The sequence below is a fragment of the Neomonachus schauinslandi genome, chromosome 13 (genome assembly GCF_002201575.2).
Source record: "Neomonachus schauinslandi chromosome 13, ASM220157v2, whole genome shotgun sequence".
Taxonomy (NCBI): domain Eukaryota; kingdom Metazoa; phylum Chordata; class Mammalia; order Carnivora; family Phocidae; genus Neomonachus; species Neomonachus schauinslandi.
The window spans coordinates 83,727,370-83,870,352 of NC_058415.1; the positions used below are offsets into that span (position 1 = coordinate 83,727,370).

The 142,983-nt window shown below is 45.4% G+C and overlaps 3 protein-coding genes, 1 non-coding gene and 1 pseudogene across 8 annotated transcripts in view; 4 read left to right on the forward strand and 1 right to left on the reverse strand.

Moving 5' to 3' along the window:
- Positions 1 to 3,332: 3,332 nt before the first annotated feature.
- Positions 3,333 to 4,153, forward strand: LOC110581545 (hypoxanthine-guanine phosphoribosyltransferase-like). The gene is given in 2 exon segments (XM_044920593.1): positions 3,333 to 3,629; positions 3,631 to 4,153. Coding segments are annotated over 2 exon segments (672 nt in total). The 5' UTR covers positions 3,333 to 3,422; the 3' UTR covers positions 4,096 to 4,153.
- Positions 4,154 to 8,093: 3,940 nt separating this feature from the next.
- On the forward strand, positions 8,094 to 84,463 carry GAPVD1 (GTPase activating protein and VPS9 domains 1). The gene is made up of 26 exons (XM_044920431.1): positions 8,094 to 8,225; positions 35,379 to 35,596; positions 37,851 to 38,694; positions 41,787 to 41,873; positions 43,505 to 43,639; positions 43,785 to 43,974; positions 47,542 to 47,702; positions 50,593 to 50,659; positions 52,867 to 53,021; positions 59,165 to 59,258; positions 61,306 to 61,446; positions 62,516 to 62,650; positions 63,125 to 63,244; positions 67,472 to 67,549; positions 67,675 to 68,045; positions 69,026 to 69,113; positions 70,113 to 70,193; positions 73,562 to 73,684; positions 75,352 to 75,481; positions 76,491 to 76,600; positions 76,886 to 77,045; positions 77,893 to 78,080; positions 78,688 to 78,901; positions 80,826 to 80,898; positions 81,996 to 82,193; positions 83,729 to 84,463. Exons 2-26 carry the CDS (start codon positions 35,412 to 35,414, stop codon positions 83,867 to 83,869), a joined length of 4,269 nt encoding a protein of 1,422 aa, XP_044776366.1. The 5' UTR covers positions 8,094 to 8,225; positions 35,379 to 35,411; the 3' UTR covers positions 83,870 to 84,463.
- Positions 84,464 to 86,067: 1,604 nt separating this feature from the next.
- LOC110581657 lies at positions 86,068 to 95,776 on the forward strand (annotated as a pseudogene).
- A 32,491-nt stretch (positions 95,777 to 128,267) lies between these two features.
- On the forward strand, positions 128,268 to 128,380 carry LOC123326617. Its single transcript, XR_006541208.1, has one exon. It is a non-coding gene; the product is annotated as a U5 spliceosomal RNA (small nuclear RNA).
- An 11,399-nt stretch (positions 128,381 to 139,779) lies between these two features.
- MAPKAP1 (MAPK associated protein 1) overlaps positions 139,780 to 142,983 on the reverse strand; it is a 246,813-nt gene continuing 243,609 nt past the window's right edge. For all 5 annotated transcript variants that reach the window (XM_021691308.1, XM_021691306.1, XM_044920481.1 and 2 more), the window contains one exon: positions 139,780 to 140,481. In XM_021691308.1, the coding sequence (XP_021546983.1) occupies positions 140,356 to 140,481 (126 nt within the window). In that variant the 3' untranslated portion in view covers positions 139,780 to 140,355. The remainder of the gene's footprint in view (positions 140,482 to 142,983) is intronic.

Here is a 142,983-nt window from a genome sequence, read left to right on the forward strand (position 1 = left end):
TAGTAGGCTTATTTCCAGGATTAGATAAGATACTGTGTGGGAGATAAGAAAAGTGTGTGGTAAGTTGTAGGATAATATGAATGCTATAAATCATGTGAATATACTATGAGAAGAAATTTTAGAAGCTCTTCAAGAAAACCATCTCTTGAGAGTCAATTTTCAAGATTTCTTTCAATGGAAAGTAATGTTTGGTGATTATGTTGAATTTGACAGATTATTGGAAATATTTTTTTAAATGTTCTAATTACTGTCTTCTATTGGCTACGTAGATGTCTTTTTTATTAAGAGACTGGGCCCTTAGACCCCTGACCCTCCCTTTTCTTAGAGCATTTACTTCAAGAAAACTCTGATTGTAGGGGTACCTGGCTGGCTCAGTCAGTAGAGCATGCGGCTCTTGATCCTGGGGTTGTAAGTTTGAGTCCCACACTGGGTGTAGAGATTACTTTAAAAAAAATAAAATCTTAAAAAAAAAAAAGAAAAGAGAGACTAGGCCTTAACCTTTATTAAACAACTGAAGAGTAAAAAGTATCTCCCTGACACCTGAGCCAGGAACAATACTAGGTATAAATCATGTAGCCTTTTTTTGTGTGTGTGTGCTTTTGAAAGTGCAATGTGCTATGCAATTAGTTTTCTTTGTCTTGACTTTTTTAAAAAAGATTTTATTTATTAAAAAAATAAAAGATTTTATTTATTTGACAGAGAGAGTGAGCAAAAGTGGGGGAGCTGCAGAGATAGGAGGAGAAGCGGGCTCCCCACTGATCAGAGAGCCCAATGTGGGGCTCTCTCAGGACCCCGGGATCATGACCTGAGCTGAAGGCAGACGGCTTAATCTACTGAGCCACCCAGGCGCTCCTGTCTTGACTTTTTAAAAGTGAGTTTTATAATAGGGAACCTTCCCCACAGACAAATGAAAAGTTACAAGTAGAGCATCTTCTATTCTTTCCTCCCCCCCCCGCCTGCCCCGGTGGGAGGCATTTAGGAGGGCATGCTGTGTCAGATAGTATGATAGAAAAGCCCATGGGGTTTGGAAGCATAAAAACTAGAGTTCTAGTTCTGTCACTAAGCTAGCTATGATTTAGGGCAAGTCAATCTCTCTGAGGTTCTGTTTACTAGCCTGTAAAATACATATAATTTTGCCTCCTCACAAGGCTGTGATAAAGGTATTTTATGATTTTTAAACAATTTTTAATGTGTTTTTTTTAAAGATTTTTATTTATTTGAAAGAGAGCACAAGCAGGGGGAAAGGCAGAGGGAGAAGCAGACTCCCCACTGGACAGGGAGCCCAACGTGGGGTTTGATCCCAGGACCCCAGGATCGTGACCTGAGTGGAAGGCAGACACTTAACAGACTGAGCCACCCAGGCGCCCCTGTATTTGATTAATTGAAAAGCATTTTAGTTTTATACAGAAAACGTTTTAATTTTTCTTCTGTTCTAAATTTTCCATTGAAGTAAAATAAGCTACTAATTATAAAGAGCTACCTCTATAGAATTTGAGTGATAATATGTATCCTAAATCTCTAAATTTTTTTTTTAAAGATTTTATTTATTTACTTGAGAGAGAGAATGAGAGAGAGAGGGCACACATGAGAGGGGGGAGGGTCAGAGGGAGAAGCAGACTCCCTGCTGAGCAGGGAGCCCGATGTGGGACTTGATCCCAGGACTCCAGGATCATGACCTGAGCCAAAGGCAGTCGCTTAACCAACTGAGCCACCCAGGCGCCCTAAATCTCTAAATTTTTAAAATAGGAAATATAGGGGCGCCTGCCTGGCTTAATCAGAGGAGTGTGCAACTCTTGATCTCGGGGTCGTGAGTTTGAGCCCCACATTAGGTGTAGAGGTTACTTGAAATAAATGCCTAGGGCGCCTGGGTGGCTCAGTTGGTTGGGCGACTGCCTTCGGCTCAGGTCATGATCCTGGAGTCCCGGGATCGAGTCCCACATCGGGCTCCCTGCTCGGCAGGGAGTCTGCTTCTCCCTCTGACCCTCCCCCCTCATGCTCTCTCTCTCAAATAAATAAATAAAATCTTAAAAAAAAAAAAAAAGAAAGAAAGAAATGCCTAAAAATAAAATAGGAAATATATGTACATGGTATAAAATCCAAAGGGTACAATATACAATGAAAATAAATTGGCCTGCCACCCTACCCCCAGCCTTATTCCTCTACACTGGTAAAGATAACCACGGTCACCACTTTCTTGTGTAGCCTAGACAGGTTTTATTCATATTCATATGCAGTGTGTGTGTATCCCTGTTTTAAAACTAGTGATGGAGCATGCTACATGCATGGTTCTGCTTCCATCCAGTTAGCTATCTTTCTTGGAGATTGTCACAAATCCACTGCCTCTTTTTTTTTTAAAATGTCTATAGTAGCTACACTTAACTGAATATTTACTATGTGCTGGATGTTTTACATATCTTAAAATCTTTTTATTATAAATTGCAATGTGAATACAGAAAAGTACATAAAATGCAAGTGTACGGTTTAATGAATAATCATAAAATAAATCCCTAGGTGTTCAATATCCAAATCAAGAAAAAGAATGTTGTCAGCACCAGGAAGTCCTCACTTTTTCACCCCAGCTGACCCTATATCCCTCTTCCGTAAAAAAGTTAACTTTTCTTTATTGTTACAGTCTTTAGATTTTTACCATTTATCATATTAACTTCTGTCTTAATTACTATAGCTTGATATCCAGTAGAACATGTCCTTCCACCTTCAGGAGTGTCTTGCTATTCTTGGTACTTGTATTTCCATATAAATTTTAGAATTAGCTTGTCAAGTTGGCAGAACAAACCTATTATATATTGTTAAGTAAGAAAAGTAAGTTACTTAACAGTATGATAATACTATACCATTATTGGGGCGCCTGGGTGGCTCAGTTGGTTGGGCAACTGCCTTCGGCTCAGGTCATGATCCTGGAGTCCCGGGATCGAGTCCCGCATCGGGCTCCCTGCTCGGCGGGGGGTCTGCTTCTCCCTCTGACCCTCTTCCCTCTCGTGCTCTCTGTCTCTCATTCTCTCTCAAATAAATAAATAAAATCTTTAAAAAAAATACTATACCATTATTTTTAAATATGCTTTACAAAGTCTTAAATCTCAATTTCTGTATTCTAGAATTTTTAAAAAATTGCATGAATTTAGTATTTAATATCAAGAATGAACAATTTTCTGTTTTGAAATGATAAGTTATGTTACTTCAAGATGATGAAACATTATGTAGCTATTAAAATTGTTGATATCTATGTTTTTAAAAGAGTAAATTGTAAGTATGTTACTTTTTTGTCTACATTTTCTTGTTATTTAAAAAAAAAATCCCTGTTTATCTATCAGGAATTTACTGAGCTTGAAAAGCCTTTAAGAACTTAAAACTAAAAGTAATACAGAAGAGAACTGCCCTCCGTCCACGCACCAGCCAGCTCCGTTATGGCAACGCGAAGCCCCAGCATTGTGATTAGTGATGATGAACCAGGTTATGACCTAGATTTATTTTGTATACCTAATCATTATGCTCAGGATTTGGAAAAGGTGTTTATTCCTCATGGATTAATTATGGACAGGACGGAACGGCTTGCACGAGATGTGATGAAGGAGATGGGAAGCCATCACATCGTAGCCCTCTGTGTGCTCAAGGGGGGGCTATAAATTCTTTGCTGATCTGCTGGATTACATTAAAGCACTGAACAGAAATAGTGATAGATCTATTCCTATGACTGTAGACTTCATTAGACTGAAAAGCTGTAATGACCAGTCCACAAGGGACATAAAAGTAATTGGTGGAGATGATCTCTCAACTTTAACTGGAAAGAATGTCTTGATTGTTGAAGATATAATTGAAACAGGCAAAACAATGCAAACCTTGCTTTCCTTGGTCCAGCAGTATAATCCAAAGATGGTCAAGGTTGCAAGTTTGCTGGTGAAAAGGACTCCTCAAAGTATTGGATACAGACCAGATTTTGTTGGATTTGAAATTCCAGACAAGTTTGTTGTAGGATATGCCCTTGACTATAATGAATATTTCAGGGATTTGAATCATGTTTGTGTCATTAGTGAGACTGGAAAAGCAAAATACAAAGCCCAAGATGAGAGTTCAAGTTGAATTTGGAAACATCTAGAGTCCCATTGAAATCACTAGTAAAATGATCAAATGTTCTAGTTCTGTGGCCAGCTGCCTAGAGGGGCTTCTTGCCTGTATCTTCTAAGAATTTTATTTGTTTGGTATGTTTGTTAGAAATGTCATTCGCTGCATTCCTAAGGTCTTTATTTGCACTATGAGCCTATAGACTATCAGTTCCTTTGGGTGGATTGTTTGACTTGTGAATGAAAAATCTCTTAAACCACACCACTGTTGAATGAAAATATTGAAATTGTATTTGTAGGAAACATTTAAAGAGAAGATATATTAATTTTTAATTGGCATTTTAATTTTTACATATTCAGGAAAAAACAAATGATTGAATATTGTTAATTATGCCACTGTGTTTAGAAAAGTAAGAAGCAGTCAGTTTTTGTATCGATGACAGCGTTTAAGAGGTATTGTTTTGTTGGATAAACCATGTGTCCTTGAATTATTTTAGTGTTTCAGTATTAACTATTTTTCTGCTTGTTCAGATTATTTCTGGTGAATCTTCGTCAACAGTTTAAATACAAATCAATAAATTCCAAAATACTTAAAAAAAATAAAAGTAATACAAGAGAACAAAAAAGGTCAGTGAAATATGTTTAAGATACAACTACATTGGGGTGCCTGGGTGGCTCAGTCGGTTAAGGATCTGCCTTCAGCTCAGGTCATGATCTCAGGGTCCTGGGATTGAGCCCCACGTCGGGCTCTCCACTTAGCGGCGAGTCTGCTTCTCCCTGTGACCTCCCTTGCTTTCACTTTCTCAAGTGAATGAATAAAATCTTGGAAAAAGGTATAATTACATTAAAGTTATTTCATATGTTGTAGTCATAGGTTAAAACAAATACAGGTAAAAAAATAAAATAAGACAAATACAGGTAATGTACCAAAATTTGATTTTGCGTTAACATGACAGCTCCCATCAGTCTGGACATCCCTGATACTGATAGAAAGATAAGGGGAGGGTTTTTTTGTTTGTTTGTTTTTTGTTTTTTTTTTTTTATTTTTTTTTAAAGATTTTATTTATTTATTTGACAGAGAGAGACACAGCGAGAGAGGGAACACAAGCAGGGGGAGTGGGAGAGGGAGAAGCAGGCTCCCCGCAGAGCAGGGAGCCCGATGCGGGACTCGATCCCAGGACCCTGGGATCATGACCTGAGCTGAAGGCAGTCGCTTAACCAACTGAGCCACCCAGGCGCCCTGTTTGTTTGTTTTGCTTTGTTTTGTTTTAAGTAGGCTCCACGCCTAGTGTGAAGCCCGACACAAGGCTTGAACTCATGACCCTGAGATCAAGACCTAAGCTGAGATCAAGAGTCGAACACTTAACCAACTGAGCCACCAAGACACCCTAGAAGGATAAGGTTTTTTTTTTTTTTTTTTTTTAAAGATTTTATTTATTTATTTGACAGAGAGAGACACAGCGAGAGAGGGAACACAAGCAGGGGGAGTGGGAGAGGGAGAAGCAGGCTCCCCGCAGAGCAGGGAGCCCGATGCGGGACTCGATCCCAGGACCCTGGGATCATGACCTGAGCTGAAGGCAGTCGCTTAACCAACTGAGCCACCCAGGCGCCCAAGGATAAGGTTTATAGTAGATTTCACTGTGCAGAAGTGCAAGTTGCTTAATTTATGACTGTTCTATAGGCGTCTTTTTCCTCATTTTCAGTATTCTCAAGTTTTGGGCTTTTATCTGTTGCCCTCAACTGAGCCAATAATTAAAAATTCTTTGGCAAATGTTGCAAAACCATATTGACTGAATTGCTTGGGCCTTGGAAGAATCCCCAGGCAAGTGAGGGGCCCTAAATCATAAGCTCCATCAGCTTCATAGTAAATCCATCTCTGAGTACTGCTACTATTTCTGAGCCTGCCAGTGGGAGCCAGTGTAAGACAACCTAGGGCCCAGAACGTGGAGTAAGGTTATGACTGTAGTCTTGTCCTTTCCTTGCAACTGGGCTGTTCCAAAGGGCAAAAGCATTTTATAAAGAAATACTATCTGCCACCTGTGTAGAACAGCTTCCATCCATGTGTTTCTGAATTTTTTTGTTGTTTACAGATTGCCAGAGCTTTAAAAAATTTTTCCCTTAAAAATTTTTTTAAACTGGGTGGCCTGGGTGGCTCAGTCGTTAAGCGTCTGCCTTCGGCTCAGGTCATGATCCCACGGTCCTGGGATCGAGCCCCGCATCGGGCTCCCTGCTCAGCGGGAAGCGTGCTACTCCCTCTCCCACGCCCCCTGCTTGTGTTCCTGCTCTCGCTCTCTCTCTCTCTCTCAAATAAATAAATAAAATCTTTAAAAAATTTTTTTTTAAAACTCTGTTAAAAAATAACATCGTTCATTCACATGTATTTTTTGTTATTCAGAATGTAAAGTCAACCTAAATGTCAAAATCGATAGGGGATGCTAAATCAACTATGGTAGGTGATACTATGGATATACTATGCAAAGTTTCAAAACTGAGGTAGATTTTTATGTATTGATATGGAATGAAGCTCAGGATTTATTTTTAAACAAAAAGAACAATGGTATGTACAACATGATCCTATTTATGTCCCCCCAATCTAGATAGATACCTATCATTGACAAGAGTGGCTCCCTTTGGGTGGAATTGGATGGGAATTGAGGGGATTTTTTTGACTTATTTGTATTGTATACAATACAATTTTTTGGCCAATTTTTAAGGCCAAGAATGAATTTCTGTATTACTTGTTTGATTGAAAGTGAATTTTAGAAAAGAAATGTAGTGAATGTAATGGTTCAGTTAGCTTTTAGCATTGAAATTAAAAAATATATTTTTATTTATTTTTAAGGGTAATACATCAAGGAGAATGACTAAATGGAAAAAAGTGTGGGAGCTGATTCACATTTGAAATAGTTGGAAAACTGAATGTTACTTTTTTTTTTTTTTGGCCTGGAGACTCCCAGTGTTGGAGGATGTAATCGTTGTTTTCAATTTTTTGAAAGGCTGTCAAATGGAAAACATTTTATATTGCTCCAGGCATCAGAACTTATAGCACTGGAAGGAAGTAAAGGGAAGCCGATTTCACCGAAGGCAGAACTTTCTAACCTTTAGAGCTGTCCAACAGTGGAGCGGGCTATCTCACTTAAGATAGTGAGCTCCCTGAAATTCGAACTGTGGAAATATAAGTTGGAAGACGGGGGCACCTGGGTGGCTCAGACGGTTAAGCGTCTGCCTTCCGCTGGGGTCGTGATCTCCGGGTCCTGGGATGGAGCCCCATGTCGGGCTCCTGGCTCAGCGGGGAGTCGGCTTTTCCCTCTGCTCCTGCTCGCTCTCTCTCAAATGAATAAAATCTTTTAAAAAAAAAAAGTTGGAAGACCATCTGGCTGGAAGATACAAGAGAGAATTCCTGCCCGGGCCGGAGTTGGACTAACGACCTTTAAGGTGTCTTCCAATTCTGAAGTTTCTATGACTATTCAGCTCCGTTAACTTGACATTTGAATATACCTGAGTTATTTTTGTAAAATAAAATTTTATCAGATAAATCAGTCAACTTAAAAAACTGTATGGTCAAATTTACAGTAAGATAAAACGAGGACTGGGAAATCAGGTTTAAAACGGAAAATCCAGATACCCCTGAAGGCAACTTGCGAAACTTTTTAACAGAAAGGGAGGGGTGGTGTGTCTGTGCGTGCGCGTGTGTGTGAGTCGAGTGATGTGTCCTGGGCAAGTGACACTTGTTACCGAAGATGCTAATGCGCTAAATCTTTTACTTTACACGTACTTGCACAGGAGTGTTTTTCACACCCGGCAGCACCGTACGCGGAAGCGAGGTCGCGCGTCTGATGAGGAACAATTTTCCGGAAGGCGCTTCGCGGTACCGCAGACGCCCACGACCGCTCCAGCCGGTGGCCGACTGGGCTGGCTGAAGCGGAAGGACCGCTCTGGCCGCCCGCGCGAACCACCAGTCCCAGGGGCCCCCGCGGCGCCGCGCACGCGCGATGGCGTGGCGGCAGCGCCGCCGCAGGACGCAGGAAAGCCAGCTAGCGAGTAGTGGCGGCGGCGGCGGCGGTGGCAGTTCGCGACGAGGGTGACGGCTCCGAGGCCGAGTGGCGGTGCGGCGGAGACCTGGGTGCCTTCCTCCGTGTGATCCCGGTGGTGAGTGCGCGTCTCCGGTTAACTCGCGCGAAGTGCGCGGCTCGCTGCCTGGCGGCCGGGCTGGTCTGGCCTAGGGCCGCAGCCTGCGCCTAATGGCCGGGCCACCCAGTCCAGCTGACCCCCTGCGCCCTTCCCTCCCGTGTCGGTAGAAGTGGGGGTAGGGGGACACACGGTTAGGCCCAGGGGACAGATGTGGCGGCGCCCAGGGGCCAGGGCGGCCGGGGGCAGACGGGAGCGGGAGGAAGGGACCGGAGAACGGCGGGGCGGCTTCGGGTGGGGGCCCCAGGCGAGCGACCTGGCAGGTAGAGAACTGAGCATAGGAGGCGAGAAGGAGGTGGAATATCTTCTGACTGTCGCTGGTGAAGATGCCATGCTTCGGGGACTCTTGACAAGCTGGACTCATGGGTCTGGGGGCAGCCCACCTTGGAAAAACACACACACACAGTATACTTGGCATCTTTCCACTTGCTTTTGGATGTCTTGGAAGTGAGGGACTGTTGGTTGCTTCCATCTCCTTTCCTTCAACTTCGCCTTTTATTGACTGTCAAATTTAAATGGGTGCTGGCTAGGCAAATCAGAAATAAACAGTGTTCTGTGTATAAGTCTGGAAAAACAGGCATGGTGATATGTTCAGATGAGAGCTAGGCCAAAGGAGGAGGAATCATTGTTTTTATTTTAAAATTTGTGACAGAAGTCAGTTTGAGCACAGCTTTGAACTAGAAAGTATTTTAACCTGGGAATTCACCAGTTGGTGGACAGAATATAGGGGATTTTTGAACTAGAATGGGGATAAAATCACATCTATTTTTATTATCTGGTAACTAATTTATTCGTTCCTTCAATTATGAATGTAGGCAACAAACCACAGTGGAATTAGCAATGCCTGTGACTTTGTCACCAATAAAAATTACAAATATTTTTGTATCATGTTTACAGTTTTTGCATATATCTCAGAATATCACTTATGCTTATAATTTTTTTGAATTTATGGCATTATTAAACACACAGATCTTGTTATTTAATGTGATGATAAAGCTGCACATATATTACCAAATCACTATATTTAAATAACAGTTCCGTATAATTGGTTTCTTTCATAATTTCGTATGTTTAATTATGTATTTAAAAGCAATCTGAGGGGCGCCTGGTTGGCTCAGTTTGGTAGTGTGTGCGACTCTTGATCTCAGTGTCATGAGCTCCAGCCCCACGTTGGGTGTCAAGATTAGAATCAAGAAAATAAAAATAAAAATCTATCTGAGAGAGAGTCCATAGGCTTCACCAGACTACCAAAAAGATCCATGGTGCAAAAAGATTAAGAACTCCTGAGGTAGAAGTGTTTGGGGATCCATAAATCAGCCTGGAAGGATATTTGAATCTTTTTATTTATTTATTTTTTAAGAAAAGACAAGGCAGATAGGATTATAGTATAGATGAAAGGGAATTTTGTACACAGAGAAGTAAAAGACGATTTGGCTGGGTCAGAGTAATAATTTTGAAAGATAGACTGCAGATACCTCATTCAGGGGAATCAGCAAAATAATCTGAGATAAAAAGGGAAGTGAATATTTGGCCCTTAGATTTTTGTAGTAAGGCACCGCCTAGTTTTAAGTGGTTGAAGCCTTCTAAGCTCTTGTGTAAGCCTGTGAAAGGAAATTTTAGTGCGTGCTGGTTTTCTTTAAATCATGTAGGTAGTGTGGCTTTTAAAGAGGGGGATATTCTTTTTTTTTTTTTTTTAAAAATTTTTTTTTTTCATTTGGGAGGGAGAATGGGGGGGGGGGAAGGGGCAGAGGGAGAAGCAGACTTCCTGCTGAGCAGGGAGTCAGGCGGAAGTGGGGTTCCATGTGGGGCTCGATTCCAGGACCTTGGATCATGATCTGAGCCCAAGGCAGACGCTTAACCAACTGAGCCACCCAGGTGCCCCAAAATTCTAATATTTTTGTCCTTAAGTAAAACCACAGGATCTTTCTTCAGATATATTTTCCTATTGCTATTATTGTTTTCATATATGATAGAAAGTAAACGTGCAGGTGATAGAGTTGGGAGAATTAGTAAATCATTTTCTCAAAATTCCATTTTAAATTCTTACCGTTCGGTTTTATTTTGGCATCAGACTTCTCACTGACAGATCACAGTTAACTTTTTTTTTTTTTAAGATTTTATTTATTTATTTGACAGAGAGAGAGACAGTGAAAGAGGGAATACAAGCAGGGGGAGTGGGAGAGGGAGAAGCAGGCCTCCTGCTGAGCAGCACCCTGGGACCACGACCTGAGCTGAAGGCAGACGCTTAATGACTGAGCCACCCAGGCGCCCCACAGTTAACATTTTTTTAGAGTATATGGGACTTGAAATTTGCAACTGTTTGTAAAGCACTTGTCGTGATTTTTTTTTCCCTCTAGAAAAATAGCAATAGTGGAAAAACCACTACAGCAAACTTTTTTTTTCTGGGAAAAATATAGGGGGGTATGGAAAAGTGAAGAAGAGTATTTTGTGAAAAGATATTGGTGCTGAAATAGTTTATGTTGAATTGAACACACCATATGACAAAAATCACTGCCTTGGAGAGATATTGCCTGGTACTTTGTCCTTACGCTGTCTCCTTTGTCATTCTTTGTCCCTGCCCTTTATTTTTTTAATAGCATGTATCTATCTGATATCATATTATTTGTATATTAGTCTTGTAAATTTTTGTCTTCCCATTAGAATGTTAGCTCTGTGAGAATAGGGACTTTGTCTTTGCCACAATGCTAGAATAGTGGCTGGCACATAACAGGTACTCAGTAAATACTTGATGAATGAGTAAATGAGTTAATTTATAAGAGCTAGGTCATTTATTTCTAGGAATAAAATATCTATTTTTTAAAATCTTACAAATAGTATTATGTTTGCTGGGTTGAATTTGAACCTTTTCATCTTACGTTTTTTAAAAGACAGATTATTTCCCAAACATTATGCAGTGCTTTTGTGGGCATTTGGTTTCCTGTGGGGACTAATCATTCTTAGTACTTGCTGCCATGTGGGTTTGATTATCCTGAACGTTCTACAATGATGTGATAAAAGGAAGGGTTTGTAGATGAAGTTCTTATTTTGCTAAGGTTCTTTTACTTTGTGATCCTAGGTTGGTGTAAATGACACTGAATTTTTCACATCAGATTGATAAAAAAATTTTAATGTCTGACAATATCAAAGTTAGTGAAGATGTCTCTGAAAATGGTAATTTAGAAACTGCGGTGGGACAGTTTCTATGTAGGACAGATTCTAAACGATGTAGGAGTTTAAATTGGTACAGCTGCCTTGAGGGACAACATTTGCAGTTATTTAGTAAAGTTGAAAATGGGCATACCTTACCTCATAATTTTGCAACTTCTAGAGGGCAATAAGAATGGGTGGAGGTGGTGCAAAGGGGATGATACCGTAAGTTTTCTTTAAAGACTAAAAGCAACTATGATGATGTTAACAGTTAATTCTGGAAGGCAGAATACAAGTGCTAAGTCATCTTTGCACCTTTCCCTATTTTCTGTTGATTTTGTTGTTTTGAATCCATAACTTTTTTTTTTAAAGTAATTTCTACACCCACGTGGGGCTTGAACTCTCGACCCCGAGATCAGGAGTTGCATGCTCCTGTGACTGAGCCAGCAGGCACCCTCCCCCCCTCCATAAATTTTAAGTATTGTTTCCCAACTCTGAAAAATTGTAAGCCTACAGAAGAGTTGCAACAGTAGTATAATAATACCTTTGTACTTCTCATCTAGATTCCATAGTTGTTAACATTTTGCTGTGCTTACTTTATGCACTAGTAGACACATTTTTTGCTGAACCCTATGGGAGTTAGGTATAGATACCATCAGGACACTTTACTCTCTAAATACGGGTATGTATTTCCCAAGAACAAACACTTTCTTCTGCATATTTGCAATTTAGTTGTCACCCTCAAGAAATTTAACATGGATATAATATTATTCTTTAACGCAGAGTACCTATTCAAATTTCCCCAGTTGTCCTAATACTGTCCTTAGATATTTGGTTTTGTGTTTGACCCAAGATTAATTTAAGGAGCTTGCATTGCTTTTAGTTACTTGCTTGAATCTGGACTGGTTTTCCAGCCTTTTGGAGGGGGCGGGGCGGAGGGTGTCTGTCATGACCGTAAGTATCCAGACCAGTTGTTTTGTAGGATGCCCCTCAATTTGGATTTGTCTGAATGTTTCTGCATGATCAGATTCAGGTTAAACATTTTTGGTTGGAATGCTGTGTAGTGGATTTTAGGTCTCAGTGTATCCCATCAGAGGCACCAGATGTCAGTTTCATTATTGATATAAATTTGATCATTTGAATAAAGTAGTATCTACTAGATTTATATTGTAAAGGCACCCTTTTTCCTTTGTAATTAATAAGTAATCAGTGAAGTGATTTATTTTATTTAAGATTTATTTATTTATTTTAGAGAGAGAGAGCATGCACTTGTGTGAGCGGGAGGAAGGGCAGAGGGAGAGGAGAGGGAGAGAATCTCAAGCAGACTCCCGCTAAGCATGGAGCCCAACATGGGGCTTGATCCCGCAACCCCGAGATCAATACCTAAGCCAAAATCAAGAGTTCAACGCTCAACCAACCAAGCCACCCAGGTGCCCCATTCTTTTATTTTTTTTTAATGTAAAAAAGTCTTTTTTCCCCTTTTTAAAAGATTTATTTATTAGAGAGAGACAGAGACAGAACGTGAGCAGTGGGGAGGAGGTAGAGGGAGAAGGAGAAGCAGACCCCCCCCACTGAGCAGGGAGCCCGATGTGGGGCTCGATCCCAGGACCCTGGGATCATGACCTGAGCCGAAGGCAGATGCTCAACTGACTGAGCCACCCAGCCGTATCACATTATGTTTTTTTTTTTTTTAAGATTTTATTTATTTATTTGACAGAGAGAGACACAGTGAGAGAGGGAACATAAGCAGGGGAATTGGGAGAGGGAAAGGCAGGCTTCCCGTGGAGCAGGGAGCCCAGTGCGGGGCTCGATCCCAGGACCCTGGGATCACGACCTGAGCTGAAGGCGGACACTTAACGGCTGAGCCACCCAGGCGCCCCACATTATGTTTGTTTTAAACAGCACTGGTTTAAGGAGCTCCTGGATGGCGCAGTTGGTTAAGTGTCCGACTCTTTGTTTTGGCTCAGGTCATGATACCAGGATTAGGAGATCAGCTGAGTGATGGGCTCATGCTCAGCGTGGAGTCTGCTTGAGTTTCTCTCTCCCTCTCCCTCTGCTCCTCCCCCCCCCCGCCACATGCGTGCTCTCTCTCTCTCTCAAATAAATAAATCTTTAAAAAACACCAGCACTAGTTTAAGACAATAGACTTCTAAACCTGCACACAGAGTAATAATACATGCAATATGTGTTGGGGCTATACTCAGAATTTTATACTTATGTATTTATTCATTTCTCAGTTCACACTCTTCAACCTATCTTCCATATCAAAATATCAAACATATCAAATATTTTTATATCAAAATATCAAAGTTTCAGAGTCTAATGTGAAATTGTTTAGCAGAGCACTAATAAATATTTGTGTACCACCGTGCACAGGGCATTCAATCCATAAAGTAACTTGTTCTGGGGTACCTGGGTGGCTCAGTTGGTTATGTGTTGAACTCTTGGTTTCAGCTCAGGTTGTGACCTCACAGTGTTGGGCTCTGTGCTCAGTGCGGAGTCTGCTTCAGATTCTTTCTCCCTCTCCCTCTCCCTCCCCCTCTGCCTCTCCCCACTCCCTCTCTCCTTCTTCTTCCTCTTTTTTTTTTTTTAAGATTTTATTTATTTATTTGGCAGAGAGAGACACAGCGAAAGAGGGAACACAAGCAAGGGGAGTGGGAGAGGGAGAAGCAGGCTTCCCGGGGACCAGGGAGCCTAATGTGGGGCTCAATCCCGGGACCCTGGGGTCATGACCTGAGCTGAAGGCAGCCGCTTAACGACTGAGCCACCAGGCGCCCTCCCTCTCTCTTTCTAAAATAAATAAATAAAATTAAAAAAAAAATAAAGTAACTTGTTCTGCTACACTTCAGTAGCTGAAGGGACACACATTCTGTATCTGGCTAATAGGCATTCTGCTCCTGCAGTGTGCCTGGCACCATGCTAGATGCCTTACTTTCACTGACCTATAAAATCCTCACAACTACCCTATGTAGTAGGTCCTATTTAAAGAAGGAACGGAAGCACATAGAGGTTAAGTAACTTGCCAAAGTCCCACAGTCTGTGGAAGGTAGGATTCCAACCCAGCAGGCTCAAACCAAAACCACCACACATTCATGGGGCTCAATCTCACAACCCTGAGACACCATGACCTGTGCCAAAACCGAGAGTCTGAGGCTTAACCGACTGTGCCACCCACGTGCCCCTGAAGTGATTATTTTAAAACTTTATCAGACTCATGAGTTGTTTATAGAGGTACCAGTATAAAGGGTAAAGAAGATTTAGATTGGAGATACTACCACTGAATGGGAGAGTGGAAGATCAGGGAGTGCTGTATGAAGGAGATGACATTTGAACGGGATTGAACATCATAGATGTAATTGGCTATAGGGCTATTGGAGAAGGGCTCCAGGTGAAGGAATAAGCTGAGGAACGAAGAGGAATTTGTAAATTAGATAGAATATCCAAGTCTTTTTACTTTTTTTTTCTTTTCTTTTTCTGGCTAGTGTGTTAGGTCTGTGAAATGGAAAAATGGGAGGAAAGATTGTAAAGGTAGCTTGAGATGAAGAAATACTGAAAAATTGAAGCTACCCAGATGATAGTATGTGATCATTTGCCTGCAGGTGTATCACTCCCTTCCTAGTGCTCACTACAGTGAAATTGCTCACAGGGAACCTGAAGCCAGTATTCTGAAGAAGAGCCAGAGAGGCAGCATAGGGGAATGAAGAGTGTGGGCTGTGAAGTCAGACAAATCTAGTTTTGAATTCTCTGCTGCATGATAGCTGAGTGTTAGGCAGTAAGTTATTTGACTTTTCTAAACCTGATTCCTCATCTGTAAAGTGGGGGTGATAGGATTGACTAATAACAATAGCATATGAAAAGCATCAGGAACGTGGCTTTCGTTTAGTAATTGCTAGTTATCTTTTGGTACTCCAGCTCTCAATCTTCTTTAACTCTTTTCCACCTTGGTTCCACATCTCTGACTTTAAAACAAGCCTTAGTCTTCTGCTGCCTTCTTGGCCACTATCACAGTGCTGTCACTTCTCACTTCGTCCAGTTGGCTCCACTGTGAGTTTGTGAGCTGCTTTCCAGTGGTGGCACAGAGTGCTTCCCACCTTACAAGGTGATGCTGCCTCGTAATGGCATTTGGAAAAATTACCCCTAATTATTGTAGAAAACTGAAGAGGGTAAGTGGATATATTCCTAATAAAAAGACATTTCACTTTATTTGAAAAAAATTTTTTTTTAAATTTTTTTTTAGGATTTTATTGGACAGAGTTGGTTCCACATTACTCTAGGATTCTGCAAAGTAAAGTATGATTTATTTTTTAATTTAATTTTTTTTTTTGTAAAAGGCTGATATAAGTGGAATCTCTGTTACTTGCTGTGGAAAGACTAGTACTTGAAAAAAATTTCTCAAATGGTTAATTTTTTTTTCTCTTCAACTCCTGTTTTTTCACTACATATAATTCCTTCTCTGGAGTTAATCTTTTCATAGTCATGAAGGATTTCAATTATGTATTTTTTTACATCTGAACTACCCAAACTTGTGTTTGCATAGAATTATTTGTGGCTTTTGCTCCTTAAATAATCCTAATCAAGGTATTTTCATTTTTAAAGGAACTAAGATCAATGATTTCTAGATCATGTACACATTTTAGAAGAGGCTTTAGGCACCGAGCTTTTTGATTTCTTGTTTTTATTTTTTTTTGCTTTTGTTATTTTTTAAAAATTTTAAGTAGGCTTCACACCCAATGTGGGGCTCTACCTTACAGCCCTGAGATCCAGAGTTGCATGGTCTACAGACTGAGCCAGCCAGGCACCCTTCTTGTTTTTAAATTATAGGTAATTAAAATTTCTTTCTTTAGGGGCACCTGGGTGGCTCAGTGGGTTAAGTGTCTGCCTTCGGCTCAGGTCATGATCCCAGGGTCCTGGGATTGAGCCCTGCATCGGGCTCCCTGCTCAGTGGGGAGCCTGCTTCTCTCTCTCCCACTCCCCCCTGCTTGTGTTCCCTCTCTTGCTGTCTCTGTCTCTGTCAAATAAATAAATAAAATCTTTAAAAAAAAAAAATTCTTGAGCACCTGGGTGCTCAGTCATTAAGCCTCTGCCTTCGGCTCAGGTCATGATCCCAGGGTCCTGGGATCGAGCTCTGCATCAGGCTCCCTGCTCGGCGGGAAGCCTGCTTCTCCCTCTCCCACTCCCCCTGCTTATGTTCTCTCTCTCGCTGTCTCTCTCTGTGTCAAATAAATAAATAAAATCTTTTAAAAAAAAATTCTTTCTTTATACTTACCTATATATTTCTCATTTTTGGGAATATGTTTCAATATGTATTATGATTTTGTAAAAACATTTTCAGTAGGGCAGTTTTTCATGGTTTCTAAGCTGAAACCCAGGTTTTTTTTTTTTTTTAAGTTTGTATCTGTACACCCAGTGTGGGGCTCAAACTTATGACCTTGAGATCAGGAATTGCATGGTCTTCCAACTGAGCCAGCCAGGTGCTCCTGAAACCCAGTTTTGAACTCTGCAATGCAAAAGTCAGAAGTGGTGAATGTTTGTTGATACTTCAAGTTGTTGTATTTAATATATATAAATGAATGGTTAAGCAAATGTTTAAAAGAAAAGTATAGCTTAATGCTAACAGTGTAATTATATATATATGTGTGTGTATATATAAAGCCGAAATTATCTTTGTATACACTTTTTTTGTATGCTGTTTTTAAAATATAAGGCTTTAAGTCTACTGTTGTAACTGTAAAAGCAGGCAAGATGTCTGCTCATTAATCTTTCTGTCCGAAAAGATGCTTGCTTGGTCTTGCTCCCTTATAATGCCAGTACACCCACGCTAGACACTAGTGGGAAGCATGTCGTCAAACATGTTCAGTTCTTCCTTATTTTTTTACTTACTAATTTATGTTTCCAGTTTATTTTATGTGAATCTTTGAAAGGATTAAAATTGGAAAATTTAAAGGACAAAAGAATTAATCAAGGGATATTAGCCTATTTCTCTTTTTACAGAATCAGAGTCAAATTATCTTCCTAAGCGGTCTTAATTTTATCCAAATACATGTATTTTTAAAGTTTTTAGGACTTAGGCTAAACTCATCTTTTGTTTTTTAAGATTTTATTTATTTGGGAGAGAGAGAGAGAATGGGCATGAGCAGGGGGAGAGGCAGAGGGAGAGAGAAAGGGAGAAGCAGACTCCCCGCTGAGCAGAGAGCCCAGTGCAGGGCTTGATCCCAGGCCCCTGGGATCATGACTTGAGCTGAAGGCAGACACTTAGCCTACTGAGCCACCCAGGTGCCCCTAAACGCATCTATTTTTAACCCACTCTAAACTGTCTCCTTTCATTTTCTAATGCAAAACTCTGACCCCATCTATTGATTTTACTTCCATTATTTGTAAATCATGACTACCTGACAAAAATACATTAGGTCTAAAAGTCACAAGGCAGAATTGCAAAAAGTTTACAAATACAGATTTCTGTATTGAAAAGCTTAGGAAAGACTAGGTGAATTCTTTTTGCAGAATTATTTCATCTTTAGTACCTCCTTTAGAACCCAAGGAGTCTTTGAGTCCTCTAAAACCAAGTGTTTTTTAATATCTGACTATTCAAGGTTGTGATGGGCCAACTTGGATTCTGTGAAAAGTGACCTGTTAAGCCTCCTTATAAGTAAGTTTCTGTTCCATCATTAATGATAATGACAACTAGCATTTTTGAGTTCTTTCTTTTTTTGTAGGCATTATGTAAACTAGTTAAAATTAGGAATTTCGTAATTCTATGGAGGCATCTTAATGACTGATTCTTTTTGAAAAGCTATTTAAACTAATTAGATTTATTTGCTATTTATTTATTTATAAATAAAGGAGTTTCCTTCAATGATAATAATGCTTCTTGAAGTTTGATAATATTTATAATTTTATGAGATACCATTCTGGTAAATGTGATAAAATGAACATGACAGCCTGCTGTTTATATACCTTCCTTAATTTTTAGGGTGGACTCTTGGATCTTGAAACAGGCTTTACCAGTATTACAGCTCAGCAAAAATGCAGCTGAAGCTTGAAGTTCTCTTTCTGCTCTTTGGTGGTTTTATACACTCGCTGTATTTATGGAGGAAGCTATGTTTATCCAAGGGACCAAAGCTTCCTGAAAGCATGTGAGGTGGTGAAATCTTCCTCTCAGAAATTCTCAAAGGGTTCTAAGGATTTTAGGTTTTTAAAAAATCATTTGGTTTATCTTGAATTCCCGGTTTATATATGTCTTAGTGAGTTGTCATTAGAGATTGTTGAATAAGAGGAAATTAGATTTGGTGGTATTTAATTTCAGACTAATAAAATTAATGGAGATTTATCTAATTGTGAAAGTTCCTGATACCCATTTCTAGATTGGGTGCATATTTTTGTATAATTTATTGCTTCTGGGAAATCAAAGGACGTAATTTTAAAGCCGTTGTAGTTCTGCTTATTGGTGTGTAGCTTGTTATTGTTGAACTGTGTCCAGAAGTACTGTCCTTTTTGTTGCACTTGAAAACTTTCACAGTTTTAATATATAATTATTCACAGAATTTGTCTGGTCCTGAGTGTTTAAGTAATTGCACTAGCAAATCTTTCAGCAGGGGGGGGTCTTAGTGCCAAGTTTTTATTATGTTCTCATTTTTTTAAATTACTAAAGTAATGTTCTTTATTTAAAACAACAACAACTGGGTGCCTGGGTGGCTCAGTTGGTTAAGCGTCTGCCTTCAGCCCAGGTCATGATCTCAGGGTCCTGGGAATGAGCCCCGCATCAGGCTCCCTGCTCAGAGGGGAGTCTTTTTCTCCCTCTCTATCTGCCCCTCCCCCCTGCTCATGTGCGCGCGCGCTCTCTCTCTCTCAAATAAATAAATCTTCAAAACAAAACAAAACCAAAAAAACCCCCAAAAACTTAAGGGGCACCTGAGTGGCACAGTCAGTTAAGCGTCCAACTCAGTTTTGGCTCAGGTTGTGATCTTGAGGTTGTGGGATCAAGCCCTGCATTGGGTTCTGTGCTCAGCATGAAGTCGACTTGGGATTCTCTCTCCCTCTGCCCCTGCCCCCCACTTGCTCATGTGCGCGCTCTGTCTCTAAAATAAATAAATCTTAAAAACAAAAAAACAAAAAACTGGAGCACTGGGTGTTATACGCAAACAATGAATCATGGAACACTACATCAAAAACTAAGGATGTAATGTATGGTGATTAGCATAACATATAATAATTAAAAAAACAAAACAAAACCTAAAAACAATGCAGAAAAGGGGTGCCTGGCTCACTCAGTCAGAAGAGCATGTGACTCTTTTTTTTTTTTTTTTAAGATTTTATTTATTTGACAGAGAGACACAGCGAGAGAGGGAACACAAGCAGAGGGAGTGGGAGAGGGAGAAGCAGGCTTCCCGCTGAGCAGGGAGCCCGATGCGGGGCTCGATCCCAGGACCCTGGGGTCATGACCTGAGCCGAAGGCAGACGCTTAATGACTGAGCCACCTAGGCGCCCCGAGCATGTGACTCTTTATCACAGGGTTCTGAGTTTGAGCCCCATGTTGGGTATAGAGATTACTAAAAAAAATAAATATAAACTTTAAAAAAAAAGCAAAAAATGAAAGCTTTTCTTCCCCACATATACATGCACATACTATACATTTTGGGTTTTGTTTTTTTTCCCAGAAATTAGTTAACACTTGTGCTTGCATAGTGCTTTACATATATTAACTTGTTGTTGTTGTTGTTGTTGTTTTGAGGGGGGAGGGACAGAGGGAAAAGGTGAGAGAGAATTCTAAGCATGTTCCATGCCCAGCACGGAGCCTGACATAGGGCTCGATCTCACATCCCTGCGATCATGACCTAAGCCAAAATCAGGAGTTGGCCATTTAACCAACTGAGCCACCCAGGCACCCCTAGGTATATTAACTTGTTAAATCTTCACAACCCTGTGAACATACCTTATGAATTAGATTCTATTTTATATCCATTTGCAGATGAAAAAAGTGAGGCAAGGAGAAGTAATTACCAAAGATTGCACAGCTAGTGAGTGGCAGAGCTGAGATTTGAGTCCAGGTAGTCTTGCTCAAGTGATGTGTTTTAGCTGCCTCTGGGTCTTACCGTGTGTATTGTCCTGTGCTGTGCTTTTTTCATGTAATGGTAGATGATGGACAACTTTCTGTGTACCTCTGTCTCCTTAATCATTGTGTGTAGTATTCGATAGCAGAGGTGTGCCATAACTCACTTAGTGTCTTTCAAACTCAATCTTGTTTAATACTGCCAGTTACATTAGTAATGGTTTCAAGTAATATTTTAAAAAGTCAAGATTTTTGAACTGGAACAAGTGAGGATACATTAGTATTTATGAAGTAATGCCTATTTGCTGTCCAGGTTTTTTTTTTTCTTTTACTATCCAGGTTTTGATATTCTCTCAGTTTAGTTGTATAATAAAATCCAAGCTTAACCCACAGGCTATTGGGTATGCATGAATTTCATTATTTTTGTGGTCTGTCTTCTTTAGTTCTGGAAAATTAGTAGTGTATAGGGGGTAAAATCTACATCTATTTGGATTTTATTTACTTTGGTAGGGTCTAGAATTTTGGTGTCATAACAAAAAGTCTGGTGTAGTGTTAACTTGAGATGTAAATACTCTCTGGCTTTATATTACTTGTATCTTCCAAGTAGGGTGCCTTTTGGTTCCTTGTTCTTGTGCCAGGAAGAGTTGGTACTAAGTCTGTTTTTTTTCCTACGATGGTTTAGTATTGTTTCAGATATACCAACTGAAGATATTAAAGTATCATTGTTTCCTTTTTTTCCCCTTATTGATAGTTATATATTTAAAAAAAAATTTTTTTTTGAAGATTTTATTTATTTATTTGACAGAGAGAGACACAGCGAGAGAGGGAACACAAGCAGGGGGAGTGGGAGAGGGAGAAACAGGCTTCCCGCGGAGCAGGGAGCCCGATGTGGGGCTCGATCCCAGGACCCTGGGATCATGATCTGAGCTGAAGGCAGAGGCTTAATGACTGAGCCACCCAGGCGCCCCGATAGTTATTTCTTAATTGTGAGGAAATATCTTTTTTAGTACATTAATAATTATTTCAAATATGCTTATTAGAAAGATAGTAGATATTTTCAACTTAAATTTAGTTACTGTTCTTTAATTATTTTGGAACTGGTTAGAAGTCGCTTGGCTGATTCCTAATTAGGACATTGCTCGTCATCATTCAGTCCTTTATTAACTTTTTATAAATGCAGACATTAAATCAGTACCTGCTAAACACCAGTCTGTCTGCTAAGCAGTGGGGATACCAAGATGACTATCTCCCTACTTCAGGTAACTTGGAGTTTTGTTGAGAAAACAACATTTTGTTGCTAACAGTATAAAATACTGTGATAGAGATGAGCCCAAATGAGAAAGTATGAGAATGGCTAGGAAAGGTTCCTTGGTTTCAGCTGGACTCTGATGCCTAAGTGAGATTTAACTGGCCAATGACAAGAGTTGGCAAAGGATTCTAAATAGAGGGTATATAGAAATCTGATCTGTGAAAACCGTTCAGAATTATTATCACGTACAGTGTGAAAACATGGGGCCCTTAAGGGCAGACCTTACCCATCTTGTTCATCAGTGCCTAGCACATTGTAGATGTTTAACAAACATTTGTTGAATGAATGAGTGAAGGAAGTGTGTTAAGCTTACTGTGCTTGTCTGTCCATTTTTTGGAAATAAATGAGTTCATTATTTTTAATACCTGACGATTTTTAGGTCATATAATTTAACAAAACATTATAAAATGAGTAATAAACTATTACTGCACTGAAGGAGGTTAAGTCTTGTAGACATGTAGACTTTGTCATGTAGACAAATCCTTATAATTCAAGATGGTTATTTATATTTATAAAAAATATTTGCAAGGGATGTCTATCTCTTGTATGGATTGATTAGATTCCTGAAAAGTGGTGGGTAGTTAAAATAAATCCTCAAACTTAAAATATTTGATTGATAAAATATAGGAGCTAACATTGTGGCAGGTATGTCATTAAAAATTGGCAGTCATGTCCTTTTTTGCCATGTCAGGTTAATACGAATATTATGTAAGCACTAAGAAAAGAAAAAAATATATTATGTAAGCACTAGAAGTACCTATATAATGAACAAGAAAAAAAGTAACTGGCAGTTCTGTCAGGGTGTAGGCATCAGTATCTAAAAATGTTTCCCATGCTTAATCCTTGAGTAACATCATAATTTTTCCCAAATCTGCATCCTACTTGTACTATTATTTATTTGTCTTTTTTTGTGGACAAAATTTAAAAATATTTTTCAAGAAGCTTTATGTTGGGGCGCCTAGGTGGCTCAGTTGGTTAAGCGTCTGCCTTCGGCTCAGGTCATGATCCCCAGGTCCTGGGATCGAGCCCTGCGTTGGACTCCCTGCTCAGCGGGCAGTCTGCAGCTCCCCCTGCTTGTGCTTTCTCTCCTGCTCTCTCTCCAGCTCCCTGTCAAATAAATAAAAATCTTAAAAAAAAAGTTTTATGTTATTACATAATGAAAGGCTAGTAATACTTTATATCCTAAATAAAAAGCAACTTAAATATAATAAAAAACAAAACAATGTTATGAAACCTAGCTAGCTACTATTTGCAGGAGGTCCTGGGTTTGGGGCGCCTGGGTGGCTCAGTCAGTTAAGCATCCAGCTCTTGGTTTCAGTTCGGGTCCTGGTCTCCGCTCAGGTCATGGTCTCAGGGTCTTGAGATCAAGCCCCTCGTGGGATTCCGTGCTGAACGTGGAGCCTGCTTAAGATTCTCTCTCTCTCTCCCTCTGCCCCACCCCTGCTTGCACTCTGTCTCTGTCTCTTGAAATAAATAAAAATTAAAAATAAAAAAAAGGTGCTGGGTTTGAGGCCTGCTATCCTTTAATTAAAAGGAGAGATTACCAAAGTGGTAGAGAAGTGTTGAAGATAAATTGGCACCTTGCTTAGATTTTCTCCACGATGTAAATAGAAGGACTGAAAGAGACTTGAAAATGGGGTAACTTTTGGGGTATTTGGGTGGCTCAGTCAGTTAAGTATCCTACTCTTGATCTCAGCTCAGGTCTTGATCTCAGGGTCATGAGTTGAGGCTGCACGTTGGGCTCCACTCTGGGCATGGAGCCTACTTAAAAAAAAGAAAAAGAAAATGGAGTAACTTTCCTACTTCGTGGTTCATTGTTGTTTAGTGTCATTAAGGAGGAAGGGATGCACTCTGTTGGTGGGAGCAGTTCCCCCAGAGCTTCACAGAGGGAAGAGATTTGGGGACTGGGCCTTGAAGGATAAACCTGAGTTCATTTGAACATAAGGAGGCTGTGGGCCTTTTGGGGCCTATATAATAGTATCTGCTCATGTTGGAGACTTTAGGATATAGTATGGCAGCAACAGCTACTTTTGGGGAAGTGAGGAAATGGTGGGAGATGAGTTAGAAGATGTAAAAAGAGGGATTTAAGGAATTAATCTCTAGTAACTTTTTCTAAACTTTCATATATCATTTCTTTCATAGCATTTGAGGGAATATATTATTTATTTAGTCTTGAAATCCAACTAAACCTGACTTTGTCAGACAGTTTGAAACTTTCAAAGAAAGGGGGACTTGTCCAGATACTGACTTGCATATTAACAGTTGTCCGAAGATTGGGGTGATTAAAAGTGGCTTTGACTGTGAATTATGCACTCACAGATGGCATAGTAGTAAAAGCTCGGTGAGCCACATGTACCTGGATTCTACTCTCAGCTTTGCCAGTTACTAACTTGACCTTGGGCAGATTATTTAATTTCCTCAGTTTCCTCACCTGTAAAATGTCGATAAGAATACCTGCCTTTCAGGGGTGTTATGCAAATTAGAGGAGAATATCTATGTTAAAGCCCCTGATTGGTGCCTAGTTCATGACAAGCCTGAAATATGTGGTAGTTGTTGTTGTTGTTTTAAGATTTTATTGATTTATTTGTCAGAGAGAGAGAGTGCACAAGCAAGGGGAGCAGCAGGGAGAGGGAGAAGCAGGCTCCCTGCTGAGCAGTGGGACTCAATCCCAGGACCCTGGAATCATGACCTGAATCGAAGGCAAACATTTAACCAACTGAGCCACCCAGTCATCCCAGTTACTATTCTTTTTATTTCCTAAACACCGATATATTTTACTACCACCAGTCAATTAAAATTCTCTTCAAGTTCAGCCATTACTATTTTTTTTTTTAAAGATTTTATTCATTTATTTCAGAGAGAGAGAATGAGAGAGAGCACATGAGAGGGGGGAGGGGCAGAGGGAGAAGCAGACTCCCCGCTGAGCAGGGAGCCCGATGCGGGACTCCATCCCGGGACTCCAGGATCATGACCTGAGCCGAAGGTAGTCGCCCAACCAACTGAACCACCCAGGCGCCCCAGCCATTACTATTTATAATGCCTTTTAAGAAAGTTTGCTATTGGGTGCCTGGGTGGCTCAGTTGGTTAAGCGACTGCCTTCGGCTCAGGTCATGATCCTGGAGTCCCGGGATGGAGTCCCATATCAGGCTCCCTGCTCGGCAGGGAGTCTGCTTCTCCCTCTGACCCTCCTCCCTCTCATGCTCTCTGTCTCTCATTCTCTCTCTTGCAAATAAATAAAATCTTAAAAAAAAAAAAAAAGAAAGTTTGCTATTAAATGGATATTAATGTAAAAACACTTTTCTTAAACAATTCTGGCTAGGAAGTATGTTTGCCTTGCTTCACTTGACCAGGAATTAGTGCAAAATGTAATGTGCCTATGGAAATTTTGTTATGAAGTATCTGTATTTCATTTCTGATCACAGTAAGCCAAGAGAGAAAATGTTTTCAGTGTGATAACTGTGTTGGGGCACCTGGTTGGCTCCGTTGGAAGAGCATGCAACTCTTGATCTCAGAGTTGTAAGTTCAAGCCACACATTGGGTGTAGAGATTACTTAAAAATAAAATCTTAAAAAAAAAAATGAACACTAAAATGTGTTACCAGCTGTTAATGGATCCTGGAACATCATGTGGTAGCTGGTAATCCTTTTTCTAGATGGTGGTTGTTGAAGACTGTGATAAATTACGGTGTTCAAATGTTTTCTCAAGTTAGTATACTTTTTTTTACTGAAAAAAAAATTTGCTAAATTGAATCCGTGGACTTAGAAGTGTATTACTTGTGTAATTAAAAAAAAATACGCTTTATTTTTTTTAGAACAGTTTAAGATTTACAGAAAAATTGAGAGGATAATACAAGGAGTTCCTATATACCTGGCACCAAGTTGCCCCTATTCCTAACATCTTACATTAACATGGTATATTTGTTACAATTAGCGAACCACTGTTGACACATCATTATTAACTAAAGTTCAGTTTCCTTAGTTTTCACCTGATGTCCTTTTTCTGTTCCAGGATCCCATATTATATTTAATTGTCATTATCTCTGTAATTTTTTTTTTTTTTTAAGATTTTATTTATTTGACAGGGAGAGAGAGACAGCGAGAGAGGGAACACAAGCAGGGGGTGTGGGAGAGGGAGAAGCAGGCTTCCCGCTGAGCAGAGAGCCTGATGCGGGGCTCGATCCCAGGACCGTGGGATCATGCCCTGAGCCGAAGGCAGACGCTTAACGACTGAGCCCCCCAGGTGCCCCATCTCTGTAATTTTTAATTAGATCATCTTAAATTAGGCACATTAACATATTTGCAAACATGCTTTGTTCTCAAATTTCAAAGCCATACTTGCATGTGGCATTTATGTTACTAAAAATGCTCTTAGGCTGAAGATTGTGGCCTTTACTTTCAGTTTTAATAAGCCTTTTACAAGTGTAGGTTGCACAATCTTAGCAAGTAGTCTAACCTGTGAAGACTTTAATACTTCCCACTTACTTTCATGGAAAGGTTCATTTTGGTCAGTTCTCTTATGCAATGGACATGGAGCTGTGTCCCCTTGAAATGATAGACATCACCTTTTAATTAACAAGAAGAATGATGTCTTACATTGTGTAGTCATTTACACTTTCCAGTCATCTCATATGAACTGTACAGCTTAGCACATGAGAGGGACAGGGACACTCCAATTTTGGAGATGAGGAAACAGAAACTTAAGTGAAATGACTAAGTTTCCAGTAGGTCACACTGCCGGTAGGTGTAAAGCCCAGTCTTAAATGCCTCAGATCTTCTGACCCCAGTTTTGTTATCCTTTTTGCTATGTTGTTTGACATAGTCTCTAAAATGAGAAAGGAGCAGGTGGTCTTATATAATATGGGCTGTCTCATAAAGTTATTCCTGAATTTATTAGATTAACAAAGAGATGATTAGTTTGTTTACTTGAAGTCTAGCTGTTAAAGTATAGAACCATTAGATACCTATCATTAACTTGGGATCCCTTTAATTAGAATTTTCAACAGGGAAAACATGAAACATGATTCTCATTCCAAAAAACATTTGAAATAATTTTTTTCCTAGTATAGAGTCCTTCTCTTGAGTCATAGGAGTTCATTCAGGCATAGTTGCTAACATTTGTAATATGTGTATCCTCCTTGGAGCGTATTTCCTAGTTTGCACATTTCAGGCTATTCTTCCTCTCCATGCTCTGCATCAGAATAGGTATGCTAACTTATCAGGAATTGGCAGACTTTTTCTGTAAAGGGCCAGATAGTAACTATTTTAGGCTTTGTGGGCCATATGGACTCTGGAGGACTCTGGCAACTATTCAGCTCTGCCATTGTAGCAAGAAAACAGCCATAGATTATATGCAAACAAATGGACATGGCTCTGTTCCAATAAAACTTTATTTATAGAATCAGGCCCCTAGCTGAATTTGGCCACAGGCTGTAGTTTGCCAGGCCCTGCTCTATACCATTGTGGAAGGATACAGAAACCCGTTGTGCTTTACTGCTTCAACTAAAATCTTCCCACTGTTCTCACACTGATATGTTTTCATAACATGAATTGAAAAGCTTAAAATTTGATTTAACGTTCATGGTATATAATGAATTTTTTTTTTGTAGAAAATGTGGTAAGTGGAACTGAAGTTACAGATTTTCATAGTCTAATTTTTTACTATAAAAAGAAATGATCTCCCTTGGAAAATGCTTGCAAATTTCAGGATAAAATTCTGTTTGTTGTTAGATATGTTAATGCCTAATGTTAATTTACAATCTTTTATTTTACTTATGTTCTTTTCTTAGAGCAACTTGTAACAATGCAATTAGCAAATATATATGAGTGCTTCTTGAGTGTGCTCATGGTATTGGGGGCTAGGGATACATCCATCTAAAAGATGCTCTCAGCCTTTGAGGGGACCTGTCATTTTTGCTGGAAAGACAGGATACAGTCATCAAAGATGAAAAGATGTTGAGTATGTAGTTGCATATTTGGATCTGGCATTCAGGGGAAACGTAAAGTCTAGAGATACTAATTTGGGAGCTGCCAGCATTTTGATGGTTCTTAAGCCATGAGATGGAATGAGATTGCCTAGTACTGAGTGTAGATGGAAAAGGAAAGTTCTCAAGACTGAGCTTTAGGGTAGGGTACACCAGTGTTTTGAAATCAGGGAGATGAGGGACAATTACAAAGGAGACTGAGACTGAGTGGAGAAGACAGGGGAACACCATGAGAGTGTGGTGTCCCAAAGTCAAAGAAAGTGGTTCAAGGAGAGTGGTGTCAGATGCTTCTGTTAGGTCAAGAAGAGGAGGAATGATAATGTATCATTGGATTAATAATGTGCTTATTTATTTATATATATTTTAAAAGATTTATTTGAGAGAGAGAGAACAGGGAGGAGGAACAGATGGAGGGGGAGAGAGAGACTCAAGCAGAGCATACTCTACACTGAGCATGGAGCCTGATGTGGGGCTCGATTGCATGACCCCAAGATCCCAACCTGAGCCAAAACCAAGAGTCAGACACTTAACCGACTGTGCCACCCAGGCACCCTACATGTGCTTATTTATTATTGGTGACTTGAAGACTAGCAGTTTTGATGGTATGGTAGGACAAAACTTATTGGTGTGGGCTCTGGAGGGGATCAGAGGAGAGAAACAGGAGACAGTGATTATAGACATCTCTGTCAAAGAATTTTCTTCTAAAGGGAGGGAAAAAATGGGGGTGGAAGCTGAAGGAGAGACATGAAGTAGAGAGTTTTTTTTTTTTTAAGATGAAAAATAATAGCATGTTTATATATTGGTGAGAATGATCCAGTAGAGAAGGAAATGTGGATGGGAGGGGGATAGGGTGGTTGGGATTTCCACAGTAATGTTCTTAAGTAGATGTGAAGGGAGGAAATTAGCATACAAGTGAGGCTTGGCTTTAACCTAGAGAAAGGCAGTTCATTCAAAGTAAAGAAAAGTGGAGCGCGCGCACGTGTGTGTGTGTGTGTGTGTGTACATACATATATGTACTTGTAGTTACTTGTAGTTTACTTGCTCCTGGCTTCATAGTTGACTAAGCTTTGCGAGGACAGAGGCTGTCTGTTTTGTTCTTTCCTGTACTCTTAGTGCCTGGGTACAGTGAAGACATTCAGAAAATATTTGTTGATTTGAATTAAATTGGAGAAGATAGCTTTTAACAGCCTTTCCAATTCTAAGATTCTATTTTGATATTAAGATCATAGAGGAGGGACGCCTGGGTGGCTCAGTTGGTTAAGCGTCCAACTTTTGATTTTGGCTCAGGTCATGATCTCAGTGTTGTGAGATCGAGCCCTGTGTCGTGCAGTCTGCTTTTCCCTCTCCCTCTACCCCCCTGCCCCCCCGCTCATGCTCTCTCTCTCTCTCAAAATAAATAAATAAAATCTTAAAAAAAAAAGATCATAGAGGAAATAAAGAATTTAAGCTCAGCCAAGAGGTGAGAGTTGGAGACACCTGTATTTTAAATGATATTTGAGCGTAAACTCAGATGAAGTCGATGTCACTAGAAGCCAGGTGAAGTTCTGTAAAAACCAATAGATAAAAGGAACTTTAAGGAGTCAATTATTAACAGAACTGGAAATTAAGGTAGATGTGACTGACAAAATGTTTAGATTAGTTGGTTGAGAGGAAGGGCTGCTTTGGAACCAGAACTGAGTCAGTGTGAATTTTGATGTAGCTGCTTGCTAGGTATGTCAACACTTTTCTCAACTGTGAAAGGAAGTTAATGAGAGCACAGTCATCATAGGGTTATAAGGATTCAGTGAGGAAAAAAATAGCAGTGCCTGGCATGATAAAGTTCTAAACAAATGGTGGCTTGGTATGAGTATTGTTATTGTTAGTTTGATATTGATATTGTCATTGTTACTTTTCAGGAAACTAACATATTTGCAAATATTTGTACTTTCCTATTGTCTTCAGTATGGTAAAATCTCCCCACTCTAGTTATTTATGCCTACATTTTATTTAAGCAATTTCCCAATAGCTGTAACTATTGTGTTATAGTGGTGCCTTAGAAGAGCAGAACAACTTCATAGACAAACCCTTTTCTGCAACTGTTGTTTTTAAGTAGTGACCTGTTAGGTATTATTTGTGTGTGGGGGGGGTATTTTTTCCAAATGTATGAGCCAGTAGACTTGGGGCTACCTGAATTGAGTTCACTTAACATGTTTGAGCTCCTACCTGCCATCAGCTGTGTTAGGACACAAAGTTGAATTCTTTCCCTCAGTGTTTACAGTCTAAGGGGAGAGAGAGAGCTATAATATCATTATACTCTGGCATGTGCTACATGTTGTATAAAATAAGTATTCAGAACATGATTTTAATTTAGGTAAACTGTGGACAAAAATATAGGTCAGAGTTAATTTATATTTTTAATCTCTTGCATTTTACCCAGTGGTTTACTGACACTTTTTAGGGTGGGGGGGGCAGAGGGAGAGGGAGAGCAAGAATTTTAAGCAGGCTCCACACCCAGCATGGAGCCAGACACCGGGCTGAATCTCACAATCATGAGATCATGACCTGAGCTGAAATCAAGAGACGGATGCTTGGGGCACCTGGGTGGCTCAGTCAGTTGGGCATCTGCCTTCGGCTCAGGTCATGATCTCAGGGTCCTGGGATTGAGCCCCTCATTAGGCTCCCTGCTCAGTGGGGGGCCTGCTTCTCCCTCTCCCTCTGCCGCTCCCCCTGCTTGTGCTCTCTCACTCTCTCTCTCTGTCAAATAAATAAATACAATCTTAAAAAAAAAAAAAGTCAGATGCTTAACTGACTGAGCCACCCAGGCGCCCCTATATAATAATGTTTTTAAAAGTATTATTTTGGGGGGCGCCTGGGTGGCTCAGTTGGTTAAGCGACTGCCTTCGGCTCAGGTCATGATCCTGGAGTCCCGGGATCGAGTCCCGCATCGGGCTCCCTGCTCAGCAGGGAGTCTGCTTCTCCCTCTCCCGCTCCCCCCTCTTGTGCTCTTTCTCTCTCTCACTCTCTCTCTCAAATAAATAAATAAAATCTTTAAAAAAAAAAGTATTATTTTGTAGGTTAAGTTATTACCTGTTATTTGGCAGCACCCAGACCAACTTATTATAGAAAGAAAAGCATTAAAGCAAATAATTCTTGAACTTGATGAAAGAAAAAAATGCTTAACAAGTTTATCTAGATTTATTTAAAACATCTTTGAAGATATTTGGAACTATTAAAGGATTTAGAAGGTGAATTCTTTTTTTTTTTTTTTTAAAGATTTTATTTATTTATTTGAGACAGAGAGAATGAGAGAGAGAGAGCACATGAGAGGGGGGAGGGTCAGAGGGAGAAGCAGACTCCCTGTTGAGCAGGGAGCCCGATTTGGGACTTGATCCCGGAACTCCAGGATCATGACCTGAGCCGAAGGCAGTCGCTTAACCAACTGAGCCACCCAGGCGCCCTAGAAGGTGAATTCTTGTTTAGACTAGGTGGAGCATTACTTTCATGTGTTAATTTTTTTTAAGTGAAGCTGTATTTGAAGGTTTTAATTTCTAAATTGTATAAATTGGTTCATATTTTGCTGTGTCATTGGAAACATTTTATGTGTCCTATCTTGAACAATATTTTGGTTATAATTAGACTGTGAGCTCCTTGAGATTAGGGGACCTGGTTAGGCTCCAGCCAAGCTCAGTAATGTATTTGTTGAATTAAGTTGTATTAAAGCAGCAAGAAGGGCACAGTTTGAGAATTTCTAAAATATTTTCCCCTATTTTTTCATTATGAAAAATTTCTAACATAACTGAAATTGTTGAAGGATAGTATAATGGTTATCATCTACCCTCCACCCAGATTCAACAGTTGTTTATATTTTGCTGCATTTTTAAAATCTCATCTTTTTGCTGAACCATGTAGAAGTAAGTTGCAGACATCCTAACGCTACTTTTACATACTTGAGCATGCGTCTCTTAAAAAGAAGATATTCTCCTAAGTCACCGCAGGATTTTTGAGTCATTCTTGTAGAGATCAGGGTAATAATAGTAGTGTACTGGCTCTGTCATCTCTCACTTGTGTGGTCCTGGGCAACTTACTTCACATCCCTGAGCCTCAGTTTCCTTAGCTGCAGAGCACTTATCTCAGAGGCATATTATGCAGATGAAGTGTGTAAAGGCACCATTTTCAGTTGATAACGTGTTCTCAAGTGTGGTGAATTAATACCACACCCACCCTTGTTCCCAGAGTTGGAAACTTTTACCTTTTTTTCCCCATTTGTTGTTAACAAATCTTGTATTTCTGTCTTGTAACGTTTTCAAACCTGTCCTGTTCTTTCCATTGCCACCACATTTCCTGCCTGTCAGCACTTTTAGTCTCTCTTCTTCTGGTCCCATCCTCACCTCCTCATCCTTTCCTTACTGCCAGAGTTTATGCTCCCAAATATAAATTTAATCTTGTTAATTTCCCGTTTAAAACGTTTGCCGTCACCTACAGTGCAAGGTCAAGTTTCTTAACTCTGGCTTCTTTGTACCTCTGTTTCTGCAGCCTTATCTCTTATTATGCGCGTTCCCTCCCTCCCCCCACCTCACTGAACACACAGACACAGTCCCCCAAACTGTAGCAAGCCATGGGTAGCTCTCTAAATGTACTCTTGGTTACACACATCTGTGCCTTTGCTTGGTTGACTCCCCGTATCTGGAGTTCTACCCCACCCGCCATCCTCTTTATGTCTGGCAAATACTCATCTTCTCCCCTCTCCCCAGCTTGCCTTTTAAGACTAGGTGCAGGTTCCTTCTCCTTTTCCCCCTCTCCCTGTCTACATTGTACAGTCTCCTAGCATAATACCCGTAACATTTTTGGACAGCCATTTGCTTGCATGTCTGCCTCATTCTGCTAGGTTAGAAAGTCCTTGAGGATACACAGGTTTTATCCCTTTTTGTATTCCTAATACCTAATATGTTGCTTGTACCAGGGATAAAATAAATGTAGATATTGAGTCCACATTTTATGGGTGAAAAAAATCCGAGGTTCAGAGAATAATCTTTATGTGCCCAAAGTAACAGAACTAATTAATGAAACATTCAGATCTTTAAGAGCCCATTTCAGTATTGTTCCCATTAACTATAATAGTTCTTAGTCTGTGTACTTAGAGCCCCCTAGAGGATGTTAGAGTTCCCACATGGAAGTCTATAAAGTCATATATAAATTTTCTGTAAATTGAGTTAATACAATTATGTAAGTATATGAATGTCACCAGTTTTTCTTAATGTACCCACATGGTTTTGTTATTAACTTAACAACATCTTAGTGGACATACTTATATTTTTTTAAAAAAAGATTTCATTTACTTGAGAGAGAGAGGGGGAGGAGCAGAGGGAGAGGGACACGCAGACCCCCACGCTGAGCACAGCCTGTCACGGGGCTTGATCCCACAACCCCGAGATCATGACCTGAGCTGAAATCAAGAGTCGGATGCTCAACTGACTGAGCCACCAGGAGCCCATACTTTTATCTTTTGAGAGGAGAGCAGTATGAGGGCCTTCATGATACAGGTGATTTGGAATAACAGCTTTGCATAATTTGCTAGGGAATTGATAAGGTATAAGAAAGTTGTTTTTTTTTTTTTTAAGATTTATTTATTTTAGAGAGAGAGAGGTAGCACGAATGGGGGTGCAGAGGGAGAGAGAGCCGCAAGCAGACTCCAAGCTGAGTACTGAGCCTGACTCGGGGCTCCATCTCATGACCCTGAGATCATGACCTGAGCCAGAACCAAGAGTTGGAACGTCAACTGACTGCACCACCCAGGTGCCCCAAGAAAGTGGTTTTTGAAAGCAGTAGATTCAGGTTAGATGGTGAGATCTGAAATTTTCTTAGTCTTTTTTTTAAAGATTTTGTTTGTTTATTTGAGAGAAAAAGAGACAGCGAGAGAGAGAACACAAGCGGGGGAGAGGGAGAAGCAGGCTTCCCGCTGAGCAGGGAGCCCGATGCGGGGCTCGATCCCAGGGTCCTGGGATGGAGCCTTGCATCGGGCTCCCTCCTCAGCGGGAGGCCTGCTTCTCCCTCTCCCACTCCCCCTGCTTGTGTTCCCTCTCTCGCTGTCTCTTTCTGTCAAATAAATACATAAAATCTTTAAAAATAAGTAAATAAATAAAATAAGAGAGTTTAAAAATTTCTAAAAACAGGGGTGCCTGGGTGGCTCAGTCATTAAGCATCTGCCTTCAGCTCAGGTCATGTTGGATCTCAAAAAAAAAAAAAAAATGTGGTCTGGCAGGCATTCTAGGTTCAAGGGTATAGCTTAAGTAATAATGCTTTAAAATATGTATGCTATTTCTGTCAGTTTGTTTAGCTACTAGATAAATAAGATTCGTGTGATTTCATTGATTCCTTTGGCAAATATTTGTTCAATTCTTGCTACGAACCAGGTGCTCTGCTCAGCCCTGAAATTACAGCTGTGAGTGAATAAAACAGACAAGCCTTACCCCTCCTTGGTGGCCCTTACCTTTTAGTGGGAGAACCATACTCTCGGCATAATGAACATGCAAGTAGGTATCTGTAATATAATGCTAGACAGAGGCAAGTACTTTTTAAAAAGGCCAGAAAAGGGAATAGGAAGTGATAGTTTCTATTTTGGGAGTTATCTGAGAAGGCCTTTCTAGATAGACATTTAAACAGAGAGAACTGAGTGAAGTAAAAGTACTCGCCGTGCAAAGATACTTGGAGGAACAGCCTTCCAGACAGAGGGATCATCAAATGCAAGAGGCTTTGAGGAAGGGGCATGCTTGGCCTGTTCGAGCAAGGAGGCCAGTGTGTCTGGAGCCATGTGAGCAAGGGTAGAATGGTAGGAGATGAGGTTGGAGAAGTAGCCAGGGGTAGATCATGTAGGACCTTTAGATTTCATTCTAAATGTAATGTAAGCCTTTGGATGGTTACTAGTAAGGCGATAAGGTGATCTGACTTAAGTTTAAAGGATACTCTATGCTATGTGGAGAACAGACTCGAGTAGTACAAGAAAGGAAACAGGGCGATCAGTTAGGAAGTGGTGGTTATAGACCTTTGGGTGAGAGATGATGATGGACGTGGTGAGAAGTAGATTGGAGATGTATTTTGAAGATCGAGTCAACAGGTTAAGTTGATGGATTGCAGTGTAGAAGGGAGCAGTCAAGGAAACTCTAATGCTAATAAATAGACACTAGACTTGAAAGAAATACACACGTTTTTACTGTGGCGGTCTCTGAGCAGTGGCCTTACTAGGAGCTTTTTTTTTTCTTTTCTTTTATCTGTATTTACCAGTTTTTGTATACCTGTAATGCTTCTGCAAAAAATATATAGATTATTTTAAAATTAGAGTTAATCAGAATACTGAATGTAGCCTAATTCTTTTTTTAAAGATTTTATTTATTTATTTGCGAGAGAGAGAACGAGAGACAGAGAGCACGAGAGGGAGGAGGGTCAGAGGGAGAAGCAGACTCCCCGCCGAGCAGGGAGCCCGATGCGGGACTCGATCCCGGGACTCCAGGATCATGACCTGAGCCGAAGGCAGTCGCTTAACCGACTGAGCCACCCAGGCGCCCCTAGCCTAATTCTTAATGTATTCTCTTATCCCTTTTGATTTTGGAAAACAGTCTAAGTGACACAAAATTTCTAAACCTGTCTCTTTACTCTTAGTGATCAGCCTTTGTACCTTCTCCACATCTGAAGATGGTGAAGCTGGATATTCATACTTTGGCCCATCACCTTAAGCAGGAACGCTTATATGTGAACTCTGAGAAACAGCTCATTCAGAGGCTCAATGCAGATGTACTTAAGACAGCCGAAAAGTTGTATCGTACAGCATGGATTGCTAAGCAACAGAGAATTAATTTGGATCGGCTAATCATAACCAGGTAAAAAAAAAAAGGTTTTGAGGCATTAAATTTTATGAACCACTGTAATTCTGTGCAAACTATAAATAAATAAATCTATTTCCAACAAAGTGTATGCTTTCAGGTAGTTTGAATCAACATTAAGGTGAGCCTTTGCTTATTTTGTCTGTTAATTAACTTAAGCCTTTTATAGAGAATTTTAACTTAAGCATTAATATTTTATACCACACCAATTAATTTTGTATCTTTGTATAATAACATTTTATTGTTGCTAAGAGTAAATTATCTTGTGTTCTTTTTTTTAAGTAGGCTCCACACCCAACGTGGGGCTTGAACTCACGACCCTGAGATCAAGACTCACACACTCTACCCACTGAGCCAGCCAGGCGCCCTTCTACTTTTCTATTATTATTATTATTATTATTATACTAAGATTAAGACAGTTTATTTTGAGTAATCTCTATACCCAATGTGGGGCTCAAACTCACAACCCTGAGATCAAGAATCACATGCTCCACCAATTCAGCCAGTCGCTCCCCTTTTCTCCTGGTATTATTTAATATACAGTTGGCCCTTGAATACTGGTTTGACCCATGTGGGTCCACTTATATGTGGATTTTTTTTTTTTAAGATTTTATTTATTTAGTTGACAGACACAGCGAGAGAGGGAACACAAGCAGGGGGAGTGGGAGAAGGAGAAGCAGGCTTCCCGCGGGGCAGGGAGCCCGATGCGGGGCTCAATCCCAGGACCCTGGGATCATGACCTGAGCCGAAGGCAGACGCTTAACGACTGAGCCACGCAGGTGCCCCTATATGTGGATTTTTTCAGTAGAGTACTATAAATGTATTTTCTCTTTCTTACGATTTTCTGAACAATATTTTCTTTTCTCTAGCTTACTTTATTCTAAGAATACTGTATATAATATGTATACAAAATATGTGTTAATCGACTATGTTATCTGTAAGGCTTCTTTTTTTTTTTCAAGAGTTTATTTATTTGACAGGGAGAGAGAGAGCAGGAACACAAGCAGGGGGAGTGGGAGAGGGAGAAGCAGGCTTCCCGCTGAGCAGGGAGCCCGATGTGGGGGCTCGATCCCAGGACCCTGGGATCATGACCTGAGCCGAAGGCAGCTGCTTAACGACTGAGCCACCCAGGTGCCCCTATCTGTAAGGCTTCTGGTCAACAGTAGGCTATTAGTAGTTAAGTATTTAGGGAGTCAAAAGTTATGCATGGATTTTCCACTGCACAGGGGGTCAGTGCCTCTAATCCCCGCATTGTTCATGGGTCAACTATATGTATTTCCATGTTTTGATTCTGTATATCTACTTCCCAGTTTTATTTATTTTTTATTTATTTTTTTAAAAGATTTTATTTATTTGACAGAGACACAGCGAGAGAGGGAACACAAGCAGGGGGAGTGGGAGGGGGAGAAGCAGGCTTCCCGCTGAGCAGGGAGCCCGATGTGGGGCTCGATCTCAGGGCCCTGGGATCATGACCTGAACCGAAGGCAGACGCTTAAGGGCTGAGCCACCGAGGCGCCCCTACTTCTCAGTTTTACAAACCATTTTTTCACTGTGTTAATACCTTATTATTCTATTGTTTCAAGAAGTAGTTTTTAGCTCTAAGAGTGGTACTGAGGTATAATTTTGAGAAAAGGAGGCAGATACAGAAAAGTACATACTGTATGATTCCATTTATGTGAAGCTTAAAAAAGCAGGACTGATCTTTGATCATGGAAATGAGAAGAATGGTTATTTTTTTTTTAATTTTATTATGTTAGTCACCATACAATACATCATTGGTTTTTGATGTGGTGATCCACAATCCATTGTTTTCATATAACACCCAGTGCTCCATGCAGTACGTGCCCTCCTTAATACCCATCACCGGGCTAACCAATCCCCCCTCCCCGCTCCTCTCTAAAACCCTCTTTGTTTCTCAGAGTCCATAGTCTCTCATGGTTCATCTCTCCCTCCAATTCCCCCCTCCCCATTTTTCCCTTCCTTCTCCTATGTCCTCCATGCTAAGAAGAATGGTTATTTTTTGCTATTTTTCATTGAACCTGATTTACTAGGATGAATTTGTCCTCCTTTGTACTTTTTGGTTTTGCCTTTCTTCACATATTCAGATGCTGGTGGGCTGAAAGATTTGAGCAGTTCGGAGTGATCTCATTGCTAGGACTATAATCAGTCTACATTTCCAGGTTTCAATGGAATGTATGTATTGTATTATTTTTATTGATTTTATTGTTTTGCTTGTTTGCTCATTTTTTAGTGCTGAAGCTTCCCCTGCTGAATGTTGCCAACATGCCAAGATTTTGGAAGATACACAGTTTGTTGATGGATATAAGCAATTGGGATTTCAGGAGACTGCTTATGGAGAATTCTTGAGTCGGTTAAGGGAGAATCCTCGTCTTATTGCCTCCTCTTTGGTTGCCGGGGAGAAACTTAATCAGGAGAACACACAAAGTGTTATTTACACAGTTTTTACCTCCCTCTATGGCAACTGCATTATGCAAGAAGATGAAAGCTACCTCCTTCAGGTTTTGAGATACTTGATTGAATTTGAACTTAAAGAAAGTGACAACCCCAGGCGACTTTTGAGGAGAGGAACTTGTGCCTTCAGCATCTTATTTAAACTTTTTTCTGAAGGACTGTTTTCCGCCAAACTTTTCCTCACAGCTACTTTACATGAGCCAATCATGCAACTGCTTGTTGAAGATGAAGATCACCTGGAAACAGATCCAAACAAGCTAATTGATAGGTTCTCCCCATTACAACAGGAAAAACTCTTTGGAGAGAAAGGCTCAGATAGATTCAGGCAAAAGGTTCAAGAGATGGTGGATTCCAATGAGGCCAAACTGGTGGCTCTGGTGAACAAGTTTATTGGTTATCTGAAACAGAACACGTACTGCTTTCCACATAGTTTGAGGTGGATTGTGTCACAGATGTACAAAACCCTCTCCTGTGTAGATAGACTGGAAGTTGGGGAGGTCAGGGCAATGTGTACTGATCTCCTGTTGGCCTGCTTCATTTGTCCTGCAGTTGTCAATCCAGAACAGTATGGAATAATTTCTGATGCTCCTATTAATGAGGTGGCAAGATTTAATCTGATGCAGGTATGCTTTTGCTATTATCATTAATATGGCATTCAGTTGAAAATCAGTTGAGTGAGTAGTGGGGTGGCAACAGAAAATATGATGACAATATGTATATATTCTTACCATTCCCTTTCCTCAAACTGGCTTAAACATTTGCTTCTTAAGAGATAAAAGCAGTTACGGGACACCTGGGTGGTTCAGTCAGTTGAGTGTCCCACTCTTGGTTTCAGCTCGGGTTGTGATCTCAGGGTTGTGGGATTGAGCCCTGCTTTGAGCTCCAAGGTCCGGCTCCACCTTCAGCGAGGAGTCTGCTTGAGAGTCTCTCCCATGCTGCCCTCCCCACCCCCCCGCTTGTGCGCGCATCTGCATGCACACGCACACACACTCTCTCTCTGAAATAAAAAAAGAAAGAAGAGCAGTTATATTGGGATTTAAAAATATTGTAGTCGTAAAGTATGTTGTTAGTTTTTGGGGCACCTGGGTGTCTCAGTCTGTTAAGCATCTGCCTTCAGCTCAAGTCATGATCCCAGGACTGTGATACCATGACCTGAGCTGAAACCAAGAGTCAGATGCCTAACCGACTGAGCCACCTAGGTGCCCCTTGTGTTAGTTTTTATTTATTTATTTTATTTATTTTTATTTTTAAAATTTTATTTATTTGAGAGAGAGTGTGAGAGGACAAGTTGGAGTGGAACAGAGGGAGAGGGAGAAGCGACTCCCTGCTGAGCAGAGAGCCTGATGTGGGGCTTGATCCCGGGACTCCAGGATCGTGACTTGAGCTGAAGGCAGGTGCTTAACCAGCTGAACCACCCAGGCGCCCCTAGTTGATTAGATTTTCTAGAATAGGGCCACCATCCCTTTCCCATGATTTCAAAACCCAGCGTGATTGAAATTATTTATACATCATCTTTTATACATTATATGGTAGCAAAACCTGACTTGAGCTAACATGAGACTGTTTATCACTGCTAGTTATTCCTTTTAGGGCATGAATACTCATGTTTTGCTGTAGAAATGCGAATACATTTGATTACAGGATGCCACCCTTAATACTGCCTATGTTACATGTATGCACTAATCAACCTTTCTAAAATCTTCAAATTTTAAAATCTGAAACTCTTCTGAACCTCAGTTTCAGAAAGAGGAGTTTTGGATTTATGTTAGCACTTTTCCCCTTTATCATGAGAACTACTGGAATCATGTTACTTACTTTTTTTTTAGAGAGGAGGAGTGGGGAGGGGCAGAGGGAGAGAGGGGGGAGAGAGAAAGAATCCTAAGCAGGCTCCACGCCCAGTGCAGAGACCTATGTAGGGCTGGATCTCACAACCCTGAGATCATGACCTGAGCTGAAATCAAGAGTAGGATGCTGAACTGACTGAGCCACCCAGCCACTCCCATGTTATTATTTCTTAAGGGAATCTTTTAATCATATCCTATCCTCCAGAAATACTGTAAAGAAGAAACTGAGTTTATTTAGAATGTAATATATCTTTGGATGATATTTTTTTTAAAGATTTTGTTTATTTATTTTTTAAAAAATATTTTATTTATTTATTTGACAGAGAGAGAGACAGCGAGAGAGGGAACACAGGCAGGGGGAGTGGGAGAGGGAGAAGCAGGCTTCCCGCGGAGTGGGGAGCCCAATGCGGGGCTCGATCCCAGACCCCGGATCATGACCTGAGCCGAAGGCAGACGCTTAACGACTGAGCCACCCAGGCTCCCTTAAAGATTTATTTATTTGACAGAGAGAGAGAGTGAGAGCAGGAACACAAGCAGGGGGAGTGGGAGAGGGAGAAGCAGGCCTCCCGCGGAGCAGGGAGCCTGATATGGGGCTCGATCCCAGGACCCTGAGATCATGACCCAAGCCGAAGGCAGACACCCAATGACTGAGCCACCTGGGCGCCCCTGGATGATGTTTTTTTAATGATAAGTTTTTTCTTCCCAGGGCATTTCTCTTATGTTGGTATGTTTAGCAATTAACTATATAAAAATCCCTGAAATAAAATTTAAAGTTTTTTATCATCTATGAAAGAATAAATTTATTCTTAAGATAGTATAGTTGTAGGTTTTTATTTTTGTCGTTCCGATAGAGATTGAATCACTTATTTTCTCAAAATGAGTAAAAAAGGGAATTGTACCAGATATTAAGATGATACTGTATGATACGAGCTTTCCTCAAAGTGTCTTTAAAGAGAGTAGATAGGGTCGCCTGGGTGGCTCAATCGATAAGCGTCTGACTCTTGATTTTGGCTCAGGTCATGATCTCAGGTTTGTGAGATCGAGCCCCATGTTGGGCTCTGTGCTCATTGGGGAGTCTGCTTGAGATTCTCTCCCTCTGTCCCTCCTGCCTCTTCTGAAATAAATAAATAAATCTAAAAAAAAGTAAAGAGAGTAGATTAACAGTTCTCTTTTACCAGTAAGGAACTTGCTCTGTGAATTAACATTTACTTTCCAAGCAGCTCTGTTCTGTAGGATTTTTTAAATCTAGAAAAAAAATTCTACCTTGAGAATTTTGTGAACTATAAAGGGAAAAGTACTTAATATTAACTTCAGGTAATTTGAATCAACTTTTGCAGTGAATTTTAAAATTCCTAAATGTATCAAAAGTATAATACCAGAAACAAAGGTATTATATTTTTATTTCTTAATGTCAATGTAATGTTAAAATAAAATTTTCTATTTATTGTCTATAACTCTTTTTTTTTAATTTTTTTTTTTTTAAGATTTTTTTAATTTATTTGCGAGAGAGAGAATGAGAGACAGAGAGCATGAGAGGGGGGAGGGTCAGAGGGAGAAGCAGACTCCCTGCCGAGCAGGGAGCCCGATGCGGGACTCGATCCTGGGACTCCAGGATCATGACCTGAGCCGAAGGCAGTCGCTTAACCAACTGAGCCACCCAGGCGCCCTGTCTATAACTCTTAATCTAAATATAGTAAAAGCTGATGTAGAGAAGATACACATTTAATTTGGGACCCAACTTTGCATGCCTGGTCAGATGGTGTAAATATTATTATGAAACAGCTTTTTAGACTAGAATGGAAGCAGTTTCATAGAGAAGAATTTGTAATTATCTATAGCCCCTGTCTCCCAACTACTGCTTTGGATTACAGGTTGGCCGCCTTTTGCAGCAACTGGCAATGACCGGCTCTGAAGAGGGAGATCCCCGGACAAAGAGCAGCCTTGGAAAATTTGACAAAGTAAGAATGAATACTATCTTGTGTGAAATACCATTTATAGAAAATTTTGCCAAAGTATTAGTGAACTTAACTATTGTCTTTCTTTAATCTTGTCCTTTAATTTATTAAGAATAAATTACTCTTTTCAATTACCCTTGGTATAGCTGTAGAGAATACAATGTTGGATCAGCAGCATTTAAAGGAAGATGTAACTGAAGATTACTAATTCTCACTTAATTGAAGTGTTAAGGTGATGCCACTGTAATGAGAGCCAAAGAGCTTTTAAGATTATTTTATTTTAAAAATTTGATAAGGCGCCTGGCTGGCTCAGTCAGTAGAGCATGCAACTCTTGATCTCGGGGTTTGAGTTCTAGCCCCATGTTGGATGTAGCGATTACTTTAAATATTTTATTTATTTATTTATTTATTTATTTATTTATTTATTTATTTATTTAGAGAGGGCGTGCATATGCAGGCAGGGGGAGGAGCAGAGGGAGAGGGAGGGGGAAAGAATTTCAAGTAGACTCCATGCTAAGTGCAGAGCCCCATGTGGGGCTGAATCCCATGACCCCGAGATCCTGATCAGAACAGAAATGAGGAGTCCAATGAGCTGCTCAGGCTCCCTGGGGCATAGAGATTACTTTAAAAAAAAAAAAAAAGTCTTAAAATAAATAGGGTGGCTCAGTCAGTTGAGTGTCTGAGTTTTGGGTTCTGTTCGGATCATGATCTCACGGTCCTGAGATTGGCCCCGGTTAGGCTCTGTGCTCAGCCGGGATCTGCTTTAGATTCTCTCCCTGTCCCTTTCTTTCTGTCCCTCCCCACTGAGTGCATGTGTGTGCACACACATACGCACTCTCTGTCTCTAAAATGGATGAATAAATCTTTAAATAGTGTAATTAAAAAAATCACAAAAGCAAATGAACGACAATTGTATAATTTTAAGTGTATTTCATAAATGTTTTATAGCATTGTTCAGTTAAATTAGATTTTAATCATATTTGAGTAGGCTATACATTCAGCCTTATTTATTTATTTATTTATTTATTTTAAGATTTTATTTATTTTTCAACAGAGAGAGAGACCGCGAGAGAGGGAACACAAGCAGGGGGAGTGGGAGAGGGAGAAGCAGGCTTCCCGCGGAGCAGGGAGCCCGATGTGGGGCTCGATCCCAGGACCCTGGGATCATGACCTGAGCCAAAGGTGGACGCTTAACAACTGAGCCACCCAGGCGCCCCCCCCCATTCAGCCTTATTTAAAATTCAGAGGTTTATAGTGAAATTCCACTTTCACCTCTGATCTCTAACCTTTATTTCCTCCCCAAAAGGTTCTCGATGTTCTGTCTTTCATGTTTTCTTCAAGAGGTCTATATGTATACAAGCAAATTCTTACATATGTTTTCCCAGTCACCCCATCCATCCCTTTTCACAAATGGTAGGGGAGTGTGCACTGTTTTGTGTCATGTTTCTTTCACATACCAGAATTTCATGGAGACAATTCTGTGTCAATTTAAAAAGAATTTAATTTTTTCATTGTTGGGTTTAATATAATTTTCAAGAAGAAAAACTTTTGCATGCTTGTCTACCTTAACCAGAAATTTTGTCCCCTTATTTTAAAGAGGAAATATTTCACTGTGATCTTTTCCTGTTTAACAGAGCTGTGTTGCTGCTTTTCTTGATGTTGTGATTGGGGGCCGTGCAGTGGAGACCCCTCCAATGTCCTCCGTTAATCTTCTGGAAGGATTGAGCAGAACTGTGGTTTATATAACCTATAGTCAGCTTATTACTCTGGTAATGGCCTTACTCTTTAATAGGATTTTCTCAAAAGTAATTTATCTAAGCATGGGCAGAGTCATAGATAAGTACATTGTGTGAGAAATAGATATTGTGTTTGAAAAATTGATCTCACTAGCTAATGTCCTTTTACCTTTGCCAGGTGAATTTTATGAAGAGTGTGATGTCTGGAGATCAACTGAGAGAAGATAGGATGGCCCTTGACAATTTATTGGCAAACCTGCCCCAGGCAAAGCCAGGAAAAAGCAGCAGTTTGGAAATGACTCCCTATAATACTCCTCAGCTGTCTCCAGCAACCACTCCAGCAAATAAAAAGAATCGATTGCCTATAGGTAAAGAGCATTTCTCATATTCGGGCTTTCCCTTAAATATAGTATTTTTTTATTGACCTTTATTACTGCTCAGTGTTTTGGAATATGGTTTTAAATAATTTGGGAAAGCCTTTCCCTTTGTGTTTACTGATACTAATACAGTTTTTAAAAATTGGAGCAGTTAAGGTTTATGTGTAGGCTTTGGCTTTATCTAGACATACTTTTCATAATTAATTGAGATCATGCCACCTACAGTATACTTTATTGATATTTTTGTAACTTTTTTGGGAAAATTTTGAAAGTGTCAGTATTTGAATTATATAGCCCTGTCATTTCTTCAAAGTTCTAAATAATATAATAATAACTTAGAGGTTTCTGTCGGTAAAGTTGAAAATACAGTTACAACTTTTCCATTATTGTTATTTTTAATAATTTTTATCAAGTGAGCTAAGGTTATCTTTGTTATTTTATAAAATAAAGGTTTCATTTTGTCAAGTTTAAGAATTGGGTTTAATTAAGTTTTATTAACTTAGTAAACATCTGTTATCTATACACACACACACACATTTAGCATTACCATGTACTCTGTACCAGACTGTGAATGAGCACTTTATAGATGTTGTTTCATTTAATTCATGCAAAAAATCCATGCAAAAAGAGTAGGTGTGATGACTACCCTGCATGGGGGGGGCACCGTGTTAGACACTGGGGATACAAAGACCACTAGGATATGCCGTTGCTCTGGTAGTTGCTGATAGTCTAGTTGGGGAGAATAAGAGGAGACCAGTTGCTGTCATTATGCTGTGTTTGATGGAGATAAGCAGACATGGAGCCTTATGGGGCACCCATGTTGGCGATGGTGTCAGGAGAAGATCCTGGAGACAGTGAAGCATATACTTTCTCTTGAAGGATGAGTGGGAGTTAGACAAAGTAGACCAGAGAAGGAGAGAAAGAGTGTTTAGGCCAAGGGAGCAGTGTTTTAGTGCCCATTTTTTAGTGAAAATGAGCTTAGCAACAGTTAATGAACATTAATAGTTATTTTACACATTTTGAAGAATGGGATTTCATTTTTAAACTTCCATGAGCTGGTTTGTTAAGAACTGACAGTTTCTTAAAATTAATCCATCTTACATTTAACCTAATATGGAATAATATCATCAACAAAAATATGGCATCGTATCTTCAAGTCTTTGGCTTTCATCATCCCAAAATGTCCGTTTTCAGAATTAAAAATAGAAAAAGAATGAAGTTTGACACTCAGTGATTTTTAAAAAATATTTATTTTAGAGAAAGAGAGAGGGAGTGGGAGCACACGAGCAGGGCAGAGGGCAGAGGGAGAGAGAGAGACGCAGACTCCCCACTGAACGTGGGGCCTGATGTGGGGCTCGATCTCACAACCCTGAGATCACAGCCTGAACTGAAATCAGGAGTTGGGTGCTTAACCAACTAGCCATCCAGGTGCCCCAGCACTCAGTTATTTTTAATATTATAACCTGTTTGCACTTTTTTAACATGAAGAAATAAATTATTTTTAGTAAATCAGATTTTTTTCCTCCATTATTCACTCCTGTACATTAGTTCTTTCATTCCTTGTCATCTAGAAGTATCATTAAATATGGGTATAATGGAAAATAAACTTCAAATGTTTGCCCACTATTACTTTGTATAGTCATATGACCTGGTCATTGAATTTATTTCATATTTTTAAAAAATGTGTCCATTATTCAGAGGGTTGATTTTCTTTCTGTTTAATGCTTTCGCAACCCAGGACAACAGTTAGCAGCCATCACTGCCTGGGATCCCTCAGCCACCAATCTCACTGCTCATATTACTCTAGTAACCCCATTTGGTGGGTAATAGGCTGTTCTTCCTCTTCTTATATAACTTTCATTGAAGAAGTAGTATATGAAAGTGTGCTCCATGTGCATGTTGCTTTTGCTTTATGTAAATTGCTACATGGATTTTGATTACTTGCATTTTTATAAATTATAAGGTTTGTTGCTTAAGATTCATGTAGTTGTTCATAAAGTTGGATTTAAGTTCACAGTTCAGTAGAAGACAGTGAGTGAGGGTCAGCAAATAAAAGGTGGGAGTGAGCCTGTGTTCGACTTTTGGAAATTGATCTGTGCTCTGGATTTTGAAAGTAAGAGTGATTAATGAACAGATCTACAGCATTGTGTAGAGGACTCTATATTTTTTTTTTGAGATTTATTTATTTATTAGAGAGAGTGGGTGCACACACGGGGTGGGGAGGGGCAGAGAGAGAAGGAGAGGGAAAGAATCTCAAGCAGACTCCCCACTGAGCGCAGAGCTTGACATGGGGCTCAATCCAGCAATCCTGAGATCATGACCTGAGCCAAAACCAAGAAACCAAGAGTCGGAAGCTCAATGGACTGAGCCCCCAGGCGCTGGAAGAGGATTCTTTATATTTCTGTCTTCAAGTAGGTCAGCTTTCACTCAAAGTGAAGTTGAAAGACTTTTGTTATTATAGAGTGTTTTTGCTTTATGTCTGTGCTTTTGATTATTTTGCAGTGAAGTAGAATTTCTATTTAGTATTCCGGTTGTACTGAATTTTACTGCCGTCTGAAAGAAATTTGAAGCTTATCACGGAAGACTTAAACTCATAGAGAAATTGTCAAACTATCTAAATCTTTCAGTGTCCAAAAGTTCTTGTAAGATGTGTAGGATGATTATTTTAGAAAAAAGTATTACTTGTTTTTACTTATAGGTAAAGCTTGCTTACTTATAGAAAAAAAGCACCCCAAAATAATTAGATTTTTCATTAATTTAGAATGTTTCTGTAAAGCAGAAGGGAAGGGAACTCTTTTTTCCTGCATTTTTGAAGGAGATTAGTACATTTCAGGAAAATCAGTGTGTCTTCAAAAACTGATTCTGATTTGTTAATGGTTGTCCAATTAGCGTATATTACTTTATTTTTGTTTTTTGTTTTTTTTTTTTTTTTAAAGATTTTATTTATTTATTTGAGAGAGAGACTGAGATAGAGAGAGCATGAGAGGGGGGAGGGTCAGAGGGAGGAGCAGACTCCCTGCTGAGCAGGGAGCCCGATGTGGGACTCGATCCCGGGACTCCAGGATCATGACCTGAGCCGAAGGCAGTCGCTTAACCAACTGAGCCACCCAGGCGCCCCAGCATATATTACTTTATATGGCTCTCAGATTTCTGTATGAGGTTTTTTGATGCTTGTAAGTTCAATGGCAGTTAAATCCTTTTATAGGAGAAATAGTTGAAGGTATCTTGATAAGAAATAAGGTAGTGCTCTTCTTGTTACTCCAACCCTTAAGCTGAGAGATGTGTTTGCTGTTCTGCAGGCGTGCTCATCCGTGTGTCACTCGATGTCAGATACACATAGACTATTGTTTCTATCAGTTTTGAAGGAGAATCTGTGTCAGTCATCAGAGTAACTGGGAAGATGTAGGGTTTTTTTTTAAATTCATATTCTCACCCCTCTTTTTTTGTGCATGTGCAAGTGTCCTACATTAATAGAAGATACATTTTTGTATTTACTGTACCATTTTCTTCATCTTGTCTTGTTCTCTAAATTATCATATTTGAATATTTTTTTATTAGCAACTCGAAGTAGAAGCCGCACCAATGTGCTAATGGACTTACATATGGACCATGAAGGGTCATCTCAAGAAACCATCCAGGAAGTACAGCCAGAAGAGGTTTTGGTCATTTCCTTAGGGACAGGTCCCCAACTCACTCCAGGGATGATGTCGGAAAATGAGGTATGAATGTATTGTTAATTTAACTTATAGCCATCAATATTAAGGAATTAGCTTCTTTTTTTTCTCATTCATGGTCTCTTGCTTCTATAAGTCAATATGCATTTAATGAGTGCATTAAATGCCAAACTCCCTCTGAATAGTTCTAGGGGGCCTTTCACATTAATACATTGAATTGATAGCATGGTAGCTGGTGATTAGGTCTACACCAAGAGGAATTTTCCTCATTGTATAGAAGAGACAGGAAGCCAGGAAATTGTAGTATGGAAATTGAAAAGACTTTTCCAGTGACCTGTAGGAAATGTTTTTTGTTTCTTTCTAATGATGTAGTGGTATTCTTGGTTTAGAGAGCCAGATTCTTTAGAAATACTGTCTGTTCTTTGGTTGGTTAGGAAGAAATGGAAGACAGAACTGAAAACGAAGAAAGTAAAATATTTTGAAGAAATGGTCTTGGGATGTGGGCATCGCTTTTAAGATATTTGTAAACAGAAGAGCTTGGGACAGAGGCAAAAAGAATGAAGAAATAGAAAAGCAACATTTTATATTCAACACGGACTGCTTATTAGTCAAGAAAACCTATTCATGGGGTGCCTGGGTGGCTCAGATAGTTAAGCATCTGCCTTCAGCTCAGGTCATGATCCCAGGGTCCTCGGATCAAGTCCCGCATCGGGCTCCCTGCTCAGTGCAGAGCCTGCTTCTCCTCTCCCTCTGTCAGTCCCTCTGCTTGTGCTCTCTGGCTCTATCTCTCTGTCAAATAAATAAATAAAATCTTAAAAAAAAAAAAAACCTATTCATGACCTGGGACGAAGGGACCAGTTCTAGTGGTCGATGAAATGATGGTAGTGGTTGATACAGCCGTATTTGGAACTGTGGCGTGACCGTTAGGAAAGAGTTCTGTCAAACTCCAGAACTCTGTACACGCGCGCGCACACCCCCCCCCCCCCCCCCCCCCCCCCACACACACACCCCCCCACAAATGAGCTGGCACACACACGCACACACACACACACACACACACACACACACACACACACACACACACACACCCCCACAAATGAGCTGGCAAAAACTGTCTGAATTAACTTTTTAGGAACTCTGGAATGTAATAAACTTATAACATCTAGGGGAATGTTGAATGAGGAAAAACAACTGCTGAATTTCAGTCAGGGAGCTCTGTGGCATTTTACCTTCCCGTGTTAACCTTCCTCCAGTTCCCAGCTCTGGCAGCCTTGAATCCCTGTGCAGGGAAATATCTTCATTATGGTATGAGCCTTTTGTTTGCTGTTAATCTTATCATTCTCTAGGCCTTTAGATAGATTTTTCCTGAAGATTCTTTGTGCGTTGCTCACTATGAGTTTAAAGTACCAAGTTATCCAAAATGTAAAAATTTTATGTCTGCATTTAATTTCAAGCAAATAGGAAAATAATTCTATTTTTATTTATTTATTTATTTGAGAGGGAGGGAGGGGGGAGGAGCAGAGGGAGAGGAAGAGATTTTTTTTTTTTTTAAGATTTTATTTATTTGAGAGAGAGCACCAGCAGGGGGAGGGGAGAAGGGGCAGAGAGGGAGGGAAAAGCAGACTCCCCGCTGAGCAGGGAGCCCAACATGCTGCTCGATCCCAGGACCCTGAGATCATGACCTGAGCCGAAGGTAGACGCTTAACCCACTGAGCCACCCAGACACCCCAGGAGAGAGAGAATCTTAAGCAGGCTCCACACCCAGTGCAGAGCTGGACGTGGGGCTCCATCTCACAACCCTGAGATCATGACCTGAGCCAAAAAGAGTCAGACGCTTAACCAACTGAATACCCAGGCACCCCAAAATAACTCTATTTTTGAATGGCTTTTTAAAAGCATCACATGAATAAAGGTGTAGAGCCATTAAAAAACCCTCTAATTTACTCATTTAAATGCAGGGCCAAAACAGCACCTAGAAGGCATTGGGTTTTTTAATTTTTCTTCTTTTTAAGTAAGGAGACTATTCTTCCTTCATATTCTGCCAACAGCCTAGGATCTCAGTGGCTGTGATTTCGAGTTCCAGGTGTGCTTAAACATGCTGTTAGACTTTCAGCAAAGCACTCAGTTCTTCATTAGGTTGGAGATACATGTTTCCAGCAGAGTTATGAGGCTTGTATGTAGTGAAAAGTAATGCTGTTATTTGGAAGTCATCTAACAAATAGAAACCTTGTAAAAAGGCCATCAGCTCTAAGCTAGAGATGGCTGTGAAGTCACACTTCAGCTTCTGGTATGGACTTTTGTGGCTGTCTATATGGTGATCGAGACAAGGTTCAAACTGGATTGATTGAATTCTGGTGCCTACAAGATAATTTGTTCCTATGTTTTCTTCCTGTTAAATTAGCTTATTAACTTTCAAAAAAATGTACTGCAAATTTAATGTCATTTTGCCATGCAGAATGTTTTCTGTGCATTTTTAATTTAATCCTCAACAACTCCATGGCATGAATACTGTTACCATGACTCTTTAAAGATAAAGCTTAAATCACTTACCCAAGATTACATAGTTGGCACATGGCAGAGCCAGAAGGACCACCAGCTTGCTGATTCCAGAGCCTTTTGATTCTTATGATCCTACCCATTACTCACTATACCCGATTGCCTGTTCAATCTCTGATACCGGGTGATGGAAGGGCATAGGTTCACTTTTGTTTTAACTGATCTACTTTTATTCTAAGGGTACTTAAAAGCTTGATCAGAATCTTGTGAATGGGTTTTTAGTTAAAAATGAGAATTTTAAGATTAAGAAGAACGTAAATATGCATTTGCTGTGGTCTGTTTTCCTATTAGTAATCTTTCAGTTCTGATAAACCAATGACATTTTATTTTTTATTTTTTTATTTTTATTTATTTTTTTTTCTGGCATTTTATTTTTCAGGTCCTAAACATGCAACTTTCAGATGGAGGACAAGGGGATGTCCCTGTCGATGAAAACAAACTCCACGGTAAACCTGATAAAACCTTGCGCTTTTCCCTCTGCAGTGATAATCTGGAAGGAATATCTGAAGGTGAAGGGTTACTTCATTCAAAGAGTTGTGTGATTCAAGTAATACTTTGTTTTGTGATCTTTAAAGGAGCCTTATAAATTATAATTATACCATCTGTTCCTCAATCTGAGGAGAGTAATGAAGTTTTCCTCTAATGACCTTGAACAGTTGGCTATAAAGATTGTTTCTGGAATAAATGAAGATTGCAAGAAAAAAATTAAAAAAGAAAAAGATTGCAAGAGACCTTTGATCATATAAAATGGAGAAGATACAAGTCTTCATTGAGACTTGAATAATGCCAAGTTTCTCTAGTATTAATTAATGTATACCAAAGCTTATGGAGCTCCTTTAGAGGGATATAGTGCATGTCTAGATGGGAAAAATGGACTCACTAGTATTTTAGGATGTTGTGTATACTTTTAATGTTCTGTATTTCTTTATTCACACACATACACCTTTATGAAGCAGGAAGATACAATGGAAATGGAATAAAATTAGAAAATTAAAAGCGTAGATTGTGAAGTGAGAATTTGTCATTTCATGTATGAGGACAGACTTTTTTAATGAAGAAAGTTCAGTTTACTATCTTTTTATTTTTTTTAAAGATTTTAATTTTTAATTTTTATTTGTTTTTATTTATTTCTTTTTTAAAGATTTTATTTATTTATTTGACAGAGAGAGACACAGTGAGAGAGGGAACACAAGCAGGGGGAGTGGGAGAGGGAGAAGCAGGCTTCCCGCTGAGCAGGGAGCCCGATGTGGGGCTCGATCCCAGGACTCTGGGATCATGACCTGAGCCGAAGGCAGACGCTTAACGACTGAGCCACCCAGGCGCCCCTAAAGATTTTAATTTTTTAAAGATTTTATTTATTTGTCAGAGGAAGAGACAGAGCATGCACAAGCAGGGGGAGCGGTAGAGGGAGAAGCAGGCTTCCTGCTGAGCAAGGAGCCCGATGCAGGACTTGATCCCAGAACCCTGGGATCATGACCTGAGCTGAAGGCAGACGCTTAACCGACTGAGCCACCCAGGCGTCCCAAGTTTACTATCATTTTAAACAAAACATAATAGCTTTTCCTTTTTTTCTAACGTTTTAGAACAGAAGTAATGTACATTCATTCTAGAAAATGCAGAAAAGAAATGGAATCATCTGTAATTTTACCATTCTATTTTTTTCCTGGGTGTGGAGTCCAACATGGGCCTTGAAATATGACCCTGAGATCAAGACCTGAGCTGAGATTAAGAGTTGGATGCTTAACCGACTGAGCCACCCAGGACCCCCTACCATTCTATTAATAACAGCATTTTGATTTTTATTTATAGCAAAAGTAGGTTTATGTTGTTTTGTAACCCTTTTTTGTTTACCAGTATAGCAGTGACATTTCCCTTTGTAATTTAACATTCTTAAATATCTTAGGTTCTTAATGGTTTTTTTTCTTTAACTTCAAGTGGGGATAATTTAAACATTCTTGTATGATTAAACATATAGATTGTTTCTGCTTTTCAAGCATTATAAAAAGCCCTTTGACAAGCAACTTTGGATGAATTTTTGAATTGTTTCCTAGGATAAATTCCTAGAAGCACAATTGCTGGCTTAAAGGGCGTGTGTATTTTTAAGGTATGGATGCAGTATTAAAAGCACCTCGGGACACCTGGGTGGCTCAGTTAGTTAAGCATCCCACTCTTGAGTTCGGCTCAGGTCATGATCTCAGGGTAGTTAGATTGCACCCCATGTTGGGCTCCATACTGGGCATGGAGCCTTCTTAAGATTCTCTCTCCCTCTCCCTCTGCCCCCCCAAAATAAATAAAAAATTTTGAAAAGCACGTTAATAAAAATAAGTACATAAATAAAAGCACTTCGGGGCACCTGGGTGGCTCAGTTGGTTAAGCATCTGGCTCTTGATTTCGGCTGAGGTCATGATCTCGGGGTTGTGGTATCAAGTCCTGCATCCGGCATGCTCAGCAGGGACTCTGCTTGAGATTCTCTCTCTCCTTCTGCCTCTCCCCATGCCCCCTGCTTGTATACTCTCTCTCTTTAAAATAAATACACACATAGAAATAAATAAATGTACCTTAATCAGTCTTCAGTCTGTTTTGAAGGCATGAAAAGTTGCATGGTGGCTCATGACTTTTAAAAAGCTCACTCACAGTATAAACATTTCTCTAGGTCCGTCAAATCGCTCCAATTCAGTATCCTCTTTAGACTTGGAAGGAGAGTCTGTATCAGAACTTGGAGCAGGACCTTCTGGGAGTAATGGAGTTGAAGCTCTACAGCTATTAGAGCATGAGCAAGGTAAAGTGAAGCTGAACACAGTTGCTCAAGTAGCAAAGAATTTACCTGGCTGCAAGATAAACTGTGTGTTTCCATGTAGATTGGCTGTGTTCAGTAAAAGAATAAGTTTAAGTTGATTATATAATGACCATTAAACTTGCATTTATTCATAGTTCTTTCAGTTCTTAAAAATGGTTGGTAACTGAATTTTTTAGGCTTAAGCTACATAGAATAATTAAAATGAATTGCTTGAATTCTATAATAGTTAGCATTTCAATTCTGTAATATTGACATTTTAAGGGATACAAAGATAAATACTTGGGGTTAAAGGAACTTAGAATAGGGAGAGGATGGTCTACAAATGTCTAAAAGTGTTATAAAAGTGCCTTGGCGGTTCTGAGTGAGAGATACATGTGGTTGGAAGTGTAGGGGAAAGCTTAGTGGAAGAAAATGCTATAGCCTTAAAGCCCGGCTCACGTTGCGTTGGCAGAAACTCAAGATGGGGCATTCTAGGTGAAGGAATAGAATGGTATAAGCAAGTCAGGGAAGTGGGAAACCATAGTACTTACTCAGGAACTATCAAATAGGGGAATAATGTGGGGTAAGGGTTGAAAAGTAGATGGATACATATTGTGCTTTAAGAAGATTAATTTGAAAAAGTTCTTTGGATTGGTTCACTTAAAGATCACTGGTGGCCTTCGAGGGAGTGTTGAGGGCAGATTGCAGATCAGCTGGGTCTGAGACCTCAGTTCATTTTCATAAAGGAAAAGAGCATTGCCAGTTGGGATATGTGTGGCTTAAATAAAAGTAATATTATATTTTACTGGATTAGTTTGTCATATCAGTTAGGATTAAATTTTCTGCACATAAGAGAGAAACCTAAAATAATACCTTAAGACAGAAGTTGAAAGAATATCACTTAACAAGCCCTCTAGGTGATTCTGATGTAAGTGTGGCTGTTCTGATGTAGGTGGTTGGTGGTCTACATTTTGTGAACACTAGGTTAAGAAGTAAATTGAGACAAATTATAGACTGCTTCTCATTAGTCAAGGGAAGAGAGGAAACTCTGTATTTCAGGGGGATGTATTCAAGTCAAATGAAGAAAATATTTTAGTATGGGCTTATCAGTTAACTATTTCCAGAGTAATTGCTACATAACAAATCATCTCAAAACTTAGTGACTTAAAACAGCAAACATTTATTTGTGCGCTCATGTCTGTGGGCCCGCTGGGTGGTTCTGATTTGGACTGGGCTGACTCATGTATCTGCAGTCACTGGTGGTTGAGTAGGGAGCTCTGCTAATCTTAGCTGGGGGATAGTTGGTCAGTGAGGAGAGCTGGCTGCTCTAGGATGACCTTTGCTTTGTTCCATGTGGTCCCTCATCCACCAGCAGGCTAGCCTAAGCTTGTGCTCATGGCAGAAGCAAGGATGAAAAAGGGGGCAGAAGTTTATAAGGGTCTTTTGAGGCCTAGCCTTGAAACTGGCACACTTTTTTACTCTTTTAGCCAAAGCAAGTAACAAGGCCTGTGCAAATACACAGAGAGGGAAATATATCCCATTTTTTTTTATTAGCACATAATATATTGTTTCAGGGGTACAGGTCTGTGATTCATGAATTACACAATTCACAGTGCTCACCATAGCACATACCCTCTCCAGTGTCTGTCACCCAGCCACCCTATCCCTCCCACCCCCGTCTTATGGTTTGTCTCCCTCTCTGATTTCATCTTGTTTCATTTTTCCCTCCCTTCCCCTATGATCCTCTGTCTTGTTTCTCAAATTCGTCATATCAGTGAGATCATATGATACTTGTCTTTCTCTGATTGACTTATTTCGCTTAGCATAGTACCCTCTAGTTCCAACCATGTCATTGCAAATGGCAAGATTTCATTTTTTGGATGGCTGCATAATATTCCATTGTACATATATACCACATCTTTATCCATTCATCTGTCGATGGACATCTGGGCTCTTTCCATAGTTTGGCTATTGTGGACATTGCTGCTATAAACTTTGGGGTGCAGGTGCCCCTTCGGATCACTACTTTTGTATCTTGGGGATAAATACCCAGTAGTGCAATTGCTGGGTCATAGGGTAGCTCTGTTTTCAACTTTTTGAGGAACCTCCGTACTGTTTTCCAGAGTGGCTGCACCAGTTTGCACTGTGAAGGAGGGTTCCCCTTTCTCCACATCCTCGCCAACGTCTGTCATTTCCTGACTTGTTAATTTTAGCCATTCTGACTGGTGTGAGGTGGTACCGCATTGAGGTTTTGATTTATATTTCCCTGGTGCCGAGTGATGTTGAGCACTTTTTCATGTGTCTGTTGGCCATTTGGATGTCTTCTTTGCAGAAATGTCTGTTTGTGTCTTCTGCTCATTTCTTGATTGGATTATTTGTTCTTTGGGTATTGAGTTTGATAAGTTTTTTATAGATTCTGGATACCAGCCCTTTATCTGATATGTCATTTGCAAATATCTTCTCCCATTCTGTCATTGTCTTTTGGTTTTGTTGACTGTTTCCTTTGCTGTGCAAAAGCTTTTTATCTTGATGAAGTCCCAATAGTTCATTTTTGCCCTTGCTTCCCTTGCCTTTGGCGATGTTTCTAGGAAGAAGTTGCTGTGGCTGGGGTTAAAGAGGTTGCTGCCTGTGTTGTCCTCAAGGATTTTGATGGATTCCTGTCTCACATTTAGGTCTTTCATCCATTTTGAGTCTATTTTTGTGTGTGGAAAGGTCCAGTGTGTGTAAGGAAATGGTAAGGAAATGGTCCAGTTTCATTCTTCTGCATGTGGCTGTCCAATTTTCCCAACATCATTTGCTGAAGAGACTGTCTTTTTTCCATTGGACATTCTTTCCTGCTTTGTTGAAGATTAGTTGACCATAGAGTTGAGGGTCCATATCTGGGCTCTCTGTTCTGTTCCTTTGATCTATGCGTCTATTTTTGTACCAGTACCATACTGTCTTGACGATTACAGCTTTGTAATAGAGCTTGAAGTCCGGCATTGTGATGCCACACAAGCTTTGCTTTTCTTTTTCAACATTCCTCTGGCTATTCGGGGTCTTTTCTGGTTCCATACAAATTTTAGGATTATTTGTTCCATTTCTTTGAAGAAAGTTAATGGTATTTTGATAGGGATTCTTTTAAATGTGTAGATTGCCCTAGATAGCATAGACATTTTCACATACTTGTTCTTCCAACCCATGAGCATGGAACGTTTTTCCATTTCTTTCATGAGTATTCTATAATTTTCTGAGTACAGATTCTTTGCCTTTTGGTTAGATTTATTCCTAGGTATCTTATAGTTTTGGGTGCAATTGTAAATGGGATCGACTCCTTAATTTCTCTTTCTTCTGTCTTGTTGTTGGTGTATAGGAATGCCACTGATTTCTGTGCATTGATTTTATATCCTGCCACTTTACTAAATTCCTGTGTGAGTTCTAGCAGTTTTGGGGTGGAGTCTTCGGGGTTTTCCACATAAAGTATCATATCATCTGCAAAGAGTGAGAGTTTGACTTCTTCTTTGCCGATTCGGATGCCTTTTATTTCTTTTTGTTGTCTGATTGCTGAGGCTATGAGTTCCAGTACTATGTTGAATAGCAGTGGTGATAGTGGACATCCCTGCCGTGTTCCTGACTTTAGGGGAAAAGCTCTCAGTTTTTCCCCATTGAGAATGATACTTGCCATGGGTTTTACATAGATGGCTTTTATGTTATTGAGGTATGTACCCTCTGTCCCTACACTGTGAAGAGTTTTAATCAAGAAAGGATGCTGTACTTCGTCAAATGCTTTTTCTGCATGTATTGAGAGTATCATATAGTTTTTGTTCTTTCTTTTATTAATGTGTTCTATCTCATTGATTGATTTGCGGGTGTTGAACCAACCTTGCAGCCCAGGAGTAAATCCCACTTGGTTGTGGTGAATAATCTTTTTAATGTACTGTTGGATCCTATTGGCTAATATTTTGGTGAGAATTTTTGCATCCATGTTCTTCAGGGATATTGGTCTGTAATTCTCCTTTTTGATGGGGTCTTCGGTTTTGGGATCAAGGTAATGCTGGCTTCATAAAACGAGTTTGGAAGTTTTCCTTCCATTTCTGTTTTTTGGAACAGTTTCAGAAGAATAGGTTTTAATTCTTCTTTAAATGTTTGGTAGAATTCCCCTGGGAAGCCATCTGGCCCTGGGCTCTTGTTTGTTGGGAGATTTTTGATGACTCCTTCAATTTCCTTACTGGTTATGGGTCTGTTCAGGTTTTCTATTTCTTTCTGGTTCAGTTTTGGTAGTTTATACGTCTCTAGGAATGCATCCATTTCTTCCAGATTGTCTAATTTGCTGGCATATAGTTGCTCATAATATGTTCTTATAATTGTTTGTATTTTTTTGGTATTGGTTGTGATCTCTCCTCTTTCATTCATGATTTTATTTATTTGGGTCCTTTCTCTTTTCTTTTTGATAAGTCTGGCCAGGGCTTTATCAATCTTATTAAAATTCTTCCAGAGAACCAGCTCCTAGTTTCGTTAATCTGTTCTACTGTTCTTTTGGTTTCTATTTCATTGATTTCTGCTCTGATCTTTATTATTTCTCTTCTCCTGCTGGGTTTAGGTTTTATTTGCTGTTCTTTCTCCAGCTCCTTTAGGTGTAGGGTTAGGTTGTGACTTGAGACCTTTCTTGTTTTTTGAGAAAGGCTTGTATTGCTAGATACTTTCCTCTTAGGCCCGCCTTTGCTGCATCCCAAAGATTTTGAACAGTTGTGTTTTCATTTTCATTTGTTTCCATGAGCTTTTTTAATTCTTTAATTTCCTGGTTGACCCATTCGTTCTTTAGTAGGATACTCTTTAGCCTCCATATATTTGAGTTCTTTCCAGCTTTCCTCTTGTAATTGAGGTCAAGTTTCAAAGCATTGTGGTCCGAAAATATGCAGGGAATGATCCCAGTCTTTTGGTACCGGTTGAGACCTGATTTGTGACCCAGGATGGGATCTATTCTGGAGAATGTTCCAGTCTCGAGAAGAATGTGTATTCTGTTGCTTTGGGATGGAATGTTCTGAATATGTCTGTCAAGTCCATCTGGTCCAGTGTATCATTTAAAGCCTTTATCTCCTTGTTGATCTTTTGCTTAGATGATCTGTCCATTTCAGTGAGGGGTGGTGTTAAAGTCCCCTACTATTATTGTATTATTGTCAATGTGTTTCTTTGATTTTGTTAGTAATTGGCTTCTGTAATTGGCTGCTCCCATGTTAGGGGCATAGATATTTAAAATTGTTAGATCTTTTTGTTGGATAGACCCATTAAGTATGATATAGTGTCCTTCCTCGTCTCTTATTATATAGTCTTTGGTTTAAAATCTAATTTGCCTGATATAAGGATTGCCACCCCAGCTTTCTTTTGATGTCCATTAGCATGGTAAATGGTTTTCCACCCCCTGACTTTAAATCTGGAGGTGTCTTTGGGTCTAAAATGAATGTCTTGCAGACAGCATATTGATGGGTCTTGTTTTTTAATCCAATCTGATACCCTGTGTCTTTTGATTTATTTAGCCCATTTACATTCAGGGTAGCTATTGAAAGATATGAATTTAGTGCCATTGTATTGCCTGTAAGGTGACTGTTACTGTATATTATCTCTATTCCTTTCTGGTCTATATTACTTTTAGGCTCTCTCTTTGCTTAGAGGACCCCTTTCAATATTTCTTGTAGGGCTGGTTTGGTGTTTGCAAATTCCTTTAGTTTTTGTTTGTCCTGGAAGCTTTTTATCTCTCCTATTTTCAGTGACAGCCTAGCTGGATATAGTATTCTTGGCTGCATATTTTTCTCATTTAGTGCTCTGGATATATCCTGCCAGTCCTTTCTGGCCTGCCAGGTCTCTGTGGATAGGTCTGCTGCCGTATATCCCAATTTTTTTATCAGAGTCACACTGTAGAGGTTGCCCCAGTTAATCTGTCAGAAATGGGGGTACATATGCTGAGCTTAGTTCAGAGAGGGAAACAGTACATCTGTAGGGGGATAATTCAGTGTTGGTATTGCATGCTCAGTGTTACTGATAAAATATGTATCTTTAAAGTTGATGTAAAAAAATAGCTGTGCTGCCATTTTTAAAGTGCATAATTTTGTTTCTGATATATCTCTGTCATCTGTCAGTCCCATCATGTCACGTATTTCAAACTTCCTTAACTTATCATCAAGATTATCTTGTGTTGTAGCTATCAGAAACAGTGAGTGAGACCTGGAGTACAGATGTCTTGGGAAGTGATTTTGACCCTAACATTGATGAAGATCGCTTACAAGAAATTGCAGGTAACTGCTGTTTAATTTCTCTGGAAGATTGCTGTTTAGTTATTCATATCTACCTGCCCTTCATGGGCGGGGACTTCAGCCTCAGACAGACAGACCTAGGAAGCTGAGATAACTGTATGTAACAAGGCATTTGTGTCTTTTTTTCTTTACCGAAATATAGGTAGCGTTTTTCCCTATCTGCATTTAACTCCCCCTCCCCTGCCAAAAAAGAAAAACCAGTCTTCGGAATTAGCTTCTTGTTTTCAGGGCATAGTATATATTCTGAGGATATTCTTTTTGAGACTACACACCTTACCTGAAAATGAAAATTCTTATAGATTATAGCCATAAAATCTTTCAGAATAATATAATACTGAGGTTCTCTAAAAATTGAATTTAATAGGGCGCCTGGCTGACTCACTCGGTAGAGTATGCAACTCTTGATCTCAGGGTTGTGAGTTGAAGCCCCATGTTGGGTGTAGAGCTTATTTAAGGAGAAAAAAAAAAAAAGGAATTTCTTCTGGAAGGATTAGTTCATTTCCAAAGAGTGATTAGTTTTTTCTTTTTTTTTTTTTTTTAAGATTTTATTTATTTATTTGACAGAGAGATAGAGAACACAAGTAGGCAGAGAAGCAGGCAGAGGGAGAGGGAGAAGCAGGCTCCCCGCAGAGCAGGGAGCCCGATGCGGAACTCGATCCCAGGATCCTGGGATCATGACCTGAGCTGAAGGCAGCCGCTTAACCGACTGAGCCACCCAGGCGCCCTCTTTTATTTATTTATTTATTTATTTAAACATTTTATTTATTTGACAGAGAGAGACAGCGAGAGCAGGAACACAAGCAGGGGGAGTGGGAAAGGGAGAAGCAGGCCTCCCGCCGAGCAGGGAGCCCAATGTGGGACTCGATCCCGGGACCCCAGGATCATGACCTGAGCCGAAGGCAGATGCTTAACGACTGAGCCACCCAGGCGCCCCTCTTTTTTTTTTTAAATATCAATTTTATTGAGATACTATTTACATACTTTAAAATTCACCCTCTTTAGGATACTGTTCTATGAGTTCTGAAAGATTTCATACAGTCCTATAAGCAGCATCTTCATTTTCTCTTTAAATCATGGAGTGTTTCAGGCAAATACAAGAGGGAAGAACGTACTCTGTGTATCAGTCATTCAGCTTCAACTATTACACATGCACACGTGGCCAGTTTTGTCTCATCTCTTCTCCCACTACCCCTTTTACCCTGTCTCCCCCTGTTATGTTTAGGCAAATTCCAGACGTTATTTTATTTGTAATTATTTTATATATCTTTAAAAGGTAACTTTCACCAGTAACCTTTTGCCAAAAGTTTTTTATGCACTGCAGTAGAATTGTTCTTTTGTTAGGCGTTATCAGACAGACGTCATGGAGCATCCTGAACTTGAGTATTTGTAACACGGGTGTATAATAATGTTTAATCCTTTCTATTTGTATTTTTAAGTAGTGTAAACAGATTTCTTAATTGGTTTTGCATTACTTTGTTTCAGGGGCCAAAGTAGTATTCTTCTTGGCAGAGAGCTCTGTTTGAGCAGTGAGCTGTATTTGCAGTTGAATGCATGCTACAGAGATGTGTATTTTCCTGCAAATATATTTTATTGCTCTGAATATGTGGCTAATGTGCCAGAAGAGAACATATTTGGCCAGTATAACTTTCTGTGGTTTAGTGTCTCCATTTGAGTGTTTTTAATCCCTGTGAGGACTATACCTTTTAGGTATTTTGGGGCACATGTAAAAATGTGCTACAAAACCAAGATGAACGCTAGTTGAAATGACTTGACCTAATGATGGATGTTTTCTCTATGGAGAGTCCAAGGTGCACAGGAGGAAACTGAGAAAAAGGAGCTTTTGCCATTGTGACCAAAGTCGGAAATTTGTGTTTTTAGTGGTGCTGTTGATTGAAATTACACTTACCTTGGCTTCCTTCTTGTGGATAGAGTAGAGATGACAGTTAGTTCAGTGTTTGGACCTTCTCCGTTATCACTGCTCTTTCCATCAGGATCTTCGTTAACCCTTTGCTCCCCACTGGTTATACAGGTGCAGCAGCAGAGAACATGTTAGGCAGTTTACTGTGCCTGCCAGGTTCAGGGTCAGTGCTTCTTGACCCCTGCACTGGTTCTACCATATCAGAGACAACAAGCGAAGCTTGGAGTGTAGAGGTATTGCCAAGTGACTCAGGTCAGTATGCCGTCATTGTTTGCTTTTTGATTTGCACAGTTTTAAATGTAAGGTATCTTAATTCCTATGCTATGTACATTTTGTCAAGTGTGACACAACCATATTACTAAGAATTTCAGATGGACAGTTAGGGCATTTTCTGTCCATCAGGAAAAAATGCAGTTGGATGGCATGGGCTAAGATGGCAGGTGCTTTTTGGCTCTGTGTTCAGGTATTTGTAAGTATTTGTTGGCAACTCACCAGAGTTCTGTGTGTGACACTGAGGTTGGTATCTCCCACTAACTCATCACAAAATAGGAATAGCAGTACAACTTGAACCCTGAGCGGTTGGATGCATGGCAAGCGTGCCCAGGTTCATCCCAGGGAGAACTTGACCCTTTAAAAGAGATCTAATTTTGAAATGTACTGAAATTGAGACTCTGGAGTCCTGAGAATTATTTTGTGTAGGATTATTACAAATATATATAAAGTGTTTTGTACTTTCTCTTTTCTCAAATACTGCATTTCTTTTTTTTTTTTCTGATTATGAAGATAAAACTTTGTTTTCAATTCAATGTCAACTACCAGAATGCAAATTTAAGTAACTGTATATCTGAATTACATTCTATCTGATCTACTGGGCTCAAGAATAATTAAGTGATTCTGATGTGTTTTATAATATTAATGCACTCAGACATGCTGACCTTTACATAAGGAGACAGTAGCATTAGCGTACTATCTATTGAGTGTCCGTAGGAGTTATTTTTTAGAAAATGTTTGGTTTAATGTTAAGCTATTCTGTATTCTCTTGTTGAGTTTACTTCTTAACCAACAGCATATTTTATGAGATTAGTGATCTACAGGCAGAGTTTTCACCTTTGCACAACAAACTGGCCTATATTGGAATGAAAATCACAACCTAAGCTTCTTTAACACTCGATCTAACTAACTTTGCTAACTGGCCCAGACTTAGAAATCTGTTTACAGTGATGTCATTCACTCTCTGGTAGCTTTCCTCATGTGGGTCACAAGCTGAACTTGCGGCGTGCTAACAGAATCACTCACGTGGCACCTCCTGTCTTCTGTTTAGAGGCCCCGGATCTAAAGCAGGAGGAGCGTCTACAAGAGCTGGAGAGCTGTTCGGGACTAGGTAGCACATCTGATGATACGGATGTCAGGGAGGTCAGTTCCCGCCCCAGCACACCAGGCCTCAGTGTTGTGTCGGGTATGTCGGTCTTGTTTTAAGGAATAAGGATTGCAGGGTGTGGTCCCACCTCTTCGTTTATTAAGTTGATAACAGAGATGTGTTGTATTTAAGAGTTGAGGAATTTCCAGGAAACAAAATTATTTCCGTGGGACCTTAAATCTATGAGAACTTAACATGTGGCTTTCTAGAGCCTGTTGAAGTAATTGGCAAACAGTCTGTGCATTCCCTCTCTAATTCCATCTATTCTTAGTGGCCTCTGCTACTGTATTTAGATACCACATGATACTTGCGATTATGTTGTACAAATCAAGGTAAGCATATTTAGGCAGTAGTACAATAAAGGATGTGATAACCAAACATCTCACACGTATAGCACTTGGGACATAAAAATTTTGAGAATATTTACATTTCTCCAAACTTCATATACTTTTTGTGTGGTTATTTTGTTCTTCTTGCTGTTTATTTTTTGCTTTTTTTTTTTTTTTTTTTAAGGCATTAGTGCAACCTCTGAGGATATTCCCAATAAGATTGAAGACCTGAGATCTGAGTGCAGCTCTGATTTTGGGGGTAAAGATTCTGTCACTAGTCCAGACATGGATGAAGTAACTCATGGTAAGAAAGGGAAAGGAGAATGACTTAAAAATGATCACATTCACAGGTGAAACTGGCAGTCTTATACTTTTGCTGGTGATAATATCAGTTGATAGAGCACTTCGGGGCATAATTTGGCAGTACGTACGTAAGGCCTTGAAAATTCACAAACCAGGGGCGCCTGGGTGGCTCAGTTGGTTAAGCGTCCGATTCTTGGTCTCAGCTCAGGTCTTATTCTCAGGGTCGTGAGTTCAGGCCCTGCGTTGGGCTCCACACTGGGCGTGGAGCCTACTTAAAAAAAAAAAAAGAAAAAATTCACAAACTAAATTTGGTTCAGTTAGTCCACTTTAGGAATTAGTCATCAGGAAGCCATTCCATGTATGCAGAAAGTCTTATGTTCTTCATAACATTTATATTGGCAGAAAATGAGAAACAACCTAAGGGTTGAAAAATAGAATTGCTAAGTGAATTTTGATGCACCGACTCATAATTTATGCAGCTGGGTTTTGTTTTTGTTTTTGTTTTGTGGCTGTTTTTTTAAAATCTTTAAACGTATGAAATAGCTTCAAACTCTAGAAATACTAGAACATAGTATCTCTTGGGAAATTTATCCTGAAGAATTTCATATGTAAGATAATAAAACATTAAAAAAACTACCATAGAGAAAGCACAGGAAAGAAATACCAAAATGCTAGCAGTGGTTTTATGTACTAGGGTTTTAGATACTTTTTCTTTCTTACAAAAAATGTCTTTTGTTCTAAACCAAGATTTCTCATCCTCAACACTATTAACATTTTGGGCCAGGTAGTTCTTTGTTATGGAGACCTGTTCTGTGCATTATAGGATGTTTAGTGACATCTCTGGCCTCTACCAGGAACACAGCACCCCCTTCTTCCCCTGCGGTTGTGACAACCAAAAATGTCTCCAGATACTGCCAAATGATCCCTTGGGGAACAGAATAGCCCCATTTGAGAACCACTGTTCTAAATAAGCAATTTTCAGAGTATAGTCTCCATGGACCACTGAGGACCCTTAAGACCCTTTTGGGGAGTGAGGGGTAATGAGGTCAAAACTGTTCTCATAATAGTAAAAGGTTGTCCTTTTTACTATATTGACATTTGCACTGATGGTGCATAAGCAAAGGTGGGTGAATTTGCCAGGGTGGGCCTTAGCATGAAGCAAAGCAGTGGCACTGAACAGTTAGCGGTCACTATATTCTCTCGCAGTTAAAAAAGAAATCTTTCGGGCGCCTGGGTTGCTCAGTTGGTTAGGCGACTGCCTTCGGCTCAGGTCATGATCCTGGGGTCCCAGGATCGAGTCCCGCATCGGGCTCCCTGCTCAGCGGGGAGTCTGCTTCTCCCTCTGACCCTCCCCCCTCTCGTGCTCTCTCTCCCATTCTCTCTCTCAAATGAATAAATAAAATCTTTAAAAAAAAAAAAAAAGAAATCTTTCATGAAGCAGTAAAAGTTATTTCATTACATCTCAACCCTGAATTATACATCTGTTCAAAATTCTGAAGAAATAGGAAATAACTCCTAATGCATGGTGGTGAAGTATCTCAAGGAAAAACACTTAGCTGGTTATTGGAGCTGTGAGCTTAACTAGCTGTTTCTTCTCTTGTTTGTTTTTCATGACACACCATTTTTACTTGAAAGAATGACTGACAAACTGTAGTTATTCATATTTGGGTATTTGGCAGGCATTTATTGAAAATTAACAAAGTGAGCTTACCACTTCAAGGAAAACAACCGACAGAGTAGAGTTTGTTGCCAGTGATAAAATTCAGGCTTTCAGATAAAAATGAGAATTTCGGAAAACTTGTATCCACCTTCATGAGCTTGACAGCTTTCTGATATTTAAAGACTTTTCTGATGAGATTGGTGGTTTTTCTGATGAGCATGTGATTTTTTGATATTATATATTGAAATGTGTCAACATGTGGAAGATCTGCATATCTCATTGAACCAGTATTTTCCAGGTGATCAATGCATGATGTTACAAAAATCATTTAAAGTGGAAGACAGACCAAATAATTTTAATGTAACAGAGTAAAAGTTCATTGATTTGGTTTTAGATTCCAAATTATAGCTAACCTTTAAAAAACTACTAATCAAGATTTGGTGTCATATCGTAGAAGAATGTCCACAATTATCTGAGAAGGCTGTTAAAATATCTTCCCTTTTCCATCTACATGTCTGTTTGAGGCCAGCTTTATATGCTTCAGTCAAAATATGTATTGCAACAGATTGAAAGCAGAAGCTCATATGAGAATCCAGCTCTGTTCTATTAAGACTTACATTAAAGGAATTTGTAAAAATGTAAAACAGTGTCAGTTATTTTTTTATTTTGGAAAATAGTTATTTTTCATTTAAAAGGGTTATTTGTATTACCATTTAACAGATATGTTTAAATGAATTAACATATAAATATATATTTGTTTTCATTTTTAATTTATGATACGGTAAGTGTCAGTAGGTATAACCAACATATATAGGCTCTTTGGGGCAATGATTTTTAAGAATGTAAAAGTGTCCTAAGACCAAAATTTTAGAACTGATATTCTAAGATGTCTTTCATAATAATATACTGTTTTTATAATTTTAATAGAGGAAGGTAAATGTATAGAACAAAAGAAAAATCAAAAAGCATAAAATCAAAGTACTGTCATTCCTTAACATTAAAGAGTTCAGACTCAAAAAAGTTCAGAGTAACCGTTTCTTTTCTTTCTTCTTTTTTTTGAGAGAGAGCGAGCGAGCCCTGGCGGTGGTGGGGGGGGAGGCGGGTAAGGGGAGAGGCAAAGGGAGAGAGAGAATCTTAAGTGGGGCTCAGTCTCACAACCCTGAGATCATGACCTTAGCCAAAATCAAGAGTCAGATGCTTAACTGACTGGGCCACCCAGGCACCTCTAGAGGTTTCTTTTATATATTTGAAAGTTTTAGCCTCTGCATACTTACCTGTTTTAATATTTCTGATTTTGGTTGTGTAGATATATGCTTAGAGGAGTCATTTTTACTCCATAGCTGAGAGTAGTTTGAATCTGTTTTGTGGTGTAATGTAGTATTACTCATTTTTGTTTAGGAGTACTTTTACAAATTGTTATTTGCCGAGATAGGAATTTCAAATTTTACAACTTTTTATTTATATTCCTTCTAGGTAATATTGCCCTTATTTTTTTTTTTAACATACATTGTATTATTTGTTTCAGAGGTACAGATCTGTGATTCAGCAGTCTTGCACAATTCACAGCGCTCACCATAGCACATATATTGCCCTTATTTTTTTAAAGATTTTATTTGAGAGAGAGAAAGAGCACAAGCAAGGGTAGCGACAGAGAGAGGGGAGAAGCAGGCTTGACACGGGGCTCCTAGGACCCTGGGATCATGACCTGAGCCAAAGGCAGACACTTAACCAACTGAACCACCGAAGCACCCCTTCCCTTATTATTATTATTAATATTATTTTTTGCCCTTATTTTTATAGGTGGAAGGAAGGTGAGACTCAGGGCAGTTGTGACATTTTTTTTTTTTTTAAGATTTTATTTTTTATTTATTTATTTGACAGAGACAGCGAGAGTAGGAACACAAGCAGGGGGAGTGGGAGAGGGAGAAGCAGGCTCCCCGCCAAGCAGGCAGCCTGATGCGGGGCTTGATCCCAGGACCCTGGGATCACGTCCTGAGCCGAAGGCAGATGCTTAATGACTGAGCCACCCAGGTGCCCCCAGCTGTGACATTCTGAAAATTTTGATGATTTACATCTTTTGGCTCTACTCCTTGCATTAACTATAATGCAGTTTGGCCATTAAAAGTAATTAACATGCGGTTGCTATACCACTTAAATGTAGATAAAAACATACCATGAATTTGAAGTAATCAGAATATATTTATTAGATTCTCTTTTTTTCTGATACGCCCCTCAAGTTGTATTGATCAGAAAAGGAAAACTGGGGTGCCTGGATGGCTCAGTCGGTTGAGTGTCCGACTCTTGATTTCAGTGTGGGTCATGATCTCAGGGTCGGGAGATCAAGCCCTGTATGGGCTTGTGCTGGGTACGGAGTCTGTTAGGTATTCTCTCTCTCTCCCTCTGCCCCTTCCCCCATGTGTGCACTCTCTCTCAAATATGAATCAAATAATAAATCTTTAAAAAAAAAAAGGAATACTGTGGAAGAATGCTAGAACCTTTTTCACTGTGTAGAAACTCTTACTGAGTGATGAGTTCTGACTGGTCTTACAGTTTGCCCATTTGTTTTAGGCGCCCACCAACTGACCTCTCCTCCTTCTCAGTCAGAGTCTCTACTTGCCATGTTTGATCCACTGTCTTCACATGAAGGTAAAGTAGTCAAATGAGCTTTTTGACTTAACCCTGGGCAGAAGAACAGAACCAAAACCCTATGTTGATGCCTTTGTTGGATCAGTTGTATCTCAGTTGCAAACTTTTTTTTCCCTGTGTTCTAGGGGCGTCTGCAGTAGTAAGGCCAAAGGTTCACTATGCCAGGCCATCGCATCCACCACCAGATCCCCCAATCCTGGAAGGAGCTGTGGGAGGCAATGAGGCCAGGTTGCCAAACTTTGGTTCCCATGTTTTGACTCCAGCTGAAATGGAGGCATTCAAGCAAAGGCATTCTTACCCTGAGAGATTAGTTCGCAGCAGGAGCTCTGATATAGTATCATCTGTCCGGCGACCTATGAGTGACCCCAGCTGGAACCGTCGTCCAGGGATTGAAGAGCGAGAACTCCCTCCAGCCGCAGCCATTGGTGCTACTTCTTTGGTGGCTGCACCTCATTCATCATCTTCCTCCCCGAGTAAGGACTCCTCAAGAGGAGAGGTATGGGACACAGGCCATCTAGAAGAATTTTGCTAATTGTGGTCAGCTTTAGTGTTCTGTCCGCTTGGTTCTCTTGATATGTGAAATTAACATGGTATATATACATCTTGAGAGTGAAGATGGACAGCGGTCATGATTAAAGATGATCTGTCAGTCTAGTTTGTCCACAGTGTAACCCATGGGAAACCTGTACTATTCTGGTTTTGTAGTCATGTATTTTGCATTTTTATGACACTCTGAACTTTCCTCCAAGCAATTCTGTATCTCATTTCATTTAAACCTCACAGTTTCCTTCCGAGATGAGAATTAAATGATTTGTCTAAGGTCACTTGATAGGCTGGTAAAGGAACTATAGTCTCAGCTCTTTGACATGTGATTTTAATAACTCAATTTAATTGGCAATCAAAACATGAACTTTGAAGTTGTTTGCATCTGGGTTTGAGTCCCAACTATGCCACATGCAGGCTATATAACTTTGGGGAAGATAGGGAGATAACCTTTTTTAGCCCCTTATTTCTCATCTATAAAAAGGGCTTAATAGTAGTATTTATCTCCTAAGGCTGCTGTGAGCTTTAAATGCCAAAATATGTATCCTTAACACTTGGTATTTGGCACACAGCCCATACTCAGTTTTATTATTACTACTACTGTGTCATCTCCATTACCCCTCTAGACTTCATGTGCATTGCGCTTACTCCTTCCAAAAGTATTTATTGAGTGCCTTACTCTATGCTAGGCTCTGTATTAAGGTTTTTGTTTACTAACAGTAATGAGATAGTGCCTGCCCTCAAGCAGATCATAGTCTGGTGGTTAAAAGGTATACTTCCATGTTTCAGAAGTTGCCTGTACAGCAATAAGAACAGTTTTGCTTTTAAGACAAACAAGAGTGGTTTTTGTATTTCACAGACAAACTGAAATCCTTTTCCTAGTAATTTATCCTGCTGTCCAACTCCAAATAAAGCATCAAACTTTTTCTACAGACTGAAGAACGCAAAGATAGCGATGATGAGAAATCAGACAGGAACAGACCTTGGTGGAGAAAACGTTTTGTTTCTGCCATGCCTAAAGGTAATTTTATAAAATATTAGAATTATATTAGCAACAAGAAGCAAAGCCCCCAGATCTCTTTCAGAGAGCCAGTATGTCAGCTCCTCTGTGTGGCTTGCTGGGCCTAAGTTTCTAGCCGTTTGGAGGGTATAGAAAATGGTTTCACTCAGGTGAATGCTAAAGGCAGACTTTTAGAAATGATAGTTCTTGTTCTTTGCAGGAAGTGGTAGTGGTTTCATAAGTGGAAGTCAGGCAGGTCACGGTTGTTTAAATATCATATGCCATCAGGGTTAAACGTGGGACTTTTAACATATGTATTGTTAATAATTATTGCAGGAAAAAGGGATGATATTGGTAATTAAACATTGAAAATTCATCCTTTACATTCCTGGAGTAAACTTAAGCTTTTTATGTTTATGTTTGTTGAGACTGTTTATATCCTGAATATTAGTGAGTGTTTATTTTGGAAGGCAGTTGTATAAAATTGTTTTTTTTTTTTTTTTTGGTGACTAGCCTGGCATTGTAGCAGTAAATATTGAGATTTGAGTTGGCAAAAGCGTCTCTTCCTGCAAGGAGAGATCATCCAGGGTTAAGGCTAGGGACATCTTCCGAAGTCCTCTTCTCGGCACCGTGGCGCTCAGGAGCTGAGGAGCTCTGCTTTCAGCTGTACTCAAGCCTCCTTGATGAGGACAGATTGAGGCTCAGACAGAGCTTTGAATGTGTTGTTTTCGAGCAAAGGTTAAGAGGCAGTGGTTTTGATTTCGTCCCAACAGATTCGGGTTAAATCATTCTTCCTGTGACAGATGACCCCAAAGCAGATCCTGAAAGCTTCTTTAAGAACCTTCAACACTGTTTTAAGAATGATTATCCATGGACACTCAGGATATATTAGCTTTTAAACTTTTCACCTTCCTTCCACTTAGAAATGTTGGCCCACCAGTTAATACTCCAAAATGACTGCTGTCTTCCGAGTAGTGCAGTATGTTATGTGTCACGCTACTGACTTTATTTAATTTCCAGCTCCTATACCATTTAGAAAGAAAGAAAAACAAGAAAAAGACAAAGATGATGTGGGGCCTGACAGATTCTCAACACTCACAGGTTTGTAGACCGTGGACTTCCTGGCTCCTTCATTCCCAGAGCACATATTTCATAGCACTGTTTCCTGGGCGTCATAAGCGCTGCCTTTTTAGAAGAGTGTGTCTGTGTGTGTGCAGTGGGGAGTGTGTTCTTCATAGTTCTGTGGCTTCCAGGCCGTGGCCGCAGTGAACCTCAGTGTGCTCTTCCTGCAGACTGCCACCGCCATCCTCATCCTCATTATCATAACTTCTGTGTATGATGAGGCCGCTGAGGCTGAGCCTCTAGGCACAACCCTACAACGCGACATCCCAGGGGGACGATGCCACATGGGGCCTTTTAGGAAAGTGTGGTGTGATGGTTGTAGTGCGATGCATGCCACATCTTTGGATCATTGATCAAATAGCTTTCTCTAACGCTGATCATAGAATTCTAAATTTATTCCCATCTGTAGTTCTTGATTATTCAGGATCACAGTGAAATTCTGTTCTACCTAATCATTTCCTTTTTTTGTGATAAAGTGTTCAAACAGTATCATAAATTTATAAACTTTACTAATTTTTTACAGCTTGAATCATTTTAACATTGCTATCTGACCCAAGGAAAATACAACTGGGGATTGGATTCTTACCTTACTCAGCATTTGTGTTTTTGCAGCTTCTGTTTGGCCCATTATGATTGAGCACCCTTAAAGGAATGAGTTCGAGAAGTAGTGCTAATGACCCCACCTTGAGTTTGATAGCTTTGTACTGTTTCTGATGGCTGTAGAGCATCTAGACCAGAAATTAATTTCTCACCTCTTTTTTTCTTATCTTGATTTTCAACTATGTTATCCTACTAAATTAAAATGAAGATTTTTATAAAAAAATGGTATAGGTTTTCAAAGAACATTCTCCTCAAGTAGCTCAGCATAGTACAGGTAGAATCCCATTTTAATGCATGTCATTCTGGTATCTGGTTCCATGTATTTGGATGCATTTCCATGGTCTCTAGCATACATCCCTGCTTTATCTGGTGCAGTGACTGTCCTGGAATGAAGGGTTTTGAAGAGCAGGAGCTATGTGTCCAGGCCAAGGTTCTCTGCTGAGAGCCATCAGGCCTGTCTTACTCAGTCAGCAAATACTTGTTGAACATCTGACTCATGCCAGGCACTGTGCTAAGTGTTGTGGTTACTCAGTCAAATCACAGGAGCCTACAGTCTGATTGAGAAGAGTTGGAAACGTATTAATGTTTTCTTACCATGTTCTTGGTGTTAGACCACCACCAGTGTTTATGGAATGAAATACTCTTAATGAAATCTAATGTTTTTAAAATGTTGAATTAATAACTGGAGAAGTTATAAATTATTTTTTGCTTGTGTCTTTGGGCGAACGTTTTCCTTGGTTCTTGGTGCCTAATCTAGAAGCTAAGTAAAGTGTTTTTTTTTTTTTCCATAAGGTATTTCATTTTCTTTGTGTTTGATTCAAGCAATTTAGCTTTCCTACTAGTGCAGAAATTTCTGCCCAGTCCTAATTAATGACCTGTTGAAAATTATCATTAAATCAGCTTTTAAATGATATGAAAGGAAATTTCTTAACAGTCTGTCCATAATGCAGTCACCCTAACTATCCTTTTTTTTTTTTCATGTTCTTTCCCAATCTTTCCATATTTGTACATGGCTTTTTCATGATTGAATAGAGTATTGTGTAACTTTGTATTCTTCTTTTACTACATGTTATTTCATAAACCCTCTCCAGTTTCTAATAGACATGGTTGGTTTTAATAATTTGTATTGGCTCGCAGATAATCTGTCATATGATTTTATAGCATTGTGAATGTTCTCCTGCTTTTGGATACTTGAATTGTATCCAGTTTTTTACAGTGAAAATATTGCTCACAGCTTCGTATATGTAGTATATTTTGTTTGTTTTCATTACTTTCCTGGGATAAAGTTCTTAATGGCATAGAAATAAAGGTTATAAGCGACATATGGCTTTCCCTATGGTTAGCCAAATTTTATTGGTCCTTTTTCAGAACACTCAACAGCACTCAAAACCAATAGCAAAAAAGTACTTCCCCTCTAAAGAAAGATTTTGTAATGATAAAAGGTTTATCAGTTTACATTTTGAAGAAGATCAGATTTTATTAGGATTCTCTTCTCATGCATTCAAATACCATTAAAGCAGAAAAATTAAATTAGTTTGGAAACCCTCTTTCTCTACAGTTTACTGCAATTTTAGAGACAGGGGATACTAAATTTTTTTCCCCATGGAAACAGAAGAGCCCATGAGCATACTACCGAACCTCTCTGTACCTGATTTCCTCGTCCATAAAACGGAGGTGATAACAGTACCTCCTGTAGGGTTGTTGTGATGATTAATTGAGATCGTTCATATAAGGTGCTTAGCACAGTTCCTGGCACGTGGTAAGTGCTCAATAAATGTTAGCTGCTGTTATTATTAGCTGCTATCAACACACACACATATATAAAATCTAGTGATTTTTATGTGTTTTTAGACTTTTTGAAAAATGGGATTCTACCAGAATGTGGACATTTATGGTTACCTCCTTGGTCTAGATCTACCTCAGGAGTTTGCATTTCACTAGAGAACTTGATTTTGTCCCATAGATCTGTAGCAGTTCTTTGCCTTGATGACTGTGTCATCTTAGACTTCAGAAACACATTTTGATGCACTGATTTTGCTGACAGGATAATGGTCCTGACAGTAAACAGTGCTACGTCTGTGATGGTGATAAGCTTTTTCTCTGTGTACCCTGGCTACAATTCCAGCACTTTCCAGCAGTGGCTAGAGTCTCTCGGAGGGCCTCTGACACCACTGCAGGCACCAGAGTGCACTCTTCCAGCAGCTGCACTGTCGTGGTGATTCAGGAAGACAGAATATTGATACCTGAAGTTTTCAGATGTGGAGCAGAGAGTCATACAGGAAGAGTGGAGGAAGGCATTTTTTACTATTTAAAAGGGTTTAATTCTAAATTTGATACTTTTTCCCGTCCTTCGGCATGGAGATGTCTGAATACATGAATCTGCATATAAAGATGCACTGTTGGAAGTTCTGTTAGCGTGAACTGCTAATAACAGTAACTTGAGTGGAAGTGCTTTAGAAACCCATCATCCATGTAGTTTGCACTGAACTTCCTGACACTGTCATGCAGAATTTTGGCAGTGATGAGAAAATGGAGCCAATCCTCCCAATTTCGTGCTTGGGCAAGGCTCTCAGACCGAGAAATGGGATGAGCAGGCAGCTGCATGGTGCCTCTTAACGTTGAGATATGTGCTCTTTTTAAGTCTTACCTCCTAATCCGCCTTTGGGATTATGCTACTGGTATCATACTAACATCAGAATTGCTACAAACCAAGGGGAGCTAACTCTCTACTCTCCTTTCTCCTGCAGATGATCCCAGCCCTAGACTCAGTGCACAAGCTCAGGTCGCTGAGGATATTCTGGACAAATACAGGAATGCCATTAAGCGAACCAGCCCCAGTGAAGGAGCAATGGCAAACTATGAAAGTACAGGTGATCATCATGATAAAGATTTGAATACAGTTGACCCTGCACAACGTGTGGGGTGTGGGGGTGTGTGTGGGGTGGGTGGGTAGGGACACCAACGTCCCACATAGTTAAAAATTTATATGTGACTTTTGACTCCCCCAAAACGACTGATAGCCTCCTGTTGACTGGCAGCCTTAACAACATAGTCAATTAAGCATATTTTGCATGTTATATGTATTATATACTGTATTCTTACAATAAAGTAAGCTAGAGAAAAGACAATATTCTTAAGAAAATCATGAGAGAATACATTCACAGTACTGTATGTATGTACTGAAAAAAAAATGCACATGGGAGTGCCTGGTTGGCTCAGTCAGAAGAGCATGTGATTCTTGATCTTGGGGTTGTGAGTTCGAGCCCCACACTGAGTGTAGAAATTACTTAAAAATTAAAAAAAAAAAAAAGAAGAAAGAAAAAAAATCCATGTATAAGTGGACCCATGCATTTCAAACCTGTGTTGTTCATGGGTCAAGTGTTCTAACTTTGGTATCACAGTGAAAAGTGATCTCAATAAAAAGTAGCTTTTTTTTTTTTTTTTAGAGATTTTATTTATTTATTTGAGAGAGAGAGAAAGAGAGAGCACCTGAGAGGGGGGAGGGTCAGAGGGAGAAGCAGACTCCCTGCCGAGCAGGGAGCCCGATACGGGACTCGATCTCGGGACTCCAGGATCATGACCTGAGCTGAAGGCAGTTGCTTAACCAACTGAGCCACCCAAGTGCCCCTAAAAAGTAGCTTTTTAATAGCTATTTTGAATAGCTGTCAGAAAAATATGGTATAATCCCTAAGATAAAGTAAGAGGAAAGAAATGTATATAAAAGCATAAATTACATACTGCGTGTGTTTCTGCTTGTGTGGTGCACAGAGTGTCCCTGGAAGAATCTGACTGGTAATGTGAGATGGCTCAGGGAGAAATCATAGGGAGCATAAGGGGAAGCCAAAGTAGAGGCGGATTTCCCATACTTACTATTTTGAAAAGTTTCAAAGGACAGAAGAGTTGAATAGTACAGTGAAGGTCCATATTCTTTCTACCTGGACTTTATCAGTTGTTAACATTTTGCCACATTTTCTCTCTGTATATTTTTTCCTTTTTTTCCCTGAAGCATTTGAAATTATCTCCTAATAAAGATAGTTGTCCTACGTAAGCACAGTATCTTTATTGTAGTATGAGTTTTTATTCCTTTTGATTTTATATATGAATGTATTCTCTAAATTGGTTAACTGAAAACATAAAACCAGCTGCAGGAGCCACAGATCTGTCCCAGCTCATCCTTGGGCAGTGGGAAAAGCTCTAGTAAAGAGCCCTGGAGAGCTGAGGGCAGGGTTCACCTTAGCCACCAGGTAGCTGAGGGCTGTCCAGCAAGCCACTTTCTGCTTGGGCAGGATTCCATGACTATAACATGAGGGTGTTAATGTAAGATGATTTTTGAGGCCCCTCTTAGTTCTGTGGTTCAGCAATTCTGATGAAAGGCAATGAAAGTCTGTGACTTAACAGATAATGCTTCAGTGCTTCATTGAACAACTCTGACTGTAAAGTACAGTGCTAATTTATGGTCGAGTAGCTCGAATACCTCCTTGTGCTAGATGCTTCCAGGTTAACCTGCTTTTATCCTCTCTTGGGTGGGTTTGTGCAGAGGTCATGGGTGATGGTGAGAGTGCACATGACTCTCCTCGAGAGGAAACGCTGCAGAACATCTCGGCCGATGATCTCCCGGACTCTGCGAGCCAGGCGGCCCACCCTCAGGATTCTGCTTTCTCGTACAGGTATTTCTTTGATAGGATTTCAGATTTGTGGGTTTGGACTTTTCATCATCACTGCAGTTGCTTCAAGTCAAATGATTCATTGAGCCACCGAGTAAATGTATAGAGCAGAGAGATAAGAACGAAATGCTATTTCCTGAAAAGACTGCTTCACTGTGGATGCCATATATCAAAGGCTTTAATTCAGGGGTGAAAAACCAACCACATGTGCTCACAGGGGCCACGTCAGTCCTTTAAATGACACAAGTGGCAGTCCCTTTGCCCACACCAAGTTCCCCGGCCACGTGGGAAATGCTGGGGGAGACTGAACGGATGGCAGGGTCAGCTGCAGTTTCAAGCAGTAGAGCAATAGGAAGGGCTTCTTGTCAAGTGGTGAGCTCGTCCTGTGGCAGGATCAGCTTTTCTCAAGAGATGTGGTGGAGGGCATTCTTGGTTTGCGTGATGAGATGGTTCTGGTAACTTCCGTCTGACCCTGCTGACCCTGGCAATAATGCCCCTTTCTCATTCTCATAATGTTCGTTGTGAGACTCAGTATGTTGCAGGGTCCAAAGGACTTGTTGTTTGACTGATTCTGGTGACTTTACAGAATGATCCTGCCCAGAGCATTTTTATAGCCTTGTTCCTTGGGTAACTAGAAAGCCTGTTCCTTTAAGTGAGGTGTCAGTAAATTAAAAATTATCTTTTCTTTATGACTGCTTGAAACATTTGAGTCCTGAGGTAGCATATTAATTTATATAGTGAGTGTTCATAAACTGTGACCGTATCTGCATAAAGAAATTACTGTACTTTTGGGGTGTCTGGGTGGGTCAGTCGGTTGGGTGGCTGCCTTCGGCTTGGGTTGTGATCCCGTGGTCCTGGGATCGAGCCCCTCATCGGGCTCCCTGCTCGGCAGGGGAGTCTGCTTCTCCCTCTCCCTCTGCCCTTCCCTCCACTTGTGCTCTCTCTCTCCAATAAATAAAATCTTTAAAAAAAAAAAAAAAAGAAATTAATGTACTTTTGACTCATTCTTCAGAGATGCAAAAAAGAAACTGAGGCTTGCTCTTTGCTCTGCGGATTCTGTTGCTTTCCCAGTGCTAACCCATTCAACAAGGAATGGTTTACCGGACCATACAGACCCAGAGGGTAAGTTTTTCCTGTATTTATGGGTTGAACCATGTGAAACTGCTCGTACACACCTGTGTAAGCTATGTAGCAATTCCATATGTTTCCATTAGTATATTTGTATTAGCATCAGGTAAGGGCACTTTGATTCCTGATGCTTCATTAAAGTGAGTGGCAGTGCAGCTTAATTCTGCTGATCCGTGGTTGAGCAGAACTGACATCCCAAAGGCTGAGGGATGGCATGCAGAGGAAATTCTCGACAATAACAGAATTCTCTCTCTCTCTCTCTTTTTTTTTTTTGTTTAGACAATGAAATTGTATGCTTCTTAAAAGTTCAAATAGCTGAAGCAATTAATTTACAAGATAAGAACTTAATGGCTCAGCTTCAAGAAACAATGCGTTGCGTGTGCCGCTTTGATAACAGAACTTGCAGGAAACTGCTGGCCTCTATTGCCGAGGACTACAGGTATTTACCCCAGCCTCCTGCACCTGTTACCCGGCGTCAAGGATCTTCTTCCCTGTCTTGATTTCACAAGTGAATCTAGGCTTACTGCAACATGCTGGGCTGTGTTTATCTGGATGTAGATTTCCAAGGAACACATTTGGATATTTATCTGGAAATGTAGTTGTAAATGAGCAGCTCTCACTAACAGAGAAGTGCACTGTCCTTCAGCTTTGCACTGAAGCAGTGTTAGCAGAGGTGAGGCCAGGATGACTAGGATATCCTACTCCTTTTCTTGGGGGTGACCAGAAAAACGACTTCCCTGCAACAGGGAAGCAGGCGTAGGCCTAAAAATTGCTGCCCTCTGTCTGCTGCCGCCCTTTGCTAACAGTTCAGGAGAAGAGCGTCAGGGAGAGTCTTGGGAGATGACCAGGCTCCCAGGCTTAGGGGATGGGCGCTCTAAGGATTGTTACAATTAGACTATAAGCAGATAATCGCTGATATGTTTAATGATCTAGTGGTATATTAACCTGTATTTTGTTGTTTTAGTCTTCTGTAGCAATCAGTTTCCTGTGAGGTGTGAGGTCTTACAGCATGGAGACCATGGGCCAATATAAAATAGATCAAGGTGCCTAGGGACTTAGTAACATGTAGTGAGTTAGGTAGCTAAGTGGTCAGCCCAGTAGGTGTTATTCTTCACCAACACGAGCTGGCAGCATGATTAGTCCTCAAGACAGTTGTCTGCAGCCTGACATGGTTAATTCATAAAACCAAAGGTCATATTTTTTTAAAAGAAAAATTAGGACTCTTCGTCTCCAAGAAAGTGTGCACTGTGTGTATATGATGTCCTGCAAAGTCTATTTCCTTTTAGGAAAAGGGCGCCCTATATTGCTTATCTCACTCGCTGTCGGCAAGGGCTGCAGACCACGCAGGCCCACCTGGAGAGGCTACTGCAGAGGGTGTTGCGGGACAAAGAGGTGGCCAATCGATACTTCACCACTGTCTGTGTGAGGTTGCTGCTTGAGAGCAAAGAAAAGAAGATCAGGGAATTCATTCACGGTAACTAAAGACCTTTAGATCAAGCATCTCTTCAGCCATGTGTTAGTGGGGAGATTCAGAAATTTTTGTACCGCTGGTGTGAGTAGTTGCATGTCTAAGAGTAGGTGTTTTACGCATTCTTAATCATTAAACCTTGATGTCGAACCAGTAAATTTCATTTTTATCATGGATCGAATATCTGTAGTTTATACAAAATTGGGAAAATTGGTTAAAGTTTTGGGTTCACAAAATTCTTCTCATACTTAAAAATAAAGCATATCATTAAAATTTTTTTAATTTTTATTTTTTAATATTTATTTTTAAAATTCCATTACAATTGATGTACAGTGTCATATCAGTTTTAGGTGTACAGTATAGTGATTCAATACATTAGTCAAAGTATGTCATTTTTATAACAAACCCCTTGCTCTTAAACTTTTGCATATTTCTTACCTTTCTCCCGATTTTAATGATTTGGCCACATACTCTCCTAAAATAAACCATACCCAGATACTTTTGGCTTTAAGTGCATAATATCTGCATAGCTAGTTATTAAAATGATTTCTATAATTTCCTTTTTAAAATTATTCAGATAGTGTATTTAAAAAATTATTATTTTGCATTGGAGACTTTCAGCAACTCACAGCAGCTGATGATAAAACTGCTCAGGTAGAAGATTTTCTGCAGTTCCTTTATGGTGCGATGGCCCAGGATGTCATATGGCAGAATGCGAGTGAAGAGCAGCTTCAGGACGCTCAGCTGGCCATCGAACGGAGTGTGATGAATCGGATTTTCAAGCTTGCTTTCTACCCTAACCAGGATGGGGACATACTTCGTGACCAGTGAGCACTCCCATGTTTACTGCGCCCGGGTTGACCACGTAGGGGTCCATCAGCCAGTCCCTTGTTTCACACCAGCTGTGCTGAGACTTAGTAGGTGACGGTGAAGGCAGTGCGTGTTACCGTTTTTCACCCGTCTGATTCCAAGATCAGAAAGAAGGATAACTGTCTGTTTTCAGGGCAGTGGGAATGAGGCCGGAGGGTGTCTCAGTTGCTGTGGACTTTTTGGAGGGCACCGCTGCTCTTCTGAACCAGCTGTTCTCCCCTCCTTTCTCTTCCTTCAGATCTTGACTGCAGCACTCCCTCCCTGACCTTTCCGGCTGGGTCCTGTCCCTGGCAGGGCTCTCCTGGGCCTGTGTACCTTTTGTTAGCACTTGCCCTCCTTGTGCTTTGACATTCCTCCGCCTGGTGCTACTGACATTTTGGGCCCGATAGTTTTTTGGTGTGGGAGGCTGCTGTGTGCCTTGTGGGATGTTTAGTGGCATCCCTGGTCTGTACACTCTAGCTGCCAGTAGTGCCCCCTGCTGTGAGAACCGGAATGTCTCCGGGCACTGCCAAATGCCCCTCAGGGGGCAGAATCACCCCCTTCGTGATCCCCGCTGTGTGTGGTCGTCTGGTGAGCGCCGCTCTCCTCCACTGGGTCATCGGCCCCACGAGAGCAGGAACATCGTGCTTTTTATTCACCACTCTCCCCCAGCATCAAGCACAGTGCTTGACTTCCATATGCTCATTATCTGTTTAGTAGGAATGAAAAGCTCTACGTTTGGGCATCAAAAAATATCTGGAAATGTATGGTGTATGAGTTATGTCTCAATAAAGCTGATTTTAAAAAATAATCCTAAAAAAAAATCCTGAAAAAAAAATACCTGGAGTAGTAACAGGGGTTATATTTTGAGTAATGAGAATAGGGATGATTTCATGTTTTCATGTTTCCTTTTTTGCATTTTCTTGAGCACTGCTTTCCAACCCTGTTTCTGCCCCGAGCATGCTGAGGTGGCTTCCGTGTCCCCAGCAGTAACACTGGCTTCCTGTGCCAGTGGCTGTCAAGGGGTCCATGTGGTAGGATCTCGGGGTGACTCATGAGTGGTTTATAGAAGGATTCTTTCATGGAAATGCCAAGGTCTTGCGTGTATGTTCAGTGAATGGGTTAGGATTGTTCCAGCCTGCCTCTCCCACTGGTTCATAACTCTCAGAGATCTACCCAGGCTTCTGTACTTAATTTGCCAAATGGGACCTCTTTTCTCTCCAGAGACCAGTTTTTGGCTTCCAGAATGGGATAAGGAGTTAGGGACATTCAAACTATTTACCTCAAAGAGTAGCTTTGAAGCAGATTATTCCTACCCACTCCTCCATGGCATTTCTACAGGTGTTACGGAGTGGACAGTTAACATAGTGTTCTGGAAAGAACAGTAGAAACCAAGAAAGCTGGGTGTAGTAGCCCTTGCTACTAATCCCTGTGTGACCTTAGGCAAATCCTTCACCTTTTTAAGCCTGATTATTTTCATCTATGAAATGAGAGAGAGTTTGAGTGTTCTCAAGAGCCCTTCTCTGTCTAAACTTCTGTGATCTTTGGTTTCTGGCTTTTCATCCCTATACTTCCTCTGTGCTTTGTACTAATTAGTGTGTCCAGGTGGCTTCTGGGCCAGGGCTCCTCTCCTTCGTCCCTTGGAATGTGCTGTCCTCGGCTAGGAAGGAAGGACTTCCCTACTCGCCTTGTCTCCCCTCAGTTCGCTTAGCATTTCTAAGCAGATCCTAAGTGTGAGACTTTTTTTGACAAGACAGAATACCTATAGCTAAGAGATACTCTCAACTGTAATTGTAATCTGTATCTCAAATTAAGTTTAAATGTTTTGAAAAAATCAATTATGACTCTTTGTGTACCTTATCTGAAATATGTATTTACATATGTGTTTTGGGGGGTTTGCAGGGTTCTTCATGAACATATTCAGAGATTGTCTAAAGTAGTGACTGCAAATCACAGAGCTCTTCAGATACCGGAGGTAATGCAAGTGTATATGGCATGGGCGGTACCCGTAGTTGCTCCGTGTTCCATGTGCATGGAGACAGAACGTAATGAATTATAAAGCACGACTCGAATTAGCTGTAATTCCAGCTGTAAAGTTCTCAAAGGCCCTGGGATTAAAAGTGCCTGGCATGGAACAGCACCTCAGTGGGGAGATGAGGAGGAGGAGGCTGCACTGAGGGCCCTGAAGCCACCCCGCCTCCCGCTGCCGTGCTCCCCATGGAGGTGTTTTGTTTGTTTGTTTTAGAGAGAGATTGTGATGAAGGGGATCCGAGGGAGAGAGAGAATCTTAAGCAGGCTTCGGATGCAGGGCTTTGTCTCACAACCCTGAGATCATGACCTGAGCCGAAATCAAGAGTCGGTCACTTAACCAACTGAGCCACCCAGGCGCCCCCTCCATAGATGTTTTTATTGTCCTGTTTCTGCAGAAAAGTCCCATTTGAATAAGGAATCTAGTGACACTCCACAGAGTGTGACTACTGTTATTCCAGGGGAGGAAATTAAATCCGAATGTGATGTCAAAATTACCTTTTAGTGTCATACAGTTTTACAAAATGATAGGAAAATTTCAGGTATTTGAGCTTTCTGGTGGTTTTATTAAAGTCCCCACTAATGAAATATTATGATTAGCATGAGTTTTTAAATTATCTTTTGCCTTTTTGGATCTGTTCTTTCTAGAGCTACTGCAACAAATGTACGTATTTTTAAATTTTTTTCTTTCAGAAGTAGCTTGTTTGTGTTTTTAGAATCAGCTACTACATGTAGAGAAGTTCCATTCTAGCTACTTAAGAAAGAGAAGTATTTGAAACTTTTTGAATTCTAGGTTGGGTGTTACCGTATGCCTTTTTCTCCATTAATGGATATCTGGGTTGCTTTATTCGAAAATGTAAAGCAAATTATTTAAAAGTTTAAAAATTAAGCTTCAGTCTTAGTGGGAGGGGAAGGAACAGCAACCTGGCTTTACTGAAGAAAGGAAAAGGCACCAAGCTTGCCCTTCTGCTTCCTCACACGGAGGTTGCTGTGGTTGCTGTGGTTAGATTCAAGATCTGTCTGTCTGTCTCTGGTCTCACTTAGGTTTATCTTCGGGAGGCCCCATGGCCATCTGCACAGTCGGAAATCAGGACAATAAGTGCTTACAAGACCCCCCGGGACAAAGTGCAGTGCATTTTGCGAATGTGCTCCACCATCATGAACCTCCTGAGCCTGGCCAATGAGGACTCCGTCCCCGGAGCAGATGACTTTGTCCCTGTTTTGGTATTTGTGTTGATAAAGGTGGGCCCCTCACTATTATTAATGAAAAGAGTTTATTTGGCATTTCTAAGCAGGGTGGTGCAGGTCTTCCCATGCTCCAGAGACCTCAGCTCTTCCCAGTCTCAAGCTCTGTGTTACCCCGAAAGAAAGTGTCTAATGTGAAGTTTGATTCTGTCCAGAAGTTACAGTTTTCAAAAGAAAGAATAGGAGGACCAGATTGCTAGATGAACATTTTCAGCTGTTATGTGCCTGAGGTTCTTGGTTGGGGCTTGGTTGTAATTACTGAGTGAATGAATGAAGGAATGAATGAGGGCAAGTTCTTTTTGTTGTGCTTTTCCCATCTTCTTCCACATTGAATTCTTCATAATACTTGTCACATGAGCTATCAAATCTCCCAAATACCTCTCTTCTCTTTTAGCCTCTTATTTTGTAATTGTGCCATATTATTTATTTTATTTTATTTTATTTTTAACGATTTTATTTATTTGACAGAGACAGAGATAGTGAGAGCAGGAACACAAGCAGGGGGAGTGGGAGAGGGAGAAGCAGGCTTCCCGCGGAGCAGGGAGCCCGACGCGGGGCTTGATCCCAGGACCCTGGGACCATGACCTGAGCCGAAGGCAGACGCTTAACCGACTGAGCCACCGGGCGCCTGTGCCATATTATTTTAAAATGTACTGACATCTCTCTCTCTTTTTTTAAGATTTATTTTATTTATTTGGGGGGGGGTGGAGGGAGGGGCAGAGGGAGAGCATCTCAAGCAGTCTCTGTACTGAGCACAGAGCCTGACATGGGGCTCGATCTCACAACCCTGAGACCATGACCTGAGCCAAAATCAAGAGTTGGACACTCAACTGATAGAGCCGCCCAGGCCCCCGTATTTGTGGTATTTCTGCAGTCTGAACTCTCAGCTCAGTCAGCGACCCGTAGGATCAGTGTGTGGTCAGCCTTCGTAACTCCTGCTGCTGGCCTCACTCTCCTCTCTTGCACATGTGGTGTGACTAGTTCCTCTGCAGGGTCCATTTGAACGTGTTCTGAGGCGCAGGCCTTAGCTTCTCCCAACCACTTAAAACACCTGTGTCCGTCCTTTTCCCATGAAGAAAGTCAAAAAGCAGGAGATGTTCTGTGTTACCTCTGGCAACAGAGGGCATGTTCTCTTTTTAGATTTTTCTTTCTCAGCTGATTCTGCCCGGACTTCTAACTCACTTGGCGTATAGCATTTATTTCCTTATCTAATATTTTGGAATCCTGGGATGTTGAGGAGGTCTGCTGGGATGAGTTCAGCCTCCTTAGGGACCAGCAAGCTTCAGTGACTTACAAGGATGGAAAGCTCTAGAGAGTTCAGCTGGCCCTAGAACCCGAGTTGCCTTTCCAGTATACTGTTGTTGCTCGTAGTGGCTAGGGTTTATAAATCACTTCCAGAGAAGAATTTGGGGATTATTTTCAAAAAGGACTGGTCGCTCTTCCACAGAAAAACATTTGAAGATGTTAACTTAGATGATTTTTGCAGAGCTCTACATCTGAGTATTTGACTCTCTTATTTTTCGCTTCTCTAGGCAAATCCGCCCTGCTTGCTGTCCACTGTCCAGTATATCAGTAGCTTTTATGCCAACTGTCTGTCTGGGGAGGAATCCTATTGGTGGATGCAGTTCACAGCAGCAGTGGAGTTCATTAAAACTATCGACGACCGAAAGTGACCAAGACCAAGGCCCACCAAGGCCGCAGACTGTTAGGCGGGCAAACAGATCTCTTAGAAAATGTACCAGCTACTTGGAAGGCTGAAGATTGTTTTTGTATAATATTGTACAGCATTCAGACATTTTAAAACAGATCTTTACTAAACAGATTAATGAGCTAACAAGCAGGTTCTCTTTTCTTTGGGCTCTTTTCCTTTCTGTTGCGTATTTGGTTATTTTCTTGTCCCAAGTAGAGAATTAGTACTGCAAAAAGGGACCACATTTTTCAGGTATTTTGAAATATTAAAAAACAGAACAAAATCTAGAAAATTCCTAGATCTCCATTCATGGATACCCATTCTTTCCTTTTATTTAAAAAAATAAAAAGAACAGTACACCTCTTTTTAGATGCTGTCTAATCTTACAGGCATCTAATGGAAGGAGGATTCCAGCTGCACTGAGAATTAGAACGGTGGTGACATCAGTGGCATTATCTATAGATACACTCACCTCGATTGAAAAGCTAAGAAGGAAATGTAAATATAATATATATTTATATTTGATGTAATATGGACATCTTCAGATTCTAATAAACAAGGAATATTGCTGATAGTAGGTTGTGACGTACCCTCTTGTGAAATGGTTTCCTGGACAAAGTTTAAGCTGAGCTTAAAAGCAACAAGTACACAGAAATGTTAATTAAAGTGGAAAACAGTTTCTTGAACTTTCTAGGTGTGGAGTTTGATGCACAAGGCTGCCTTTGATGAGGGGTATAACAATCACTTAGACATTCCTCACCACAGACGTCTTCGAGCCTGCAGGAGGAAGGAGGTAGACCCTTTAATCGCCATGCATTGCGTACAAAGGAACGATAGACACCTGATACGTTACTGTGGTTCTTCTTATCTGAAATACTGAACACAGTGTAGAAACCCCAAACAGAACTCCTTTCAAACCTTCGATTGTAATATATTTTTGATGATTATTCACATTGAATGACAGACCAGGAATTCAGTGAATGTCATTTTTTTTAAAAACTAATTTGTATTGTCTGCTCTAGTGATACAAGTTTTACTAGTGATAAACTATTTTAATCAACCATATTATTCTTATGGAAAAAAGTCTATTTTGGCAGGTTTCTTTGCCTTTATTTCCCTCTTCTGAACAAAAGTCTATGTTTCAGTATTTTGGTTTGATTGTATATTGATAATCAGGAGTGGGTTTTGGTGTCTGAGAAATTGGCCAAGGAGGCACACCAAAGCTTCAAGCACAAGTCTCGTACCTAAGTCATGACTGACTGGTTTCACTTTGTATGTTTCCTAAACATGGTGAGCTGCTTTTATAACACACCCGGCCCCATACTTTGAGTCCCTTGTTGCAGGCAGCATTTCTAGGCGTTTTTAAGGGAACTGTGACAAACAACCTTGAGCAGATGAATACAGAGGCTGTCTTCTCTCCAAGACCTCTGTGTTTAATTGTGCCTAAAGAGGCCGGATTTTCTTTATGCCTCCACCTCTTCTCATTCATTTATTTTAAAATACCAAAATGACAAGTTGCATAGGAGTGTGGGATGTGGTTTCTGCCTTTTAGGGAGAGATCAGAATTAAACTACTACTACAAAATGTCCTTTGGGATGTTAGGTCAAGCAATCTGTGTAGAGTCCTGCGCTTCAGGGGCTGTAACTGTCAAACTTGCCTGCGTATTAGATTGTCCAATCCTATCCTAAACACTTTACGAGACGAACAGTCTGACACGATTTCTAAGACCCGAGGGGGAGTCCATTTACTTCAGCATTTGATTCAATAAATGTTAAGTCAGTAGAAGACTCGGAATAGTTGGAATGCATTATTATGGGATTTCATAGAGATTTTTTTCTCCAAATGGTTCTCCATCTCTGCTGTGTTACCACCATGGAAATAAATGCGAAGCTGTGGACGTGGCACAGGGCTCTTTCCTGGGGAGGAGAAGGTGGTGAGTTGGGGGATTTCGGGCTGCACTGGAGGCAGGAGGTAAGGGCTGAGCAGCGCTAGAGCCAGTGGTGAGGGTAGAAGCCCACAGACCTGGCACCAGACGACGCCGGAGACAGGCAGGGGCGTGGGTCTCGCCTCAGGTGCGGCAGCGCAGCCCCGCTGTTGAAGGAGCAGCGAAGTTTCCCGCTGGAAACCCGGTTAGGAGCACGGACAAACCAGCATTCCCCATTGCTGGTTTCATGTGGCATCATGACTCGTTACGGTGCCAATCTCCGAATTGAGGAATTGGTAACGCATGGCCGTGGTAGGGCGTGAGACAGCCAGTGATTGGATTTCGCTCCTTCGGGAAGGAGGAACGGTTGTTCCTCGGTTCTTACCACACTTCTCCCAGTACCTGTTTTGTATGAAGGATTAGTGCAAAAGTGTAAAATCACCCGCAGCAGACATTCAGTAGCCATTGATTATTACATGGAATTTGCAACGATAATGCTAAATGGAGAGAGAGTGGCTCAGTTCACTGAAATCTTACGCAGTTAACTTCTCAAATGAGAAATGAGTTTGTGTTTTGTGTTAATATTCTGCTTCTGGAGACGGTTAGGTAATAGGAATACAGATTGAAGATTGTGTTTCCTTGTGAAATTGGTTTTTTTTAAAACCTGGTTAACATTTTGTTTGCTTTCTCCACTTTAGTTCACATCTCAGCCACAGTAATTGCTTTCTTCCGATTTTTCATTTAAAAACCTGCTGATGAAAGCCTTTTTTAAATACAGATATTAAATCGCTGTAGTAAGAGAATTAGGCCTTGTGAGGGATTGAGAATAGACGTGTTGCATGGTTTTTCTTTTCCTTTTGTGTCCTGGAAGCCTTTGTTTAACACGGACTTTCAGTATACGTGTTGCTGAGGTGCATGAGCAAGAGAACAGAAACCGGGCCCAGACAGTGGCCAGGCTGTGCTGAGACCGTGTAGCCGACTGCGCATGCCCATCCAGCACCTCTGTCGAGTTGCCTGCCATGGGGATTCCAATTTGGGCCAAGTAAAGGTCAACTACATAATTAAAATGGGGGAGACTAAATTTAAAAATTCCTCTCTCTGATGTGATTGGGTGTGGAAAGGGGAAGTTGGACCACACTTGCTCAAAATTATTAGTGGATTACGTAGAAGTGATAGAAATATAGTGGGGTTAGCTTCCTCCATGTGTGTCTTAGACTTTCTCTTCCTGCCTCTCCATTCCTGCTTTATTTCTTTAAGGAAAAGTCTGTATTTGCTGTCTTTTTCGTTCTTTTAAGTCTAGTGGATTTACTCTGTATGCAATTGCCATCATTGGGGCGGGGGGATCAGAAACAATCTTGTTGAAGCTCAAAGAATTTTTAGTAGGTTAACAGTGATGAGACATTTGAGGTATTTTGAATGCCAAAATGCTTGAGAACTTTGCCAGATTAATACTTAATATATTTTAGAATGTAGGTTACCCAAGAAGTGGGATGACCAGGAATCGCTTTATTCCTCCTGAGAACACTCGGAGAAAGGAAAACATAGTTTGCTTCAGTGTCATGGTTGGTGTGGAGTCACCGTGGAGCTGGTGTGTCCCACAGGCCTGCACTCAGCAAAGGTTAAGTTCAAGAGGGAGGAAGTCCTCTCTACTGGGTTCGTGGCAGATAGTGTGGGCAGCAGCCACACGCCGTAAGAATTCACCTCTGCTGGGCTGATACTCTGTCTTGTTTACCGTATTCTTGTGCTTCACCTGTATTAAAAAGCGTTGTACTGCCTCTCCTCTTGAAACTGATAAAACCTTCTATAAGCCTCAGCTAATGAGCTTGCACAATCTTGTATATGTACAGGAAACTCCTGTCTTCTAATGTGATGACTGATGTATGGTATCGTTCTGTAAAGCTGATTAAAAAGGGAGAGCAGTTGAATTCACTGGATTTTATGTTTCCATCATCTATTTTATACGCAGAAGCAGTTCTGAAAGTTTGAAGACTTCAAATATTACTAATTTCTCCATGAATTCACACTTGTCTTTTTCTCCTGAACGTCTAAGGATATTTGTTAAGTGTGGTCCAGGAAGGAATGAGCATGAACTCGCGGTTGCTAAGGCGATGGTGAACATTGACTGGTTTCACACGGTTTGTTTCTGACCCTTGTATTTGGTAGCTACTCATCAGCCTTAGTTCTGCGAACAGAAGTCCCCATCACGGTATTCACTGAAGCCTTTATTAATCTTTTCAGCTGAGGGGAGGTGCTATCAGACAAGGAGTCCTTGTCACAAGCTCACTCTGCAGGCTTCCCTCACTGGTAGAAAGGTGCTTTCCCTATATTGATTGCACTTCATTTAGAAGGAGACATTAAAAATTTGATTAGGGCTCCATTTTCATTCAGTCTGTTCAATATTAAAATCAATGCTATCACTTGCCTAAAACTGAAAATAGAATTCAACTTTTCTTGCCAACTTGGCATTACCTATGTGCTTGGACTCCTGTTATATTTTACCCACTCAACCCCGGTCTCCCAGTAAGTGGCTCCGTAGCCTTTCCCGAAGGATGCTGAGCTGCGTCACTATTGAGCTAGGCCTCCCTGTAGTGCTGCCTGTAAGATGTGTCACGATCCTGAGAAGTGAGATCATTTCTCAGAAGCGCTTCTTGGCTATAAATGTGTCCTCTGCCTAGAGATGTAAGGATTCATTAAAGAGCTTTTGCTTCAGTCATTTCATTCCAGAAGAATCCTTTTCCATCTTCTTGGGGTACAAAATGCAGTACATAGACTTCAAAAAAAAAAAAAAAATTGACCAAAGAGACCAGAAAAATCTCTGGCTGTGGGGATCCTGAAAACATCTTCCACATGTGGGAATAGCTCTCAGTTCCAAGTCATTGAACCTGTTGTAGATGCTGAACATGAAAACCACAGTAGACTTATTTCTGTTAACTAGGAATTCAGCATATTGCTGGCCGAAACCATTAAATTTTATGTTCCTGTGAAAACAGAGTATCTGATGTGATTTTTTTAAAGTCATCTCTATGCCGGACGGGCTTGACCTCACGACTCTGGGATCAAGAGTTGCATGCTCCACCGACTGAGCCAGCCAGGCACCCCTTTTGATGTGATTTTTTAAAAGAGGACATTTTCACCTCAGCTTTCCTTACCCCTCTTAATTTGTAGGTTTGACAGAAGTTTTGTAACCAGGACTGTTGATTCAAATATGTAGCCGCTGATGTTTCTTTTTTTTAAAGATTTTTTATTTATTTGAGAGAGAGAGAGAGAGAGAAAGAGCACAAGAGGGGGGGAGCGGGAGAGGGAGAAGCAGACTCCCTGCTGAGCAGGTAGCCCGATGCGGGACTCGATCCCGGGACTCCAGGATCATGACCTGAGCCGAAGGCAGTCGCTTAACCAACTGAGCCACCCAGGCGCCCGCCGCTGATGTTTCTTAGTCATTCCTGGGGAATTCAGTCGGGATCTGTCCTGACTCTGACCAAATGAATTATAATCTCCAGGAGTGGGACCCAAAATTGTGCCCTAGGGAGTTCTGTAAACCATTGTTTTCCAAACTTCCCTCTTGAGAATCACCTGGTACTCTTGTTTGTAAATCCGAATTTATTGAGGATGGAACCAGGCATCTTTACATCCTTTACATCCTGGCTCTAGGCTATCTGGGCTAGAGAGTCAGGAGAAGACCAAAGATTAAATTTTAAAAAATGAAACGTAGAAGCCACCTTTCAAAGACCTGTATTACAGGTACTTGATCAGTGTTTCAGACGTGAGTCTGAAAAGTTGGCAGCTTGGTTCTCGGAAGATCTCTGAATCATGTGCATTTACCAGGGCAAGTGGTCAGGACCCCATCATGAGACAGGTGGAAGAAAAACACCCAGTCACAGCATTTTCTCCAGCAACAGAGGAGATGTGGCAATGAGGGAATAGTGAAGCATACAAGGGGGTGATGTCAGTCAAAAGACGACATGGCACAGCATATCGTTATTCCAGGCAGGTCTCAGAGATGGGGCCTGTGGGCATATGAAGAAGGGTCTGGAATTTATGGGGAAGGGGAAGTAGACTATGGTGAACTCACAGATATAAACAATGGAAGGTGACCAGCAACCACAGTCCTAGCTGGTAACATTTTATTTCTGAGTGACCAAAGGCATGGGATGGACGATTCTTTTTTTTTTTTTTTTTAAAGATTTTATTTATTCATTTGAGACACAGAGATACAGAGAGAGAGCATGAGCAGGGAGAGAGGCAGAGGGAGAGGGAGAAGCAGGCTCCTCGCTGAGCCAGGAGCCCAGTGTGGGGCTTGATCCCAGGACCCTGGGATCATGACCTAAGCTGAAGGCAGATGCTTAACTACTGAGCCACCCAGGTGCCCCTGGACGATTCTTTTTTTTTTTTTTTTAATTTATTTATTTGACAGAGAGATAGCACAAATAGGCAGAGTGGCAGGCAGAGGGAAAGGGAGAAGCAGCCTCTCCGCTGAGCAGGGAGCCCGATGTGGGGCTCGATCCCAGGACCCTGGGATCATGACCTGAGCCGAAGGCAGCCGCTTAACCGACTGAGCCACCCAGGCGCCCCCCTGGACGATTCTTATTTGGCCGTCATGTGGTAGTCTTATTTCCAAATCATATACAGTCTTTATAATTTTTAATAATTAAAAGTATCTTCTATAAAAAACAAAAGTAAGTCTTCCAGGTGACATTCTCAGGGAAGTTTGAGAAGCGCCCAGAGAGCATTTCACAAAGCATGAACCAGTGGCCCATCTGCGCCACCCACCTGGGGATGTCCGTAAGCTTGTGATTGCACCCCATAGCCCCTGAATCAGAATTTCTGGGGGAGGGCCCAGCAACCTGCATTCCTAGCAAGCTCCCCATCTGACTCTGATGCTCGCTAAAATTTGGGATCCACTGCAAAAGGTGTTCAATTCCTGAAGGCTTGGCTCCAAGTCCTGCAAGGGTAACAGGTGTGAAGAAGGCCCGCTCTTTTAAAGGAGAACTTTTGCCAGACAGCCAGTCCAATTTATCCTCTAAGGATGGCTCTTTTTATTTGCTTAAGCCCAAGTGTTTTCTTTATAACCCGTGTGGTTATGTAAAAACTCTCTTCCCCAAACCTCAAATGGCTAAACATCCCCAGAGGATCTCAGTGTTCAAGTTTCGGTACGAAAAGATATTTATCTAATCTTCCTGTTTTCTTCGCTTTCTACTTGTCTCTTCCATTTCTGTTGTGTTTTGTTTTCCCTTCGGAACTGGTGTCCCCGTGTGAGATGACAGCATTGGTTCCAGCAGCCCCTGGCTTCTGACTCGGCTTCTCCCAAAAAGCAGCCTGGGCTTGGCCCTGCTGACAGCGAGAGAACCTTCGCTTCCCTCATCCCCTATTTTGGTTTCCCTCCGTCACTTTGTGGATTCCAAGTCCTGGATTTATTTTCCTCCCTCCTCACCAACAACCCCGTGTTCCCTCTTTTGTGGTCACGCTAGTGACAGGGGCCGCGCTGGGGGAGCGAGTGGGGAGTGAGTCTGAGGAAGGGGAAGGGGGCAAGTGGGTAGGAACGGGCCAGACAACACAAAGGGAAGGCGATAAGGGCCTCCTTCCAGCACCTCCCCCACCGCAAGGCTGGACCACACCCACCAGCCCGAAGAGGGTTTTTTCTCCCTCCCCGGAAGACTCCTGCCACCTCCCGAAAAGCCACGGTGTTGAGTGGTGTCTGGTCGTAGTACCTGGTGCGGGAGCCTGAAGACGGTTCCCATCTTAGCTTTGCCTCTAACCAGACCTGAGGCAGGTGACCCCTTCCTGAATTGGGCTCTATTACCTCAATGACTCTTCCAGTCTCTGGTTTGGTCACATGTATATTACGATTATATATATAAAATCTTGAAATAGTTCTCCTGTGCTATCATCTAACTGAGGGCTGGAGCTAAAGCGCACGGACACTGTGGAGGTCACGGAAAGGGGCCAGCCCTGGCTAGGCCCCTAGACATTCCAGGCACGGTCAGCCGAGGAGCACAGAAACCACTCGAAGGGAACCCAGTTTTAACTGAAAGGCTCCATTGTGAACCTACATCTGTTGTGCTGTGATCGTGAATACTAACCATAGTGGAACAGTTTCTGCAGCTTAAAACCTTCCAGATTTGGATACTTGAGTCGGTTCGTGCCCTGCGGTCCTGCCTCTGGGGTTCTTCTTCGCTGCCCCCATCTCTGTATCGCCCAGGCCTCCTGAGCGGCTTCTCCGGAGTGTGCCTCCACCCCCACGGCCGCTTTTCCCCAGCTCTGTTCTCACAACCGCCTCCCTCTCGCCCTTTCTCCTAGGAGCCCTTAGAATTGATCAAGTCTGATCAGATTCCTCTTCTGCCTAAAATCTTCTTTCTTCTATTTTGGTTCCGACCTACTTTTCAGCCTTATGCCTCTGTCCTTCTCCAGCTCCCACTGGGGCCTCAAAACGCTTACCTCTGCCCCCAACTGTCATCCTTCGCCTGCCTGTAAGCCTCTGTCTGCCCTTACTGAGCCTTCCGGTTTCAACGCCTCTCCCTACCAATCCAGCTTCAAAGGGAGGACGGCAGACCCCCCCAGAAGCCCCCATCCTTCCCTCTGTCCCCAGTGAGGCCTCATCCCCTGTACACTTCTCTGCAAAGCACTGATCGCCCCGGAACCCATGGTCTCCAGGGACTGTCCCACCCCAAATGGCAGGTGTCCCCAAATGTCTGCAGATGGGGGTGGAAGAGAGGACAGACCATAGTAGCTCCTCGGCAGGGAGATTTCACTATTCTTTCTTCCCAAATTCAGCCCCTGTAGGGACAGGGGCTCTCCCTCCCCCACCTTCACATCCTCTGGGAAGGCACCTTGCCCCAAAGCCCTTGGCCTCCACCTCTGTAGCCCCAGCTGGTGGAGGAACTGATAAGGAGCCTTGTACCCAGCAAAGTGTGGGCACGGTCATACCAAGTCCCGTCTGCAAGGAACTTCGACTGTATGCTCAGCCTCCAGGCCAGGGTCAAGGTCTGCGGGCCCTGCGGGCTCAGGCCGGGGATCCAGGATCCCTGGGTTCTCCAGCTGCAGCTGGTCCTCAGGTCTGGAGACACCAGGGCATTTGGCTGGCCCTCAATGTCTCCTGCTGCGCACCCCTGGCTGGGCACGGGGTCCCCGGGTTCCAGGCTGCAGCCTGCCCACCACTGGGGTGGTTCACTTGGGGCTGCCCCAGGGGCGCCAGGGTTGGGGTCATGCCCTTCCTCCCACTTCTTCCCTATTCCAGATCCAGGCACCAGGTGGCTGCCACGCAAAGAATTGGTATGGGCCCTGCTGGGCCACGTGGAGCTGAACCACCAGGGAGATGGAGTCACCAGGAAGAGGGAGCCTGGGGATGCCCTGAGGGGCAGAGGATATGCCACACTGTTGCCTCTCAGGTGTGTGCCCCCCACACCTTACCAAGCACAGGATGGGGATGGAGGATGTCAGGTACCCTGCTGAGCGCCAGGCCCAGGGGCAGCCCACTCACACCCAAGTTCGGTTGTCCGTTTGCACCACCCTCTCCTGACCCTTGCTCCCCAGGCACTATTTAATCCTACTCTGTGTAGTGGGGATTATCATACCTATTTATTAATTTGGGGTGGGAGCTACAAACCAGTGTTCTCTGGGACAACAGTGTCCCATCCTGCAGGAAGTCTGGGATTTGAACCCACCTCAGCATGCCCGTCTTTGCTGGCTCTTCTGAGGCTTCCCCGGGGTAGGGGCCATGTGAGAAGGGCTGGGACTTGCTGTTTCCTGGGTTGCTGTTGGGCTGGCCGGTTTCCTCCCAGGCCCCTGCTTTGCTGTTCCTTGGGTGACATCTTGTGGCCAAGGACAGGTACACACCATTGGCTGAAAAGGCTTCCTGGTGAAGGCCCGATCAGGCCCTTCTGGAGGAGGGGTCAGGATGCCCAGGAGAGTGGGTAGGTTCCTGGACACGGGAAACACCAACCAGTGCCCCAACTCTTTACTGGGACAGCTCTAGACAGACGCCGGGACTCATGCATGCCCCCTCCCACTCGACACACACGTACACCACGTTCTTCCTTGCCTGCCCTATGTTATAGCAAACAATAACCATTTTTCTCAATATACAAAGGTTTTTTTTTTTTTTCCTTTTTTTAAAAGTAGTCTGTACACCTGGCGTGGGGCTTAAACTCACAGCCCCGAGATCAAGAGTCGCATGCTCCACCAAGTGAGCCAGCCAGGCGCCCCTAGGAAGTGTTTCTATAGCAACCTAATGGCAAGGTCATCCCCATTTCATAGATGAGCCAGCAGCCCTGAGTCACATAGCCAATGAGGAACCAGGTCAGGACTTGAGCCCAGCTCTGACAGGCTCCTGGGCTAGATGACCTCGCTGGACAATCTAGTTCTCAAACTGTGGGGACCCTCAGACCCCATCCTTCACGAAGGTGCCACCAAGGGTGTGCATATTATTAGTCACAATAATGCCTCGAGTTCTGGGACCATTTTCATGTGCCAGGCACAGAGCTGAGTGCTTTTATACACGTTATTTCACAGAAGCTGGGTAGTATAATGAGCCCCATCTTACAGATGAGGAAGCTGAGGCTCGGAGTGGTGAGGTGGTTTGTATAAAGCCACGTAGAAAATAAATGGCTGAACTAGGATCTGATCCAGGCCTAGAGGATTCCCAAGTCCTTGTTTTTAGCTACTGAGGGGTCCTGTCTGTCCCTCTGCAAAATATCAGCCCAGCAGGATTGGGGGTGGGGGCCCCTCCCAGGGGGTGGAAGCAGAAGGAGTTTTGCCAACTGTAGAGGATGGTACCCATGATAGTTCTTTATTATCCTGATCCTGCTGTGCACTTCTCCTGTGCCTGTGATCCTCTCCAGGGCAGGGCTGGACACAGGTGGCCTCCCTAGTACCCAGCATGAAGCCTGGCACCCAGCGCACACCAGCAGATCGGGCTGAATAGGATTCTCTGGAGCACGGAAAGCCGACCTCCCCGCTTCCCCACACACAGCTAGGTCCTCTCCCCAGTGTCAAGGCCACGGCAAGGACAGAGGGAGCGTCTCCACCTCCCCATTCTCCTTGTTCAGAAGAAGGGGTGACCTTCGCCTCCTCCTTTGTTGTAACAGGCTGGCACCTGGATTCCCATGCAGGGCCCGGGGTGGGGGGAGAGGGCCTGGTTGCTGGGGACCCCTCGCGGACCCCTGAGAAAGCAGCAGGGCAGGCGGAATATAAATGCGGCCGTGAACGCAGAGGAACAGATGAGAGAGAGCCTCCAGGTGACTGGGTGGAGAGGATCCACCAGGGCGGCCGCCTCCTCTCTGAGCACAGATTGAGCCCATGATGAAGATGAATGGAAACCCCTTTGCTGGAAAATGTGGAGGCAATCAAGAACGCTACCTGCGCCGAGGGGCCCTCCCACCAGCTCTGAGCCAGGAAACGTTAGGATTTGGAATTTCAGCAGCGGCCACGTGGTTAGCACGGAAATCAGGCAAAACTCGTGACAAGCAGCCCCAATTACAGGATAAATGATACAGGCCGCCCGTTAGCTTGGCAGGAGTTAGTGGACTCAAACAGCGGCGGCGGGGACCGGGCAGCCCCCGCAAGCAGATGACAGCTCGCTCCAAAGAAAGGCAGCCCGGGTTGGTGACAACCTCTGGCCCCTGCCTCGGGCCCCTCGGTGAGGCGGTGTTAATGACCAGAAACTTTTCGAGCCAGTGGCTGTGGGAATTTTAAAGGTGGGAGAGTGTTTTGCGGGTTATCTAGTGTTTGCTGATGAAAACAAACCAAACTTGTCGCTTCCAAATCCCACACTGGGAGGCAGGACTGATGAGGACACTGTGTCTTCATTTTCCAGGCCGAAAAAATCCCAATTTTTCTCAATATGTCCACCGCAGAGCAATATGTGATCATTCGGTCGCACGCACGGTGGACCAGGAGGAAAGGTTTGCGGAGCGAATTAATATTGTTGACGAGATTGCAGGGGGCATGTTTAACTCACTTCAGGTGCTCTAGAAGATTCGCACAATGGATAAGCTAATTACAAATCATGCCTATTTATTCATTAAAAAGGACCTGGGGGAAATTCAAAGAGGCAACACTGTCTTAACATCATTCAATTTGCAGTCTGTGATTAAACGGAACACAGCTGTAAGACTCCAGAAATGTTGCCTAATACCCGCCTTCTCCCTGGTTGCGACTGACCTCTTCTCTGGGGCCCTTTTCCACCCTCCAGCCGGGTCTTGTTGTCCTTCTTCTGCCCTTTGGACGCTCACTGGCTACTTGGGACTTTGGGCAAGTCCCTGCACCAGCCCGCGTCTCAGTTTCCTCATCTGTGAAGTGGGTTCATGACCCTCTGGCTGTCAGGGTTCCTGAGGAATAAGGAGGTGACGGATGTTCAGGGGCTGTTCCAGAGCTCAGACCATAGCTCTGTGGGAAGGGCCTTCTCTGCCCTCCCGTTCTGCCTCAGTACACCGGGCTGCTTGCCCGCCCAGTGCTGGATGGAACGGGCCTGACGCCTCCCAACCATGACCCCGGGAGTCCAGCTGTCCTTCTGGGGCACAGTGACCACCAACTGTCTCAATTTGCCCAGGACCGAGGGGTTTCCCGGGATGTGGGATTTTCAGGACTAAAACCGAGACAGTTCCAGGCAAACCCGGACAGTTAGTCACTCTGTGCTCAGAGCCCCACAAAACTCTCCTTATCTACATGGCCTAAAATAAGTGAAAAATAGAGCTAGCTTTATCTTCAGTCCTTGCAAATGTCTGGGAAGCCCTAAGGTTATTTATTATCATCAATAAATTATAAGAACCAAACAGTCAACGTTTGCTTAGCATTTTCCAATTCACGAAGTGCTTTTAACTTACGGGATGAGTGTTTTGGGGCTTCCTTTCCATGTACTCAGCACCCACTCGCTGAACCCCCAGAGCGGATGTGGGAAATAGGAGTCCAGGGGCTGTGGCAGGTTCTTGGACCTGGTCCTCTGTGAGGCCACAGACCCTCGGATTCTGCAACTCGGCTCAGTGCACTGTTTCTGTCCCTCTGTCTGCCTTGTTCAGAGGCTTCCGTATCTTAGAAAGGGTCCCTAGCGGGGCACCTGGGTGGCTCAGTCGTTAAGCGTCTGCCTTCAGCTCAGGTCATGATCCCAGGGTCCTGGGATCGAGCCCCACATCAGGCTCCCTACTCTGCAGGAAGCCTGCTTCTCACTCTCCCACTCCCCCTGCTTGTGTTCCCTCTCTCGCTGTCTCTCTCTCTGTCAAATAAAATCTTTAAAAAAAGAAAGAAAGAAAGGGTCCCTAGCCACAGAGTAAAAGATTAGCCTGAACCGAATGAGATCACCCTCTTTGTGGATCCCAGTCAAACATGGCCAGTTTCGTATGGTTCAACCTAATACAGTAGTGGTGATGTTCAGGCCACGATGCAGCTTGAGACACTTACTTCATTTCTCTGAGCCTCAGTTTCTCATCTGAGGAATGGGGATATTAATAGTTTCCATGTCCCAGGGTTGCTGTTGGAATTAAACGAGATCGTCCGTGGATGGCATTTCAGTAATGCCATGCGTGACACAGAGTAGGTGCTTTCTGAATGAGGGTTCTTATTTTTGGCTTGTACCCGACTGTGGCCTTCATCTTTCTGAGTTGCCTGTGGTCAGCCGACAAACGGCGGAATGAAGGAGTGAGAGTAAATGCGCGCATGTTTCCCAAATGACCTTGAACTCACATAGGCTGCTTCCCCCTCTGCCAACCAAAGGGCTCTTCCTCTGCCCCCCCTTCCCTTGGAAGCCTCTCGGTAAAACACCCCATTTCCCATGGCTCCCCTCGGGGGGGCCTGATGGGTTGTGAGACATTTTTCCATCCCCCCTATGGTTTCTAAAACATACAAATCATTCTGGCTGCACTTCTGTGTTTCATTACTAGGGATGCACATTTGAAAACAGAGGGTGAGGTTTAAAAGCAACATGCAATTTTTATTACATATATCTCCAAATCTGCCATTAGGCCCGTCCCCGTGGTGTTATTGACCTTGATTCTTTCTCATTTGCATCCTGCATTTTTCATCCTTTGGAATATGGTGTTTTGGGACTTCTCCATCATTAAGTGGATTTACAGCAATTTCCCTGTGTGTTTTCTCCAAGGGATTCTGTTATGAGATGCACATTAAATCTCCATTAATACCTCATTATCCGACTGATAAGATTACCATGATAATGAGGCAGAAATTCTAATTGTTTCACTTCTTATTGTGCCTTCCATTTAATCCTTTACTCTACCTGGAAGTTGGTCATGAGCTGGAGAGCACCAGGCTGAAAAAGACTTTCCAAACAGAGGACCAGAGGCCGGGGTTGTTGTGATCAATAGTGACTGGGGGAGAGAAAGGAGGTGGGATAGTGTTTAAATTAATTACATTTCCTGGGCAAAAAGTTTGGGGGTGGAAAGCTATCTGAGGTGGACCTAGTTGGCTTATGGAGCTCCTCGGCTCCTGTCCCAAACACACACACACACACACACACACACACACGCATGCACGCACATGTGTCCACGTGCACATATGTGCATGTGTATGGATGCATGGGCACGTATTCTCACACACACATAACCACTCACACATGTGCACATAAGACACATATCTGAACTCCAAGTTCAAGAGAGCCTAGCCTCTTGACTTCATGCTGTTTTCCCACTGGCCCGGACCCTCTTCTAGACCTTTCCTAGCTCTGGAGCTCTCCGTGAACCTGCCTTCCAGATTGGTGAACTCATTTGACAAAGAGTGAGAGGCACTGAGCCAGAAGACATTGGGGGGCAGGAAGGGAGGGTTAGAGACAGCGGGAGAAGGGGTCTCTTCCAGGCAGAGCCTGCGCAAGACGGTCTAGGAGGGCTGCTCCCACCGGGGCATCTCCATACCCCCCCTGCCCCCCCCCTCCTGTGTCCCGAGTGTGCTCATCTGCTTCAGGTCAGCTCCCACATCTGTTGGAGAGGGAAGTCCCCTGAGACTGTCCTGGTGAGGCTGGCTCCCAGCTGCACATCCCCAGGAAACTCCCCTGAGTGGGGTTGCTTGGACTTTCGAAGACATGGGCTCTTCTTGGCCCTTATCCTGCCCTTGTGCTTGGAGCGCCGACTCCCACCCCCACAGGAGCCCTCCCTTGAGGCAGAAAGAGCATTTCCAAAGATGTTGCAGAGATTTGGAAGTAGCTAGCGGGATGGGATGGTGGCTGCAGGGGTGGAGGGTCTGTGGCCGGAGAAGCGGCATGTTGGTGAGCCCGGGAGGTGTCGGGAGGCCTGGCCGTGCCAGGAGGTCAGGGAGGGCGGGAAGGGCAGCACGGCTGCGGGGGCTGGGGGGCTCACACGTTGTAGACACACGCACAATAACACGGTCTTTCCCGTTATCTGAGGTTTAATGGCAGACTGGTGCTAATTTTCCCGTGGCCTGCTGTGTTTCCCAGGGCTGCCGTCAGAAAATACCACAAACAACAGAAATTAATTTTCTCACAGTTCTGGAGGCCAGAGGTCTGAAATCAAGGGGTCAGCAGGGCCGTGCTCCCTCTGAGACTCCTGTAGAGCCCTTCCCGCCTCAGCCTCTGCGGGCGGTGACAGCCCTGGGTTTCTTGGCTTGTGGCTCCACTCCCTGCCACTGTCGTCACGCGGCCATCTTCCATCTTCCCGAGTGAGACTCCCCCCCTTCTTATGAGGACAGCGGTCATATTGGATTAGGGACCACACCAATGACCTCACCTTAACCCGGTTACATCTGCAAGGACTCTCCCCAAGTGAGGCCACATCCCCAGGTACTGGGGGTTAGGACTTCAACATATCTTTTGGGGGGACACAATTCAACTCATAACACCTTCTGAAATATGTCCATGTAATTAATATATTATCAGTAACATTAGGCAAATATTAGTGCAGTCGGCGGGATTTGTGAGTGGGTTCTCAGATATTGACGTCCGGGCCACACTGTTATGACGTGGCCAAGGCTGGACCACATCAGATGGTCCTCAGGGTCCCACTTTCCAAGGCAGTTGAAGATCCACAGATTGGCGGACCTGGAAAGCCTTCCCGGGACCCGTTCGACCCCGCCTTTTCGCTGGTGTGAATGATGCTGCGTGAGTACGTACGAACACGTCTTCAAATCCCTGCTTTCCGTTCTGTTGAGCATACCCCAAAGTGGAACTGTGGGATCATATGGCAATTCTACGTTTAATTATTTGAGGAACCACTATACCTCCTCCACAGTGGCTGCGCCATTTTACATTTCCACCAGCCACGCACAGATGTCCCAGTTTCTCCGCTTCCTGAACAACACTTGTTATTTTCTGGGCTATTTTGTTTATTTTATTTTTTTATTTTTTAAAGATTATTTATTTATTTATTTGACAGAGAGAGACACAGCGAGAGAGGGAACACAAGCAGGGGGCGTGGGGAGGGAGAAGCAGGCTTCCCGCGGAGCAGGGAGCCCAATGCGGGGCTCGATCCCAGGACCCTGGGATCATGACCTGAGCCGAAGGCAGATGCTTAACGACTGAGCCACCCAGGCGCCCCTATTTTGTTTATTTTAAATAATAGCTGTTCTAATGGGTGTGAAATGGTATCTCACTGTAATTTTTTTTGAAGATTTATTATTTATTTATTTATTTGACACAGAGAGAGAGAGAGCGAGAGTGCACGCACAAGCAGGGGGAGCAGGAGAGGGAGAAGCAGGCTCCCCAAGAGCAGGGAGCCCGATGCAGGACTCGATCCCAGGACGTTGGGATCATGACCTGAGCCGAAGGCAGATGCTTAACCGACTGAGCCATCCAGGCGCACCTCTCATTGTAATTTTGATTTGCATTTCCCTAATGATTAATAATGTTGAGCATCTATTCACGTGCTTATCGGCCGTGTGTATATCTTCTTGGGAGAATTGTCTTTTCAAGTCCTTTGCCCATTTTTGAATTGGGTGTTTGGTTTTTTTGTTGTTGAGGTCGGTTTTATACACACACACACACACACACACACGTAAATGTACATTCTTGATATTAATCCCTTATCAGATATGTGACTTGCAAATGTCTTCTCCCATTCTGCAGGCTATCATTTCACTTTCTAATGTTCTATGCTGAGAATGTATTTATTTCTTATATTTATTTTTATTATTATTATTTTAAGTAATCTCTACACCCAGCATGGGGCTGGAACTCATGACCCCGAGATCAAGAGTCACATGCTTCGCTGACTGAGCCAGGCGCCCCTCCCAGGATGTATTTCTACTCCTCCCCCAGAGTTGGAGGGTTTTTCTGTTTGATTCCCCCAACTGTAATAGGTCTGGGGGGTTTTCCTGCTCTGTTCTCAGCTACTTAAGGCTCTTGTTCCATAGGAAAGAGAGTGGAAAAGGCTTTGTGTCTTTTCCATGGTGACTGGTGATCTAGGAGGCCTCTTGCCCTGCCCCCAGTCTTTCTTGTGAGCATCAGGTGAAGTGCTTGGAGGTGAGCCTGTGAGTGGGTAGGAATTCCCCTGCATCTGTGGCTCCTGGGGATTGTATACCTCACACTAGCTCACACTTCACCTTTAGCAAGTTACCCAAATTTTTAAGTGAATTCTTTAAAAAAAAAAAAAAAGATTTATTTATTTATTTGAGGGGGTTGGAGGGGCAGAGGGAGAGAGAGAGAATCCCAAGCGGACGCCCCGCTGAGCACAGAGCCTGATGCGGGGCTTGATCTCACAACCCTGAGACCATAACCTGAGCTGAAACCAAGAGTCAGACGCTTAACTGACTGAGCCCCCCAGGTGCCCCCTTTTAGCTGAGTTCCTCACAGCCTGTACGGTATCTGAAGTCTGTGCCATCATGTCCTATCTCTCCTTGGAGTTTAGTTAATGGCTGTATGACCTTAGCTTAGAAAAGTTGTGATTTTGTTCATTATCTACCTTTATAGAAGCCACAATTCTACTGTTGGGCTCTCACTAAGTACCTTCAGTTTGCCAGGCTCCACTGGGCCCCAAAGGGGACAACCCAGGTGCAGGCCCCGCCCTCAGGGACACAAAGGGCTGTCCCGCTGGATCGAGTTGGAGCCTCTCAGCGGCCGAAACGGTTGGCAATTCCTGTCTCTACTGCACAATGGCAAGACTGAGCTTCGGAGGGGAGGCCGGTGCATCAGGGCTAGGGAGGCCGTTCCGGTCCTGATCCGGCAGGCAGCCGAGTCCTGCCTGGGGCTGGTGTCCAGGGCCCGGTCACTGGGCCTCCTCTTCCCTTCCTGCTTGCTCATCAATCCATGTCCTCAATCCCACAGGAGGGGGACTGGGCCCTGTAGTCCATTTCTGCAGCTGAGTGTGAGGGAGGGTTGTTGGGAGGCCAGGCTCGGGGGCCGGGTTGCCAGGTGTTGAATCTTGTTCTGTCACTTGTCAGCTGTGACCCCGTGGGCAGGTGAATTCCCTCCTCTGAGTCTCAGTTTCCTCCTCTGTAAAATGGGAATAGTTTATCCCTACCTTGCAGGTGGTTGTGAGGGGCCCACCGCGCCAGGCCCCCGGCAAGGGCAGAGCTGGGTGGGGAGGGGGCTGCTTTGCCAGGAGCTGCTGGGCTGGTTTATCAGACCCTCCTGGGCGGCGTCTGTCATCGCCCACCATGCTCCCCCCAGACACCGCTCCGAGCGGGCAGCCTGGCCGTCTGCCTTCTGAATGAACTGAGACCAGCCTGCTGTGAATTTAACACCGGGACCATCCAGGCAAGATTTGGGGCCGCTCAGGGCCCAGGTAGCAAATCTGGGCTCTCAGCCACTGTTAGGGGTTGAATTTGTCTCTCATACTCTGCTCCCCCCCCAACTCATATTGAAATCCTGACCCCTGGTACCTCAGAATGTGACCTGATTTGGAGACAGGTCTTTACATTGGTAATCAAGATACAGTCTTTTAAATTTACTTGTATGTGTCTCTGATATAAGGAATTCTTAATTGCAGGAAACAAACTGAGGGTTGCTGGAGTGGGGGGTGGGGTGGGAAGGATGGGGTGACTGGGTGATAGACACTGGGGAGGGTATGTGCTCTGGTAAGCGCTGTGAATTGTGCAAGACTGTTGAATCTCAGATCTGTACCTCTGAAACAAATAACGCAATATATGTTAAGAAAAAAAAAAGAAGAAGAAGAAGGTAGCGGGAGGGGAAGAATGAAGCGGGGGAAATCGGAGGGGTAGACGAACCATGAGAGACGATGGACTCTGAAAACAAACTGAGGGTTCTAGAGGGGAGGGCGGTGGGAGGATGGGTTAGCCTGGTGGTGGGTACTGAGGAGGGCACATTCTGCATGGAGCACTGGGTGTTATGCACAAACAATGAATCATGGAACACTTCATCTAAAACTAATGATGTAATGTATGGGGATTAACATAAGAATAAAAAAAATTTACTTGTATGTGTCTGGGAAGGTGGAGAGTAAGTGCAGATCCTGACGGCGGGGCTGGGGGAGGAAGGGCTGGGGCGGGCGGAGGGACAGGGGTGGCTTAGAGACCGGGCAGTCAGGCCCGAGGCCCTGCAGCCCTGACCACTCTTCCCAGTGGAAGCCTGATCTCCAGGGATCTTGGATGATCTACGGGGCGACTGGAGAGTGCTGGGATGAGAAACACCGGGGTGCCCTGGGTGCCAGAGGCCCCTTGTCCCAGGCTCGGCCACGAGGGATCTGGCTCACACCACCTACGACACAAATCCCAATTCTTACCCACCTCCCCGCCCTCCCCCCAGAGTCACAGCTCAACAGGGCCTCACCTCAAGTCAAAATACTTGATTACCTCTGTAAAGACCCTGTCTTGGAGTAAGGAAGCCGTTGGTCATTGGGCCCTAACCCAAGATGACTGGTGGAGCCTGGTGTCCCCACAGAAAGGGGGAATTTGGACACAGAGCACACGGGGAGAGCACCGTGTGAAGTGACGTTAGAGATGGGGTGATGTTTCTAGAGCCAAGGGCCACAAAGATTGCCCCCCGCCCCCAGAAAGAATCAACCTGGCTCACACCCCGATTTTAACCTTCTGGCCTCCAGAATGCTGGGGGCAGTAAATTTCAGCTGCTCCACCATCTGCTTTGTGGTCCTTTGTGGCGGTAACCCTAGGAAACCACCATAGCCACAAAACCACACTGCCTGCAGCGGGAAGGGATTGGGGGCCAGGCCGACCCCGGCTCCTCTACCCCTTACTTCCCGTGGTGCCTTGGACAAATTACTTACTTCCCTCAGCCTGGCTTTCCTCATCCGTGCTGGTGGGGGGGTGAGCGTCCCCACCAAGCCACCCCGCCAGGGCTATTTCCAATGTCACTGTACCACGTGCCCTCAAGTTTGGAGGGGAAGTGTCCCCCTTCTGCTTGGCCTGGGCCCTGCTATTCTCCAGCCACCACCAGACACCACTGTCCACCTTCCAGGCCTCGGACATGGCCCAGGGCCCAGGGCCCGCTGCAGGGCTGGCCCAGGGCTGGAGCCATGCTCTCCAAGAGTCAGGTGTCGCGGGGCAGGAACACCTGCTTTGTTGTCGTTTGTTTGCTTTTGTTTTTTTAATAGGGGAGGTTCTGTTCTCCCAAACCAGATACTTCCCAGAAGAGACTCAGCAAATTTGGAAGCTGGAAAAGCTTTCGTGGCTGAGTCTTCCTTCCCCCTTGTGTGCAGGTAGGGAAACAGGCACAGAAAAGGCAGGGCTTGGCTGAAGGCCCCACAAAGGGGGGTGCGGGGCGGGGGCAGCAGGCCTGGCTGGCAGGGCAGGGAGGGGACCTTGGTGGCGTGAGGCCGTGAGTTTCTTCACGCAGAAAACATTATCTGGTGGAGGGACCAAGGCCCTTCTCTCCACCTCCTCCCCCAGAGCTTCTCCTCTTTCCCTTCTCCGCTCGAGGAGCAGACAGAACGTGCCGCCGTGCTCTCTCACCTCCGAGCCCTGGCACAGGGGTCCCTGGGGCCCATCAGGGTCCCTCTGAGCCGCCAGGGTGCTATGGGACAAGACGTTGGTATACTGTTAGGCTCGACACGGTGTGGGAAAGTGGCCCCCAAGGAGAAATTGGAGGATCAGGGGAGGGATCACCGGCCAGCCCGTCTGAAGCCCAGTCAGCCACAGCTCTTGGCTACAAAGGGGGCACTCAGGGAGAAGTCTACACGGGGCTCCCCCTGGGGGTCTGCAGCTGTGGGGTACACAAGGCACACAAAGGCCCCTTTATTCATGTTGGGGTGATGTTTATTTCCCTTCCAACTGTGCACGGACGGTGCTTTTGGCAAGGAAATCCGTACTCAGAATCAGTGTCTATGCCAAGGGGAGCGAGGTTCTCCTCCTTCTACGACGGAGGTGGCAGGCTGTAATCCACCTGCCGCCAGCTGTCTGATATCCTTGGGGAGTGGTCGTCCAGGGGGCTCAGGAGACGGGTGCGATAGTCTGCAGAAGGGAGAAGCTCTCCCAGTCCCTGGGGTCTGGTTTGTGAAAGGGGGCTGGGTAGTCGACATAACCCCGAAGGCGGATGGGAAAGGTATATTACTGGCCCTGCCAACTGAAAGTAAACTGCTTTGATCAGAGAAGAGGAGCCAGATGTGCCGAGCGGCTCCAGCAAAGAAGCCACACCTGGAACAGCAGCTGCAGTTGGAAGCACCACCTGAGTACGTTTACACGGCCTCCTGCCCTCCTGCAAGCTCCACGTGTCCCAGGTGCGTCGAACGGGGACGCGGTGGGAATAACCACCCCTGCATCCTGCGCGTCTCCGGTGCGGGGCACGATCTCTGCCATCCCTCCGGGAACGCAGTTCGCTTCCGCTTTACCATTTTGGTGGGGGGGCTTCCATTTGGCCTTGCCTCCCATAAAAGCCCTCGCCGCACAGGTAGGGAGCGGCTGGTTGCTGAAGGTGTCAATTCCAGCTGTGCATTCCCAAGCTGGAAAAACAACCCTGAGCTCTGCTCTGGGACCCACTGGGTCCACGTGAGCTGGAGCTCAGCCAAATGATCCTAATTACCTGATGTGGTTTCCTGCAATATTCTTTTTTTTTTTTTTTTTTAAGATTTTATTTATTTATTTGACAGAGAGAGAGCGAGAGAGGGAACACAAGCCTCGGCTGACAGCACGAGGAGCGAGAGAATCTCCCACTGAGCACTGTCGGCACTCCTGGCCCACAAGCTAACGAGACACAAGAAAATGGTTGTGGTTTGTTACACAGCCATGGATCTCCAGAATTCCTCCAGAAGCCCGTGCTCTGAGTGGACCACGGTGGCCTTTTGGGTCTTCTGGAATTAGTGGCGGCTCCAAACCAGTATCCAATAATCCCTAAATTATTTCATATTTCCTCTTCTCCAATGCACACTCTGGTAAGTGGCTTCAGGGCCCTTTGACAGAAAATCAGGAGGAAATATGCACTTTTGGCTCTGTAGCAGGGTCCTTCCTTAAGTGGATCTGGCCTCTGTCATTCCAGGGGCTCTGCGTCCATGAACTGCCCAGTCCGAGGGTCACAGTTCTCCATTTTGTTGCTTCAGTTAGACTTCTGTTTCCCAGACCTACAGCTTTTCTGCTTTTATACAAATCAAGACTTTATTAGGCTGCCCACTTATTTCAGTCTTGGGGACATCATGATTGATCGATTGATCAATTAATTAATGAATTCCCCTGTCCACCCCCTGAATGTGGTGAGGGGCTGGTTGAACGGGTATTAAATAATAAGTCTACTTCAGCATTCAAGCCCTCTCTTGAATGTTTTGAATACTGTCTTCTACACTAAAGAAATTCTGGCATCTCAGCTTCCCTCCGTATAGGCTACCTTTGGGGTCCAGGTCTCAAGGAACCAACTGAGCAAATCTTTAGAGCCACTTCTGGTTGCTTGAGCTGACACAAGGAACTCAGGATCTCATGGAGCGCACCCACCCACATCAATAAATTTGCCCAGACCTAACATTATATCCCTTCCCTTAGGATGCACCACACTTCGGGTCCATTGTCATACACATTTCCCTGTTGACACGAGCTGGCAACATCTTGTGATGCGTTGGTGCACCCCACGCCTCCTCATGGGCCACACCTTGTACCCAACCCCCTGAAACTTGCCAGGTCTTGAGTCTGGTAGTACATCTAGAAGCAACTAGAAGTAAGGGGTGGGGGGAGATGGTCTTGAGGAAGATCACTTTTCCCCTGCAAGGACACCCCCTGAGGAGAGGCCGCTAGGGTTTCTCCAGGCATAGAGAGAACCTTTGGCTCTTCACTCAGACATTGCTCTAGAAAGCCCGGAGCTCATCGTTGTTTTTCTAAGTTTTCCGGTGCACTTAGAAGCATCCAAGCAGCGCCACGGTCCTTTTCTTTATTTCTGCTGACACAGGCCATGCCCGCAGCTGCTTGGTCACCCAGACCCCGCCACAGGCCCTGACCGCAGGGGTCTAGAGGTGAGCATTTAAGTGACTACTTCGCTCTTGCATGGCATGGACCAGCAGAGTCCTCTGCACCCCCCAGCACGTATTTAACGCCTGCAAATCTACTCAGAGCAGAGAGCCAACGCCAGATGCCCATCCTGAAGGTTTTCTGTTCTGGAAGCTTGGCCACTGCCAATAACCATCAGACAGTGTTGGGTCGGACAGCAGAGCCACGGTGAGCGTTACAGGACGGGGACTTATTAGGTTTATATTTTATTAGTCCTGGCATGATTGTGGGGGTTGGGGGTGCTGGGAACGCGAAGGTCCAGAGGGGTCCTTGGTGTCAGAGAAGGAGCCTCCCCGGGGCGGCCTGAGAAGCCAGGCGTGTCCACGGTCTCTGGGAGTGGCTGCCCCTGTGGGTTCTGGGCCTGGGGCCGCTGTTGCTGATGTGAAAGGCAGGGGTTCTTGGGTAAACGAGGGGAATTGCGGTGCTTTCACTTATTTCTCCAGTTATTATCCGCACTTTTTAGACAAAAGGACAAAGTCTCAGAGAAGGGCACAAGGCTGCTGGTGGCAGGGCCAGATTTCATGCTCAGCTCAGTCTGACTCCAGGGACCAATAAACACAGGAAGTCATGTGTTGAGTAAGAAGAAAGGAAATCAGGCAAAGACTCCTGTGAGGTACTCATTTTTAAATTGTTTTTTATTTAGCACGGGCTGCCCTTACCCCAGGGCAGGCCCAGGGCTCACAGTGGCAGTGACCCTGCTGCTGTTTGCTTTTCTTGAAAGGGGAGAGAGCAGGCCTCCCAGGGCCCAGCCCAGGGGCCGCATTTGAGTCTGAGGGGGCCTCTCAGGGCAAGCCTCCCCCTCACAGTGGTCATAAGGAAGCTTCTGGAACAGCATACCTGGACTCAAATCCCAGCTCCACCCTCCACCACTTACTAGTGGCGTGACCTTGGGCAAGTTACCTCTTTTGGCCTCAGTTACCCCATCTGTAAAATGGGGATAATAGTACCTACCTCACGGGGTTGTTACGAAGTTTAAATAAATTAATATTTGTAAAGAACATAGAACAGTGACTGGCACATAGTAAGTCCTACATCAGCATTTGCTTAAACACACACGCACAAATACACGTGCATATATAATTATTAGAAAATGAGAGTAACTTGAGCGGCGCATATCAAACTTTTAAATGAGCAGCAATGTCGCTTTGTGGACTCTATCGATAGACACACTCGTACAAATTCATGATAAATATTGAAGAAGGTTGACTGCAGCATTATTTCTGAGGACAAAAAAAAGAAGGAAACAACACAGATTTTTATCCAAAGGGGGCCGGTTAAATAAGTTAAGGTGCGTCCACAAGTGGGGGACTACCCTCAGGGGAAAAGAAGCAGTTCCATACCTTCCGTCGAGTCACGTGAAATTGCTAACATTTGGCCATTTTTGAGTTACGAAGTGGTCACACGGCAATTTCAGACGCTGTAATCTGAGAGAAGGCCCTTGTGTTAGAGCCGACTGAGCTACAGTAACAAACAGGCCCGGGCGTGTTTGCTGCTGGAGTCAGAGTCCCAGGTTGCGGATGGACGTGAGATAAATAAAGGAGGAGGGGGGCTCGCCTCCCTTTGGTGCTTCGGGGACCTGGGCTCAGGGAGGGTCCGACATCTTCAGCGGGTGTGTCTCCAAGGCTGTTGCGTTGTGTTTCCCGGAAAGAAGAGGAGAAGCATGCAGGAGCCTGTGACCCAGGCCTGGAAGGGGCACCCCTCCCTTCGGCTCACATTCTGTGGCAGTCACATGGCCACATGAACTGCAGGGAGGCTGGGGAGTGTGATCTCGCTGTGAGAGTGGGAAAAGGGGAAGACGGGTTTTGGTGGATGGACAGGCTGTCTCCGCCCCAGTACCTTCTAAGCCTTCAGAACGGGGGTAGTTCTAGTAGCCACTGCAGGGTGAATGGTGTCATGCCTGTGTCCTTAGCACAGCCCTGGCCCGCCGGGAACATTCAGCAAGTTTCAGCATGGCAGGTGACTTCCCAGAGGCGCATCCAGTCCCTTGGTGCGCAAGGGAAACTTGCCTGGTGACTGGGGCAGAGTGTATCCCCCCACATACAGGGAGCCGTTGACATCCCACCATCCCTGAAGCTGGGCAGACCTTCCCGACGTGCAGCAGAAGTGATGCCTCGTGACGTCTGAGACTGGTTTCCACCTGCCTCTGTCTCCGTCTCTGTCTGTCTCGATGACTGCTGACTGCTCTTAGAACCTAACCACATGTTTTAGGAGCCCAGGCCACCTGGAGAGGCTACATGTGGGGGTTTCAGCCCCAACGGGACCCCCAGGGGACAGCCAGCATCAGCCGCCCGACGTGTGAGTGAGTGACCCGCCGATGATTCCAGCCCCAGACTCTGAGTTTTCCAGCCAAGGCTCTAGACACTATGGAGCAGAGATCATTCATCCCTGCAGTCTGCTTTCCTGACCCACAGACATCTTGAGAAGTAACAAGTAATTATTGCTGTTCTAAGGTACTAGATTTTGGAGCCGTTTGTTACATAGCAATAAATGACCGGGACAGTCATGCCCTGTTTGTTGGTTGCTTCCCTTTCTTTACCTTATTTCCCCACTTCCCTTCCCTGGGTCACCTCACAGACCATGCACCTGCCTTCCGGTTCCCATCTCAGGGTCTGCCTGCCAGGCAGCTGAGCTGGGTGGGGCGCATCCTTCTCCCTCCTCCTCCTCTTCTTCTTCTCCTTTATGACTTACATAAACCAAGAAAGTTGTGGTATAGACACATAACATACAATTTACCATTTAGCTGTTTTAAGGGTACAGTTCAGCGGCAAGAAGCACATTCACACAGTTGGGCAGCCCTCACCACCATCCGTCCGCAGAACTTCTTCATCTCCCCACGCTGAGACTCGTACCCCTTAAACACCACCTCCCCACACCCTCCTTTCCCAGCCCCTGGCAGCCACTGTTCTGCTTTCTGTCTCGGTGAACTCGACTGCTCTGGGGACCTCATATCAGGGGAATCACACACTGTGTCTGGCTTATTCCCCTTGCGGGGGTGGTTTCTGAAGTGGTCCCAGGATCACTCTCATGGTCATGGCCATCGGTGGCCACGCTCCCTGGCATGAGACCTGCACCTGCCCTACACAGGCGTGGCAGGCGGACGTGGCAGGCGGACGTGGCTGGCAGATGTGGCAGGCGGACGTGGCAGGCGGACATGGCTGGCCCGACACTTCGTTCCGGACCCGCTCATGGTGCCTCCCCTTCCCCAGTTCCGAACAGAATCGCCGGGCGAGGATTAATCAACATTCAGTCATGTTTCCAAGTTTAAATGGAGCATTTGTTTAATTATGTGTAAGTAGCAATACATTGTGGCCATTATCTAAATCACTATTTTATTTCCTGGATGTGGTTTCATAATGCAGGGTTTCTGCTCCAGCCTAGCATCATTAACAGAGAAGAGTTAATGAATATAAAAGCGTAAAGGCTAATTACACTTTAATTTACAATCATGGTCTCATTTTGGGACCACATGAAATCTGTTTTGAAAACAATTAAAAAAAAAACCCGCTCTTGCCCTGGTAAGTGGAGGGAGCCCGGCCAGGAGCCCGGCTCTGTCTGCCACGGCGTGGCTGAGTAACGCTGGTTGGCACGGATCTCCTCTCTGGCGCCATCACTCATTGCTGGGAGGCTGCTGAGGCCAAGTTCAGCGCCCTGTGACTCTGTCTTTTGTTTCCAGCAATTTTCCTCTTGCCTTCAGTGTCTGCCTTTGTGGCTGCTGGGGAGAGTTGGGGGAGCCCCATCTGGAGCCCTGGTGGCCTGGGCACACTGCTCTGACGTGGCCTCACATCGAAGCAATCTCCTTGGAATTACCGTATTTTTAAAGGTGGTGGTGATGGAAGTTCGTGGACTCAGCTTACTAAGTTCCTACTGGGTGCCAGGCACATTTACACATATTATGTATTCCTTGAAATTGCTGATCAATGGCAGTTGGGCTCCCTGAAATTTGAATTAGTTCCTCTGAAATGCTTAATGGAATGATGGAATAATTGTACATTTTGGGGGGGATAATAAAGGCATTGTAGTTATGCAGGAGAATGTTTTTATCTTAGGAGATGAAACGTTTGGGAGTGAAGGGTCATGATGTCTTCCACTTACTTCCAAATGGCTCAGGGGGGAAATACTAATATATACAATAAATATATAAAATATTAATATCATGTATTATATGTAAAATATATTAATATTAATTATATATATATAGAAAGAAAGAGGGAAAGAGAGAGACAGGTAAACCAAAGTATGAATCGTTGCTGAATCCAGATGGAGGGTATATGAGTGTTCATTGGGAAGTTCTTTCAATTTCCCTATGTTTTGGAAAATCTTATAATAAAAATTGGGAAGCAAAAATATCATCCCTCTGGCTGCCACAAACTATTTTACCTTCTTGTTAAATAAACTCCTTTTCCCCCAACTGAGGTCAAAGTTCCGTTTAATTAAGCTTCGACTTTGTATAGTTTTGCTTAATGGATTACTGAGGTCTGGAATAATAACTAATCAGATAATCAAATAATAATTAATCAAATAAATATGCACAAAGCCAAAAAACAAAATAAAGCCACAGAGGGGTTAGTCAGCCGTGGGGCCCACTTGCCTCTTTTCCTTCTGAAACCCGCAATGCAGGCTCCCCTTGTAAAGAACAATCATTTAAGAAAATACCAGCACCTACTGCCCACTGATGGCCTGGGGGGGTGGTGGGCAGTAAAGGGACCCTGTCAGCCACGGCCAGTGGGCTGGTGCAGTACAGGAGGCTGCCATCTCCGGGAATTCATCCCCAGGAGACATTGGGGGAGGGCTGTTACCTGCAGCATCATTTATGTTAAAAATAACAGTAGAGACAACCAAAACAGAAAAACCTGAAAAGAAACATCAAAAATTTCTTTACAGGGGGCCTGGGTGGCTCAGCTGGTTGAGTGGCTGGCTGACTCTTGATTTTGGCTCAGGTCATGATCTCAGGGTCCCAAGATCGAACCCCACATGGGGCTCCTCTCTCAGTGGGGAGTCTGCTTGGGATTCTCTCTCTCCCTCTGCCCCTCCCCCCTGCTTACTCTCTCTCTCTCTCTCAAATAAATAAATCTTTTTAAAAAATTTCTTTACAATTCAACAATAAGGTGCATTTTAATACTTTCTGTATGTTTCAACAGGTTTTGCAAGGCCAGCTCACAAATCCATGGGCTATGCTCCCCAGGCATGGTGGGCAAGGTGACTGGCAGCCCTGTGACCCCGCCCCCTTGGCCATAGATGATTGGACCAGGACAGGCAATGGTACCCAAGCTGGGCCAATCAGAATGCCTTCCCCAGGAATTTGGAAAGGAGACTCAGTGTGAACCTGGGAGCTGTCGGGGGCCATCTGCTGCTGCCAGGGGCTGAGGACCCTGAGTGCCACGACACGTATGAAGCAGACACATGGAGAGAAGCAGGAGACAGGAGGAGAGCGCTGCGGACACCCAATAACCTTTCCTGGTCCTGGGTCCAGCCTTTGGATTTTAGAGACTCCCCTGTAGCATTTTATGAAATTCCTTTTTGTCATGTTTAACCTGGCTTGAGTGAGTTTCTGTTACAACTAAAGTAGTTTTAATATATTGAGCATGCATTATTTTAACAATAGAAAGGAAAACAAGAGAGGGTTCCTGGGTGGCTTAGTTGGTGGAGTGTCCCACTTTTTTTTTTTTTTTTAAGATTCTATTTACCTATTTGAGAGAGAGAGAGAGTGAGAGAGAGATCACGAGCAGGGGGGAAGTGTAGAGGGAGAAGCAGACTCCCTGCTGAGCAGGAAGCCTGACGTGGGACTCAGTCTCAGGACCCTGGGCTCATGACCTGAGCCAAAGGCTTAACCAATTGAGCCATCCAGGTGCCCTGAAGTGTCCAGCTATTGATCTCAGCTCAGGTCTTGATCTCAGGGTCATAAGTTAAAAAAGAAAGAAAGGAAGGAAAGAAGGAAGGAAGGAAAGAAGGGAGGGAGGGAGGGAGGGAGGGAGGGAGGAAATAATAGGAATTACAGTTACTCACTGTGCTGTGCTGCCCCTCTCCTAGATGGGCCCTCTCTGGTTCCAGCCTCCAGCAGGTGGCCCTGGAAGCCCCATCTCCTCCCTGTGTGCCCAGATGGAAAGCGGCTTCCTGCTACAATAATCTCTGGGTCACTGTCCCCCCCCCACCCCAATTTGGCTTCTCAGCTCTTCTGTGTCCTGCGTGGTTAATTCCTTGGATCACATTCTCTGTGTAAATAAATACTCTTTTCCTGGTCGGTCGTTAACTGATACACATATGTTATCTCATTTTGTCCTCAAAATGCCCTTCTGAGGAAGGTATTGGGATCCCTACTTTGCAGATGAGGAAGCTAATGCTTAGAGAAGGTGAGTAATGTGCCCCAATATCACATAGCTTGTCACAAAGCTCACAAGCTCTTTGAGCTTGTATCACTATATTGTACTATACTGCTTTATACAATCACCTCTATTAAAAACAAAAAGCCCAACAAATCCTGACTTCCAGGCCCTTCCAGCCCTGCCCAGCTGGACAAGTGCAGGACTGATTAGAAGGCTCTGGGGTGGCTGCACAGAGTAAGTCCAGCCTCTCCCCCGGCCCCGGAACAGTGTAGGCGCTGGTCCTGGAATCCCCCGCCTCAGCTCACTGGCTGAGAGCCCTTGGGCACTTGGGCTCACCCCCCTCTGTCACCACAGACATCATGTCTAGCAGGTGAGCTCCTCGGTGTCCCTGGCTCCCCGCAGAGCCTGGCACGAAGCGGCCTGGGGCAGCCGTCGATGCTGAGTGGCTGCACACTGGCCAGAGTGCCCACACACAGCCTGGCACGGACTCACACCCAGGAGCCCACATCCCCTTGCCAGGGGTCTGCAGCCGCCTGTGTGCAAATGGGGGTGGTTGACGCTGCATCTCAGTCCCTCCCAGGTCCATCACCAATGCCACCTGTTCTCATTTACTTGTGATTTTCCTTGCTGCAAAAAAATATGTTCATTTTTAATACCCATGAAATGCTGGACTTGAAGGGTTGGGTATATTTTTTTCTGACACATAAGGAATTAAATGTGTAACACGAAAAACGCTCTTGGGAAACCATGGGAAACCCCAAGCTTGGACACAGAGTCTCTCTGCGACATGGTCTCCAGCTGCCTCAGTTTCTTCCACTGTATCCTGCTGCGGGGTTGGGTGAGGATTCATGGTGGTGTCAGTCACTCCTTGAGGGTTGTGCCCAAACTCGGGGAGCGCTCCCCATACCTTTGTAAGTTCTGAACCTACAGTGTTTGGGGATGGAGCACATCTGATGTGCCCCCGAGGGCCGTCCCCTCGCACACCTCTGGCTGCAGGAGGTCTCTGTGCTGCCTCTGTCCCTCTCAAGGGTGCTGGGACGGGCAGCTCCTGCTGCTTCTGCCTGGATTCTCCTGGAGCTATAGTACAGTTATGGGGGTTGTACACTGCTCAATCCTAGGGGCATTCTCGCTTCGTGTCATAGACATGGCAGATTTTCTTTTATCTTTTTTAAAGACTTATTTATTTATTTGGGTGGGGAAGGGCAGAGGGAGACGGAGAGAGAATCCTCAAGCAGACTCCCAGCTGAGTGTGGAGCCTGATGTGGGGCTCGATCTCATGACCCTGAGATCCCGACATGAGCCGAAACCAAGAGTTGGACGCTTAACTGATTGAGCCACCCAGGTGCCTTGACGTGGCAGATTTTCTAAAGTTAAGACAGTTTCCTGAAAGATGGGAGTAAAGAGGAAGTAACGGTGTCTTTTCGAATTCTCACGGAGATGCCATGTGAACCAGAATCATTTCTATTTTGGGAGAATGACATCTCAACCCAGTGAGCTCCCATTCAACCTTCCAAGCCTAGCCCCAGTGATCCCTCCCTGGGAGGCCTTCACCCTCTGTGTAGGAATCACTGCCCATTTCCCCAGCCAGACCTCCCTCAGCCCCTTCCTTCCCTCTACCAGGCTCTGAGCTCCTGGGAGCCATAATGGCTGCACTGGATGGGATGCTACCCACCCCCTGGCCTTTGCCTGCCTAAAGAGAGCGTCCATGGGCATTCTAGAAGACCAGCCTGGGCCGGAACCAGAAGGCCACGTGGAGTTTCATGAGGTGCCTTTAATGGTGGAGCTGGGAGCACTAGCCAAACTCTCATCTCCCCCATTTTATAGATAGAAACACTGAGGCCCAGAGCAGGGAAGGACTCGCCCAAGGTCCCACAGTGAGTTGGGAGCCAAGGCCTCTTGACTCCCACTGAGGCCGCCTGCATCCGCTTCCTGCTACATGGCAGAGAAGCAGCCCAGGGACGCGGGACCGGTGGTGGTGAGGATGATGTGGAGATGCTCAGGTCACCGCTCCCCACCATGGCCCCAGAAGTCGGTTCCAAGCAGCTTCCCAGGGAGAGCTCCCGACATGGAGCCAGGATGTCTGACTCCTTGGTGACCGATTCTCTGGCACAACTGTGGAGGTCTGACTACGGGTCTGGGAGCCGAGCGAAGACCCCACCTGCAGCTGCCCGGGCACAAAGTGACCCTGTGCGCCCGGCCTGCTCGAGCACCCCATCTCAGCTCCCGTCCTCATCTGATCCACTTCATCCTGCCGAGATTTATTCCTGGGCCTCAGAGCCTGGAAATAATTTGCTGACAAAGCCCCATCCCAGGCAGGTGCTTTAATTGGTTTTGTGGGAGCAGGTCTGGGAGCATCTATTTAGAAGGAAATAGAAATTATGGCGGTGCCGCCTGTCCTTTCTCTGTAATGGGGACTTGGGAGTGTGGCTGTGTGTGTGGTGGGGGAGGGACGGCTCTGAGGAAAGCAGAGGCCCGGTCACAGGGAACCCCAGGTCCTTATCTGGGGGTGCAGGTGCTTGGGCCTGGGACATCTGGGGCCATGGCTGCAGGCCGGCTCAGCCTCAGAATCAGGTGGAGGAGCTTCTCCGCCTCACAGAGCTGAGGATGAGAAGCATCAGGGCTGAGGGGGCGGAGGGCCAAGGACATGGCTGGGGTTAGAGCTCAGGGCCCTCTTCTCTGTCCTTCTTCAGGGACACCCCAGCCTTTGCTCCGTGGGCACCCTCTAAAACACAAATCCCATTTGTGACTCCTAGACTCCAAGCCCTTCCACGCCTTCCTGCTGCCCTCCGCATGAGGCCAAATTCCTTAGCTTGACTTTCAAGGTAGCTCCAGGTCTATCTGACCTCTGATGACCTCCTCAGCCACCTCCTTCTTTGTTCCTATCTGCTCCCTGCCAATAGTTTCCGGTCTTCCCTCCTGGGTATCCATGTGTTCCCTCTGTGTGTCCCACCCTGTGCTAACCCTGCAATTGCCCCTTGACTGAAGGGATCACCGTTACTTTCATTTTACAGATGAGGAGATGGAAGCTCAGAAGGTTAAGTCACAGGCCACAGGTCACACAGCAGGGCTGGGGCCCCAATCCGGGCCTATCTACTGCCCAAGCCCATACTCTTTTTTTTTTTTTTTTAAAGATTTTATTTATTTATTTGAGAGAGAGAATGAGACAGAGAGCATGAGAGAGGGGAGGGTCAGAGGGAGAAGCAGACTCCCCGCTGAGCTGGGAGCCTGATGCGGGACTCAATCTCGGTACTCCAGGATCATGACCTGAGCCGAAGGCAGCCGCTTAACCGACTCAGCCACCCAGGCGCCCCCCAAGCCCATACTCTTAACCACCAAGGTATAAACCGCCTCACGCCAAGCTCCCTTAGGCTTCCAAACCCCATGTGTCCCCTGAAATATCCCTGCCTGCATTTTTCCACTGGCAAACTCCTACTCATCCTTTAATGCCCACTGGATGTCACTCCCTTGGGACTCCTTCCCTGGCTGACCCCTACCGCATTTCGGCTCTTCCTTGGGCTTCCCCCAAGCCCCAGCCAAGCGCTTGTCTCAGCTGTGACCTCTGGGTTTGTTACTGTTTGTGTCAATACGTGTCCCCTCCCCTTCATCACTCTGCTCCCAGACGGAGAGCTCCAGCTACACGGTTGATCCTACAGAGTGGGGACCGCAGTTCTGGCAGCTCAGCCGGGTCCTGGACTCTTGTCTAGCCTGGGTTTTTGAGCAGCCTTGACCACAGCCACTGTGTGTGATCCTGAGCAAGGCCCCGTGTCTCTGGGGACTCAGTCTGCCCAGATGTGAAACTGGAGGGTCAGCCCAGAGGCATCTGACATGTAGGCACATGGAGGGCTAAGCCTCGGGTTGGCACCTTACACCCCGTGACCAATGTGATCGTGACTCTTGCGTGTATGAGTGAGTGGGTCATGTCACAAAGCCAGTCTCAACTCTGCCCTTCACCTGCTCCACGTGAGCTTAGGCAAGCCTCCCCGACCTTGCTGATTCTCAGGTTAATCTGTAATAATAACCCCCCCGACCCTGGGTTGATTTGTGGTGAGGATTGCGGGGCCTGGTCCAGAGCTTATGTTCCAAAGGTTCTCACTGCTGTCGTCAGTGCAAAACAACAACATAAAACACTGGGTGCCAGTCCCTGCAAGTCACAGTAGGGGGTGGCAGAGGGAGGGGCCTGAGGATCTTTGTCTAGACAATCAGAGTAACTCACGGAGACCAGGCCAGAGCAAAGGAGCCTGCACAGGGCTTGGTTTTCTGGGCCCACGGTGAGCAGGGAGGCTGGGTCTCCAAGCTTCTTTTTTCCTGGTGTGATTTTCCTAAGACTCCAGGACAGTGTTAAATAGGCGGGAGCAGCTCCTGAGGACAGACAGGCAGGCAGTGGGTCCGGGCTCAGAGGAAGGCTGGGGGCCGGCGGATCTCCCTGGATGAGGCAGGTGGTGCGGAGGCGCTCGGTCCACAGCCCCGGAGGTGGCAGGCCAGCTTCAGCTGCCCCCACTCCACACGCCCCAGACAGTCAAGGCGGCGGCCTGGTCTCCCCACGTCGGGGTTGTGGGCCCAGGCTCCGTGTGCCCCTCTGTAAGGGGGGACAGCAGGGCAGGGGGGCAGGTGAGGTGTGCCTCCCCCGGGGCTGAGTGCGGGAGAGCGGCGGGGTCCCGGTGGGCGCCCCGAGAGGAAGAGAATGTGCACGACGGAGCCGCGGGCGCCCGGGGCGGGGAAGCCGGCGCAGGGCGGACCATAGGTGGCGCCAAGAGGCTGCAGTTGGGCCTCCCCGGCGACTCCCGCGGCCGCGTGTCCTGGCCGTTCCGGGTCCCGCGTGGCCGTCCCCGCCGCCGCCCACCCGTCGGTCCGCGGAGACCCCCGTGTGTGTTTGGGGCGTTAGGGGTCGTACTGCCGCCGGCAGAGGCCAAGGCCAAGGCCCAGACCGACGCGTGGCGTGGGACAGGCGGCCGGACCCCCCAGCCTCTACGCAGTCCCCACAGCTGTCCCCCCCCGTGCCCCCCGCCCAGGCCTCGGCGACCTAGCTGCAGAGATGCGCGCCCCTGCACCCTCGGGCTTTCCGGCGGGGGCGGAGGACGGTAGGCCGGACTGTGTCCCTGCCCCCTGTCGTAGCGTGTGTGTGCGCGGGGTCCTGGTGACTGTCTGACAGCAAGTGCCCGTCCACCCGCGTCCTGAGAGTAGCCACGGGTGGGAACAGGGACGCGTTCAGGACTCGTGAGTCCGTGGGGAGGCCTGCGTGTGGTGTGCACAGGTGGAAGCGCCTGGGGTTGGTGCTGGGCGTGTGCACGTCCAGCCTGGGGAGTTCTTCCTTTGTTCCAGGGGAGGTCCCCGCAGGGATCTGCAGGCTTGGGGGACTGCCTGCAAGGGCAGAGATATGGGGTGTCTCTTCATCTCTCTCAAATCCCTCCCTTGGGCTTCCCTGGGCTCCTTCTCCAAAGGGAAGACTTGAGTGGGAGATGGGCACCAACCCTATTTGAAGGAAACAGCTGGGGTGCCGTGTATGTGTGTGCACGCCTGCAAGTGTGTGTCTTTGTAGGGGCATCCTCTTGAGTCTCTACTGGGCCTGGAGAAACCTTTTGATCTCCCAGAGAAGGCCCAGAGGAGAAGCCCTGAAGGCAGGTGAGCTCTGGGGCCAACTTGACCAGTGGGGGTGGGGATTGACTTGCCCCAAATCAGCAACAGAAGACATGGCCTTGGAGATGGTGAGCTGTGTCTGGAGGGTTTTGAGCCTCAGGACTTTTATATGCTTTCCAGCTCATTCCAGAATCCACACATTTCATAAGCAGCTGCCCTGAGCTCTGCCCCAGGAGTAGGAGGCATGGGAGAAGGGGTTTAGAGAGGGGTAAGGTCCCACTCCTGTCAGCAGAGCAGGAAGGACATGTCTTTGGTGGCTGCACATGTTGGGGAGTGCGATCAGAGGGGGAGGTGAGAAGAGAGAGAGCCTTGCAGGGGCCAGAGCTTGGAGGACCTAAATGCCAGAAAAAAAGAAATTTGGACTTTCTTCCGCAGAAGCCAAGAGAATCTCCCCCCCCCAAACACTGTGTCACCACCCTCACCCCACACAGACTTAGACACACACACACACGCACACGCACACGCACACACACACACACGTGCATGCGCGCAGATTCAGGGCATGCTGTGTGATCTGGGAGGGTTGCTTAACCTCTCTGAGCTGTATTTTCTCCCCTTCCCTTCTGGTAGCAAGCCCGGTGCCCGCTACTGAGGACAACAAAGGAGGTACGATCCGGAGCTGGCCAATCCACGTGCCCATCCTGGTGTCGTGGTTGGTTCAGAGAAGGGCATGTGACCCCCTTGGCCAGAGGCTTTGGAATCTTCACTATCAACATTCTTTCTTTGGCTTTTGAGCCATAAATCCCTTATTGACTTTAGCTGGTTTGCATTTTTACTGTCTTGCAATTGGGAAAGTCCTGAGCAGATCAGAAATAATAAGGTATTTCCCGTGTGGCCGGTTCAGTGACACGGTGTGTGGAGGGCCCGCTCCTTACCGGAGCTGCTCTGGGCAGGGGGAAAGAGCTGGGGTTGAGAGTCAAAGAGATCTCGGGGACCCCGTCTCTGCAGTTTCTCTCTGAGTGACCCTGGACAGGTCACTGCTCCTTGCCGAGCCTTTGCTTCCTTGGGCGTAGAATGGGTCACGTAGATCCTCTGTCAAGGCCGCTGTGAGGACTCAGTCACGGCCGTGGCAGGCCCGCTGGAAGGCAGGAGTGGCTGTCCTGGGCCTGCCGAGTGAGAGGGTATGATGGGTGAGCAGGGTTCAGAAGAGGGGCTGTCGGGAGGCAGAAGGCTCCCTGACTGAAGAGGGCTGGGGCCCGGTAAGTGTGGCCACCATGGGGAGTGAGGGAGTGCAGTGGTGGGGACCGGGGGACCCCCATTCTTGCCTTGCTCAGATCAAGGGTGGGGGGCTGCGGTTTCCCTGGTGGGCTCAGCTGGGGGACAAGGAACCGGGAAAAGCCAGCAGGAGAGAGAGAGGGGGCAGACTAACTGTGGACTGGAGCCAGTGGGCGGAGACGCTGTGACAGGTGCATGCGTCTCTGAGCCGGGACACCTGGAGCCCCACCAGCTTGGCTCACCAAGCGGCGATGTCTGTGACTATGTTGCTCCCATCCCTGAGGTCTCCGGCCCACCCTCCCTCCTCACCCCTCCTCTCTCTCTCTCTCTCTCTCTGGCCCCTACTACCCCTTCTTGTCCTCCAGGGTCCAGTCTCTCTCACCCACTCCCCACGGGAAGGCCTGGTAGCCTTAAGCCCAAATGCGACTGTGAGCCTCCCTGGACCAAGTCCTGAGTCCCTGAACCACCTTCTGGGCCCTTCCCGGCCCTCAGCTTCCGTCTTGCTGCGCGGCATCCCCAGGTGCTGGGCGAACTGTGTTCTTGAGGGCCTCCTGACTCTGCCCACAGGCCTGGAGCACAGAGATGAGGGGCGATGTCCTCTCTCCTGTCCTGTCTGCGTGTCGCTGGCGAATCCCACCTTCTGTGCACTAAGGTCCCAAACTCACAGGGGATCACGTGAGCCCCTGCTGTGCCAGGTGTCTGGCTGCCAGGTGTCAGCCAGTGCTGCGCCCGGGGCCCGGCTCCCAGAAAGGGCCAGACCCGGGGAGCTGTGATTTGTTGTCATGGTCAATGCTGGTCTAAGGAAGCCCCATCCAGGCTCTTAACCCAGCCCCCCAGGAGCTCTCGCCGGCCATCCCTCGAGGCTTTGCGCTCCCACCGGGGTGGCAGGACCAGTCTTTGGGGTGGGGCCGCCGTCCCCCACTGGGGCTGCTTGTGTCTCCTGCTACCCTTCCCAGGAACTCAGACCCAGAGCTGGAGACGGTGGGGCATTTGGCCCCAGGGGTGGCAGAGAGCCTCGAGAGGGACCTGGACAATAGACACAGAGTTGTGACATCATTTCCAAATCATTGCGGCATCAAGAAGGACTCCACGTTGTGTCCTGCCAGAGGGAGGAGGACAATTGTGTCATGAGTGCGGCAAAACTTGACCTGAGCCCATAGCTTGGGCGGGGTGGTGAGCGCATTGCCAGCCGGAGGGCCATGGCTAACTAAGTTCTTTCCCAATCCTTAGTTTTTCATTGTTTTTGTTTTCTAGGCTGATGAAAAATGTACTCTTTTCCCATCATCAGAGAACAAGAGAATGATGATGCCTATTTACCATGCACTGCTTCTGCGTCCTCCTGTCTGTGATCTTGTCAGGTGTTCCTGCTTCTGGGAAGTTATGGAGGGATGTGGAGGGAGGGGCACAGCCCCCACCCCTTCCCTGAGCCTCCCCTCTTTCCAGCCTGCTTCACCCCACCCTCCTCCTTGGGTGCTCCTTGGGGCAGGTCCGTCTGGCTCTTCCCCCGGCCCTCCACTCTCAGCAGGGCCGGCACTGTGTAGGGTTTGAAGGACGCAGAAGGGCTGGGCGTTGGCGCTTTTCTTTATGCGACAGTAGTCATTTACTGAGCACCTACTGTTTGCTAGAGCCCATGCTGAGCATCATGAGCCCAGCCTCCCTGGGTTCCAGGTCTATGAAGGGCCGGACGCTAATTATATATTATTTGATTTTAAGGAGGACAAGAGCTCATAGCAGGGCCTGGTCTCCACTGGGGGTGCGGGGAGTTGGGACCCCAAAGTTGAGAGGAGGAGGGGCCCAAAGGGCAAGTTTGGATAGAGGGACCAGCCAGCCAGGTGCAGGTCCTGAAGCAGGAAGGACGTCATTTTTTGAGGACAGGAAGGCAAGCCATGGAGCCAGGCTCTGAGAGGGGGTGAGTCGTGAGGGCCGAGGCAGGTGAGGCCATGGAAGGCTGTGGAAGGTAGGCACGTAGGAGCCCAGACCGTGGCACAGACTGTGGGGAGCAGCCCCTGGAGGGTTTTAGAGTGGGGTGGGGTGGTGGAAGGGCCCGACTGGATCTGGGTTTGCCTTTCTTTCTTCCTTCCTTTCTTTCTTTCTTTCTTTCTTTCTTTCTTTCTTTCTTTCTTTCTTTCTTTCTTTCTTTTTCTTTCTTTCTTTCTTTCTTTCTTTCTTTCTTCTTTCTTTCTTTCTTTCTTTCTTTTTCTTTCTTTCTCTTTCTTTCTTTCTTTCTTTCTTTCTTTCTTTCTTTTTCTTTTCTTTTCTTTCTTCTTTCTTGCTCTTCCTTCTTTCCTTCCTATTTATTTATTTTAGGGAGAGAGAAGTCGCACGCATGTGTAAGCAGGGGTAAGAGCAGAGGGAGAGGTAGAGAATCTCACGCAGACTCCCCACTGAGCGTGGAGCCCCACACGGGGCTCGATCCCACAACCCCGAGATCATGACCTGAGCCCAAACCAAGAGTCAGATGCTCAACCAACTGAGCTGCCCAGGAGCCCCTGGATCTGGGTTTCTAAAGGATCCCCTTTAGGCTGTTGAGGGGAGGATGGTTGGGGGTTGTGGAGGGTGAGAGATGGGGGTGCTGGGCCAAGGGAGGGGGAGGTGGGGCAGGGAGAAATGGTTGGATTGGGGATGTGCTTTGTGGTGGGGGTCATGGCACTTGCTGAGGGAGGGGATGGGGAGTGATGGGCAGCAGACAGGAAGGCCCTCCCAGGTTTCTGGCTTGTACAGCCTAGTGGATGGCAGTGCCATGGCCTGGAGAAGGAGCAGCTCAGGGGCCCCCAGCCTGGCCTGATGGGAGCCATGGTGAGCCTTTGGCCCCGATCCATTGCCAGGCTCTGGGACTTGGGACTTGAGTGGCCCATCTACATTGGATGTCAAGCCATACGGCCTTCAGATGTTTTCTGATCATTACAAAATGTGAGTCCTGGGCAAGTGGGCCCATGGCCATGGCCGTGGTGGGCTGCTGGGCTCCCCCAGACGGGCTGACCTGCCTGGGGTCTCTCAGCCCTGCCCAGCCCCTGTCACCCAGGGACACAGGCCCTGTTGTTAGAGGGACAGGAGGGGACTAGGGAATGAGGGAGAGCCAGGCCAGTGGGTTTGCCCAGGCCCCAGGCTCCCTGGTGTCTTGGTCAGGGGACTGGGCTTGGATTCATGGTATGGGGCAGTGGGGGAAGCCTGGATCTGGGGGTTCGGGGGAGGCAGAGTATGGGGGTGGCAACGAGCATCGTCTCTGGAGTCAGACAGACCTGGGTTCAAATTCTGACTCTCCCACAGACTGACTCGATGTTGGGCAACTGGGCCTCTCTGAGCTTCAGTCCCCCAATCTGTAAATGGGAATACTGATACTCCCTGCCTCCTCCTAGGGTTGTTGGAAAGACTAAAATTAGAGAACATGCGTGAAGTACTTGGCTCAGCACATAGTAAATGCTCAATACATTTTAACTGTTATTACTATAGATCTTGGAAACAAACAGTCAATGTTCTACTTCCAGACCTTTACAAATGCTGTTTTCTCCACTCAGAATGTCCTGGTCCAGTTGGTTTACTCAGTGCCTAGGTCAGGGGGCCGGGCTCACCCCAGCACCCACCCGACTAGGTTCACCCCTTCATGAGCCACCGTCTTCACAGCACTCACTCTCCAACGGCTGTCTCTCCTCTCCTGGACTGGCCACCAAGGGTGCTGGGTCTGACTGTTCTGTGTCTCCAGGACCCCGCCAGAGGCCCCAGAACCCCCCAGACCATTCTTTCTGGCTCCTTACCCGAATTCCGAATCTCTTTCTTCTCAGATGAGTAGGGCCTGGACTGGGCTCAGCACTGGGAGGCCTGGGCAGGGCCCAGCAGTGGGGTGTGGGATGTGGGGCACCATACAGCTTAGGAGGGCAGGATCCATGCTGGCCTGGGCTGGGCTAGGTGTGAGGAAGGGGGTCGGGAGGCCCAAGGAGAGCTGAGGTCCCTATGGTGCAGGCGTTGGAAGTTGAGCTCACATGACTGAGGCCTACAGCATCCTTGAACACAAATACAGGTAAGAGGGAACAAGAAATGTGGGGGTCCCTGTCAGCGGCCAAGGCCCAGGCAGGCAGATGGCCTAGGCCCAGGGACACGGGCAGTCCTGCTGCTCTGTTGGCTCTCGGCTGAGGTCAATTCCAGGCCTCTCTCCTCAGCCTGGATGGGAAACCCCGTTAGCTTGGTGTTGGGTTTTGAGTGGAGAGGAGGGATTTTATGGCCTTGGTGAGGGGAAGTGGAGGACAGGCAGGGGGTAGATGGCTTTCCCGGAATCCCAGATCACACTTTAATAATTTGTTTCAGAATTAATGTCCATTCACGCCGTCTTCACTGTTCCAGCTCATTGGAAGATTAAATAAAACCCCGCGCCCTCCCTCCCCCGCAAATGGAGGGAGACCAGCCCCGTTCTTTCCGGCTGGGCTGGCTGCCTGAAGCCAGCCCAGGAAATAAATCTCTCCGAGAAAACCACTTTGCTCACACGATTTCAATCCAACAGGGCATAGTGGCCCCGGTCACTTCTTGTTTTATTTAGTTGATAATCTTTTATTGTATAAGGAGACCCTCTCCAAAGCACCATGTCTTTACAGGCCCGAGGCCTCCCCGAACACCTGGGCCCTGCCTCCTAAGTGGAGCATAGATTCTCCCTGTCTCCCCAGTGTCTTGCCCTTGCTGCAGGTGGCAGAGCCAAGGGCCCAGAGGGGTGGGTTCTTGGGTGCCGGGGCACCAGGGAGGGGACAGGCAGTGGCCGTCCTTGGCTCCAGGGCACAGGCCCGGCCTCTGTGGGGGTGGAAAGGCGGCCCTCGGTGTTCTGGGTACCAGGCCTCGGGAACCCAACCCAAGGAGGCCCCTTGGCCCGTGAGGCCAGGGACAGAAGTCCAACCGAGGTGTCACTCACTCACTCACTCACCCACCCAGCAAATTCTTATTGTGTGCCTTCTCTGTGCAGACTCTGGGAACAAGAGGTGATGAGACAGGTTCCTGCCCTCTGGGGGTATAGCCTGTCCTGGAGGAAGCCCTTGTTTTGCTGTGTTATCTGATTAAACTTCCCTGCTCGTGTTCCATGTTCGGACTCAGGCGTAGTCTTTTTTCTGTTTGTTTGTTTGTTTGTTTTTTTCCTCTGGGCTACCAAGTACAGAAGCCAAGATATTAATTAACAATGTTTAGAGATATTAACAGCTGATAGAGTATTCCAAAAATGAGTAAAAACAAGTCCTCACATCAAAGAGGCACGTGATCATGAAAAATCAGATAGCATTAAGATACTAGAGTACCAGGGCGCCTGGGTGGCTCAGTTCGTGAGTGTCTCTTGATTTTGGCTCAGGTCGTGATCTCAGGGTCCTGGGACTTAGTCCCCCGTCGGGCTCCGTGCTCAGCGGGGAGTCTGCTTGAGAGTCTCTCTCTCCCTCTGCCCCTCCCCCCACGTGTACTCTCTAAATAAATAAATAAGTAAATAATAAAATCCTTTTTAAAAAATGATACTAAGTACTACTTCATCCAATATTTATGATTGTATCCCCTATTTTCTTTTCAGTGTGCCTCTTTAGGCTGGTATCAGCTAAGCTTTGTTATGTATTAATAACTGTCCCACCCTTTCCCAGACTAAGTTCTTTGAGTTTATAAATCAAATCTCTCCTACCTTTTTCATAGCTCAACCTGGGTCACTAGACTGTTCTGAATTCTCTCCAGGGCTTAATAAATGTTATATACATAGAGATTTGATTCTGATTTCAACACATTTCTTGTTTTTAAATTTTCTAAAGAACGTTTTATTTTAACGTTAATGATAGACTTACAGGAAGTTGCAAAAATAGTAATGAGAGTCCAGGATACCCTTCCCCCAGCTTCCCCCAGAGGTGATACCTTGCACAGCTGAGAGACAGTATCAAAGCTGGGAAATTATGTTCGTACGATTCTGCTAGAGAAGCACAGCCTGACGTAGGTTTCACTAGGTTTTACATGATTTCATTTGTGTTTCCATGCAGTTTAATCCGATGTATAGATTCGTAGGACTCAGATGCATTTAACATTATTTTTATTTTCCCTAACTGTTGAATTGAGGTATAGCTTTCATAGGGCAAAGTGCACAGAGCTTAAGTGGACATGTGTGACCGCTCTCCAGATGGCACGGCCCCTGTGAAGGCTGGTAGCATGGAAGAGTTTTGCCTGTTCTTGAACTTCCAGTAACAGCTTCTGCTCTCCTGAGCCTGGCTTCTTTTGGATGGTGAAGGGAGGTTCTGGGAGGTTCTCGTGGACACCTTTTGTTACGGGTATAATGTGGTTATTTCATTGCTGGCATTAACCGTGGTTAGGGAAGTCTGTGTTGATTCCATTTGTTCAATAAATGTCTACGGGCTGTGTTTTGGGCAGAGCCCAAAAGAGCCTTTACTGTGGAAACGAACGGGCAAGGCCACATAAGCACGTTTGAGTTGCTCGGACTTGCTGTGGGAGGTGGTCCTGACCAGGAGCTGGAGGCCATCAGACGGAAGCTGTGGGTCATGGAGTGGGTCCAGGGGCTGGAGCAGCCCAGGGAGCAGGGCCCGGGGTCGGGGAGGGCATAGGGGCCGTGCAGGCGGGGCAGCTGCTGAGCCCTGGGACCCCATGGAGAAGGTGCCGTCGAACCACAGATCAGCCTCTGGCCTAGGAGCTGGAGGCCTACTCCAATTCCTGTGAGAGGTCCCCTGGGTCACTGTGCCATGTGACAAGTTCTCTGGATGCCCCAAGGGCTATGCCTACATGGAGTTTGCTGCTGAGAGCTCAGGCCGGGCTTCGGTGGAGCTGGACAAGACTGTCTTCTGAGGCCGGGTCATCGCGGTGCTGCCCTCAAGGACCACCTTGCCAAGGATCACATGGACCATGGGGGCTTGCGGAGACAGCCAGGTGCGCGAGGGGAGCATTCCCCCTGCGGCAGCTGCCAGGATGAGGCCCGCTTCAGACCACGAGGGTGGAACCAGGGCGTGGAAGGTTCTCATGGCGGTATTCACCCTTTCGGAGGGAGGACCCCTTTGAGAGTAGGGCATGGTGGGTCAGGAGGAAATAGCTGTCCTGCCCCCTTCACTCTCTGGGGCTCTTGTTGCGGGGCTGTGGTGGGTCCTATGCTGAAGTCCTAACCCCAGCCCCTGACTGGTGTCCTCATGAGAAGGGGGACAAGCCAAGGAGAGAGGCTTCAGGACAAACCGACACTGCCAATACCTTGATCTTGGCGCTTCCAGCTTTCGGAAGTGTGAGAAAAGAAGTATCTTTTGTTTAAGCCGTCGGCTGTGGTACTGTATTCAGCAGCTCTGGACCCGAATCCGCTCTCCGGGGTCCTAATCTGCACTCAGGGGAGTGAGCGGGGCGCCTCCCAGGAGCTGATGCCAGAGGAAACACGAGACACCCAGCTCAAGTGGAATCGCAGGTAAACAACGAATAATTTGTTTTGCATATATTGAATGGGACACATTTACACTAAAATAAATTCATCGTTCGTCTGAAATTCAAATTTCGCTGGCTGCCTGTATGTCCGTTTGCTAGACCAGGCCACTGGCCGGAGAACCAAGGCAGAGGGTCCGGGCAGGACAGCGGCTCAAGGACACACCGCCCAGCCCTGCTGCCCAGACTCGGGTGAGAGCCCGAGGCTGCTTCCCAGGCCTGGGCCTCTCTCCCCAAATGGTTCCCGTCTCCCGCACAAACATATTTATTGGGCTTGATGGCAAACAGATTATGCTTGTCCCGGGAAGGGCAGCTCGGGAGAGAAAACCTTGAAGTCCGGGAAATAATGATGAGGGGAGTTAAATTAAAGTGCATAAAACCCTCCCGAGAGATAACGTCAGGGTGAGTTACAGGCCCGATAAGGGACTGGGGGCTCGCAGAGGGGGCTCAGAAAGGTCACCCGGCGGCGCGCAGAGGACCAGGAATCATAAATATGGGGCAACATGCCCAGCCGGGGTCGCTGGGGTGAAAATATTGGGGTCGTTCCAAAAACAATTATCCTGCTTGGTTTGCTCTTCGGGTCTTGTAAATCTTTCACCTTTTATAAAAGATTTCTGGGGAAAGAAGCACTTTGGAAGCTGTAACTGATTTTTGCGGCCGCTTCTTGGTGGTTCTGCTAAAGGAAAACAAAAAGACAAAGGGGAAAATGTAATTACCCAGCATTCTCAGGGGCATGGGGATGGGCCGACTGGTTTCTTCTCACTCCTTGGAGAGTTTAGGCTGTGCTGGGTTTTGACTCACTCCATTTGGAGCCTGGCCACAGTTCAACAATTAATTTGTTCCGTTTCGCATCCAGTCGCAGTGGGGCTCTTGGTACCCAGTGGACCCGGCGTTCGGGGGCAGACGTGGCCGCCATGTGGTGGCCGCCATCTTGACTAACGGGTGCTCAGCCTGGCTGACAAGGCAGTGGTGTTCTTGGCCAACAGGTACCCAGGTTCATGCGCCCACACGGGCTCCCGGAGCTGGAGCAGGGGTCTAGGCTGTGCCTGGCCTCAAGCTCACCGCCCCACTGCATCGCTGGTTTTCCCATGGTCTGTCCAAGGGGACCCCAGTTCAAGCTCTGTGCCTCTGTGTCCCTGTGTTCTGGGCCAGTCTGCAGCCCCAGCAGAAGACGACAATTCGTTCTGCATGAGGTCGTTGAGGGCTGTTGTATGTCAGCCACTGTGTGGGCCCTGATGCCTCAGCCTCAGCCAATGGCTTCATTTTGGAGGCAGGCATTTCCTAGGCTTCTCTGCCCTCTGGACATACACGGCCACAGAACTGGCACTACCTCAGAAATCTCTCTCCCATCTGCTAGCTCGTGGAGTCCACATTAGGGATTATTAGCCCTATTTTACAGATAAGGAAACTGAGGCTCAGAGAGGTGACATGACTGGCCTAGTGTCACACAAGTTGGGGGAGAAGCAGAGGTGGGATTTCAACCTTGACTCCAGAACCGCGTTCTTCCCTGTGTCCCATGCCATCGTTCTCTGTCAACAACGACGGAGGGTTAAGACTGGTGGGTCTGGAGTCAGATGAAACCTGCTGCCCCGCTTCCCCCTCGCTGTGTGATCTTGGGCGAGTCACTAGGCGCTCTGAGCCTCACTCTCTTCATCGGTGTGATGGGCACAAGGCTATAGTCCCGCCCCAGGGGCGTGGTGCGGAGTCGAGAAGCTCATCCCCAGGAGCACTGAGCCCTGACCTGGCACCTCTAGCTCCCTCCAGAGGTGGAGGTTGTTGTTTATATGCGTATGTGAGAAAGAGTTTCTCCCAATCATGTTTCTGGTCAGCCAACTCCCAAAAGGATATAATTATTCAAATTGAATAAATGTTTGCTGAGTGGGTCATGGACTTCCTTTGGGTTCAGGCCAGACTGAGGTGCAAGAGAAGGGTAGGAGGAGGATCAGAGTCGGGGGGTGGCCATGCCTGCCCCAAACTAAACTCAGTGTTCACATAGGAACAGCATTCATTCATTCATTCATTCATTCATTCATTCATTCATCTAGCAAATGTCATTGTGTGCCAGGCCTGTTCTGGGTGCTGGGTATACAGTGAATAGGGAACAAGAGGACCTGAGTCCCCTGTGCCCAGAGATCATATCCAAGGCTGAGAGGCAGAGGGGAGTTAGAGAAGGCAGGGAGGAGGCCATTGCTGTGTGGTAGAGAATGGCAATGATGGCAGCCGGGACAGAGATGGGGTGGCCCTGATGATCCCCATGGAAGTGTATGGGGTAACTGTGGCTTAGAGAGGCCAAGTGACTGGCCCAAGGTCACACGGCTAATAGGCAACAGCACTGGTGTGCCTGACTCCAGAGGCCATGCTCTCGGCTGGTACCTGACACAGCTTCCCTTGGACTGCCTGAAACAGCATTACCACCTGAGTTCTGACTTACCGCAGTTCTAGAATTGTGCACACAGGCTTTGGCAAGGTGCTTGGGCAATGCTGCATATGTTACCTCCCTCCCAGAGCATAGTGAACGGTGGTTAATTAAAGGCTCTGACGAGTCCTGTAGGAGAGGAACCTGCTGAGCAGGTTCAACACAGCCTTTCCCATCTGTGTCCATTTGGGGACCTGGTCCTTTTGGGGACCAGGACACCTTTTAACATTCATTCCACTCCTTCACAAATATTTGTTGGGCAGGTGCTACCTGCCCGCACTGATGGAGCAAAGAAGGTGGGGTCCCTGCCCCCAGGTTGTAGACAGTGTCAGTTACTTCCCTGGGGCTTCACCCTGAGACAGAGCACCCGGGCAGGAGAAGATCAGGTGATCGCCCACCTCCACACTCCTGACTTCCTGTGCACAGACAGACACCTCCCTGCACTGCCCCGCCCAGGCCAAGTCAGGACTACCATTGCTGGTCCCGCCGAGAACCTCTGGGAGTTAGTGCTCAGAGGTGGAGGAGTGGCGGGGGGTGGCGATGCAGATGGGGAACTCGCGGCCTTGGGGCTGGGGGTCACGGGCATCCTCACCACCGGGATGCCCCAAAGGAGACAGAGAGAGGGAGAGTCCTCAGAGAAGGGGAGTGTGCTCGGTCCTCGAGGGCCCGGCTTGGTGCCCACAGTGCCTGGATGGGCTGAGGACTGTGGATTTTTATGGGACCCCCATCGCCTGCATTCTCGTGGGCTCCTATTCCTTGCAGTCAAAATGTCTTGGCCAAGAGGATGACTTCAGGGGGTCCGAGCCAGCCAGCGCTGGCGGGACCCTCCCTGGATGCTCTGGAAACCAGAGACTCCAGTCGGCAGCAGATAGGAGCAGAGTGGCAGAGGCAGGCCTTGCCAGCCCAGGCAGGCTTCTCGGAGGAGGAGAAGGAGGTCTTGGAGTCAAGCCAGCAGGACTGCCCAGCTCAGGCATCAGCTGGAAGACTGTGGACATGATGGTGATGAGCAAGGGCTTGGGCTTCTGGAAAGGCCCTGTTCAAATCCCAGCTCTGCCCTTAGCAGCCGTGTGACCTTGGGAAAATGACATGACTCCTGTGAGCCTCGATTTCCTCATCTGTCAAATGGGATAAAGACAGAAGCTCAAGGTGATCTCTAAGGCCTTAGCCCAGGGTGGCCCAGAGGAATATTCCACTGGTGTGAGTGTTGGCCCTGCAACAGAGACAAGAGTCTTTCTCTTCTCTTCACATTCTTTTTCTCCTCTGAAGAACGAGAGACTCTGGAAAATACTCCTTGACCCGAAAAAGCCCCAACTGGACGCTCCTGTGGGTCTGTTACAGACATGACTTTGCAAATCAGATGTGACAGGGAAACGTGTGCCAAGATGGTGGCCAGCTGTTCGGCTGTGGGGAAGGGGCTGCTTAGAGACGTGTGCGGCCTCCTCAGAGAGCAGACGGCCGTCAGCCGGGGCTGTGCCTGAAGGACAGGTGTGTGAGGGCAGGCGCCCCTGCCTGGGGTGGGGGGAAGCGTTAACGGGCCGCCGGTGGATTAATCTCACCCCCCCCCCATGCACACTCACGCACACTCACACACACCACTATTCCTGAGGGATGCGGGGGTTGAAGCGAGGACTCCACTGTCCCCACATGGAGGAGGTAGCCCCACAAAGTGGAGACATTCGGGATTGGAGTCAGAAGCAGGTGCGGGTCCCACGAACACCCCTTCCTTGCTGTGCAAACTCCTTCACTCCTTAGGCCTGTTGTTGTGGAAGGATGCTATGGGTCCCTGCTTCTCGGTGAGTTTGAGGAAATTTAAAAAAACTTAATTTTTTAATTACAGTGGTTGGCACATAGTAAGTGCTAAAGAGATCCACTGATTTTACCCGTCCCCTCGCCTGCTTTGGTAAATGGGGCCCCTTCCCCTGAAGCCCATGGGCTTGGAAGGGGTGCCCATCGCAGTGACTCATTTCCCAGCCACAGGGATTGGCCCAGGGATGGACATGTGACCCCTGCGGGGCCAATCAGAGACCTGGCCTGGAATTTGGGAGAGAGGTCCCTCCTTCTGAAGAGGCTTGGAAGGCTTGTCTAGGTTGCTCTTGCCATGTGGAGGATGTCTTTTTTTTTTTTAAGTTTATTTTTTTCGTTTATTGAAGTAATCTCTACACTCAACGTGGGGCTCAAACTCGCGACCCTGAGATCAAGAGTTGCACGCTCCACTGACTGAGCCAGCCAGGCGCCGCAAGGATGCCCCTCTCAGGAAGAGAAAAATGAGGCCCAGAAATGGGACAGTCGAGCTGCGGGTCATCAAGGCGACCCAGGGCAGCTGCTGACCATCCGGCCCGCTGGTGACACACGCATGGACCAAAGGCTGGTCTCCAGTGTTGGGCAGCATGAGTGTCAGCTGGGAGCTGCTCTGGGGCAGCCTAGGAAGGACATCTGGGTCCTGTCCCCGAGAGCCCCTCACGGCGTCCCAGGCAGTGACACAGATAAATCCCGCCCCTGAACCCAAAGGCCTCCTTTTCCAACATGGGAGAAACCAACCATCGGGAGTAGCCACCAGCAGGTCCTCTTTCCGCAGGAAGGGGAGAATCTCTTGGCGTAAGGATGGAGACAACCATTTGGCACGTTGAGCCGCAGGCCCCTGTGGCACCACAGCCGGAGGCCCTCCAGCGAGGCTGCCTGAGCCCAGAGGGGGGCTGAGCAGCCATCTCTTGCTCACACCTCTGCCCACAGACGGGCTGGACATGCTGGACACTCTCCTTTCTCCTGCTTGGAGAGTTCCTTTTGGGGTTCTCTGCCTCAGAATCTGTCTTCCCCAGGATCCACCAGCTTGTCATCCTCCGACTGGATCAGAGGCACCCAGCATCTTTACCAGGAACGTCTCAGCCCCTGGCTGCAAACAGAAGAAAGGCTGTGTCTGCTGTTCAGACATCTGGTCACCTGAGCACTAGAGACTGGGCCATGGCCTCATGGACCAGGAGTTCCCAAGGACAGGCTCCGCATCAGATCATTTCTATACATGCAGGGCCTGTTCGGGCGTAACACAAGGTAGGCATTAGTGGACACTTGAATGAATGCTGAATGCTTACATTCCTCCAGAGCTGGGGAACTCACTCCCCATCAGGAAACGGCTCTCATCTTATAGTTGCTGCCTTGGAGGGATTCCTTGGGCTTCTTCTGGGGTGGGTTAGAGCGGGGGCGGGGGGTCCCTACCTGGCTCCTGGGTCCTCCCACCATCCCACACAAGCAGCAGCTCCCTCCCCCCATGCCTTCCTTTTGCCAGGATGGAGACACTCTGTAAATCTAAGTTAACAAGGTGGCTGCTTTCGTCACAGACACTGGTTGGAGCCTAAACTGTGGTTTGTCTCTGTCGATCAATGCATTATATCTTCCCCTGAAAGTGATTAGAGAGCAGAGCTGTCCATCTCTCCGGATTTCATGTCTCCACACTGTAAGTTTGTAATCCTGCTTAATGATTGCTTGGACAGACGGCCAAGTGAGCCCTTCCCTACACGTTGCCTTGTTCCTGAAGGTTCCTCCTGTGGGTGATATCGCCGGGTCCTCCCAACCACCTCATGAGGGGTGTTTTATTATTTCTTTTTCTTTCTTTATTTATTTTTATTTTATTTATTTATTTTTAAGATTTTATTTATTTATTTGACAGAGAGAGACACAGTGAGAGAGGAAACACAAGCAGGGGGAGTAGGAGAAGGAGAAGCAGGCTTCCCGCCGAGCAGGGAGAGCCAGATGTGGGGCTCGATCCCATGACCCTGGGACCATGGCCTGAGCCGAAGGCAGACGCTTAACGACTGAGCCACCCAGGTGCCCCTCTTTTTCTTTTTTTAAGCTTTTGTTTATTTGAGAGACAGAGAGAGTGAGAGAGAGATCATGAGTGGGGGGCGGGGGGGAGGGTAAAGGGAGAAGCAGGCTCCCCGCTGAGCAGGGAGCCTGACGCGGGACTCAATCCCAGGACCCTGAGATCATGACCTGAGCCAAAGGCAGATGCTTAACTGACTGAGCCACCCAGGCGCCCCAGGCTTTATTATTTCTGCTGCATTTCGCAGATGGGCCATCAGACAGATGGAAGGATTCCCTCGAGACCCCTGGCATGGTGACTCACGGCAGAAGGGTGTGGGCCCGGTCAGTGGAGACCCAGACCTCAGAGTGTGAGGCTGTGGGGAGAGCTCTCAGGCAGGCCCCAGACCTTGACCTCAGAAGCCCTAGGGGACATGAAGTCCCTACCTACTTTCCCCCAAAGGCAGCTGTGAACACCCTTCCTTGACATTTTCAGAGCCTTCTCCTGGCTCTTCTTGGCCTACCCCAGGAGGAGGAGTATGGCGAGGTTGCAGCCCCTGGGCCAATCAGGAGGCTTTGCCAAGACACCCTTGTGTGTGTGTGTGGGGGGGTGGGGGGTGACTGCGATCTTACTGTAGGGGCTGGAGCAGGGTACGGATCAACCAAAAACGATCTACTCGAGTAGAACTGTCCACAAGTAGATCGTTACACACATATCATCACCCTGAACCCCTCGGCAAGGCCAGCCAGTTCACCCTGGAGCTCACCTCCTCTGTGGAGCCGATCACCACCCCCTTTCATGTGCATTCACTCAAATATCACTGGTGCACAAGCTGACTTTGGCCCTGTTTGGGGGCCAGGAAACAGGCACAGGAAAGCATACCGAGGTCACCTGCCAGCAAGTGGCAGACCTAGGGCCCGACTCCACCCTGACTGCAGCACTCATGCCCTCGGCCCCAGGCCACTCTGGCTCCCCAGACCTGGGCTGCTATGGTGAATTGCCCTCGTACCGCATAAAGCCAGTCACACCTGCTCTTTCCAGCAAGGAAATGGAGACTTCTGACACCTCCCCAGGATCCCAGGGTTTGACTCAGGTGCTCCCCAGCCCAGAGGAATAACTCCCAAGGTGCGGTGGGTGCAGAGGTTTGGGGGCCACCTTGCTTCTAGAACTTTCTCTCCTAATTTACAGCCTTCGCCAGCCCTTTTCTCCAGTGCACATCAGCTAAACCCTTAAAAGAGTCAAGGGCTTGAAGAATGCTAAAAATTTAATGTATGTTAAAAGGATATTAAATTCTAAACTAAAATTTACATGGAAATATGACATTAAAATATTTTTAGCTTTCAGGAAGCTGGGGGCTGGAATGCTATAATACAGATGAATTTTATCATTTTAAAAAGAATTAGCCTCACAGTATTTCTTACGTATTCATAGAACGAATGCATAAAGATGGGAGCCCTGCCTGGAGCTCCTCCCCAGAGGCAGGCCGGGGTGGTGAGAAGGGGGCCTGGAGGCCGCTTCCCTGGGGGGCGGGGGCTGCCCCCTGAGGCCCAAAGTCCCGCTAGCAGGGAAGGACTTGGCCGGTGTGTTCCCGGTGACTCTGTGCCTGGGCACCCTTGTCTCCATGGCTACCACCCTCTGTTGTGCACCAGGCTTGTGACATTATCTTATTTATGCTTCACTCAACTCACTGTCACAGGGCTCCCTCCAGCCGGTGGCCCAGCTCAGGAGCAGTGTCCCGCTTCTGAATTGGGGGCGGGGGTGCCCCAGGGACAGGCAGAGCTGGGATCCCAGCTGCCTCTGCCCCAGCCCATCCCTGCTCCAGGCCTCGTCACAGAGCAGAGAGCCAGAGGGCCTCCTCTGCCCCCACGCTCTGTGGCCCTGTGACCCAGCAAGTAACTGTCCACAAAGGCCTATTCCACCAGAGGACGTGGTCAAGGGAGGGCCCGGCACTTGTGGGCTGTTCTCTCCTTGTCACGGCCTGGGGGGCGCTGACTGGGGACAGTTGTCCTAGGCAGCCCAGAGTGGGAGCTGAGGGCAGCACCCGCCCAAGCTGGGCCCCTAACCCCTCACCACTGAGATGAGCTCTCTTACTTTCCCCATTTTACAGATGGGGAAACTGAGGCTCCTTAATCAAGGGCAGGGTCAGGGTTCCTACCTGGGGCTTTGACTTCAGGCCATGGCTATGTCCTGGAGGAGGCTCCTGGGCCCCGGGGGGTGGCAACAGCCGAGAGGCCCAGCAGGTAGCTGAGCGCATCCTCAGCCCCGGCTAGGACAGAGTGGGGAGCGTGGCTCAGCCGGGCAGCCAGCTCTGGTCCCCGGAGGAATCCTGGCCAGGGCAGGGCCTGGCGCGGGCGGAAATGACCACTCGCTGCCTGGCGGGCGTCTCCCCGCCACCACACCTCCGGGAGGTCACTCATTGGCAGTTAAAAATCTATTGTGACTTGTCAGAAAAATGAATAAATGGGCACATTATTTTTTCATTCCAGACCTCAGCATCTGTTTGTCTAATCAGGAAGGAGAGCGGGGAAGTCGGCAAGAGCTGCCTTGCACGTTTCATGTAAGTTTTCCTCTGTCAGAGGAGTTTAAATGGGTAATGAACAGGCTGTGGTGATTTGAAATATAATCCCATTACGCTGACGAGATTACAGGGCTTCGAGACTTCACAAATCACTCTTAGGGCTTTTATAGCCAACACCACCCTGTTGGGACTTTGCATTTAAGCAGAGGTGTTTGGTGGGAACATAACATGACAGGCTTAACTCTTTCCTCCTCCTGGGCCGCTTTCCCAACAGCAGGGCCCTCCCCGTGGGGCCTTGGTGGCGCCTGCAGGATCTGGGGCGTGTAGGCTGCATGGGCCACCGTGGGCCCCCGATGGAGGCCGGCTGGGCAGGGGGCGGCAGGTGGGCGGTGGGAGAGCCGACTCCGCCACCTCCCCACTGCACGGCCTCCGGTGAGGGACCGTGCTACTCCACCTGGTACCTCCTGTGGAGGATGAGATTAGGTGGGCATGAGGATGGATGGCCGGGGGCCATCAGGCCGGGCCGTCGTCAGCCCTGTTGGTGAGGGCCCATTGCAGCTTCTTGCCATATTCCTGCACACTGTGTCACCTTCCCCTCGGGGAGCTCCAGGACACCGGGGACACCTCCAGGCCTGCAGGTCCATGCGGCCCCCCCCAGACCCTCCATGGCATTCACTCTGGTGTGGCCTGGGGGTCACCTGCCCACCTCCCTGGCCTCACCAGACTGTGAGCATCTTGACCGCTATGTCAGAACTTCGCTCCCCTCTGTGCCTCTGAGGTTTTGCAACCTGACCTGGGGAACGGGAACCCTGAAAGCAGCTGGTGGGTTTTCGGGGACACGACAGGGGTGGGGATAAGCTCCTTAACCCAGGAAGAGAAGACTCTGAGGGATGTCAGTGTGGTCTCCGAGCAGCTGATGGGGCTTCTGGGGCAGTGGGGACACCAGTCCTGGGGCCCAGGTAGGAGGGTTAGGAGGCAGTTGGCGCTCAGGGTGGAAAGAGGGATCTGACATGCAGAGGCTGAGGCGCGTTGGGTGGGTTCTGGGGCGGCCACTGGTGCAGGTAGCCCAGGGTGACCAAATGGGCCAACAAGAAAAAGCACTGACCCGAATGGCAGTGAGTGCCCCATTGCTAGAGGTGTGCAAGCAGAGGCTCTAAGACTCCGGGAGGGAACACGCATTTGCTGCCCCCAGAGAGGAGGAGGGACTAAGCGGCCTCACAGTATTTCTTAGAATTCTTGCTCAGGGGTGCCTGGGTGGCTCAGTTGGTTAAGCGACTGCCTTCGGCTCAGGTCATGATCCTGGAGTCCCGGGATCGAGTCCCACATCGGGCTCCCTGCTCGGTGGGGAGTCTGCTTCTCCCTCTGACCCTCTTCCCTCTTGTGCTGTCTCTCATTCTCTCTCTCAAATAAATAAATAAAATCTTTAAAAAAAAAAAAAAAAAGAATTCTTGCTCAGAAGCAGAGAAGCTCCTGTAAGTTTTGGTGCACAGAAACCCCTGGAAGGAAGGTTGGGCTCACTGTGATGGAGACATTTAAGACATTCTCTAGAAAGGTCTGCAGAGGTCCCCTCCTCCGGAGGAGACGGAGGCCCCACGGAGTCGCTGGCTGTGGCGGTCAGAGCACGGCTGTGGGTTCAGAGTCCTGGTGAGACCTTTCCAGGCCCCAAGCCCTCACCTCTGGAACGCAGGCAACGACAGGACCTGCCGGGCATTGGCGGGGGGGAGGTACGCGGGCTCACTCTTCCTTGTAAGGGGCCGGCACGCAGCCCGCCTGGCGTGCTGGCGGCCCTCAGACCATGGGGGGCGCTCCTCAGTGGCCAGCCGAGGCCAGCAGAGCCCTGGTGGGGACTTAGCACATCGGAGTGGGAGCCAGGTCAGGAGATGCTGCTGGAGAGCCGCAGTGGGGCCTGAGGGTCACCCGTTTACCTCGGGATGCTGAGCTCCTGCTCGGTCAAGTCTGTCCTCGAGGAGCTCATGGTCTTGTCTTAAAATCCAGGTGGGGGGTAAGAGAGGGGCCGAGGAAAAGCTGAAATTCAAAAAAAAAAGCTGAAATTCAGAAGTCCTGATATTCGGTTGACCCGGGAGGTTTCACAATGTTCCCCCTTAAATTCTTCCTTCGGGTGGACAGGCGAGCTTTCCGTAACTGCCGGCGTGCTGTATGTCACGACAACGGTGTTGGTTTTGTACTTGAGGGAGGTGAAGCTTTGAGTGTCGCCCCTGAGTGAAGAGGGTCATCCTGTCTTGGTCAGTATCTAAGGAGGCCCACAGTGCATTTCAGGGACCTTCGGTACCATGAGAACTGGCAGCAAATGCCACTACCCTGAGCAATTCGCTGAGACTCGCGAGTCAGGATAACGTACTCAAGACTTCAAGAGTTCAAAGCAATACACAGAAGATGGTATTTATCTGACTTTTATTTTAATATTTTCATATTGAATATGCCACAAGATTTAATGACCAAATTAGTCATTTACATTTTTCAAAGATATCTAAATATAAAATTGCTAAAAATTCAAATACAGAGAGATAGCAAGCTACAAATAATATTTCTTTCGTTTCTGGGGTAGGCGGGAATGGAAGACGTTAGAAAAGGATGCTTCTGTTGGCTGAACAAAGATCAGAATGAAAGGGGAATTCATTAAAATGCCCCCAGTGCAAAGAAACACAGTCGACTTTGAGATGCTGTTTTCGGCACATCTCTTCCTATACAACAATTTAAAAAATTGTTTGAAATGCAGGTCCTCGCTGAAACGTCTGGTCCTCGACCCCGGCCGGAGACAGCTCGAAAGGATGTCACCCTGGGAGGGACCCTGGGGAGGACTGCAGAGGCATCTGGTGTGGCCAGAGGTGTGGTGTCGGCGGGTGCTCGACCCCCTGCCCGCCCGCCCGAGCAGTCGGAGCCCGTGGGAACAGGCTCCCCTCTGCCCTGCCGCCTCTGCTCACCCTCGCTCCCAACAGAGGGAGAAATTGCAGCTTCCCGCCTGCTCAGACAAGGAGGCAGGCACTGCATGGAGAGGAAGAAGGGGAGCAGAGGCCCTTCTGAGTCAGTAGAGCAGAGACCCTGCCAATTCCAGGAAAACTCCACCTGCAGGACCAACGGCTAGCTGAAACACACACTTGCTATTTAAGAAATGGAAAAGCCCACTTCTCGCCGGGAGCTCAGTGTGACCTGAAGACCAGCCGTCACCCCACTCTCCCAGCGCCCCCGTGCTTGGCCCGCAGTCCTGCATCTCTGGACCCAAGAGGTGCCAGGATGAGCTGAGGAGAGGTGGTTTCTGAAGGGGGGAGCCTGGGACACCCACCACCAGGCCCCCCATCCTAACTTTAGGAAGATACTATCCTCAAAGCAATGCACTCATTTAAACAAATGGCATAGTTAAAACTATTGACTAAGCCCTAAACATTTCTTCTGAGAAATCGAGCCATAGCTTTTCCAATCTGCCTGTTCAATATGGGAACAGGTTTTAAAGAGAATGACATGATCAATCCTCTGCCCCAAAGAACGGCCCGTCATACCAACCATGATAAAGAGTACACCTGTTTATTAAAAGGAAAAAAAAGAAAAAAGAAATGTACATCTTTGTTCTTTGTTTGTTTTAAGAAATTTGATCAAGTTGCAAGGAAATGTCTGGGCATGGCTATGTACATCCTCAGGCAGGGCCGTCGGGCAGTGAAGATGGCTGGGCGTGTCGTCTGTGTCGTCGGGCCCCCTGGCACTGCTCATCAAAGCCACTGCCACTCAGTCTTCGGTCCCGTGGAGATGTCCCCAGCTCCATTCCCCCAAGAGCCCCCCAGCCTTGTGTCTGTGAGCCAGGGGTGGCCTGCCCCCGAGGACTGCAGGACTCGGGGTGGGCTCTAGGGCCACCTGACCCTGGCAGGAAGGCTCTGAGCTATGGTGACAGATTGGGGCTGGAGGCCAGTGTCATTGCTGCCCTGATTTCTTCTCCTTCTGGAAGCTGAAGCTTGTACGTCTGTTCAGTTTTCTTTGTTTTTGAGCGAAATAGTCAGCCCGGGCAGTGCTTGCTCGTGATTCCAGGATGTAGTTAACCTAGAAAGCAAGAGGACACAGCCCGGTCACTCGGCAGCCACTCTGTTCGCTCAGGGCAAAGAAGGGAAGGGCCCTGACCCGGGCTGGGAGCCCCAGGGCCAGCTGCTCTCTTGTGCGTGGAGCCGAGTCATCACAGCAACCTGGCAGGCTGGGACGGAGCCCACTTTATGACGGGAGAAAGGAGGCCTGGAGACGACTAGTCGTTGGTCCAGGCCTTTCAGTCCTATGGGGGGCTGGGCGGAGCTTTCCGGATTTCACAGCCTGTGTCCCTTCCTCAGCACGTGCTGCCTCCCAGAAGGCCGTGCACCAGGCTTCCTGGTTCTGCTCCTCACCTGCTGTGCAAGCCTGGGCCTGCACATAACTCCCTGGAGCGCCCCCTTTCCTCGTCCGAAAGACAAGAGCATGGCAGGGATGAAAAACCAACTGAACCCAAGGCTCTATTTTCAGCCTCCCCCTGGTAGGTACAGAGCTTCCAACTACAGGGTTTCATCTCCTGCCCACGGGCACTCTGCCAGCCAGGGCGCATCTGATAAGGAGTGAGGCTCAGGAAGAGGGCCAAGCTGACCAGGATCACCCGGAGGTCAGGGTCAAAGCCGGGAGAGGGGCTGTGGAAGTCCCGTGTGAGGCGCGCGCTGCCGGGCCGCCCCAGGGCAGCACCCGCCACGTCCGAGCCTGGCTGCAGGCTTGGTTCGAGGGACAGAGGGAAAAGTAAGACTCGGTCCCTGCTCTGAAGAGCTCACTGCCTAGCGGGTTCCAACAGCAGGACACGTGTGACACCAGCGATAGAAGGAGCAGGAAAGAAGGGGGTAACTACCAGGGACGTACCGTGGGGCAGGGAAATCTTGCCGAGGAATGTGCGAGCTGGGTTTTGAAAGATAAACAGGAGTTCGGGGTGTACCAGGGGCAGGGGAGAATGAGCACGTATCCCAGCACAGCCATGGACGGTGGCGGGGGGGGGGGGTAGGTGGGTGGGACTCTGGGGAACTTAACTGCTTTGCTCCCAGGCCAGGTGGGGTGGGCAGAGCCAGGGAAGGGCAGTGATGCTGGGATTGGACCGGGCCCCAGCGCGGAGGCTGAGCCCCTGGCCGACGGTATGGTCGCTGCAGGGCTGCTGGAGTGCTTTCCAAGGACAAACTCACGTAACCTTCACAACAGCCTATGAGACAGATGCCACTACCATCCCATTGTGCAGATGAGAAAATCAAGGCACAGAATGGTAGTGTCCTTTACTCAAGGCCACAGAGCTAGTAAGTGCCTGGGCCAGGATCCCCCGTGATTGGCATACTTGTAGCTCCCCAGGCCCCTGGCCTCCCCAGAAGTGCTCCCACCCCCTTTCCCCCTCAGATACCGCTCCTCCCTCTGCTCCTGCTGCCAGCCTCTGGCTGGGGCTTTTCGTGAGCGAACACCTTTTCTCTTCGCTTTCAAATATCTGTAAGTTATGACCAGAAGCCCAAACACTTTTGACTACAGAGACCTGCCACCACCTCTGATTCTTCTCTGAGGGCCGCGTGCCCACGCCCCGAGAGGGAGCAGCCCCCGCTGCCTCCGAGAAAGAAGCTGAGGGTGTGCAGGGGAGGCAGGCAGGATGGCGGGCCTCCCGTGGGCCGAGGCTCCAACACTGTGTCCCCTCCAAACTTTCTGCTCTGATCGTCACCAGCAGCAGGTGTTAAAGGCTGGTGTGTGAGTACAGAAGGCCTGACGAGCTTGGCCCACTGCCTCGCCGAGTTACCAGCTGAGAGCAATAAATCATGAGGACTGCGGGGCCGGGCTGATGATCTGGGACACTACAGACAATGTATGGAAATCAGAGGTTTTATCACTCTTAATAAGAGCCATCTTTGGATTATACTGTTTGCACACTCAGCCAACCTAGTGTTTTCAGTGTATTTTTGGCACATGTAACTTGACGAAAGCATTTAAAAATGATCCTTAACTAGCCCACTATCTCCTAAATTTATTATCTTCAGTGCTTTGTGATAATCACATAATTTTAATGGAAGATTAATGTAATAATCAAAAGATAAAAACGCCCTTTGGTCTGCCATTAGCTGGTTAATATGCTGTGGCTTAAAACTTGCACAATTTTATGCACTATAGAGTGTTTCACTTTCAATGCATTTTACAGCTTAAGGCATAAAAATATAGGGAGTTTTCATGGTCAATAAAGCCACAGCCTCCATCACTTGATCACAAGAAGAACCCAATTTGAAGAGACCAATGATTCCTCTGAGATTCATCTCAAAACCTGCAGAATTAGGACCCACACATGGCTTAGCTCACTGATGGCTTGGGGTGGAAGGGACTCCTCAGGGCTGGGGCTGGAGCTGAGGCTCCACCCTTGCACACTCCGCAGCCGTGGGCCTCTGTCTCCTCATCTACAGAATGGGGAAAATAATGTCTACACTCTGCAGGGCAATAGTGAAGACTGAATAGTTACGTAAGATGTCTTGTATGCAGTTGGTGTTCAATAAATGGGAGACATACATAACAGTTTCTTGGACA

Bases quoted from the DNA above. Each gene is read 5' to 3' on its own strand.
- GAPVD1 (XM_044920431.1), top strand. From the start codon at position 35,412: ATGGTGAAGCTGGATATTCATACTTTGGCCCATCACCTTAAGCAGGAA. The intron at 69,114-70,112 runs GTAATTTTATAA...TTTAATTTCCAG, and splicing joins TGTTTCTGCCATGCCTAAAG to CTCCTATACCATTTAGAAAG. The intron at 78,902-80,825 runs GTGAGCACTCCC...GGGGGTTTGCAG, and splicing joins GGGGACATACTTCGTGACCA to GGTTCTTCATGAACATATTC.